The sequence below is a fragment of the Parambassis ranga genome, chromosome 20 (assembly GCF_900634625.1).
Source record: "Parambassis ranga chromosome 20, fParRan2.1, whole genome shotgun sequence".
NCBI lineage: Eukaryota > Metazoa > Chordata > Actinopteri > Ambassidae > Parambassis > Parambassis ranga.
In genome coordinates this window covers 1390446-1534624 of record NC_041040.1, presented here as the reverse complement: position 1 = coordinate 1534624, position 144179 = coordinate 1390446, and the positions used below count along the sequence as shown (strand labels likewise).

Genomic DNA, 144179 nt, shown 5'->3' with positions numbered 1-144179 from the left:
TATGGAAACACCCCACCCCCTTTGTTGAAGGTCTCATTGATGACCCTCTCAGAGGCTTCAACATGTCTTTGGCTGCACCACTGAAGCTTTTCCAAGCTCACATTGGGAAACTGAAGGTTCACAGAAAAGACCTCATTTGCAGCCCTTAATGGCAGCCAGACACCCAAGCTTCACAACACGACTGCTGTTTTCCTGCACTGCAGATGACCCTAGCTGCTGATTTGCCCTCGTCGACATGAGGCCAACAGAAGAAAGAATTTCCCTTTAGGGATCAATAGGACATCAAGCCAGAGAAAAATCCCTCTCATTTGCTTGGTGCTGAGGAGTCCATCCATGTTTGGGTTTTTTTTTAGAAAAAAACTTCACATCCTTCAAAAAGGAACGAGCTATTAATTAGAGCTTCACACCACAGTTTCAAAGTTGAGGGATCAATTCCATTATCATTTAAATCACAGCCCCCACAGCCTTTGTTGCTCCAAGACTGTTCTCTCAGAATGGGCTGTGGGTGCCAATGGACAATGGAAAGCTCATTTACTTCTGTGCAACGCGTAGCTTCCTCTTGCAGAAAATGAATATGTCATTAGCCTGGTTAACCCCAGAAGTAAATTGTTTTAAATCCAGGCTGTGCTATATGCATTATGTAAAGCAGTCCTGGATATGAGCTGGACCATTACTTTAAAGCACGGAGTCTACTCCGCAATTAATTTAAAATGATTGTTCATAGAGAACAAAAGAAACCTAATTTATTTTTGATTTACACGTCATATCGATTTCATGCTCGCATGACTAACCTGGCTCTATATAAAAAAAAAAACACAGTTGTTGAAAATTAATTATCCTCTCAGGGATTTGAAACATTCTACCATGTTCCTTTCATGTCTATGGAAAATCCCAAATATGCTTTTAAAAGCTCTTTTGAGAGCAAATCAAATGGAATAAATGTGTGCAGATCCCTTTGAGATACAGAGGGAAGTGGAAAAACTGGGCAAAGTTTGGAAAAGGCCGACCCGATGAAAAATGTATTAATATACGAGAAGTGAAAGGGAAACTGATGAAGACTGATTATACATTTATTAGTTAAATACCTGCCAATAACAAGGAGTAGTCAGACAGCTGCGCTGGTTTTCAGACTTTTAGTTTAGTTTAGAATTCCTGCTTTGTAGATGTTGGTAGTTTGGACCTCCAGGAACTATGACATCATAAGGTCTTTAGGGATAGCGCAGGTGTTAGACCAGTTCCAATCAGCGTTCACGATCGAGTCTTTTTAGTTTGCTGGCACGCAGGTGTGACTATAGACTGTAAATAAACATTATATAACATGACAGCTCCTCAAAAGTGTGGCCATGTTGATTGACCCCTGGTGGCTGGCTGGAGTATAGGTCATAAATGCCAGCTCCACTATGTTAGCAAATGGGACTAAAATCCAAAAGTACTCCTCAAATACATGTTTTCCTCAGCCCTGGTTTATGTTATTTTTTTCATATTTAAGTAGTTATTGTGGGACAGCTTCACCTTTGAACCTTAACTGGGCAGAATCTGGTTCCAAGATGGCATCTTTTTCCAACCTGGCAGTGCCGTAAATGAGATATTTTGGCCTCACTTTTTGTGTAATGTCAAAGGCAGCGCCAAATTGTCAATCTTCATTTACAGTCTATGTGTGTGACCCATATGTTTTCATTGTGTCAGGCTCTGACTGTCACCACTGTGTCAGAGTCTATTTCTATTATAACGTTGACAGCAGTGGGGATTGACTCATTTTGCGTGCTAGCCCCAAGTGGCCACTTGAGGAACTGCAGTTTTTAACATATGTGTATTTGCTGCTTTTAAACTTATCAATTAGCCCCTGTGTCAGATTTATAACTTATCTTATAGACAATAGTATTTACTGTGAAATACAATTTTACATTCGAAGCATGACATCTGACTTAATGTCTACCTACTATTTACACTATTAGACTATATATTTTCCACACAACTGAAAAAGGCAATTATTAGGGAAAATGCAGCTCTTGTTAAGCTGTAAAATCCTTAAATGTGACCCCCTCAGTGAGCTCCCACAGATTTAGAAACCTCACTGAATATGGAGGAGGGAGACAGAGGAGGCCAGAAATTGGATTAGCCAGTTGGATGTGATGATAAGCCAGTGAGGACGGCTGGTGCAGCGCCTCCGTGGCCCTTCTGATAACAAAGGTAATCCATCCATCTTAACCTCCTGGCCTCTGCTTTGATTCCCCTCATCAAACATCCCAACGCCCTATTGTTAGCCATGTTTGCTGCCTGTCCTGCTGCGGCACTTCGGCCATAACTCTTCACTCTGCAACATGGTGAGCGGGTCAACTATTAATTTAGGTGAAGTGCCACTGTGTCTGCGCCTGCTGTTCAGCTCGGCAAGGCGAGCCGAGCAGCTCAGCTGAATGAAAGAGACGTGCTGCCTGTCATCTTTCACCTGCCTGGCACCCACCATCCTCTGGGCCTTTTTTCACATGCGCTTGTCTTCCAAAAGTGCCCACTGTGACCGGCAAGACAAATTGCGATATTACGGCAAAACTATCAGCAGGACATTTACTGTGGCCAACAGTTAAACTGCAGTCATAAGTCAATCGTAACAGACAGCCAGCTGTCCATGATGGAAGGCAGACGGAGGAGGGAGGGGGGAGGGGGAGGAGATGAAAAGTGAATTAACACACCCTCACATAAGAACATTAAAAATACACCATCCTCACGAAGGCATGCCACATTTGATGGATAACACATCTGAAAAGATGCAACACATGGTTACATTGTGCAAGGAACCTCCCATTTTCACCTTCTATTGTCTACAATACAACCAATAGGCCAGATCCAGCTGTAGTGCTCATGTTAGAGCATGCAGTATGAATTCATGTCAGCTGGAACAGTCACAGTCAGAATAAAAACTTCTCCATGTATGATGGTCCACAGTGTAAATATGAAGCGCTGCAGCTCAGTCCCATTGTTTTTATGTTCACAGAATGACCATAAAAAGAGTGAAATTCCTTTTTTGTTTTAGCTAAGTTTAAGAAATGCAGTGCATTTCAAATGCAAATAAAGCTGTTAAATAGGGAGTGTATTTTTCATTAAAGTGAATTTAGTCTGATTAGACAAATTGATGTGATCAGCGCTGCCCTGCCAGGCAGCATCCTCTGACTTTCTTAATCAGCCTGCAGAGATGTAGCCTTTTTTATGATCATTAGATGTCTGTAATCATCAGTGTGTGTGTGTGACCTGCGTTCGTCTGCCCAGCCTGCTTTAACCCTGTCATGACTTCATTAATCCTAACTGGAAGAGTCACTAGTTAGTTTAGTGAAACTGAACCAAAGCATAGGACCGGAGTCACGCTTAATGAAGTGAGACTTTCATCAATAGAAGTCCTGATTTCCCCGAGCCTCCTCACTGAAATACCCCCCAGGTAGCTGCTCCTGACAGCTGCTCCCTTGTTTGAACATCAATTTCATTTTCAGAGCTCCTTTGCCCCCGCTTCGCCAAATCCCACAACAATTACGACACAGATAAAGTGTTCTGAGGGGGGAATGCTGCTAATGAAATGTGGCCTTTAGGGCCACTCTTGTACAGTTATGTGTCAATGCGGTAGAATTGCTCGGGGCTAATAGTGTGTCAGCGCTGTCAACAGACACAGGACTCTGTGTTAACCTTCAAGAAAAAAAAAATCCTTTAGCGGGGCTTGTTTATTCGAGTTTTGTTTTGATGTGGAAAACATTTTTTCATGTCTCAAAGGAAAACCTTTTTCTTCCACCCCATGAAAAGCTGTATTATATTTTTCAAGGACACACACAAGAGTAGCTACACTGAAGAACAATCCTTTTTTATTTATTTAACTCATTAGATTTCAATCATCAAGGTGTGCTGGAAGTCCTCTGAGATGCTGGATGTGTCTGTTCAAACACTTTAATCAGAAACAAACAGATTAGCTTAAGTAATAACATGGAGTTATATGGAGGATTGACTCACATTTGAAGCCAGTCCCAAGAGGCCACAGGGGGAACTGCAGGTTTTGCCGGTATCTGGGCATCCATTGGGTCAATGCAGCCTGAGGTTGAAGATTTATGTTCTCGTGTATTGTGTGAGGTGTGCACCAAACAATTGTGTTTTTATTTTATCAGGCTGTAGTCAGATGTGTTATATAAGCTCAGCATGGCTACCTCACTGCCAAGCTGCTCGTCCCAGCTCCTTCAGCCGATCTGTCCTCACAGCATGTGTCCACAGTTTCAATTTTTTGTCTATGAAACATCACAAAAAGCATTTGGAATCAGCTGATTGAGCTCGATTGCATAAAGTTTCAGAGCCTGAACAAGTGAACCCAATGCCCCGACACCTCATGGAACTAAAGCCAAATAACAGACTTTAAAGGGGACAGATCAGAAACTGCACGTCACATGTTTTCACCTTTTTGTTCATTTAAAAGCCGCCATGTTGCTGTGGTTTGGAATCCACACTGAGACAGGCCGCCGTAAAGACGTGTGTTGATTTAGATGCAGCCAGGAGGAAGAGAATTGTTGTCAAGCGTGTGATGTTGGGAAGCGGCACATTCTCTTTTTGCGAAAAAAAATGCTAATGCGAGTCAACACACAGAACGTGAGCCTTCTGGAAGGTGATAAAACCTCATCTGTGCATATCTGTGTAACACTTTTAAATAACACTGTTGAGGTTGTAGGGACTGTAAATGGCTTCCATGGTGTTTTAAAGTGGTGTTTGTGCCACATTTAGTTGTGATTGCTGTGACTGACACAGATGGTGCAGTTTTCAGTTGTTTGTATCTTTTATTGTAGCTGTGGAGGCAATAAAGTGTGACGCCTCACATCAAATTGCATGGAGTCATGTCATATGATACGGTGATGTGAATGTCGTGTCGTAACACACAGTGACACATCGTATCGTGTCGTTTTGTCTCACATCGTGTCGTGTCTGTATAAATGAATGCCTTTATTTTAATTACACAAAACATCACTGACAAATAAAACACTTTTGGAGCAATGTGGAGTCAGTAATGCCTTAATAGTGCCTTCCAGAGGGCAGAAGTGCACCAGAATTCAGAATTTAATTCTTTAATAATGATAATGATGATAAAAGGTATGTATTGTATCGCGTGGTATTGTTTTGTATCGTATTGTATCTATGTATTGTGTTGTGTCGTAGCTATCATATCGTATTGTATGTGTTTTCAGGTTTTCCTTTCTCCTAGCTCTTCTGTTCCATTCCAATCAAAACTCAGACCTGACCTCCGCAAGATTCATGAAAACAATCCCATCTCCTCCATCCCCTCCTTGATGCTTTCTAAACTCTGGATGCATTTAAGTCAAAGGGCATGATGGCAGATGTCATCTGTTGTTATTAGCCCCTGGGTGAAGTCTGCACTGAGCTGAAGCTGTGGCTCCAGTAGCTCCCGTTCATAGTTCTCTCCTTCCTTTCCATGCCTCTGTTCCTTCATTTCTACACTCACTTCATGACCCAAACCATATGACCTAGTCCTCTTTATGAACTGCATCCTGAGCAGGGAGCAGAAAGTCCTTTTGTGGTCTTGAATAATTACTGAGTGTGAGGTGAGTCTGGAAGTATGAAGGCCATTGTGTCAGTTGATCTTGAGTTTTTGAATCCATGATAACAGATAACAACACAACAACCTCCCTGCGTGTTTTGGTTTGGTTTGTTATAGGAAGGTTGAGCTTGTATGAAGCGTACAGCTTCAAATGTGAGCATGTTCCATTAATGTGGCGGAAACCTGAAGGCAGCAACAAACTTTTAGTTTGGTGACACTTGTTGTATGAAGCATAAAATATTCAATAATCCCCACTGTACTGTATATGAGACAGAGATGGATTCCTGAGACGTGATTGGACAGTCACTCTTCAGGATGTCTAAGCACATGAGACATTCTGCAGCAGTGGTAGGTGGTTTGACCCCCTGAACGCCCCCGCCCCCACACTCCATGCAGTCCAATCCCCTGCTGCTCTCGCACACCTGATGAGCCACGTAGGCAGAATAAAAGCTTCTATTCCTGCCATTATATAAATGCCATTAACATTAGCATTACATTACATTATTAACATGTTATCTACTTAACATCTTGTATTTAAATCTGACCATTTTAATTAGCACCCCAGTGTAAATGTTGTTGGTGCATTATTAGGGAACATTTTCATCACATTAGCGTCATGTTAGCCAATGGAGTCATGTGGCCATGTGACCTCAGGCAAAACAACATATACTTTGCTCCTATTAATCTAGAAGCTTGAACAATTGTTGTGTCTGTGGCCACACTCCAGTATGTTAGCTGAAATTATGCTGCCACCTAAGATGAAGCAATGGATAATTATGTAAAATAATATGTCCTGCAATGTGCTGTGTGTGTTGCAATGTCCCACCTGCTGCCCTCTTTAATGACTGCTAGGCGAACATTGCACTCACATACCTTTTTAAAAAACGTTGAGTGCATCTGTGCACAAACAGCTCTGATACCGGCACTGAAAAAATCACAAATGCACCTAGCTCTTTCTAATTTTTATCCAGTTTCAACCATTTCCACAGTGACAAACGGCAGCGGTGACAGGTCTGATCAGCTGCTGCTAATTATCTCATTTAATCTGTTAGTAACATGTTGACAGGACACCGCTAAAGTTCTGTTCTCTAGGTAAAGTGCATCTGCACTCGTTTTCCATCTATAAGACATCAATTAATGTTACATTACATCATCAATAAGTTAAGCACAATCATAAGCTTTAGCTCTTATCCTCATATGTTGTGTGTGTGTGTTTGTCGACCAGCATAGTGTGTCTGGTTCTTCACACAGATGGCTCTCTGTAATGTCTGTCAAGTACTGTCACACAAGACTTTTTAATAAAAGTTCCACAAAATCTGTGGTGCTGACCGAGCCTCAGGGCCGGCCCAAGGCATATGTGAAATATGCAGTCGCTTATGGCCCCTAAGAGCACCAAAAGTCCATGATAAAATATACATTTTATGTTTTAAAAAATAACATTGATTAACACAAACGAGATGATATTACACACTCAGTAGCGTGTATTACACACAGTGCAGTCTATAGGATGATAAAGCATCTGATGCTGAGGTGGTGGTATGAAATTTTGCTTAGGGCCCCGTTAAGGCTTGGGCCGGCCCTGCTGAGCCTAGCTGTTTTTTTATTTTTTATTTTTTAGGATTAGGGGGTGGGTTCGACACAGCAGACACAAAATATCTCCCTCTGTGTGCATTTGAACAGACATACAACCGATCAGAGAAACGAAGCATGTGATGTAGGCAGAGCAACAACCAGACTACTAACGACAGACATCCATAATGGTGTGGAGCAGACGTGTCATTGACTGACTGTTGGCGGTTTTACTGCAACAACTTGTGAATTGAAGGTGTTTTAAGCAATTCTGTAAATGTTTCTGAACAAGCAGCAGGTCATCACATGAAGCCTGCTCCCTTTCAGATGAATGGTTATGATGGGAACGATAGGGTTTGTGGAAGTCATAGAGTACGGCTGTAAAGGGAGGGATTTCATAGAGAGAATTTTCACAGACTGAATGTGTATGACTGGCCAAGCTAATATTGACCACTCAGTGACATAAATTACTCCCCGTGTCCCAATGTTCAAATATAGACATTTCTCTCCATCTCCTGCACCATTGGAAAAAAAGGTAACTACATACAGAGGAAAGCTTCTGAACCAACTAAATCTGTTTGTACCCAGGTGTACTGAGGAACAAATCCCAATCCCACTTAATTATAAATTGCCAGCAGGTGGATGATTGTTTATTAGCATAGGTGATGTGTAACGTCTTTTTTTAAAGGTAAGAGCTGAACTTTGCATGCAGTAAACCTGCAATCCTCCAGAGTCTCATACAGAAAAATAGAAATGGCAAACAATTCGTGATGCTGTCAAATAAGCGTCAAAAATAAGCTGTCAAAAAAACGCCAAGCGCTTCATGATGGCAACAGGAGGAGGGCGGGCGGAGGTGGCGGGCTCACAAACAGATCTAAGAAGGAATAATTGGAGAGGTGGCACTGACAGGTGTCCAGGCAGATGCTCCGCTTGACAGCAATGCTGCTTCAGGCTCATCAGTTACTGGCTGAAGCTGGGTCTACATGTCAACAAATGTATTAATACACCCACAATTACTTTAAAAATAGATTTGATTGTGCAGGCAAACAATGACATGTAGACATACAACTTGAATGAACATTGTGCCAGCACACAGGAAGCTTCTATGAGTGATGCATGAGCTGTCACATAATGAAAATGATTCCCAGTGGATAATTGTTACATACAGCTGGGGTCCAGAAAAAGGCAGTCTGCTGGGGCCAGGTGTCTCTCAGGGGCCTCACGTCAGAGGTGCACAGATGGAGGTCATCACCGTTCAGAGATCACACTGAGTGGCCCACACAGGCACCCCTACAGGCCAAGGAGGTAATCTGCTGTAGGTGGAGTCCTGATGACTGCGTGGGACTCAGACTGCTGGCTTGTTTCAGTTTAGACTACAGAAAGAAGCTTTAGAAATATGAGAAACTAAATACAGTAGTTGAGCCAAATGGTCAGTGTGTTGGCGACAGTGCTAGCATTCTATTGTTTACCACGGTTATTTTAGTTGTTTAGCATTGTAGTATGCTAGTATTGCCTTGCCAGGCTCTGAGCTTGTGTGTGTGCAGCAGGTTTGGACCACATAGCGTCCTGTGAGGAAGTATTGATACTTATGGGTGTATTCCATGTGTAACTATGGGATCCGGTGATGACCTTTTGACCATTTGTCACCAACAGATGTCACCATTTATGCACATATGATGGTGGAAATCATCTATCAACATGCTGCCTGCTACTTGCTTCCAAAGATTCCTAGAGGCTTGTGGTGTTTTCTCTTTAGTTAACTAGTTAGCTAAGACTTGAGAAAAAACCCAAGGAATCAGCAAAGTTAGCATTTAGCTCAGTCTTGCAGCTTTCATCAGTGGATAGAGTTTTAGTACGCTGAACCAACTCCATCTGCTGCTGTGGCTGAAAGCTCCAGAAATGAGTGAAAAATGTATTTTCAAAGTATTTTTTAGGATCAATACCAGGCCCTCAGGGTGAGCACGGGGAAACGTGGTTTTCACATAACAGCCAACAAAATGCACAGATGTCCATTTTTGGTGGCTTGAAGATTACCAGGGACAGCCGTGTGTATTGTTGTTTTAAACAAAACGCTTCTTTCACCATGCTGGGAGCTCGAACAGAAGGCTGTACAGCTGAGGTTATCGCACCTTTTCCTTCATGTCCGTTTGTTCTCAGCAGTGAGAATTCCTGCAGCAGAAACAAAAGAACCGATGATAGATGTCTCAATGAGATCGAATCCTCTGGCTGCCAGTTGGACGTCCTTCCTTGGAGAGGTGCTGTGCCAGCTGTTCTTGTACATTATGAAACCAGAGGAAGAAATTCGCTCTTTCACTCATCATACAGACCAAGCCGCTGCACCAAAAATAAGCCAGTCATCCAACTAACACATGGATTAAAATAAGACCTTAGCTCACCTTTTGCTTCTCTATAAATTGTCGCTGCGCGCTAAGTCAACATAGCAACTATATATAAACACACAAAAGTATAAAAACAAACTTAAATATTTCTCCACTAAGCTAAGCCTCAAGATCTTATCTGTGGCAATTTCCCTGTGAAATAGCTTTTATTAAAATGTTATCTCGTAAACAGCTAGTTCCCCATTATTTATATATCACACTGGATGGTGTTTATTTTAGCAGAAATAAATGACTCATAATGACTTTTGCTGTCTGTTTATCACAATGTGCCCTCTTATTGTTGGATTTTTATTTTTTGCAGCTATGTATTTTTAGATGTGGTGGCTGTTTGACATCCACCCGTAATCACTTCTATAATAATAATAGCACTGCAATAACAATCCTGCTAGCCTGGAACCTCACCATCAAATTAACACCAATAAGTCTGATGGTATAGCTGGAGCTTCCTCTAATTGGTCACGATGTTGATACATGGAGCGTGTATCCAGAGCTCCATCTATTAGGCCACTGCCCATAGGTGTGAAATCACAGCAGTTGTAAATAAATGATGTTTCTTAGCTGCATTAATATAAAACTGGCCTTCACACAAAAGCTGATGCATTGCTTGATGGTTTTCTCACAGACAAGTGGCTGGAAATGTTCAGAGGAGTAATGTGTGTTTTCAATCAATAAACACTTATAAATTATCTGACATCTGATATATATGGTGTTCAGGGCCAATGCAGGCCCAGATCTACCACACCAGGAAAGACCCGCGGTGTAACAGTCCAGCTACATAACAGCAGAATGTGAGATGCTGGTGGGAAGAGCATGCATGGAACACCATGACCAGGTGGTTTTAGATGGTAATGGCTAACCAACCGGACATTGTAGTGGTGGACAAAAGGCAATCCCAGCTGATGGTAACGTCAAGAAGAGGGAACATGAGTAGCTAGAGACATGCACATACCAAGCTGAAAGAGGAATTTAAGAAAGCCCGACAGGTTAGGGCAACACTGGTGCCTGTGGTCATCGGGGCGATCGAAGCAATGACCCTCAAACTGGAGGAATAGCTACAACAGATCCCTGGACAGCCATCAGACACTTCCATCCAGAAGAGCACTGAGAGGAACATCAAAGATACTGCACAGAACCCTCAAGCACCAAAACCTCCGGTGGAGGACCTGAGCTTGTAAAGAAGGGACCAGATGGGAATTTATATGTAATAATATATTTCCCAGTCTCAGAAAAAGTCTCTCAGAAAAATGTATTTACAGGGCTTCTACTTTTCTCTGGATCCACATCAATCTAACATCAAATAAAAGCAATAAAAGCAAAATAAACAAAAACACAAAATATCAACCTGAGTGTGGCTTAAAATACCAACTTCCTGTTGGTAGTTATTCAGTTCTACCTTCTGCTGGAGTTTTGACCACCTGTTACTGTGAATCAGTCATATACTGGAATATACTGGAGACACATGTGCTGGAGGACAGAATAAAACATTCTCATATTTTGCCTTTTGCCTTTTGCAGCAGTTGAAGTAACAAAAAAAATCCATTAATGTTCTCTGGCAGCAGTCCAGTCCAGACTAGTGTGATGAAGTGTATTTTTTTTTTTTGGACAAATTGGTGTCTCAGCACAAAACGAAGCCTTTCTGCTTTGTTGTAGCACATGCCAGAGTTTTGTGTGCTGGCAAATGGGCACATTAATGACCAAACACCAGTCCAGGAAATATTCACTGATGCACTGATTGAGTCGCACGGATAAAGGATGAACCAGCGAATGATGAGGCTCCAATGTCATCTGTGAGCTGCAGTCCAGACAAAAAAATGGCATAAGCATAAAAAGAGGTTGTGCTGGAGTAGGTTGTTTCAAGTCTGTCTCAGGGTCTTGTGTGTCTTTGTGTAATCCGTGATGTAAACATCAAGGCTTTGTGGGGGTCTGGCCATCTGCTGCAGCAACTCTTGTGGCTGCAGACCGGCCTTTATGACCCTGGCTGTGTGTTTGTCATGCTGCAGATGATGCTGCCTCTCTGATGTTATTGTATAATGGATATGAATCTAAATATATCAGTGGTATTGTGATGTGTATTTAAAATATATAGATACTCAGAAAAAAAGCTTAAGCAATAAATGAATAATGCCATTGATCACCATTGCAGGGTTAACCAACCAACTTTAAGTCTCTGTTAGAATGGGTGGGTAGGGTAAAAATGGGTTAACGTCAGTAAATCCTGCAAATCTAGCCATCCCCCTCTGAAGGCATCCTCATCTTACAGCAACATTTCCAACCTTTTGTTAATCATAGCTGTGTGTTTAACCCTTTACAGCTGCCACGTGCTGCTCTCTTTCCTCTTCATATATCATTCAGAGCATCACCACCTCTGCAGCATATACCTGCACACTCCTCTGGCCACGTGTTGCTGCAGGATCTTGGAGTACCCAGGCGGTGCACTCATGTGCAGGAGCTCTCCAGTTGACCCTTGAATTAACAGTGACATCATGCGTCTGCACTTCCTTGTTGGCTTGTTTCTTTCAGTCTCTCCTTCCTTTGATCTGCTGCTCTTTGTCTTGTTTTCCGTCTGTTTACCTCTGAGTTTAACCACATGGGAACTGCGTTGCAGAGTTTAACCAATCAGGGTTGAGCTGCACCCCACAGTTTTTCAGGGTTGCAGGTACTTTTATCTCTGCAAACATGACCCCGAAAGAGCTCCTGCTTAGGGTGGTTTGAAGCAGTGCTGATACACACATAAAGCTGCAGCCCACCTTAGAACAGCCTAACCTGTGGAGGTTTGCCCCTGAAGCCTGCCACGCACTCAGGTGTAGACGTCATTGTTATTCGATCTCAGGGTGGCTCTTGTATGTGATGCTTCAATGGCTGCCATGATAGATGTGTAGACCTACAAAGTGATTGCAGTTGTGGGATGATGTTAGCAGTTCTCCTTCGATCACAGAGTCTTTCTGTGTTATTGCTCTCTGTTTTGTTTTGTGCTTGGGGCATCGGCCCATATGGGTCTTTCTACTTATTGATCGCTACAATGATGAATGGTCAGGTGGACAGCCAGACTCTTCTTCAGGTGATACTGGGCTTCACTGCATATTTTCTTGTGTTTGTCCAGGTTTTGTATGTTTATTATCACTGCTGTGTGAGTTAGTGAAGGCTGCAGGGTTCGTGGGTAAAACTTCTCTTTACGGCCTTGATTCAGACTGCCTACAGTCTCACAGGAGGGAAAACATAAGTACAGTGTTCTGTGAGTCACACTTCCTGTAAAAGTTACTGATCATTTATTTAGCTTTTCTCTAAATGATGCTCCTCTTGCTAAGTGGTTTTAAACTGGCCATAAAATGTAAGATTGGAGTTGATGGCCATGACTGAATTTAATTAATCAAGACTGGATAACTGGAATTTATTGGATCAATTATAAAAAGCAGGAACAGTAACAGTCATTGTGAATTCAAGACATAGACCATTTATTCAGCATATTTCTCATTCAATAAAAGACTTTATAAGTGAGAAAAAAATATTGCAAACATGTGATCCCATAGTAAGGTGTATTGTCTATAACTGCATGTAATCTTTCCAAATGTGAAATTGATGATGCTGAGGGCCTTGACTCAGGCCCCGTTCACACTGGAGAAAGTCAATCTAGGTAGAGTAGGGTTGAATCCGGATAGCCTTTAAACTGGATATGTTCAGACCTATTTCTAAATCTGGCTATCACACACTCAATCCGGCTTAATCCGGCTTGTTTGTCCTCTAAACCACTAGGCGCCTCGAAATATACAGTCTGTTCAGGCCGCGGTAGGACCATGTCTGCACATGCGTCATGCGTTTTTTTTGTCCTGTGTCGCTCATTCTTTCATTTTTTCCGGTTCAAAAAGCAGTTTATTCCTTTGTAGCCCTGTTGAAAATAAACTCGGAGCAAAGCTGTCGTAGTTTGACGGTTGTTTACATACGGCTTTTGTACCTGACCCGGACACTGTCCCTGTGAACCGGAAGTATCACGTCGATAACAGGATTCACTAGCCGCATTTGCGTTCAGACCTGAGCCAGATGTAAGCCAATCTGGCTAGATCAACCCAGATATATCCAGATAGGCCTACGGCCTAAATCCCGTTCTAGCCGGATTGATTTCCCAAGTGTGAACAGGGTTTCAGTGAAGCTAGCTTAATGCTATGACAACAAAACACTGCTACCTACTGTCGTAAAACACAAACTGCATCTACTTCATCCATCATTCATCGTCTCTGGCCACTAAATATGTTTAGCTAATGAAACAAGCTTGTTTTGGACACATTCAGCACTGAATGTCTGCTGGTCTTTGGTATGTAATGGCATAAAATTTGTCTGAAGAAGTTCATGGAGCAAACGTAAAGAAGCATCGGCAGAACTCTTACAGTCGCTTTAATAGAGCTGTGAAGTAGGACGAGCATTTTGAGAGTCTCCTGGTTCCAGAAGTCACATTCATTTTCTGCATCAGTAATGTGAGGTGACAGTGAAGCACTTCAAGGTTCGGACGGACGTGAAATGATGGTTAAATCATCAGATGAACAACTACATCAGAAAGTATCAAAAAGTCTGAGTGTGAGCGTGAGAGGTGGTGCGCGCACAAACCAAATCATCAAAGTGAATACAAAGTGTATGATACTGAATCACCACCAGCACTTAATAAGCAGCTCCTCACTGCTCCGCAGTGATTCACAGTAAACACAGAGAGCCACAAGCAAGAACAAGTGTCACAGAACACGGCTGTTGTTCTTGTACAAACTGCTCTCTGAACTGAAGGCGACAGCTTGAACTGGCTACATTCTGAGCAGACGGCCATGCTGCAGCAGCATCAGCAGATCAGGCGCGATCAGGGGCTCCGTCATCTTCTGTGGGAAGCGTGCAGTGGAAACAGAACTCTTCTTCTCTGCTTCAGCTTTCCACAGACAGAGCTCCGTCAGTCACTAGAACAAAAAAATAAAAAAACTGACAACCATAAAAAACAGAAAATACATTGTGCAAAATTAAATTAAATTAAATTAAATTAAATATAAAACAAACAAAAACACAAAACAAACAAAAACGTTGTCAACAAAATGATACGCTAAAACATATAATTCTAAAATTTTTAATCTAAAACAGGCTCAAAACAACACAAAACTAAACAATATAATTAAAACACACAAAAATGTCCAAGGAAGAGTGACATTTGTCGAAGCTCAGCCACATTTTGTTTTCTGTGTTATTTTTATTTTAAATGTCAAGCAGACAAAAAAAATATTAGAATAAGCACAAGATCACCTTTACATGTCTCGGTGGAGGTGAAGTTCTTTAAAACTGCCTTGAATATTGTTAATATTGTGAAATAAAAACAGATCAAGGTCAAGGTCCGATATTTAAAGGATTCATTAATTAAGGAAAAGTCTGCTGCACACTATTTTATTCATCAAAGATCAGAGCTGTGAGCCGGTTTGATCCTCCGACTGCCACTGATGTCGACGCGGCACCTGCAATAATTGCACATACGTGGTATCACTCTGCAGCGAGTGGCACTTGGCTCTCATGTGGAAGTGGAGCATCTCCTCCTTCATGAAAATTTCACAAGTGTTGGATAGAGGCGGCGTGAGAGCGGGAGCTCTGCGCTCCATCGCCTCTGTCAGAAGTGTCTGTATGCAAATGACTGTCAGATAATCTCCAAAGTCAACTTGTGATATTTAAGCCTCCTGACAGAATGTCACCCTTTATCTCTGACACGTTTCACGCTCTCTGTTTTACTGTGTACACAACAACTGTTCTCCATAACACAGGAAGTAATTTAATTACTCCTCAACTGAACGCATGTTGTTTTGTTTTGGAGGCAACGCAGACTGGGAGGTTTTGTAAAGCAGAAGCCTGAAAGCCAGCTGTCTACAGTGTGGTCATAACAGGAAAAAACATTTTATTTACTTTAATTTAATTTAACCATATAAATAAATACATAACAAAGACAAAATACAGAGAAAACACCCTAGCACTAACCGTGAAGATCATTTTTGGATTGTAAGTTTACAGTGAAATGTAAACATTTCCATATCTGATTATTGTGAAATTATCACTGACCAACCTGTTAGTAGACATTTTTCAAATGAACTTGGCTGAAAAATATAAAAATATGAGTCAGTTGGAGTCATAGCAGATAAATTTATTAAAAACAAATATTGTGACTTTTTAACCAGACTTTTAGAATTCAGCATTTTCTTTTGATTATATAATATTCTTTTAAATTAAATTACCTAATCATTTTATTTTACATTTTTTGTGGTCAAGCAGCTGAAGAACTGAGGCTTTATAGTTCACATGTTTCTGGGTCTGTGGCCACATTAGTAACTGTATGTTGCATAAGGTTGCTCTTAAACAGTTAATTAAAATTGTTTATGTTTAATATTATGACTCATTTGTATGAAGACGGATCAGTCCACAGTTTGTATATGTCGTTTGCAGCACTGATTACAAGCAAAATAAACAGTTGAATATGTTTTTGCAGTTTATGACACGAGGTGCTGAAGCAGCTATGAGATGCTGCATGAATAAAACACACACGTGTCATAACATGGTTCGAACAGACTTTGCTAATGAGGCATAACTTCATGTTCCTCTTCTTGTCTTTAAGTTGCCTTTGCTGATGCAAGCTGTGAGGTGAGGAGCTGCAGCAGCGGATCAATGAATCATGGTGGTCTGACTGATACTGCAACAGGATGCAAGTATGGAATGAATCATTTCACACAACCTCTGTGAAAACTCATCAGTGTGTGTCAGATGTGTGTATATGACACACAGGAAGCACACAGCGGTTTCCATAACAACACCATGTAAACACTATACTGGTGAACCATAAGGCAACATCAGCCACATCAACACTTTTTCTTTTTTTATAGTTGTGACTATGATTCATTTTCCAACTCTATGATTTACCTAAAGTGATAAATGCAAGCAAGCAGGGTGACAAGCAACACACATAGTTTATCCTCCTGCCTCAAGGACATGGTGAAGAAGTGAGATGCTGAATACAAACCTGGCAGAGAGAACCTGGAATGTGACCCGCATCCTGGTTATAGCAGAGTATTGACATGATCGTGACAGCTCGATAAATAATGCAAACAAGCTGGGTATGTCTCAGGGACCTGTCCATGCCGACAGACAATGAAGAGAAAGGAAGATGCAGATCAGGCCCAGACAGACCCCGGCCTCAATACCAGCAGCCCTGGCAGCTCCCAGCCTGGAGCCAGCCAGCCTGGCAGTGTGGGCATAGGTAAGGGTCCAGAATCACCACTAGGTCAGAGAGGGGCTTACCCAAACCCAAACCTGAATTTGTTATTCGTTCGTTGATTCAGCTTGTAACAGTAGGTGACTTTGTGTGTGATGTCACTTTACTGCTGTATTTGTTTTGACTGTATGAATATTTGTTATAATTCTGATTTATTTCAGGCGTCTTACTGATAGCTACAAACGTATGTGTGCGAGAGATGCATCTGGGTTATCTTCTTATTGTCAAGAAGGCACCTTACTTAGGTCCCAGCTAAGAGAAACAGAATATTGTTCTTTATTAGGCCTCGTTCACACTTCCAAACCGCTAGGTGGCGCCTCATAATACACAGAGTCCGTTCAGGCCGCGTGTGCGCATGCGTGGTGCATTTTTCGCTTATTCGCTTATTATGTCGCTTATTTTTCCGTTTTTTTTGCGGCTAGCGAAACTAAGCCATCTGAGCCAGATGTAAGCCAGTTGACTGAAATCAATCTGGATATATCCGGATTTGGGTTGTTCAGAATCAGAAAAAAACTATCCAGGTATATCCAGATATGGCCGAATTGATTTCCCCAGTGTGAACGAGGTCTATGAACCCTCTGATAAAGCCTTGCCCACCCACTGGCCACCCCTTGTAAAGGTCTGGTTCTGCCACTGGTCAGCATGCAAGAGGATGTCCTGTGAAAGGAGTACTGCTGCTGAAGTACCTGGAAAAATCTTAGCATGCTAAAAAGTTAGCATGGAAAACTAAAGAGAGGAAAAGTGCTCCTTTCACCAGGACACTAGACCCGAATGTGTTGACATCATTGCAGTCGTGGACCACTTTTTGGACGTCTAACATATGACTCTGTAGCTGCTGGACTGTGAGTGAAAGTAGAACTATGATTGAAGCTTTTCTGATATTGACCTTGTCGATGTAAGGCTATAGTTTGTATATCAAGCTCCAGAAGAAGACATCTGTTTAATTAGGATTCGTTGCTGAAGGTGTGTACTTCTGGGAGTCTGGCATGTTTCTTGAAAAGCATGATTCTTGCTCCAGCCGTCATGACAAACTGTTGGAATGGTGAGGCCTGGTTTCTTCTTTCTGTGGAGAGATGAGGATTTTTATTTTAAAAAATGATGAAAAGCCCACTTCACAGCTTATCCCGCTACAAAAAAAAAGACGACTTATCTTTTCAGTGAGATTCCCATTTATGAAAGGCAGAACCTCGCTGGCAGATGTGCTTTGCTTTCATCAAGCTGACTCCTATTTGCTTGGGTTTATCTGCCAGCAGATATCCATGATGTGACAGAAATACATTTACAACTATAAAGACAAGCAGACCAAATCCTGCAACAGAGGAACATCCAGCAGTCCTTTGTAGATGGTGTGCAGACTGCAAAGTTGTACATTAGTCAGGGTGAGATAACACTGAGCCCCATTTTATTATAGCCTCAAAACAAACACCCTGCTGCAGCTAATGCTCACAGAAAGCACCGGGAATTTAGAAATTATGCTCTCTCCAACATCAGCTGACCTGTCAAGCTTTTAGTTGATCTTCCAAACTTCATTTCTGATGACTGTTCAAGACAAAAGTGTGGTTTATTTTGCATCGCACACCAGATGACATTCAAACTGTAACTAATGCCTCTAAGCTTACTGAGCTAGAAACTCATTCAGCCCGCCAAGCCATGTAAAATCAATGTGTGTGCAATCAGAAAGCCACGGACACGCAGCTCCATACAGTACTCTGATGCTTGTTTAACTACGACATGGTGAATAATGATCCAGACCCTTTGGTAGCCGAGGCCTCCGCCACGATCAGCCAGATCGTCTCTGAATGGTTGTGCTGTTCTTCAGGATGAGCCAGGACGGATGAAAGGATGTTCCACAGCAGTTCAAGGTGACCCGGTGCTAATGTCACCAGGCAGGGAGCATCAGGATGGTGGATCAGTCACACTCAAAGCAGGATTCTGCCTCACAAAGCACAAACATGCAGTGATCAATGAGCTGGACGGCTCACACCTTTGATTAAGTAACTTTATGTTTAAATGGCAGCTTCGCCACACTGACAGAACATGTGTTAGCTACGCTAAGCTAAGCTAAATCTCATAGGCCTTTTTTTTAATAGAAAACACTACAGTGGCCTATTTTATTAAAACAATATTTACAATTACTATTATGATTTAATCAAAAACATTAAATCAATCGTGACTATCTGGGGTGTGTACAGATGCCCCACCCTAAAAAAATTCTTAAATAAAAACTGAATAGTCAAACACGACACAATCTTTGTCTCTATGTGCTCAGAAAAGACATCAGAATATTATTATTATGATCAGAATTCTGACTTTTTTCCTTTTTATTTTTTTCTCTTTGTAAAAAACACTTTATAAAAAAAGTCAGAATTTTGAGATTTTTCTCAGAATTCTAAGAACTTTGTTTTGTTTTGTTTGTTTTTTCACGGTGGTCTTTGTCTTTTGTAAAATACTCTAAATGGTGTTTCTAAATGTTCAGATATGCAGCCTTTAAGGGATACATGCAACAGAATACTTTCACACTCGCTCTTAGATCCCATTGTGCTGTTTTTTGTCTCATGCATGACAGATAAATACTAGATATACAAGTACACAGAAAATCCATAAGCACACACACACACACAGAATATAACAGCGTCTCTGAGCTCTTTAGGTGTTAAAGGAATATCAGAGCGGCGCACTGTGCTTCTCCTTTTCTGATCTTCTCCTCAGACCTTGTGTCTCTTGATGGTTCACAAGTTCTCTCATGCCTGTCTGCTCTTCTTGTGACCTTTTCAAAGTTATACATACAAAATGAGATCCTTTTCCTTTAGGAATGTACCATTTGAGAGCAATCCCATGACTTGAGAAGACACTTTCCAGCAGCCGGGAGGATTTTCGAATGCCCATCGAGATGTACTGTGCATGATTTCTCTCTGCTTTTTTTTTTCATTTTTCTGCCTCGCTGTCTTCTTCGTAGCCGTTCCACACTTCAGCTCTCACTTTACATCGAATATTGGGCCAAGATTTCAATTTGTTGTTTGACCTTTTCTCAGCTACATTCTTCTGCAAAGTGCAAATAGCATTGTGCTCCCACGACTGTAATTCTAGGAGCAACGCTTCTGCTGACGGAAAACTCCATCTCAATTCTTCAAACTAATATATCCTATCAATGGTGTCATATTTTTTTGATGCCTTGGAAATAAAGCTATTATTTACAGGTATTAGTCGCTTGCCTCCTCAGCGTTAGGTTTTTGAGCAACATAATGTGTCTTTGCTGCCGCCTCATCCAGACCTGTAATAGCATTCTGACTGTTTTTACATGACCAATGGCATTTTCATAGTGCAAAATGCAGCTCGGATCATAAATAAGCTTGTTAATTCTTGGCCCGCTGTTTGTGATGACAAATCACCCGCCGTGTAAACATTGTCAACAGATGGCAAAATTACTCAAGCGAGGGGCGCGCCTGATACTTCTGGGAGGTGTAATGGCGGAGCTGTGTGTGGCAATGGGATGCTAAGTGATGCAGGGCTCCATTCTTCTTAGCTCAGGCCCCGGCAAACAGCTTCATACATCAAACCGACGCCCCACCTCAGACAGATGTGTGCGGTGGAGAAGACGGAACACATGCTACTATTACCTCAGACAGATCCCGCCAAAACAAAGCGTGCGATGGATATGCTGCCGTCCCCAGGCTTGACAGGCCTCGGCAATAACAGCCCCCCCTTCCTCCCTATGAGTACAATACATGTGTGAGGGAGAGGGTGAGCATGCCTCTTATTTTCACCCAGATCCTTTAAATTATTTTCATTTCTTATGAATAACTGTCGGGCTTTTCATAAAATCATCATTCAAAGCCCCTGTGTTTGGGATGAAATGGCTGTTACACAACACGGTCCACATTGTTAACAGGGTCATGTTTGTGTTCACCAATTTCTTCCTATTCATTCTCTCCCCTCTTTTTTTTCATCCTTCCTCCACCTCTTTGACCTGATACTCAGACCATCTGAATATTGCTTTCAACGTGAATGGGCTCATTGTGTCTGCCGAGATGCAATTACGCTTGCTTTTGCTCTGACTTACACCTCCACCTTCCCCACCGCCAATTGAACAGTGATGTTAGGAGGTTAGAGGTGAGAGGAGGGCAGGCTGGGCACCAGCTGCAAACAAAACAAAAACCAAAAAAAACTGAGCAGCAGGCAATGAATTAATAACAGTTTTGGATCATTAAAGCTGCGCAGTGACAAAAAGTCCAAACATGTAGTTTGTCAGCCACATTTCAGTCAGAACATGATGAATAGATGGTTTTCTAAACCTTAAAGGTCGGGTAGGAGATTTCACTCTGATGCACTTTGTGTTAAATTAGTGTAACTTCTCTTTACAGTCCGATAGCAACCGATTAGTTCGGCAGTTTCGCATTAAAACGAAGAATATGAATCATCTGAAGCTATAAAACATAAAAACATCAGCCAATCCTCCGGGTGGACCCTGTAGGAGTATTGGCTGGTTGTCACTCTCTTCCTGCTCTGTGCACCAGAGAGGTACGTGCATGATGGCTGAAGTCACAGACCGCAGCTCGTCTTCAGGTGATGCGCGTCCATGTGATTGGAGGCGTGGCTTCGGGGTGAGCTCCGAGAAAAAGGGGCGTGTGTTTACTTTGAAATCTGGCTGACTCTCACTGTGTTTTCAAAATCTCCTACCCTACCATTAATGTCAGCACTTTTATACTGAGAAACAACCACAAGTCATTAGATCCAGTCTAATTATTATCCACGTCATCTGTGAGCGCTCATGATGTGTATAGTCAGACATTCTTAACAACAATTGATGAAGCCTTTTTACAGAAATTGGGCCACACGTTGCACTGCTGCCAGCCTGTTCTCTCCTATTTTGTTCATGCTGCTCCACATGACCTGCTATACCATTAGCAGCTCAGGCACATTAGCATACAACCTATGCAAATGTATGCGGCGGTAAATTAGCTCAGATTGATCGCTGCTCTCCAGCCCTTGTGTCCACATGCATATGAAGCACAGAGGATGTTTTTTTTTTTTCTCTGACTCATATATAATCCCTGCTGGTAATGAAGGTCTTACGGAGCAAACTCTTCTGCTTCGACCCTTCCTTTCAGCTCTCCTACAGATCAATAACCAGATATTCATCGGGTAGATAAAGTTAGTTTCAATGCATTACAGGAGTGTGTGTGTGTGTGTGTGATTTTCACTTCTCAGCATAAATGCAAAGGAATGCTTTGATTTGAAAGTGGGAGGTGGAGAACTGACACACAGGCAGTGACTGAGCATTATATTAACTCACTATGCTAATCCTTTCAGCTACGCAGCTGGAGTCCAAGTTAGAAGGAGAGATACAGCTTAGTTCTCAGGTTCAGGTTATTTTAAGACATAAGAGACCTCATTTTCAAAGGAACTATAAAATGAGAGAGAGAAAAGGTTGGGTCCTGAATAGAGGCATAATTAGGTATTCTCTGCAACAGTAATTATCCTTGTTGTTTTTGACAGTAGAAGTGAGGGCTTGTCTAGCTTTGCTTCCAACTACTTGCAGATGTGTGTCTCTCTTCTCATCTCGCTCATGTGAACGTTTGATTTGCTGGCTGTTGTCGTGGAGCTTTGCCACATTTCATTATTTCATCATTGTGTGGATAGCAGTAAACAGCACTGCATGAATGATGATCAAATATCAGGCGAGGATTTCAGTCATCTGCACGGAACATCAGATTATTAGAAACCGTGCACACGAGGAGAAAATAGTTTAAAAAACCCAAAAGGGTAAATAAATCTCTGGGACAGCAGATACACCAAAGATCAGAATCAATTACAAAAATTCACCAAATCGTTCAGCTCACCCGTCTCTCTCTCTTCACAGGTAACGATAAAAGGTCTAGATGAAGGATGTCATAAACAGAAAGCAATTTTGAAGCGGGCTCTCTGGAGAACCTCAACATTCTAGTCTGAGCCTGTCACCTATCAAATGTGAGGGAGGATGAACTGTGAATTGAAGCGCCTAGCAGTCACAGTTTAGATCTGTGCCAGTGAATATAGATTGTGCTGACTGATGGAGTGGATTATTTGCTGAAGAAAATAGTTAGAGCTTAAAGGAAAACAGAACATTGTGCATGCAGCAGGACGGGTTTTAAAGGTGAGCGGTGCCGTTTGCGCACATTGGTGCTGCTTCATACATGGAAAAAAAATATTCTGTCAACATTAAAAGGACACTTTGTCTGCTTTGGATCATTAGATAGTGGAGGTTATGTGTAAATAAACAATGTATCCTTCCTTCGAAAGTCTCTAAGGCCTTATAGTTGTATGTAATTGTTGCAGATTTCATAGCTTAAAGTCAGAGGCCACTTATTTAAGCAGAGGACGGTGGGTAGGAGGAAGAGGTGGCAGGTGTCCTGGTACCGGGCAGGGACAGCCAATGGAGTCGCTGTCTGCAGTGTCCAGTTTCTTTTGGATGAGAACATTTTACAGCTGTGGGATGGAAGCTCTGCACTTCTCAGCAGCACCTGAGGCCACTTAAACTCCTGTTGAATCCAAATACAGGCACAAGTGGAGTTGAAGCAGGTGGTGCGTTTGCAGGGAGGCTATTTATGTGAGACAGCATCCCTCTGTCACTCAAAAGTTATGCAAGAATCCGCCCAAAACAGATGTCACATACTTTAGGATGAAAGGCTGACTCACTTTAGGAGCCAGCCCTCACGTGGATATTGGAGGAACTGCAGGTTTTCTTCAAGTTTAGATCCCCAGAAGTTGCAACTTTAATAAAACCCCAATGACCTCAGAGCATTGTCAGAAAATTCTGGCAAAAGTTCTTGATTGTCCTCTGGTTGATCCTGTACCCATCCAGACCCACACCACACTTCCACTTGTCCGGTGAAAACACTGAGTTACCAGCTTCCCAGCAGTCCTACAGTCTTAGACCAGTTTAGAATGACCTGAACCCCCGAAGACTTTTACACCTGTAGTCATGTGAGTTTCACCACCAACCACATATAAACCTTTTCCCCTCCAGAACAGTCAGAACTGTTGAAGCTGCTTGGAGGAGCAGAGAATCATCTACAAGTGCACTTGCCCTACTTTTCAGTGGCAAACCATCACTCCAGCTTCAACCCATCGGATCATGTGAAAGATGCTTTATGCAGTTATAGATAATGTAATCCAAATTGCACTAAAATGATTCATATGAATAGATGTTTAACACAATACTGAAAGGCCTTTTATGCATATTTCAGTCTATGGATGTTATCTTAGACTGTGTTAAATGTGTGCGACATAAACACATGTGGTGGCTTGCCATGTTTGATTCCCAGTGAGCGTGAATACATTTCAAACAGGAGCCTGTGAACGAACAGCAGAGTGCTTCAGCGGCTCTTAGCCAGCCATGTCTGTTTCTGCCTAGAGGATATTTGGTGTTGCTGCTGTTTGAATACCTATTACATACTCTAAGATGAATTTAAAAGGAAAACCCTCTGCGCTTCATGACTGAGTGCTTTTTTTTTCGTCCCATTTTTTCTACTTCATAACCGGAGCGGAGTACAGGACACTTCCCCAGCGATGTGGCTGCCGCTGCCACCCCCCCATGGGACCCCGTCGCGTACAGAGAGAGGCCTTTCTGAGGCTTTTTAATGTGGGCTTGAGTTTGTTTATGGCCCTCTTCTTTATTTCCTCCGAGACCGTGGCCTTCATCTTTTTTTTTTATATAGCGAAATCCGTGAAACGTAAGGAGAGGAACCCTTTTGACCCAGAGCTGAAAAATAATAACCCCATTTCCAGCCCACATCCTCTCTGCTTTGTTTTTTAACAACAGGAAATGACAACTGAAGAGAACACTAATACTAATGAGTGCTTACAATATGTGCTGCATGTGTACCACATTTTTACTCATAAGTCAGCGCCTCGGGCTCATTTTCAGCACTTCTCGTCACAGTTTAAGAATGTAGGACAGAATGAATAAGAGCTGTGTGACGGAGGGAAAATAACATGTTGTCTCACTCTGCCACTGTAAACAGCATCTTTATTAGGATTACATTCTTTTTCTCAGCACAGGGAGGCGATCTGATCACTGTGCGTGTCAGAACGTCTTCATTTGTATTTTTTTTATTTTTGTTTGGCCCTCATGTGTAAGAATGTGGAAGTGACATCACCAGCACAGTCTGTCTTTGAAATGATTACCCCACCAGAAGGGCTGCAGTGAATTTAGAAAGCAATATTTATTTTCTTCTTCTTCTTCTTCTTCCTCTTCTCACACCACAAAAAAATGAAAAGCTGTGACTTCAAACTGGGCTGTCATTTCATCTTATTTAAAGCTTCCTTTCAAAAGGCCACACAGTGGGGATGCAATTAATTTCATTTTTCAAGTGGTGCAGAAAACACTTTTAAAGAAAAGCTGAAGTTGCTGAGGGAAACACACAAACCCATTTCTGCTGTTTGAAGACTAAAAGCATATTTACCCGTTGTGTGTTTAAGCAAAGCCGATATTCCACTTTGTTTCAATTTAATTTTCTTTCAGATTGGTAATAATTAATCCAAATTACATCTGATAATGCCGGCAACACGCAGCATCTGGACATTTTTTTAGATAAAGCAGAGGATCATGGTCCAGTTGAAGCAGCATTTCAGACATCTACAGTGTATTTGACAGCATCTCACCGCCTCAGACCTCTGAGGGATGGTCTGCAGACTGTGTTCATGTAGACGGTATAATCAGTATTTTAAAAACAAAACTTAACAGCAGAAAACAAAACAGCTTGTGGTGCTAGGGAGGCTTAACCCTCAGACCCTGTGATGGAAAGTCTGCCACGTTGGGTGTACCACCATCAGTCCACCTCCTCAGATGGACTTTTGCAGCTATATGAGCCTCATGGTCCGATGACTTCAGGCAATATGATCATTATGTTCCGCTAGCATGAGCATAACCGGGTGTCGTATCTGGCAGATGTAGTATTGCACAAATGTGGCATATTTTTTGGATTGGACTACCTTTGTGCCTAAATATGAAGTCACAAGGAATAAATATGTTTTCATTTTGGAATTCAATTCATGGTCAAAAGTAAATATTGTAGATGGATCTCAGCCTGAAATACAAATGACACAAGCTATTGTGCAGATAATCATTGAATGTATTGACTGAAAATGCATTTGTTTCATATTATGATCATATATTGGACATCTGTGAGGTTTAGACTATTGGTTAGATGCAACATTTTCAGCCATGTCTGTGGGAAATAACATGCATCTGACATGGCTTCTTATATCATTTCTATGTGGATGATACCTAACTCTATCTGTGTGTCTTCTTCCTTCAAACTATCTACATTGACTCATTAGCTCCAACCAAGTGTGTTGGTTGGAGTGTCATGATTGATGGCCAGCTGTCCTTCTCTGACCATGTTGCTTTGGTTACCCAGCTACCCATACCTAATCAAACATGCCACCCATCACCATCTGTCTCTTTGACCACTGTAAGGCTCCCCTAACATACCTCACACTTGTGGAGTTAAACAGCTACAGAATGCTGTGACATGTCTTTTTTTTATGAACCACAGAGGGACTCACTGTTCACTGAGCTCCACTGGGTACCTGTAGCCACGTTAGTCAAACTGAAATCACTAATGATCACCTGAACTTAGAGGTGCAAGTCCACAATAGTAGTCTCCTTTAGAAAACACAAAATGAACAAAATGACTGCAAACCCCTATAGACCACCAGATGGCTCTCCAAAATGTAACAGCCATAACAAGGACATTGTGTGGTTATTTTACCAGCCTGTAATGATTTGTTACCACAAAATGCTAGTGTTAGCTCAGCAGATTAGCCAGTTAATGTCTACACAACTACACAATGCACTACATAGAAGAGTTTTAAAGCCTCGATTTGTCATTTATCCCTCAGACTGACAACCGAACTCTAATTTTTCCAGCTGACACTGACACTTTTCATCAACTTGTTCTCATTCCGAGCTGATCCAGAGCTCACACTTTGTTTCCATTGTTAAAAATGGGATTGCACATATTGTATCATAGCTCATCAGTATGATGACATTGAACGTCCCACTGGGAGTCCTGAATGTTTTCCAAATGAAAATGGCAAAATGATGCATAAACTAACCAGAAGAATATATTTCAGATTTCACTCCGTGTGCTGCTCTGAGCATGTTATTTCCCCTCTGGCTGGATTTTTATCGCTCGATTCTGTTCTACCTACCGTTGCTCTGAACCTGCTCTTAGCTGTGCAGTCTGAGCGAGTTTGACTGACCGTTGCTTGAACTAAAGCCAGGATCAAGAATTATTCATCTAGCAGCCGCCCTCTGACCGTCGCCGCGCTGCCAGGCAGCCGCTGAAAGCCCGGTGCTGCAGAGGAGTCATCTTCTTCAAATTTCGGTGTCCGGCCTGACCTGAGTAAACACTGCCGGTGACGGGAGGTGATAACGGTTCTAACCATGGCAGTGACATTTCTACCAGATTCTATATCCACAGAATTGACATTTCCATCAGTGCTGCTGATGTTTCCACACAGAGCAGTTCTGCTTTTACCCACAGAGGACATTTCTGACCCCAGATCTGACCCCGGCACAACATTTCTGTTCATCTGTTTGGACACCGGCAGCTTTCTGCTGGGTTTTTGTTTGTTCCATTTACAGTCAGCTCAGTGATTTAAAGCTCCTCTGAACTCAACTTTTATTGCGTTTGCTCCTTTATTTTTTATTCTGGTTGCTAATTTCTGATGGCCAGCGGTAAGCCAGTATTAGGATCTGTTAGTCATGTTTGTATTTTTATTTCTCTGCTGGTCTTTTCCAGCCACACTCCAGCATTTCCTGCAGATTAGTAGTGTCAGATGTACCTTTAATTAAAAATAATGCTAATTAAATGTTGTCATAGAGATGTCATAGAGAAGGCTAAAGCAGAACAGAAGAAGAACACGCACTCACATTTACAATTATACTTATTTCTCTTTTATTTTTCTGTACTGTTAGCTCATTTATTAATTTACACATTTCTTAGTAATAAAGCAATTAAATACAATTAATCCAATTTTGTATAACTGTATTTTCATAAAAAGTATGTATATTCTCTGTGTGTGTACAGAGTATAGTAAGCTTATGCAGTTTAAAAGTATAAAATGAATAATTGCATAGATATAAATACAAAAAGTACAAAGTAATAACTTTTAATTACTGTGTCGCTTTTATGTTTGAAGCTAAATATTGTAAAAACACACGGTGGTTCTTTGAGTGGGGGAAATAATGGTAAAATAAATCATAATAAATGTACTGTGGATGCTCTCATTCATTCAGGTCAGAGTCATTTCCAAGTGTTTAAATCGAGGCAGCTGGACTCAAGCATTGTTTTTTGAAGATGTGTGGCTTCTTCAGTTCTGCTACTGTTCTGGTTGGGAATCTGAGTTTTATGTGTTCAGGACCTCTGTGGGTGGATCTTGCAGGAGCTCACATGACTAAGATCCCTATAGTTGGTTAATGGTCAGTTAACGATCAGAACCTGTGTCTGGGCCATGTGCAGGACTAGTTGACGGCCCATCGTTAGAGTTTGAATGTAATTGAAGTCTGCTAGGAAGGGATGAAGGACAGAGCTGTGTACAGGTGCGAGCTGATGCCTCACTAGTTGACTAGTTGATGGCCCATCGTCTCTAAAAAATTAATCCTTGAGTCCAGTTGCCTCGATTTAAACTCTTGGAAATGATAAATGTACTGTATTTCCTCTTTGATACTAGCTACGTTTGTCTCATCAGTACGAAGGAGTTCTGACCACGCTCGTCCCCGTCTGTCCTCAGCAGCTTAACATGAGCTCCATGTTTCAGTCCTTGAGAGCGGAGCAGTGTGTTTATCAGTAATGAAAACGATCTTTAACCCACCTGTCTGCTGCTCTCACACTTACTCACACTTACTCACAATCGATATCATGTCCTCACCCTCCGCTTCCATCACAAGTGTAGAGAATGAGACTTGTTATTATAATAAGCACCAAAACAAACCTTTAAATTCTACAGAAGCACTGAGGGCTTAGTCAGGTCTATGACCTAGTCACCAACACTGTGACACTGTGGTCAAACGCTGTGATGACCTCTGGTTTACACAGCACTTTGGAAAGAAAGAGTTGCATTCCAAACTTTGGGAGCAGAGCTAAGTGTGCTAGCCTATCATCAGGTACTTCAAATGTAAAATGATACCACCTTAGTTAATAGACTGTTACGTTTCAGGAAGAAATGTAATGAGAAATGGGAGTAATGAAGTTAAAATGAGCGTTTACGCTTCCATTCTGCTGATTGAATCGTCCCTGCAGATGAAGTTAATGGTACATTGCAAGCAGTGGTTAAACTCAGGTTTTAAATGGGCACAGTGTTGTGTAGTTACCTGACTCTTGTTTTGCATGATTATTATATATAAATTTTAATTCTTAATTTGGTCTTAGTTTTATCTTATTTCATGTTAATTATTATATGTTCTTTGTATGCACCAATCACTAAGGCAAATTCCTAGTAATGTGAACCCCCTTCACTTACATGGCAATAAACACGATTCTGATTCTGATTCTGATTCTGAAAACAGCACTTTTTAAAATCTGATTGTACACAGGCATGCTGAATAAACATATAATCTACTTCATTAAATCAAGTGAGTTATAAACAGACAAAGGCTCTTTCACTGCTTTCTGTGTGGACTGTATGTCAGGACTGTAACTTGTTATTATGTAATTTTATTCCGCCTCAGTGAAGACAAGCAGCTGGGGAACGGTCCAGTGAATATTTTATTAGCATTGTGATGCTGATGTGTGAAGGATGTTTAGCACTGTTAAATCAGAGGCATCTGATGCTCCTCATTTCTCTGTTTTAACCTTTCTTTATTTAATATTTATAAATAAACTACAGAACGCAGTGAATCTGGCAGCAGATGGTGTCTGCTGCCATGAATACATCCTTTAGTTTCTATCGTTTAGATCCTGTTATGATGTCTGTGTTTTACACCAATGACTTACAAGGATGAAAAATTAAGCAACGTTTACATTTCCGTCCTTGAGAACGGAACATTCTCCAGCGTCGCTATGTGTTGATGGGGCGGGACTTGTTGCCATGGCAGCTGAAAATAGCAGCCATGCTCCCTCTCCCTGTTTCATTATCATCATCATCCTAATCAACCCGTCCTGCCTGGTATTAGCTGCAATATCTGGGCATGGCCTATCTGCTTTATACATGTGTTATAATCTAGAGATGTGTAATAATGTATGTATACAAGTAAAAAGTGATGTAAATTGAAGTGATGAACAGCAGTAGTGACCTAAAAGTGAAATACATAGTTTGGTTCATCAAAACGTTCAAATTCCAAGTCCTTTAAAAATGTCCAAGATGGCTGCCCTGTGCGGCCGTCTTTGAAATTTTTATGTCTACAAAGTTGGACTAAACCCTTTGTAATTTGGATATGACACATATTGTGCAGATATTTGGGCCAAGGTCATCTGATCATAGTCTGTGTTAGAAGGTGGGCTGGGAATGATGGGAGTACAAGCAGCGCCAGGGCTTTGTTTTCACTTACAGTTTGGGTTATGCTTTAAGAACTGCTCATGGTTTGTCTTAAAGACAACACACACCTACGTTCATGACAATAGACACGTTTTACAAAGCCGTTCCCTTCTGCTCTTTTTTTAGCTGCCATTGCTACCATTAACAAAAGCGCATAGATGCTGTGTTATACATGAGTGAACAAAGTTCCAAAACATGATGTCTGTAAAACTGCTCTGTGTAGGAGAGGCTCCGGCTGCAGGAGTCTCTGTGTCACATCTATGTGTCTTGGATATAATTACAGAACAGATACGGAGCTGCCACTCATCCTCGTAGCCAACGCTGCATAAAAAAATAGAAACAACATCTCATGGTTGGATGCCTCCAACAACCAGTCCAGATCCATCAGTCCAAAGCATCCATCTAAAAGTGTGATTTCTTACTTTTTCTCTTTAGATTAAACTGTTCTAACTTCTTCCTTGATAACACATTTCAAGTTACATTTAAACTATTTTTAAGAAAATAAAATCAGCACAACAAATTATTCTGAAAAAAGGTCAGAATTATATTTATTTATTTATTATTTAATAAACAGAATCTGAGGAAAGAAAAACATCAGATTTTCTCACAATTATCTAATAATTCTATTAGATAAAAACAAAAAAACAAAAAGGAATTAATTGGAAAAAAAATATTTTAAATTGTAGAAAAAAACATAACTCTGACCATTCTAAGAAAAATGTCGGAAATCATTTTTTCTAGATCTACTGAAAATAAGAGATTTCTTGGAAAAAATGAGAAAAAGCTGAATTTATGTGAAATGTTTCTCTGAATTCTTCTCTGCTTGTTCACTGCTGTCCATGTTATTTGCTATAGTCCAGCCTGGTTTAGGTCACAGTGACCTATTAGTGACTAATAATTCCAGTCAGTGTGCCAAATGAAGATTTTACCATTATAATGTAAAGTCAGTGGGCACAGTGAGTGCAGAGCAGAGCCAGCCTGCCTCCCCTGTTCGAATCCTTCTTAGTACATCCATGAGTCCTGTTCACAGGCCTACAAACAGCTGTCTCTTCTTGTTGGTGTCCACTCACACATTTCAGAGCTCATTCAGGCTGGAACACGCTCAGATGCTGCTGACAGAAGTTGACATTTGGAGTAAAGTAGAGAAAAAGCAGTGAAATCCGACTAGTGTAATTTGTTTTCGTAGCCTAAGGAGGCAGAGAACGCCTGCTGGATGGTGGCCAATCAGAAGTCAGTGGGATCACAGACTGTTTGAGACAGAGGCTGGACTAAAAGGTCCATTGCTGCATTAACAGACGCTGAGCTGTATCTCATGGCACCCACAATGACAGGCAGAGCTGGGAATACACGATGTGCCATTTTAATAGCATTTTTACACCAATATGAAAATGCAGGGCAGCAGATGATGACGCAGGGTGTCAGACTGGTGCCCTGTGCAGGGTCAGAGACAGGAGGAGCAGGTGTACATGGATGGATTATCCACCTGTAAGGCTGATCATTTACTAAACATGCTGTTCACAGTGATCTACACAGCATCGTGTTCATGAGTGAACTGTGCCTTTAATGATAATTGCAGTATTTTTTCAGCTGATGAAAATATCAGTCATAAGTTCTTTATCTGGAGCCTGTCACCCCTCTGGCCTGCTGTCATTCCACATCAACCTGCATGTCTTTTTATAAAGTGTGGCTCATGTTTCACATGTGTGTGACGCACGTGACTTCAAACGTCCCCATCCTGTGTTTTTCCACGTCTGTTTGCTCACATAAAAATCCACAAACGGCCCTTCTGTGACAGTTTAAAGCAGTTTGTCACAATCCTTTTTGCAGGATGACATTTTTGCAGGTAGCACGTCGCCGGGGCTGAGCTGCTGAATGTAATGAGTCCATCCCAGACATGGCTTCGAGGATGGCCTCAAGTTAACAATATTTTGTGTTAATTAAAATGTTAATTAGAGTATCCCTGTTGCCTGGGCTGGAGTCGCGGCGCTCTCTTTTTTCAGGTCGCTCCATCTGACCTCCCTTGGACATCACAAATGTCATGAAGCAGCAGGGAGGAGGCTTTGAAGTCAGATCTTGTGATTTGAGACGTGGCATGTAATAGCTGAAGGTGAACTCTCTGGGAGGAAATAGTGTGTAAAGAGATGATTTTACTGGCATTAATTCTTGTCTAAAACAAAAAAGCAGCAGGAATAGAGGCCATCAGGTGGAAAATCGTACTGAAGAAGAGTCAGCTGTTACCATGGTAACCATGAGTAAACAGTGACATTTTTCTAAACCTAACCAAATAGCTTGAAAAACAAAGATTGAGATTGAGAGAGTTACAGGGAAAAATTCATTTATGAGACAAATTTCTAACAAAAAAATCAAGAAGAAATTTGAGGAGTGTAAGATCAACAGGCTGCTGAGGCTTGCAGGCTAATGGACACTTCCACCTGCTTCTGTGGTGTTTTAGCCTTTACATCACCTTACATTATATGGCCTGATGCCATCACCACACGGCCGTGACCATCAAATATCCACATTCTCCATAATTCTGGTCACAAATATGTATGAATTCCCTGGACATGATGATTTGCAGCATTTCAAAGTTAACTGTAGGAGGTATCAGGCTAAATGGCTTCATAATACACGCTTTAACTCGGCCTTTTGCACACGGTCAGAAACATATTACTCTCCTTTTCAGCCGCAGCAATTCAGCCTGTCTTCCATACTGCTGTGACATCTATTACAATACCAGTCAATGAGATTCACAGAGCAGCAATGGAAGGTTCTCCCAATGTCAGCTCCTCTATCTGTGAAATGAAGTCGGTGATTAAAAGGAATAAAGACAGGGCGCAATAGGCCGCGCTCGAGGTGACAGACAGGCAGGCCTGAAAGTGAGAGGGAGTTCTTCAAGTAGCCATTTGCTGCGCAGCCACAAAATGACGGCCCCAATTATACGTTAGCAGGCTGCAGGAAAGAAAAATGAACTCCACTCACACCGCTGTGATTAAGTATTACAAACAAATTAGACGACGTTGAATAGCTCTCACATGTTTCGTCTGTAGAAGGCCACTTCTCATTGTGATCACTTTATGACAAACTCCTAATTTTCACTTGAAAAGCCTCCACTATGTTGTCAGAGGAATCACTTTCTCGAAAAAATAGAGGCTTCAATAGCAGATTAAAGGTCTCAGCTGGCTTTAAACTATACTGTGAGGAGGTTATAAATAATTCATCCAGCTGTTTCTTAAAGCAGATGCAGTCAGTAGGTGAAAATTAGCATATTTTTTATGTTATGGAAAATGTACTTCTTAGATTTGCACAAATTTACGTGTTTGTATTAATACTGTACGAACACATACTTTATATACTGGCAGATTAAAGTAAACACTTATTTTTGTGATGTTTTGACCCCCCCCCTCCCACTTTGGAGGCAAAAGATATGAACCACTGTATCCTGTTATAAAGAAGCACAAAGTTGGAGTGTTGCAGAAATTAGTCTGTGTCTGCTTCCTTTGGTTTCTTTTTTCAGGGGCTTTGCCTACACCCAACAATAAAAGCCACAACTACTAACCATGTAAAAAAAGTATTCATATAGAATATCAAATTAAACAGGAGAATCTCTACGACAAGTACATATTAGTTTTATTTACACACATCAAACGTAACTTCAACATGCAAATCGATGCTCAATCATCAAAATAAAACTCTCATATCAAACTCCACCCACTTGCCACATTGTTATTGCTAGCTATAGAAGACACACCTCTGAGGATTATTGTTCGTGTTTTTTTGTTGTTTTTTGTTTTGTTTTTTTACGTGGTAAGCAAACAACAAGAAAAAAAATGTGTGCATACAGCTCTTGACCATTTGAATACACATTGGTCTTCAAAAACCCTGCTCCCTGCTGGACAGATGCTCAGATTAAAGTAACTTGATTTATTACACAGTATATTCACAGCATCATGCTAGCTGCAGTTCACTTGATGACCAGAGGTGTCACTGGTCTCTGCTATATTCATTCTAGTTTTATACATTGGATTCAGATGTACAGTAAAATGATGCAGCTCTCTGGATATCATTGTCAGGCTTTGTATCGACTCCCCTCTCATCATAGTCTTCCTCGTGGCTCCTGTTAGTCCCATCTGTGCTATAGAATTTCCTGACAGTCACAAATTGCTCGACTTTCATCCGGTGGAATACATAATCACCCTCTGATCACCCTCTGTTAACATGTCTCCACACATTAGCCGTGAGGTTTCCTTTAGCCACATCACACCGTGAGAACAGAGGCATCAGATCTGCACCTGGAAAAACTCCCGCCTCCTGCCCATCACAACTGCAATCTGTCAGCGTTTCCTTTTTGACATAATCAGCCTCCAGACAGCACGGATCATATTTACTGACAGCTCCTGACAGAAGCAAATAGCTCTCCCACTGATTCCTTTCTCTTTAAATGAGGTCATTAGGAAATCCATTCCACTGTGTTGAAGTTTGGAACGATAGTTCCACATGCATTCTGCTCCTGTGTCATCATGGCAGCAGGAGGTGTGTCACAATATTCAGCAGGACTGAAGAGAGAAATGTAATTCCACTAATCATTGGTAACCTGTGGCCTTAAATGCTGATTTCATTTGATAGCATTACCCTCCCAGCGTGTCAGGAAGTTAATTTAGAACATACTTTGGAGAAGGGGTCTCTAATCAGGGGCCACATCTACCCTCAGGAAAATTTTTTCCTGTTTAGTTATTTTTGTTTGTTTTGTTGGAAGCTTGTGTTGTTACCTTTGTTACCACGCTGGAGTTTAATTTATTAATTTATTCCACCTTTAAAACACTCTGTGACTGCCTCTGCATGCTTGTTTTTCCCCACTAGTGCTACAATTGAGTAGCACCCCATAATCTGATTTATACAATCAACCACTGACAAACAGCAGGTTCCATTCTTATGTGTATTGTATTTTACATATTGCATTGTTAGTCTGCAGAACAGAGAAATGTACAACGTTTAAAAATAAAATTACACAAGTAACCATGGTGATACGAGGCTGGGGTTAATACGAGGTTTGAGCAGATGTCTTCTGTTTCAGTGCTTCCTGACCAGGTCTTTGATTAGGTTGATGAATTCTTTGCTGTTTAGGTGGAAATATCAAACACTAATATTTCTTCTAGAGACTTGATCATATTGTGGAATAACATGAGCAGTGACCTTCTGATTGATTCAGTACCAAAGGTTTTCTTCTGGAAGTCAATGTTGAGGGAAGTTTCTGTGATGTTGATCGTGTTGACCTTGGCTTTAAACTGAAGCTGCTCATTGATTGAAGAAGCTCAGATTAAAGTCAAAAGAATATTTTTTCTTTCTGTAAAAAAAAGTTTTATTTGAAAAAATGAATTTAAGTGAATTTTAAAAAAAACTTCAAACTTTTTTCACATTTTATTTATTTTTTATTTTCGCACTTCACATGGTCTGAAAACGAGTATTGATAAGTTGTGTGAGCAAAGATTTATATTACAGTTGAAACTGCAAAGAAATCAACAATTTTACACCAAAGTCTGCAAACACTAACACACATCTTTCTCTCTCTCCTGGTAACCATAGCAACCATCTCTTCTCCACACAACATTGCAGTTACAGACTCTGGTCAGCCTATCTGTAGTCAGTCATCTTGGCCTTTTGGACGACTGTCTCCGTCCCTGCCTGTGCTGGTGCATGGCTGCATTTTCTAGGTGTATTGCCTGACCTGTTTATTTTAGTAGACCAGTGTGGTGCACTTAAGAATGATGATGGGTAGAGGAGAGACATACAGATGCAGCTTGGACATGCCTGCATACACACACACAGGCAAACGGGCAGGAACATGTTTTGTATTCATCTAATTAACATGTGTGTTAAATAATTCAGGACAGGAGCCATGGATCCGTTTTCATGTGCTGCTGTTGTTTCTTCAATGAAAGGCTCTATTTCACTCTCTTATCTCTTCTCTTTTTTTCCTTTCACATGCATCTTGGCTCACAGTCTGTCAGGTGCAGGAGGTAAATTACTCGCAGCCCTCGGCTGGGTTTCATTCTTATGATAGACTGTTTCAGTTGTGACTGTTTGTCGCCTGTACAACAGTGTAATTAGCCTGCAGACTATCTTTAGAATATCATATCGGCTGGAACTGCTCAGTCGTATCTGCACCGTTAGCGCTGAACTCATTCGATTTGTATGCCGGTTTTTAAATGTGGGTATACGGGAACATATAATTCACAACAAGGAGACAGGTAAAGGGCTAAATAACACACATGTTTATAATTCATCAAAACTGCAGCTCAGTAATGTCCCATATATGTACAGTTTTTTTTAAATAGATCCTATAAACCTGCAACAATAAGCTGCAGCAGCAAAAATCAATAACAATTTAATGTGCTGGATTTTGATGAATAGCTGGCGCCTGAAGGAAAACATTTGTCTTTGGATTGTGTGACAGAGGTGTGTTCATGTGCGAATCTCAGCTAAGCACAGGCTGCTGTTTTATATTCTGTTGCTCCGTGTTTGGCCGGTCAGTCCCATTATCTGTGCAGACACACACTCATAGACAAAAAGCTGCCTCACAGCAGATAAGGTTAACTTGCAGGTGATCCAGCTGTGCAGCCATCATCAGCAACTGACATGGCTTCTGAGTGGAGGTTTAGGAACTGACACAGAAAGCAAACAGGCAGATATAAAGGTGGAAGTGGTTCAGTAATGTGCTGTGTGCTGAACTAGGCTTTTGTAAAACTGATTGCGACGTGTCTAAGAAGGCTAAAGCAGAGTTCATGTGTCATGTGTAATATGCAAATGGAAGATTTGTGCGTAGTTTCTTCATCATGCACTCCTACAGCGACAACCCTAACCCTAACCTTTTTATGTGGTAGAAAGACACTTCTATCAGGAGTGTGTGTGCGAGAGGGGGGGGGTCTCTTTGGTGGTGTAGAGCTACTTTTGTTGATTTCCCTAAGCTAATCCAACCCTGTGCATAATACACACAAGCAAGAAAAGAACAGTTTACATCTAATCCCTAGCCTATGGACGATCACTGTTAGACCAGGTCGAGAGAGCTACGTTCTCAAAAATGAACTGTATAAAAACACATGAGAGGAACCGACTGTCTTCTGAAAGCAGTCTTTGGAGGACTGCTTGCACATAAGCCTGACAATAGATAAAACATGCATCTCAAAACAACAGAAGAAGTGTTCATTAAAAGCTAAAATGTCTTTAATGTCATTTTACATTGTGGACATGCTGGTGTGGCCGTAGCTCAGGTGGTAAGAGTGATCCCACCCTGTGTCCCTGGATTAGACCCTCCTGAATAGATTAATCCTGAGTTCAGTAATATTCAAAGGGATGGAAAGCTCACTGTCATACGCCAACCTCTGTGTGCATTTGTCCACAGGTGCTTGATCGGATCGATAACTGGAGAATCTGAAGGCCACGTCAGCATCTTGAACTGGTTGTTGTGTTCCTCAAACCACTCCGGAACCATCTGTCGGGACGCTGCTAAAAAAGAGGCCACTGCCATCAGGGACTACGGGTGGACATGGTCTGTTACAATCTGTATGAAAGGACCCATGGTTTTCAAAGAGAACACTGCCCACATCATCGCATTGTCTCTACCAGCTTCTTCTCATTGTGCATCCTGGTCTCATGCTGGTGAGTCATCAGACCAGGCCACGCTACAACCTGTGTGTTCGGACACTTTTCTATCAGAACACAAATTACCTTTTTCCAGTAGTTTGAGCTCTAGTGTGCCACTCTTCTCTCCTGACGGTTGTTAATGAGCCTGGTGTGTCAGGCAGCTCAGCACCCCCCACAGAGCTGCGGTTTTGGAGATGCCAACTCAGGCCTTGTCCAGAGTCCAACCTAACCTTTTTCGCAGCCTAATTTATCTGCTCCTAATCCATCACTTTTAAGGACAAAGACCTAATATATCCTACCTACTGATGGCGATCACATGATCAATCTACACCTGTGAGCAGTCATCAGTTTATAGCTGATATCTTTAAACATTTCAGACGCGCTCAGTCGGTGCATTTAGTTTCACTCAGCCAGCCCTGCAGTGAGAAGGTGAGGGGACCCGTCTTCTACTTTCATATCACTGGTTTGTTTTCTGTGCCTGAGACGACCCGGAACAACCTTAAATTGTTTTGACAGCAGGGCATCGGCGACTGTCCTCCTGCTTGTAGTTTAATTCCGTCAGTCATTTGCAGAGCGATGCTGGAATGTTCTTCCACAAAGTCAGGACAGATTTTTTTTCAGCAGCTTTAATTTACAGAGAATTACCTTGTTTGTTTGCATGTAAGAAGAGCTCTCCAGAGAACATCACCTCTGCGTCTCTGGTTCTATAGTTTAATGAGGCAGTCTTCAAATTCTGTCAACAGTAATTCAACACTCAGTCCTCTTGGGCTCTCTCTCTCTCTCTGTCGCTCTCTTTTTTCATCAGTACACCCACTCACCCAGTGTAGCATTATTTCCATAACAGCCTTCATCTGTCTCTTATGTTGGGTTAAACTCGCAGCTTTGTATTCACGCACTTCACTGGGTTGACATGTGCCGTTGCCGTTGCATTCAGTCATTGACAGCCATCCTAAGCCCGACGCAGGATATTTTTAGCTGATATGCCAATATGATTTTCTTCCAAAGCCTTTGGGGTTGGTAAATCCCCCCACATTGAGGGATACTTAGCATTGATGGGCCTGCACAAACACATTTCCATTCCTTTCGGCGTTTCATGGAACAAAACAATCAAGCAGGGTTAGAAAGTCACTCTGTACATTACAGTGACGGATTCCTGAAAGCCCAATAAAGACCCTTACATCAATGCCAGTTTCAATTGATTACTTTTAATGAGTGGAAATAAATAATGCAAGACTGTTCTCACATACACAAAGACACACACACAGAGGCAAGCAGCAGGAACTTTAGTAAAGTTTAATGCCCTTCACTTGCTTTAGCTTTGTTGAAGAGAATAGCTTGTTAGCACTTTGCCAGACACCAGATCCCAACAGCACCTGAAAGGCAGTGTCAGTGGACTCTTCACCTTGTTAGGAGAGCAGAGGTATTAGGCCAGCAGTGTGAAAGCATGGGGGAGATTTGTAATTACAAGCACATTAGCTAAACCAGTGCACCTTTTTTTCATGCATTGCTGAGGACAGATTGTCTTGTTTGCAGACCACAAGCTGTATATAAATATGGACAAAGCATGTGTGGCGTCACACTTCTGTGAGACTTCGACTGTTGCCATGTTGGCCTAAACTCCCAGTGCAAAAAAGAAAAAAACTGGCTGTGATCAGAGTGGAGCTTGGAGCTGTCATGGCAGCAGGAAGCTTGTGCTGTGTCTTGGAACCTGATTGTCACTCTAAGTAGCCATAATTATACACAATTGTAGGTCTTTTGAGTTTTCTTTTAAATGAGTGGCTTTTAATTTTTTTCCCCCCATAGAGTTGTCGCAACTGATCAATAGATCTGTGCTGTAAAGTTGGACATTTTAACATTAAAAGTCTAATGGAGCCAGCAACTACTTCCACCATCCCATCTCTTTACATGCTCAATCTTCGGATGTCTTCATGGACTATGTTGGAGACATTTTTTTCTAAACATTGAGGCGGCCTGTGTTTATGCTTCCTTTCTATGGTCGTATGAATGTCTGCTGTGTAGACGTGGACTTCGGTTCCCATGAAAATGGTGGAGAAGCTTTTTGCAGATGGTGAAGGTTGCCTTCTCAAGCCTAAAACTTTTTTCCTAAGCCCTAATGATCATAAAGTAGAATAATGATGGTCCTTTGTTCCATGTCTTTAAATGACCCTGGCTTTCACAGTCAATGACTTCTGTGGTCAATGGGAGCAACGATTGCTGTCCTCTGCCTTTGTTTCTGAAATCATTATACCAACCTGAAACCCTGCAGGGAGGAGATAGAGGGGGGCAGATGGATTTTCAAAGCATCTTTGTGACAGGTAGTTTGCATTTCATTATATTTTTATAACAATTAACACACTTTTCAAAATGTCCAGTGATTTTTGGAAGGATCAAAACACTTGTCCATAGTTTCTGTTTTGTCAGTGAAGATGGTCATGCCAGATGGACAGATTTGTTCTTGACAGCAACCCTAAAACACTCTGTAAGCTAGCTGGTTAGTTAGTAAGTCATTAGCTGTGTCCCAGTTGAGTGGCTGCATCCTGTGAAGGATGTATTTGTGGACCAAATGGGTCACCAGGATGTGACAAGGCCGTCCCTGGCGATGAAGGATGCATCAGGTGGATCCTAAATGGGCCAACAGCTGGATTCTTGAACATAGCGGACAATAACAGTTATAAAGTAAACTTCTTATTGTAAATATTAAGCGCAGATGGCTCGGAAACAGATTTTGGGGGACCCAGCCTCTCACACAGGGCTTCCAGAATATTGTATGTGCTTCCACGGCGGAACGATCCAACGCACAAGAAAGGTTGACCACAAAAATGGCTGCCAGGTTATGTTACATTGTCCATGTGCAAAGGGGTATACTTTAGCACCATTAGCGGCTAAGCGCCACCTCCTAGTTCATGCTCCCAAACACAAGTGCAGCAGTCCGTGGTTTTAAGAGAGACGTTCTGTAGTGAAAAACCTCTTCAGCATCAGCTGTCACATGGACGTCCCACTCAGCTCCTCCGCTCTGTCCTTCATGTAAAACTGGAAGACTTGGACCACTTGTTGCAGCAGGGCTGATTGGCACAACAATCACAAGTCTGTGCATTTGTAGAGGCATTAACTGTCATCAAAGGAGCCTGAACAAGTGCAGGCACAGCCAACATGGCATCCACTTTTAAGACGGGGAAAGTCGAGTTCTTCAGGGAGGGAACAACATGTTTTGTTTCCTGTTTATTTTTCCGAGGGAAACTACATCTCCACGTCTCTCTAACCTTTAGGCCATTGCATCCCCACAGTGTTTATAGTTACATCTTCCTCCTTTTCATCTCATGCACAATGTCGTCCTGGAGGTGTAAGGAAGCAGCCGACAACACATTACCTTACACCACGCAGCGCCACCAGTGGGGTGCTTTGCATTAAGTTTGGAATCACAGTAGCTCTCCATCTCAGCGTGGATCGTGTCTCTACAATCTCTGCATGTATATTTCATGAGCATATGAAAATGTAAACTTCACTTGTCTCACTGTAGTTTTTCTTTTTTTTCCTCGATGGAAGCAGATAAAAGGCTGAACAGACTTTGTCCATCTGTGATTCATCGGCACTGCAGTAACATATTTGAATATGCTGCATTTAGACGGGGTTAGTCACACAATCATTTCCACCTTCCTTATTTCTTTATGCAGCAATAGGACCAGTGCACTGATTAAAGAGCGCCAGAGGGCTGGTTTGCCGCTTTGCTCCGTCTTTTGCTTTCCACATAAATAACTGTGTCATTGCTTGCTGAATTAACAAACACAGGCTGGGGGTTAATTTCATATTGTTGCTCCTCTGTCTCTCCTGCCTTCGCTCCCTTTTGCAACTTTGCCTGCTTTGCATTCTGAATTCACTCATTAAGTAAACCTGATTAGCCGAGCCACCGCCGCTGCCAAATGAACTCCCCGGCTCTAAGAGGATCTCTACCTCTCTTCATTTCCCATTCCTCTATCTTGGCTTTCAAACAGATAAATGGATGATGGGATTTGACAGGCCCATTTTTACCAACAGGGAGGTAGTTTCCTGTTTCAGAGCTCTGCACTCATCAATGCTGCCAAGAGACCTGCAGTAAGACCAATTTGGAATGTCACCTGCAAACTCTACCAACATCACCAGTGATTTGTGAGTGATTGAAATACTGTAGATATTTTCAGTCAAGGCTTGTACCCTTTGTATATCAATGAATGCATCATTTTGTGCAATTTGTAATCAGCTTTATAAGAAAATCTGCATGCACTGGCTCATTATGAGCATTTTCTGAAAAAGCAGGGGTCTGTTGCGTAGACTGAAATAGCCCATGTGAATGTTCACACTCCAGTATACTCAATGAAATGACAGAAAGTGGCCAAAAGATGCTATTTGCACCTGGCAGAAAGGCCTTCCAACGCGTGGTTAACAGTTAAAAGAAAAGAAAAATCAATCGTCTAAATTATAGGGGGTGTTTTAGGAACTTTGAGCTGGAACAAGAGTCTACTTTAATCTTTCCTTTTTATTTCTTTTTATTCTGTTCTGCTGGTTTTTAGCCACATTGACTTACAGTGGTACCTGTCTTTCTGGCTTCCTCCAATATACCAATGAAATGCTTGTTAGCCTAACTGATGACTGTTTACCGTTAACAGTCTTTTACAGTGGCTGTGTCCGACATCACTCCCTCCCCACTCCCCGATTTCTGCTGGCTAAACAAACTACGTTGCGCTGTTTTAGCCTAATTAGTTTGATTGCCGTTGCTAGACAATCAAACTATTGTTCTTCACCCTCTTTCTTCTTCTTCTTCTTCTTCTTATTCTTCCGTACGTTTTTTGGCACAGCATATCTTCAGCATACATTGACCGATTTTAACTGTTGAATGTTCATCTCACAGAGGACATTCCGGGTCAACTTCAATTTTTTTTCAAAAATAATACAAATTTCAAGCCACAGACTCCATTTTAGTCTTAAAACGCTCATTAGATGCTGCTCTATCAAACTTGTATTAGTTACCATGGTGACAGGCTGACACACAGAGGCATACAAAGCTCTGACTTCCTTTGATTCTCCAGCAATTCAGAGCAATCCTATACATCAGCATTCAAAGCAATGCTTCAGCTGCAGCAATCAAACTTGCATTTTCTACAGGATATGCCTTTTTCTAGTATATATTAGGACATTTATTTCCTGTTTAACCACTGTTTAATCTTCCTCCTCTGAATTACAAACTCCAGATAGATATCAGTTTGTGGAGGCTCCTTCAGCTGTTTACTGTAACGTATTAAAGCCTAATACAAAGGTCAATCAGCAGCAAAGCACACAGCAATCAGGAGACTGGCCTCATGTCACTGTGATCCTGTCTTCTTGTCTTGCACACATGAAGTGCAGGCTGATGTTAAAGTAGCATTAAGCAGCAAATAAGTTCCCATAAAGAGTAACTTTCCTTTAAAGTTAAGAAATTGGGCCAGTGTTAGTTCATTGTATTTATTTTAGCACCGTCAGCTCTCACTCCTCACTGCAAAGCTCTGCGTCCAAACAGATGGAATCCCTCAGTGTTTGAATTTCATCTGTGAAAATGGTTTATTTAAATATTATTCTGATATCGTCATTATAATACAAACTGTTGCAATGTTCCAGTACAGAAGCCTCACACAATACCAAAGGAAAAAAATAATAAAAAAATTTAAAAAAAGAATTCATCAGAGTTTTTGACAGCTCAAAAACAGACAGGACTGCATTAAAATGAAATACATAAGAAACAAATACATCTAGAGTGGATGTCCGGTGAGTCATTTCAAACAGAACGGGTGGGGTGATGTTACTGAAATAACATCCCTGGATGAAGGAACTTCTTCTCTAAGCCATCACTGTGAGCTCTTCTCCTCTTTGGTCACAGAGGCAGCGTCGCTCCAAAGCAACTCAAAGCCTCCACCACAACCCAAACGTCGTCAAATAATCTCTCCTTCTGTGTTTTCAGTTTATGAGTCCCCTGGATTAAGATGAGAGCTTTATAAAGGAGATGTTTCTAATATATATAGATATACTTTCTTTTTTTTGTCAAATACATTTTACCCATTTTGAAGAGATGAAAACCCACTTTGGACTTGTTAACACTTGAATATGAGTACATGACACCATTGTTACACGTACAGAACATCACTGGCCTCTGCCTTTTTAAATGGATTTTCTTCTTAAAAAAATGTTAACATGCGGATTATTTCATTTACAAGTTGTACAGATCTGTAACTTTTTACATGAGGGTTTGGACGAACCGTCCACTCACACTGTGCCCGCCAGTCGTCCCTTTAAAATAACATTCTGAAACACTCTCAAACTGTCACAGCAGAGTGGCGTGTGTGTGTGTGTGTAAAGCCAGATTAGCTGTCCAAACAACAGAACTGTAGCTGTAGTCGGAATATGAGGGACTAGACGGGGTCACCTTCTATCATCTCTTATCCCAAAGCACGACACACGCAACACGTATCCCTCCGCCTGTCTTTGGGAATGCACTGCAACTATACAGGAATAGGGGGGGAGAGGGGGAGGTTGGGGTGAGGGTGAGGGTGGGATTCTTGCTTCGTCTGCAAAGCGTAAAGAGTAAAGTGAGGTTTTTAGCTTTTTAAGAACACACAGCGCTGTAATTGGTTCAGATTACGCCTGTGTGTGTTGTGTGTTAATGTCAGATTACACCATACAAATGAGGACTCATGCTTCATGTCTGACCACCTTCCAAAAAAAGGTTATAATAAAAATCATATCAGCGCATGACGGTGGATATAACCTTCACTTCCATCTTTCTTCAGACACTAGCTACTCTAGTATTCATAAATATTTCAGTTATGTCTGATGGATGCTTCTCAATTATTCTCAAAAGTTAACAACAAAAGAATCCTTTTGTGTTTTTTTGTTGTTATATTCTGGAAACTAAATATTAGGAGCTAACCTGACCATGCACTCCTCCGCCTGCGTCCGTGTCAGATTGTCAAAGCTTATATAAATGCTCTGCATGGATAAAAATCTCTGCGATATATCATCTGAAAATAAAGTTAAAAATAGATTTTTAACACATTTCTATTGAGACTTTGACCGCATCACCACCCTCATCCACCTGTAAAATGTCAACATAATGTAAAAACTAGCAACACTCATGATCCAAAGTGGGTACCAACAAAAACAAAGTCCTCCGTCACAATGAGGCAAAGCGTGTCAGTGCAGGTCAGTTCAGATTACTCACTCAATGGTCAGGATTTTAAATGACTCATGAATTGAAGTGATGTCCTTTTGTTTGTTTGTTTATTCCTACTGAGGATGCATTACAAATTAAAATGACAAAAAGGGACAATTTGTGTTTTTTTTTTACATCAAAGCTAGCACATTAAAATAAAGCTAAATTTAACATATTGTAACACCAAGTGTATGTAGCTCAAATTCTTTCCCTCTCGTAGAAGCCTTCAGACCAATAAAGCATGCACATCTGTATATGTAGCACTAACAGGATGTTAAAATTGGCCGATACAGCTGAAAGAAAAAAAAACATTTTTCTTTTTTCTTCTTAACCTGATGGTTCATGTTAACAGTCTAAATTAACACAGACTTGAATTAAATTGATCTCTTTAAGAGGGCTATTCACAATGATGTTCCATGGCCAATATGATGAGTGGCAGCTATGTATACAGCACATACAGTTTCTCTAGGCGTTTCAAAGAAAACAGATATATATCTAGAATCATATACATTACACAAATATAGATTCTCCTTTTTTTCTTGTTCACTTTTGAGCAATGAACACATGAACTGGAACAGCGAAACCGTAACAAAGTCATTTCTCCGTGAGAGTTATCCGACAAGAGTCCAGCGTTGCACCGCAGATGGTGTGGAGAGTCGACGTCTGTACAAAAATCCGACTGCTTTAAATGTGACTGGTGTTGCTAATAACAGTGTGCTGGGTGCAAGAGCAGGAGTAGCTTAGGAAATGAGAAGGGGGAGGAGTGGGGGAGAGGAAGAGGGGAGGGAGGGGGAGAGGGGGGCCAACTGTGCTGTCCACATGGTGGGAGAGGAGGGGGGGGGGGGTGAAGGGGGGAGGATGGGGGGGTGAACAGAGGTGGGGAGGGACAGAGAGGCGTGGGGGGGGGGAGTAAAACAGGCATTTTTTTTTCTTGTTCGCTTTAAAGGCAAACAGAAAGAAAAAAGAGAGAGAGAGCGAGAGAGAGAGAGAGAGAGCGAGAGAGAAAGAGAGAGAGTGGAGAGAGAGCTGGGTGCAAACCATGTCAGTTCTCCAAATTATAACAAGGCATCCCTCAGCAGAGCACACGCCAGGAGGAGGAGCGCCAGCCCGTAGCTGGATGATATTCTTGTACCTGCGGACAGAAGGAAACACATAAAAACACGGTCAGCATTAACTCTTTGTTTTAGGAAACACACACATGAGGAAACAGAACAGAATCAGGAAGCTTTATTTCCACATTCATGATGTCTGATGCAGCAACATCTGCTTGTCCCTCTTGTTTTGAAAGTTCAGAAATGCTGACATGTCCCTGCCTTTTATTGCTGCCCTTAAATACTGGTTTTTGGCTCGCTGCTCTCCCGCCATAGTCACGTAATTTTGGTGCAATTTCAAATAGAACTGTCTTTCTTATCTGTGCCATGTTTTTTGTGTGTGAAATAGTCTGTGTGTGAGTCCGACCTCGAGTGGAAAATGAAGTGTGAAGTGAGGTTTGTAACGGTCATGAGGGGCAGAAACATGTGCATATATATATAAATTAGCCACATTTGGTCAATAATTCGTTGCTCAGATTTGACACATGCTTGTGTTTGTGCTGGATTGATAGAGGTGCAGAAGCCCATGGTAGACGGCTGGGTCGGGGATGATGGTGGCTGACTTTCACCCAGGAGGTCACCATGCCTACACAACACTGCTACCATGCTACCATGGCGACGACTGTTGACCCTACGAACATATCGAGGTGCAGCCTGGGAAAACACACACTGAAGTGCCAACCTCATGATACTATTTAACAAAAAATGTGTGTGTGAGAAACATCACATTGTTGCATAACTATCTGAGTCTGGAGGCCCATGATATGTAACATTTCAATGAATTTTAAGTTACAGCACACACCCCCTGTCATGGGTGGGATAAGACTGAGCAGCTGGTTCCTGCCTCTTCTTCTTAACCCCTTGTTATTATTATTATTGTCTCAGTTCATATTAGCTAAAAGACTGCACATGTCCTTGGAGGTCCAATTTGGCAGCTTCCATAAGGACATGCAGTCCTTAGACCTCACTTTTTTCATAATGGGTGGATGCAGAGCTGCATCAGCCATCTTAATGACGTGAAGCCTCAAAAAAAGAGTATTATATAACTTTTTAAAAACCAGGCTCTCACGATGGCATCAGCTGATGGTAGCTTAGCTGTTAGCAACCTTGCTGACAATGTTTGTTGTTATTTGACATGAGCCACCATTAGCTGCTAGGTACCAGACCGTACCATCAAGACCTCAGAGTAAATGAGAGTTGTATATTCCCAGGACACTCCGCCCAGGAATTGTGCCATGTTTATCCCCACCTTCCCAACCCATACTGTTCATCCACCTCAGTGAATCTTTCCTCAGTGTGAAAGCGCTACATGCACCGCCGTCCAATCTCTTCCTGATATTTCCTCTAACACATGGATGTCTGCTTGTGTTTCACCCTCTTCTGCGTTCCAGTTTTTTTACACCATATGGTTTCATTAGATGTAGTCAGCTGCAGCCATCTAAAAACACTGTGAGACCAGGCAGGCAGGCAGACTGTAAGCTTAAATCATCGGAAAGACCAGGTGTCACCAGCACATTCATCAACATGCAGACATCTACTTATTGTTTTTGTCTCTCTCAAGCCTTCTCTCAAGTCTTGCTTTACATATTTATCCCTGCATGCAGGTCAATGTAAATGCTTAATATGGCATTCAACAATGTCAAGGTCAAACATCAGCTCTGCTTGTGATTGGCTGCCACACAGTGACAACAGCATCAGTGGACCGACCGCAAAGAGGCGCACACAGCTGGAAACACCTTCAAACAGGCAGGAAATTACCACAAAAATCAGTTAAACAAAAAAAGATGTCAAATCAAATGTAAAGGACTGCAAATGAACTAATAAAAAGAGTGCAAACACTAAAATGCACAAATAAGGACTGCAAAGATGCAAAAGTGACGAAAAACGTCACAGAGAATGACACAAGATTCAAGCAAATACAGACGCAAAGAAATGTAGAAGAAATGTAGACATCTGCTGTGTCTATAGTTATCTTCCCTGAGTGCATTGGCCCCGATGTAAAAGGGAGATGATGCTTAAATAATCTGTCCATGACCTTATAAGTACATGCTGTACATTTAATGTCATCCTCTTAACTGAAAAAACACAAAGTGTTCCTGTCCCAGTAAGCGGTTTGTGTACCGGCCTGTAAAGCTTCCACCCAGACGGCCACCGCTGCCCCGGCCCTGACACGCCGCTGCCTCCACTGTGGAAGGCTGCTCCGACTGTTTACTGAGCATCTGACATGACTGCTGCAAACAGAACACATGCAGCCGCCTCTGACTTCACTTCGATTCGCCTGCATCTCAAACCCGAACTGATGAGAGCAAAGTTACAAATGACAGCAATACAGTCCAATCCAGCAGATTCCTGTTAACACCGATGAGTCGGTTTATATAGAGGGAAAAGAAAGGAGGAAAGCTTGAGAGGTGACTGAACAACAAGAGAAGTACAAAAATATAATCCTGTGAAACAAGGCAGGACCTGGGGAACGGAAAATGAAATATTCTCTAAATCACATTGACATTTACTAGATTCCTGTGTCAGACTGTGAGATGGTTCTTAGAGGAAAATCATCCAGAGGGACACATTGTTCTTGGCGGTTCAGCTCTGGATTGTCGGGGCTGCTAGAGGAGGGGGTGGGTGGGTGGAAAAAGGAAGGTGGAGGGTGCAGAGATGGAGGGCTTTGACCCTTTATTCCTCCCCTACCACATCTCATTTGGCTTGAGGTGATCTTGAGAACAGGAGAGCCACAGAGGAGCAGCAATCACTCCGGGCCAAAACATCCTTCACACAGAGCATAATTAATCAGCCTCCAGCTAGCAGTCAGAGGAAGGCAGGGAGACGAGGAAATGTACACACAAAACGCACACTATTCCAAGCTCTTTATTATTATCTACAGATTAACAGCGACACTATACTAAAATATGTCCAATTTCACATAATTATCTCAGGAGAAAAGACGATTTATTTATTCTGTGCTCCCCTTTTTGAGGCTAACCTACACTACTGAGGAGCGTTTGTGAGTTTTTCCATTAGAGCACCATGTGTGTGCAAATCTGCCGCCACCCTTCATCCATAATGTTTATAATCTTCACACAGATTTCAGCTATCCACACCAGCTATCCATACAACTGAAATAAAAAACTCATTTTGTGTGGTGGAAATAAGGGCAAAGGTCAAAGGTTGGCACTCAGGCTCTGGGTGATGCTGGTGGGCAGAGAGCAGATTTTCTGAACTTTATTTGTTGTCTGGCTGCAAACAACACAGATGTCTCTTTCCAAACAACAACAAAGAAACAGCACAGTAATTTTTATGGAGTTCAACAACAATAACCTCCTCTTTCTCTCTGCTTCACTCCCTTTGTCCAGTCTACCTCCTCTGTTCCTAAATCAGCCAGCCATCATTTTACAATGTAGACACTTCTACATTGTAAAAGACGCCATGCCTGAAGGAGTTACCGCCCTAAAGGAAGCACCATTCCTCCACTAAACTCAGAGCACAGTATGGAAGCAGCAACATGATAAGAAGAAAACATGAGACAGCTACAGAGAGGAGATAAAAGAAGATAAAAGATCTGCACTAAAACCAGTGTGTTCAGGACTAAATGTGACAAAATGTCTCTGCACTTTCTTGTAGTATGTGGTAGCAGTGACCCTTCTTAATGGGATGACGATCCCAGCAGTGGCTCCCAGCCAGGTGTCAGGTGTCATTTACAACAACAACACCACTTAAAGCAAAGCAAACAGCACTCTGGAGCAAAGTTCTGCAGCCTTTATAAGCATGCACGTCAGATACTCCACCAGATGTGTCATCGCTGTGACGCAGCGACACTGAACAATGTTTCATATGTGCTGTGAGGATGTGGCGACTGTCCCATTCCTCAGGTCAGTTGTGATTGTGTGACAAATTAAAGATCGCCCTGAAGACCGGAGGGCCTGAAAGGTCTCTACAGCTTATTTTCTTCCACATATTCGTTACCTGATAAAATCATATCCACAGTACATGCACATACTCTTTATTATGGGTGTTCTCTCAGACAGGCAAACTGAAGAATTACTTTGCAAATAGCATACGAAACAATAGAAACCACTACAACAGCAAATCAATAATGTATGAATAACAATCTCCCCGCTGTTCTCTACAAGTGAGGCTTGATCGCTGGATTCTGGAGGGAGTGCAGCACAATTTAAACTTTGGTTCAGCGCATTTTAAAAGTGCAGCTGGAGGATGTCACAACTGACACTAAAGAAATGACCCAGCACAGCTGTGCAGTGTGCACTGACCCGTCACGTCGGGTTACTGTGTATACCCAGAAGGAGGTCACGATGACCCGGCACTGACAGGCCTGCTTCACTCTGTCCCACAGCTGCTGTGTTTCATTCTGAAAGATTATTCAGGATACAACTCAGACTTTTTGTAATTGTGATGCCCACATGCACAACATATTGATATTTTCTTCTGTGCTACATATCCTGTAGCTCAGCACGAACACTTGAGGAACTGATTTTTCCATTAAATGCTTCAATTTTCTTTCTTCTGGAGCTTCTTCCCCCCACAGAAGCTGTTAGTGAAGTTTTTGTCTCTTACTCCTGGTTGTTGACTGTGATGAGATGGAGTTTGAAAGTTTGAAGCACTTTGAGGGCATCGGCTTGCTCCAGTTGAAGACTTCAGGCAGTTTGCTGCCTTTTTACTTCAATCTGTTGTTTAAGAGGAAATAGGAGGCCGACGGTTTTATGTAAAGGCACGCATGGTACCTGTGGAGGACCACAGGGTAACTGTTTTGGTCCGCTTTTTCTGTCTATGGTTTTCCGTCTAGAATGGAGCAGATACAAGCTGGAAAATGGGACTAGTGTCCACTGGTTAACTGATCAGATTTTATGCAAGCAGGTCCTTTCATAGTACTTCAGGAGATGATCAGTGTAAATTGGACAAGAACATGGTGGACTGTTATGCCCGGTTTACACTGTGTGATATTGGCCTGTTGCAGACAACAGACGACCATCGTAGGAGAATCGTGGAGATATCTTTGGTCGTGGCTCTAAAACGGTGGTCTTACATCTCACTGTGAGACAGGTTCCATGACGTTGTCAGCGTCTTGCGACCAAAGACAAGCTGAGATAAAATTCTAGCGGTGTCAGAAATTTAGGATGACTGACTCACAGTGTGACAGCTGCTACGACCTGTCACTCCACATCCACATCCTCCTCCTCCTCCTCACATGTTGACTGATGTCATAACCTGCGATCGCCTGCGAGTCAGTAAATAGTCATCGTACAATCTGTACGCATCAAACTTGACGTCATAGCAAAGTTTATTAGATTCACGTCGCATAGTGTGCCATGCAATGGTCTTATAAGATCGCTAAATATCGCACAGTGTAGAAAGGCCATTAAAAGGGTGAAGATATTCAGCTCCATAAGTTTTCGTCTTTATCGTTCTTTCTTTGGGTTTGAGCTAGCCGGAGTTGAATACTGGTGTGTTGCTTGGTGATATACTGTATTTAGGTGGACCTTGATCAGAGGCCAGTCACAGAGACTCTGTGTTATATCAAACTTCGATGGTGTGAAGGTTAAGACGTTTTTTGTTCAGTCCAGCATGTGCACTCTGCTAGTGGCCTTTTCAAATCGTGGAGCATGTGAACTGTGGGGTCCTGAACCTGGTAAAATACAGAAGGAGGTTCAAGTGTGAGGTCACCGACTGTCAGCTGCACACGAAGATCTGAGCAGCTACACAGCTTGATTTACAATTACAGTGGTCCAGCCATTGAAGCCTTTTTTCCATTTATCTATGTTGGTGAGCATGGACATATATTTTACACAAAAAAACCTGCTTCGAGCTTCAAGGACACGAGCAAGAAAAGCTACGTTCTCTCTCTCTTCTCTCTGGTGTGAAAGCACAGCAACACATACACTGTTCTATGTTGTACAAAACATGCTCAAACATTCTCAGGGATCTATGTATTTGCAGTTTTCTTTGTCAATTATTTATTCAGATATGAAGACATGTCATTTCTGTGGATTAATTTTGCACATTTGTTGGCTGATGTCAAAATAAACAGTGTCATATAGGCCTTAAAACACACACACACACACACACACAAACACACACACACACGCTTACAGGATGAGATTTACCTTGTAAACATGAATTCATTAAATCACAGTTATCTTTCAGACTCTGCAATCCTTCTGTATGTTAGTGTGCAAAGAGGATTGCTGAGACTGCCGGAGATGTTTCATCAATTTAACATGACCCACTCCTCCAGCCCAGCTGTGCAGGTACTGCATGCTAGGATTTCACTAGTGTACAGTAACGGTCAGCACACACACACACACACACAGAAACAGAAAATATTTGAACAGCTGCAGTTAATCAAACACATTTGATTAAATGATGAACAGTTTTTAAGAAAGTCTTCCCTGTTTGGCAAACACAGCAACTCAATTAATGAAGCATGCGTACAGTCAGTGTCCACGCTTCCAGCAACAACACATTCACAGATGATTTTCCTTTTTTTGTCCTCTGCTGACCTGCTGCTGTCTGATTTGCCTCAAAGGTCTCACACACGTCTACTCCGAGCTCCGCGTACGAACAGGAACTGCTGGTAGCAAGAGCAGGATGGAAGCCTTTTCATTTCTCACATTTGCAAGAATTTACATGCTGACTGTCACAGTGTTGGATTTTAGAAAGAGCTGTGCGGCAGGCATTTAACATTTAACCTGTCGGTGTTGACACCTCAGCCTGTCTCCAAGGGGGTCGGAAGGGAAGTGGGCTCAGAAGGTCATGGAGGCAGGGTCATGGTTAGGAGACAGCTGGAGAGGCTTAACTGAAACAAGGCCGCAGGCGCTGATCAAACCATTGTCCTGTGCTGCCCAAACACATCTGCCTGACACAAGACAGGTTTAGTACTGTTGCTCTGATGTCAGGTGTCATAACGGTCCGGGAGATCTGCTCCATCAGCTTAATGTAGATCTGGATGGTTCGGTTCCTCTTTCTAGTGTCCAACCACTGCCACTGGGTGGGAAGCTGCTCCGGGTCAGATAAAAAAAAAGACCACAGCAGGCAGCACCGTGTCCATTTCTGTTCAGATTCTTATCAAATTAGATCTGCAGAGGTGGAATTGTGCAGAACGGATCTGATATTTTCAGATACACCGTCTAAGTCAGTTTGACCACATCTCAGTTGGATGCTGCATGCATCAAGATGTGGACAAGATCTGAGGACAAAATATTCTAATACCAGTGTATCAGCTTATTTACTTTATGTATGCTAGCAGGCTAGCTAGCTACCTTGCTATAAAAACCTGTCTGTGCTGCGTGCTCTCCAGCAGCAGACACACTAAAGGAATGTGGACAGTGGGGTATTCTTCTGGATTATAATTGTTAAGTGAATGTTTTCTCTTGGAGCATATTGTTTTTCAATACTGGTTTCAATATGAGCAATCCAATATATGAGTCTGGGTCTAGAAATATTATACCAACATCTGAAGTTAAGATGATTTATTATGGTTAGCTTAGCTAAGTTATTCTTCCACAAGTTTGTATTTTATCCTGTTTTAAAGCAGAGCCATTGATTGCTAACTCTGTACTTGCTAATAAGATATGTTATATGCTTTGAAACATTCTGGTCCATAGTAATGCCCTGTGGGATGCTTTCAGCACAGCTTGATGTATGAAATAGATTCAAGGCCTGGATCTGTGCGGTGTCTCCAGTGATGCCAGCTCGGGTCTGGTCTGAGATATGTAGAGTCTTTGCTCCTCTGCATTGAGAGATCCCATTTAAAGGGAGGTCAGGCATCTGGTTAGGATGCACCCTGAGTGCCTCCCTGGTGAGATGTTTGGAGCATGTCCAACTAAGAGCATGTCCTGGGGCTCCTCCCAGGAGGAGCTGGAGGAGGTGGCTGGGCAGGTGGCTTCCCTGCTTATAGGCTGCTGCCCCCACAGCCCGACCCCCGGTAAGTGAAGGAAAATGGATGGATTGATGGAGTCAAGGGAAATAATGAAGCCATAGCGTGGCTCCAGAGAGCACGAATCCACATTAAGACAATTACTGAATCAGCCACAAGTCTCTCAGAATGTATTCATCCTCAGCTCCAACAGCCTGTCTGCTGTGACACCATCTTCGCAGGTCTTTCTAAAAATGGATATGGCAGCTGCAGCTAAATCTGAACTGTAGAGTTCAGCTCCTAAGAGCAGGAAAAGTGGATCACATCAGTCCAGCCATTCTGAGGCCCTGAGTTTTTAAAGCACTGAATGGTTTATTTCTGATATGCTGCTCTGTTTTAAAGCATCCAAAAACTCTCAATAGGTCTGGAACATGTTTGCTTACTGTCCCCTGAGTCAGAACTGAACACACAGAGAGAGAGGAGCAGCACGCAGTTTGGATGCGCCACATATCTGGAGCAAACACACTGCGTTAATTAAATGGAATTTGAGACAGTTTACTCGTATCTTGTTCTCCATTCTAGCTTTTTCTGCTTGTTAAATGTATTTTTTTTCTATTTCACCAGTTTTTACACAAACATTTGTGTGTGAGCAGTTTTCCACCTGCGCTATTTTTAGAAATCAGCACAGAACATTTTTATTTTTGTTGTCACACACTACTACACATTTTAATTGCTGTGCAAAGAGCCGTAGTTTCATTCCTCCATCACTACAGCTAAAAGGATCTCCACCCCTGTTGCTGTGCTTAACAAGGTCACTATGCTGTTACAAGTCATTTGGGATGCTGGTTTTTTTTTTTGCAGAAGAAGAAGTGAATACTTGGTGAACATGGTTTTAAGTGTCTCATGCATGATGGCGCTCTCAAGTTTGCATATTTTCCATCCTGGCTTCCTCCACAGCCCCAGCGGCTGGATTATGCGTAGGTATAATGAGTGAGAGCATCCGTCTGAGCTAGCAGAGACCTTTTGAGCGCTCTCAGTGCATGCTGGGATAGAATATACACACGCTGAATACTATTCATTTTGTCCTACTTAACCTAACACAACACTCCACGTTTTTTTTTGCCAAAATGTTTTTGGCTTGGCAAAACGGGCGATGTGGAATATCGATTCCAGGCCAGTGAGGCAGTCAGGTTCAGCGAGGCACGGAGGTGAATCACCACAGCTCCTCTGCAGGGAGCTCAAACTGGCTTAGTGCCAGCTCCATCTATAGCTGCTGATCCCTGGCTGGCTGGCTGTCTGTCTGACTGCCTCTCTCTTATACTTGCCTGGTGGGCTCAGTTATAAAACTTGCTGTCTGGTTTGCTGGTGGAGTGATACACTCTCTGACTGTCTGCCTGCCTTCCTTCCCCGCCTGAGCCATCGCTGGATTTTTGGATGACTGACTGCTTAAATACAAGTGGATGTCATTACCATGTGGCTCGACTGTTCAGCTGTGAGTGAGGGTAAATGTGATAACACAAAGCTCCAGAAGTACCATCAGGAGATGTGTGTGTGTGTTTTACACAACATTACTGCCCACATATAGCCAGAACTGACACGAGGAACCAGCAGCTGACACGGCCTTAGTGTCAGCAGCTCTGCAGGGATCGTTCAGTATTCTTTTAATATAAATACTGACTCTGTTCGCAGCCATGTGAGATGACAGCCACCCACTTTCCCTACAGTTATAATTTCAATAAGATCATTATGCTATTATGTATTATTTCATTTGGAACTTGTTTCTGAGGTTTGGGCAAACATTGTAATGGTCTCTTGATGTAACTGTGAGGGCAACATCACAATATGTTTGAAATTATTTTACAAATCAAATCATTGTGAATGAACTGAGAAAGTATATAACAAACATGAAATGTGCATCAAAGTATTTAAGGTTTATGGTAAAATGTTTGTTCTGCTAAGGCTAACAAGCTACTCTAATAATTTAACAGACATAAAATGATTGACTCATTATTGTTGTTATTCATCGTCATTCAACAGTAGATTCTGAGCTGTCTAAATCATCTCAGTGTGTGATGTTACAACTGCTGTGATATAGAGAGAAATGAGCTCAGCTAGTGTTTACAGCACCCTGCTGCTCATCCTCTGTAACTTTAGTTTATACTGTCTATTTATCACTAACTTTTGATAAGTGGAGAGGAACCAGAATAGATCTCTGGGGAACTCCACCCAGCTTGCAATTACAGCTGCCTCTTCTATTAGCTGTCAGTTTAACAGCACATATATGTTGTTGTAGGCCAGTCAGCATGCTGGATTCTCTGTGCAGTGCATCCACCTTGAGGTTTCAGTGCTGATCAGGACTTTGTCTGTTTTTTTTTGTCTTTGTCGTGCACTGACAGATGTTTGCCAGATTTACATCCACGCAAAAGACAAAAGCATGAGTAAAGAGGGACCCCCAGAAGATCCCAGGCATACATGAAGTGACACGCTGGCATTGTGTTTGGCTGCTTGAACAATATAAATACAGCCTTGAACAACAGTCGTGCTGTTCCGAACCACCTACTGGAATGATGACTCATTGGTGTTCTTTCCTTAGACATATGCAGTCAAGGCAGTTTAGAAAAAAAATGTTAAAAACAAGGTCAGTGATTTTTTTTTTTATTTGGATGAATGCTTATGCAATCAAGCTGAGTCCATATTTGTTTTTATTTCATGCGTGGGCCCGGCTGGCCTCAGGGGTGGAGGGACAACAACTCTGGCTTGGGGGACATTTCCCCCCCCCCCCTTTTTTTCCCCCCTCCACATTCAGCCCCGGTCACCTCTGAGCTCTGAGAGAACAACACTGCCAGGAACAATGGAAGCCGAGCTGTGATCTAACAACAGCTGACACACTGGTGGGGAGTAGCTGTGAACAAACCACTCTGCCGCTTCTGCTGCTGCTGCGGCCGCTCCACCAGCCAGAGTCGCATTCCCTCCATCTGGAAAGTGCCTCATTGTTTACAGAAGCAGCAATGCGGAAAAGGAAAATATCTGCACTCTCCCAGGTTTAATTTCATCTCAGCCCATTTACCTATTGTTGCTCATCTGCCTCAAACCCGAGCGTGGCAGTAATAGAACTCTGTCGCCCTCAGCCGTAACACCTCTCCGCCGCTCGGCGAAGGTGGCTAAGGTTGCCTGAGCAGCCACAGAGAGGCATTTATCAGTGTCACACACACCACACAGAGGACTCACTGCAACACAGTTGTCAGCATAATTTGGCTGCCTCATAATCTCCGACTCTGCAGCCCTGGGGATTATTCAACTTTTTACCTCTATTCAGTGGCGAGTAATATGGTTCTGTGTTTTGCTGCAGGGTGCAGAGGGCTATCTGAGCCCAAAGCAGGGTCGACTCTGCCTTTGAACTGTCTGACCAGCGAAGAAACGGCTGGCATTTATAGATGAGGAAAAGCAGCACTGTAGCTGTATCTGTATCTGTAGCAGAGGCTGGATAGCGAGAGAAATAATAAGAACGAATTTACACAAAGCCACCTGAGGGTAAAATGCAGGCCTGTGTTGCTAATTATAGATTTCTTCTGTCACAATGTGGCTGCTGAAGAGGAGATCCGGATCATTTTGAACATGTTCTTCTGAGCAAAGCTGGAGTTTGGGAGTACTCGGGGGGTGTTTCACCCACAGAGGTGGCCGATGAGATGATAGAAATCACTGCTGTAATTTTATGGCGTAGATGCTGATGACCTAGACGTAGATATTATTATAACAAGAGACAAAATACAGAAGTTGCTTTGGATTTTAAAGACAGCCATGTTAGCAAGAAGCATCCACCCCTCCTCACTTATAATCCTATAAGAATCCTAATATTAATGATTGAAACATGCAGGTCTGTTTTATAATCGACTCACTTTTGGATCCAGTCTCAGGTGGACATTTGAGGAACTGCAGTTTTTGCACTGAAGTCATTTTTTAGCCCTACTTATACTGTAAACAGGCATCTCCTGTTTATTTGCCCTGATTGGTTGAATTCCTTTGTAATGATAGCGTCCTTTTTGCCTTATTGCTTCGTTGCAAGCAGCCACTGTATTGTTACAACAGTAGGTTGGCCAAGATGTGAACATTTTAGAGCTGTACGGGCTCTAAAATGCATCTCAGGCTGTCCTGAGATGCTGAGGCAGGCATCCTGAGCCCGCAGCGAGCAGAACCTCTGTAATAAGACGATTCTAAAGAAGCATCAGAGGAATCCTGCCTGGAGAACCCGCTATGCTGCTCATGGGGTATTTCTTATATTTAAAAAAAGAAATTCAGCCGAAAGCCTGGTCATGTTGTGCCTTCACCACCAACAGCACACTCTAAACCACACAGGTATCCAGCAGAGAGAAGCATGAAAGGGTGGTGTGTGCTCTCATCTCCAAGAATTAGTTAGAATAAATCCAGAGGCAACATTTGGGGTATGCTCCAGGCAGCCGATTGACTCGAATCTGATCCCTGAATATAAAGAACTGAATGAGATGAGGCTTCCTACACATCTCCAGTGACTACAGATAGGATCCTGAGCTGAAGGAAACTTTCATGACTTGTTAATCAGTTGTAAATTGTCAGTTTTTACGAGCCTGGCTTGTCTGTGACGTGTGCTGAAGTCTAAACAGATGGATTCCAAAGCCAAAGAACGGTCCCGTGCTGCTGCCTCTTTCTTCTTCATCACTAATCTGCCATGTGCTGCTCTCAATACAATATAACTACAAACAGCCTGTTGTAAAGAGTGCACATATAGAGCTATGGAAGATGGTGCACAGATTGAAACAAGGCCCACTGTGCTACCATAGAAAGCAGCTGTGGCTGTATTTATTCTGCATGTTTACATTAAAAACAATGCAAAAAATAAAAAAGGATCAGTAAAAACATTCTGTTAAAAACAAAAAATTCTGCACTCTATTCACAGCCAAGAAGCCATGACTGACTCACTTTTGGGTGAGGGTCAGATGACAAAAGAAATCTGCAAATATTTGTCTAATATGCTGGATTTACAGATGATGTGCAGAGTAGGGTGACTGTAAAACTGTATATAGCATGTGTGGGAGTCTATATTTATATAAGAGCATTAAAGATGTTTGAGTCCTCTCTGCTTGTTTCCATAAAGGTGCAGGGCTCTATGTTACTGTGAACAATGAGCGCACACTGACTTAGAGTCTGACAGCAGTGGAAAACCTGGATTAAAAGTCATTGAAAAGAATTAAATTCTGTCCATACTCAATACCACGACTAGGGGTTCCAGAGCCTAGTAAACACTGGTTGATTGCCACCTGGTCCAAGCTGTGATGTGGCTGTAAAGCTTTGTTTTTCCAATGCACAGAGCAGCAGGATGCGTTTGTTTCACTAACTTTTTCCTCTTTCTGTTTCACACTCGATCGCTGTGTATCATCATGAAACTCTTCTAACCAGATGACTCACAAGCGCATCAGGGAGGCTGTGCAGCAAGATTTATGGTGGAGTAGTAAAAGGCCCGGCTACATCAGTCTACAGTCTCACTCCCGGTGTCCCCATTATGTAAGCCTTCCCGGGGGCCTTACCTGAGCCGGGGTTGTGTTTAGCTGTGTTGGAGGATGTGTGAGAGGTGGAGGTGGAGGCCACCCTCTGGTCTGAGCTCATGTTGTCCTGCCCCAGAGGCGAGTTGGACTTTCTCGGCTTCTTGTCTGTCAGATGTAGCGGGGAGCTCTTCTTGGGAGGCTGCAGTGGTCTTCGAGGCCTGGCTGTGGTGTTGACCTTCAGCCAGGCCTGGGCTTTGTACTCCACTATCTCCCCGTAGTTGGCTCGTGTCACCCGGCACTCGTACAGTCCCTCGTCACTCTTGCTGACTCTGGAGATCTGCAGCTTGTGTGAGATGTCGTTGCCCTGGACTTTCACTGTCTGTTGGAGTAATTAAAAGAGACCACGATGTCATAACATTGGACAGTATGATAAAATACCACGCGGTTTCATGACTCATTCTGTCACATTTATTCCCAACATGCTGCATTCCCAGGAAGCTTCCTTTCTAATCGGCCTCAGGCCTGACACTGCTATCACTGCACCACCTCATTCTATCAACCAATTATATGATAAAGGTAATTTCCTGGAAAGTCAATTTAAAAGCCTGCAAATAAACAAACTGAGTGGATTTTTTTTAAATTAAGACACTTAATCAAAGTGACACTCTAATATTGAAAATCCAATATTATCATAAAGCAGTCCTAATCATTTTAGGCACTGCCTGCAAATCAATGAATGTTTCACATTCATTTTGAGGGTAAAACATCATTCACAGAGGATGATTAGGGCCAAACACAACAAACTAACAATGCCTTTCAAAGAATTTGACTTTTTCTGTGAAATTAAAGTCTGATTTAGAATATTTTGAAATTTTATTAAAAAGTGAAAAACGTGACTTATTTAATCTCACCATTGACTGGTAATTAAAGTGAATATAATCTAGAATTCTAACTTGAGAAACATGAAAAATAGGTTTGACTTAAAACTAATCTAACAAAAATCTGACTCAAGAGAGTTAAAAAGAAGTCAGATTTCTGAGATTAAAGCTAAATTTAAATTTGAGGAATGAAGCCAGAATGAGCACAAAATTATAATCCTGTTTCTCAGAATTTGAGATTAAATTTAGAATTCTGGTCTTCTTCTCATCTTATTCTGATAAAATATTCAGACTTCTGAGATTAAAATTAAAATTCTGAAAAGTCAGAATTCTGAAAAGGTTAAAACAAGTAAGAATTCTAATCTCGATCTCAGGAGTAAATATTAGAATTCTGTTTTTTTTTTTTAACAGAATTTGTAAAAAAAAACAATTCTGAGAAAAAATAGAACTCTGTGATTAAAATAAAAAAATCTAAAAGTTTGGGAATCACTGATGAAGTTTGTTGTTTGTTGTTCTCATTGTCCATGTCGCCTATAAGTAGACTAATCACCCTTACTGATACAATTTCCAAATTTTCTCTCAACATATTTATCTGTCCACAACTCATAAGGAAGATGTCAGGCTTACAAAGAGCAGCACTGTGACACTGGTCAGCACCATGTGTGGTTTAAGAAAGTTCATATTTTTAGGAGGTCACTGTGTTTGTTAAAACTGATTCAGACCAGAGCCCCTTACTGTCTATCAGGGCTCATTAAAGCGGAGTGCATTGCTGTTAGGCACATCACAAGCTGTGCATGGTGACTTTGAGAATAACCTTTTTATTCTAAACATACTGAGGCCCACGGCTAGATGTGATATTTCTACCTGAAAATCCTCAGATTGAATCAGTAACAGCTCCACAACTGCAATGCTACAGTAAGGACTCCACAGAATGCTAAGAGACACGTGGGAGGATCTGTCTTCTTCTAAGCCAGAGTGAGAACTCTGTTTAGTTCTGTCTCCCAAACTGTAAATTAGAGAGCTGCCAAATCTGTTCTAGCAGAGAGGAGCAACATGGTACCCAAATTCTAAGGATCAAACATTAATATGACCCCTAAGAAATGACAGATATCACATGAATTCATGCTTCCAGCCTGTTCAGATTTCTGAAATATAAACGTCACAAGGCTTCATGAAGTTGTCCTGTATCATATACAGCTATGCAAGTTTATCACAATGATAACTCAGTTACTCATGCATATACAACATATGATTCTGTTGGCACACTGTTCACACACAAAAGAAATTGATTAGGAATTGCTTTGCCCTGCTCTGCAGCCTGATGGTGGTGGGTTGGTCGAGTGCAGCCTGAAACAGAAATGAACCTAATCATTCACTGTTGCCTGCAGTTTCCCTGCTGACCATCCCAGCCCCCCCAAAAAAAGGTGTATCTGCAGACCCTGAACTGGGCATCACTGCTCTGCAACTCTGTAACGATGGTGGCAGGTTGTGTGATATTAGACACAGCCTGGTTCTGTTCACTGTATCAATCGCCACAGCCTGCACACATTTACACAGGGGGGGAGGGGGCTTGGCTGCTTGCCCATGCACAAGCATTTAGATGACTCATTTGCTTGTGCATGCACAAAAATCAGATGTTCATTAGAGTCTAAAATAACAATGGAGACTGTGTAGGAGCCCTGAAATTCACTTTCAGAATGAGAACAATAAGCATGCGTTTTATGGGGTTCAGGGAGAAGGTGGGTGAAACTGGGCAGCCTGCTCCATGACATCATGTGTTTTGATAGGCGTTATAGTTTAAAGATAATTAGAAAGATCATTGTATTAGAAAAAGAAATCAAACGGAAAAAAATAAACAAGCATCTAAAAGTTCATCTCAGATCCACCTCCTTCCATTACATGTGACAGTTTGAGGCTCCAGTGAGGTAATTCAGTGAATAGCACTGCGATGCACTGGGCACAGAAGGCACATACACAAGTGTCAGAAAAAAAGGGGCGGAATAGCTGCTGGGGCATGAGTGCAGGAAGGGAACCACTCTGACACTAATAATACACTGCCACTGATTTCACTGATGAGCTCCTTTCTCTGGGGGAAGGTGTATTATTCGGGGAAATCAGCGGCTGTTGTGTTTGCTCAGAATGAAACGCTCCAACTTGGGTCATGAGCAGGAACCACTGAGCTACAACCGGGTGACGTGTTCCTCAACTTACACTTATTTTCGTCCCCTCGTCGTCAGGATCGGGCTCTGGTATCATCTCCATCTGGCAACACAGAGAAAGAGAAATAAAGCATTAGTAAAGTGACGGCAGCCTGCTGAGGCTCAAAGAGCCACTCCGAGGACACGTTCAAGAGAGAGAGAGAGAGAGGGATTTTATGCAAGTCTAGTGTCAGGCTTCCTAAAACCAAAGATGAGATTACTACGACAACTCGGAGAAGAGGCATCATCTACCCTCCGAGGGTTATAAATCTTTCAAACTAACATCAACACACAGTTTACAGACTGAGTCACTGCATCGCCACTGCTCTGCCTTTAAAAGTAAATGCCACTCCTGCCACCGTTTCTGATTTATTTTTAGGTTCTTTGAGTGCTTCTGAGGAGAAATTAAAGGCAGCTTCCAGATGCTGCTGAGAATTCAGGGGAAAAAAGGAGGGGTTCAAACCAGGATGCTGTTGTGTCACAAACTAAGGGCTACCTGAGACAAATGGTGCCCTAAAACCTCCATCAGTCTCTGCAGTAAAAATAATAACAGCCATGAAAACTTATGACAAATAATAAAATGTCAGAATGACTTCCCCCCAAAAAACAAACAAACAAACAAACAAACAATAAAAAAAAACAGACATGCCTGCTTCCTGAGCCCTGCTGGCATAATTCTAGCACGGTGGCAAGCACTAAGCCTACAGCCTACATCATGGACTGGGCATTGATTTTAAAGGCTATAATTTATTTATCCCACATCGGATGCCAAATGGATGTGTGCCCAGAAAAAAAAGAAAGAGAGAGAGAGAAGGCTGCTGACTACAAAGCTGAAGAGGAGCAAGAGCTGCACAGCAGAAAAGGCTTGAGAGGAGGAGGAGGAGGAGGAGGAAGAGGAAGTTTCTCCAGAGGACATGGAAGCAATTGGCTTCATGGCTGATACAAAAAAGGAAGGGCAGCAGAGGGATAAGATGGCTACTTATGAGCGTTTGCTGCAGAGAGCGTTCCTTCAAGTGCTGTAATTACCTCGGAGGAACCAGAGCACTTTTCTCTGGAGGATGTTCGGCAGACAGGTGATTAATGAGCAGAATTAGTAGCCATAGCTTTCCCCTGTCTGCATGTATGCACCACTCTTACATCGTGACTTCGCAGATGGACCTGGCATCCTCTATTGTATCAAGGAGACGTCTTTAACACCTAGGCAGGATAAATTGTCCTCCCCCCGTCTTGGCGCTGGGACTGATTCAAGTCATCAATTTTGGCCTCTCTTTTTACAGTCCTCTATAACAGTGCTTATATGGGGTGGCTGTGCAGTCTGTATATGTCACCTGAGCAGGATCAAGCTAGAGTGGTCCACATAGAGTGTAGTGGAAAGTGGAAAATTGTAATTACTTCTCAAACGTTTCATTATGGAAAATCCTATGGGGGTATTAAAACGGCCTTTCATCACAACACAGCTGAACTCTATTATTTTTCAGCTTCCAGCATCTAAATGATTTTATGCAATTCTTTCTATTGTAATGAAAATGGCTTCAGTTCTTTGTTTTAATTAAAATCCAATGCCAGTTTTCTCTCAGAGTGCACGTGGTCGCCGCTCCACTGATTAGTGCGTCAGGTCAGAATTTTCAATGTACAAATTCTCCAATCATTCAGCAAGTTGTGCGCTCACCTGAGGCAACAGCAGTAATACAAAACACACTCTGTGTGTGTTTTTTATCTGAGATTGAATATGGCCAATGTACCAAAGCTAGGGCTAGATGATGCATTTTGCAAAAGTGAACCATAAAATGAATGTGTGTGTCAAACATAACTTCATATAGTCAATAATTGGACGGGTGTCCTCACAGCTATGCCAAGATGGTGTAATGTGTGCAGCAAATCCCAGACCTATCAGTGTAAACACTGTAAAAACTTGTGCAGAGGACGACCATCTGAGACACAGCATCGCACTTACAGTAATTGGCTAATCTTCCAAAGGAATGCTACGTGCCGCATTTTGCAGAATTAATTTCAGACTGCTTAATTATAAAGAAACTGATGTGTGAACCTCAGAATTATAAGAAACATTCTGAATTCTAAATTTAGGATAAATAAATAAAAATAAAATAAAGTTAAAATAGTCAATTTTTCAAACTTAATCCTACACAACTCTGAGTGGCACTTGAAAAACACTTTGCATCATCATCATCATCTGTTGCTCCACTCTGCCACCATTTCTGGTTGGTGGCCCCTGAGAGATCTACGCTGTCTGGGTACTGATAGTGCCATCTTAATCTGTGTTTAATATAATCTGTGCTTGCATAGTACGTATAGTCTTTATAAACTGTGCACTGCTGAGTACACGCCTGGTAACAGTGTGATAAATAACTTGTGACGGCCCCGGGCCATGTGACAGCACTCTGCTTCTCTTTTCAGGTCTTTTCGGGTCCTGCTACACCTGACACAATCCATGACACACTTACACCAGTACAGCCATCAGGCTTGAATTAGTAATCAGTCTGACGATGTCGCCAGGGTTATCTTGAGCTTGGTGAGTATGATTTTTTTAATGAGAAACCACAAGTTAGGAGCAGTGTTTGGACCTTGACGTGATGCTTTTCCCCCCCTTTACCATACAGGAGTTAAGACATGTGAAGGATTTTCAGACCAGTTCCTGAGACATTATCTGGTAGACCTGAAGATGAGGACCTCATCAGTTCCTATATCCAGTTCTGACTGATCAAAGCTCAGCTATAATGAATTCTTTAGATGAAGTTCTGGGAGCGTCGTCCTTCACTGTTTTTGTCACTTTGATTTTGTCATTGTCTTCATCATTTCAGACTCTTTTAATGCTAAATCAGGAGGAATGTCGAGCTAGAGGCATTTTATAATTCAAAGTCCAAGCCTTTTTTTGTGGTCTTCATATCAGCTGCCCTCCTTTTGTCTCTATATATCCATGTAAATGTGCCTGTGGTGGTGGTCAGTTCGCAGCACAGTGATATAAATGTTATCTGTGCACACAGGAATGCCTGTACTACTCCTTCATCTTTATATAACATGCATATCAATATTAATGCCTGCAGGATCTAATGTTAGCTTGATGGATTAGCCACTTGCTAATGTTGCTATCATCATTTCCTGTGGGTGCATGACTAAGATACAGGACAACCCTACCCCGCGGAAATTCACAGGCTTTTTTCTAATGGAGTCACACTGATGGTTTAAATCCATCCGTGCAGAGCAGCAGTATATTCCCTCTGAAAAACCTCAGAAACCTTTCAACTGCTTAAACCTTACATTGCGTCACAAACTCATTTATCAGTGCTTTGTGACAAAGTTTGGGTCTAAGCAGTGCAGCTTGCTGACTGACTGGGACCGGCCCAGCTGTGTCAGATGAAATATGATGAGAATTTCTTTTTGGAATTAAAATAAGCAAATAAAATAGATATAATCACATAAAGAAACTGATAAATAATGGTTAGATAAGGAAGACTGGTAACAGCTTCACGACAGATGTTCTCACAGACTTCAGCTGAAATGGTTTAGTCCAGTTACAGGCACCAGTTTGGGTTTGTATTGAATAAATCAACATATTCTCATTGTGTGAAATACAGGTGCTTGGTCAGTCAAGACCACATATAATCTCTGAGGCAGTCCTCTGGATTACCTTATTAATAAATTGTTTTCAGACCAATAATCTCTTTCAGGATGACGTGAGAATCTGGGTGAGGTTTTGCCTTTTTCTCTGTCTACATGTGCTGATGTCTCCTGTTGTCTTAACAGGTCACAACTCACAACAAAGACACAGACGCTGATGCTATTCATTATTACAAAGCTGTACAAACAGTATACATAACTCCAACTCCATAACTTCAACCTGACTTCTTACAGGTGAAATATGAAGAGACCTAAGATTTGTCATGAGGGAAATCAAACCTGAAAATACTGAAGGAATTAGGAGTGCTAGCAGTTCTGTGTGTGAACTGTTTTATTTACAGTGTCCCCACAGATGCTGTTAAAGACTGAAGCTGAAAGGGTCAAACAAACACCCTCCAAGGTCTAAGGCTCGATGCAGTAATCGAGTTACAGGACCATTTTGGGGTTGTATTGATTAGATATCGACACTTCCTCATTGCTTGGAAGGTATATCTCTATCACCCTTTCGGGTCAACAAGAGCTCAAAAGCTGAGGTCAAGACCTCGTATAATCTCTGAGGCGGTCTTCTGTGATACCTTATTGATCAATTGTGCTATCAGGCCATCCATCTCTTTTGAGATGATGTGAATATCGGTGTCAGGTCTTGGCTTATCGCTGTGCTGCTGTCATGAACCTCACGCTGTCTTTTTTTTTATTTCATTCATTAATCAATATATTTCTTTTATTCAGACTCTGTGCTGCACACGTACTCTCCCACACATTCGCTTACATTGTTAAACATCATCAGTTGTGATCTTTGATGCGTCAGAGGTTGCCTCATCCGCCCCGACTCCAGCTCACGAAGCCCAACATTCCTCATCAGCATCCCTCAGAGAGAGGCCGTGAACTCATTGCCTTCGATCGCAGCGGGTGCGCGGGCATGTAATTAGCTCCAGAGCGGGACCATTCAGTCGTGGGTTATATTTGTCTTATGTAGAACGTATCATCATATAGCTGCTGGTCTATTTACCGCCTCTGTGGGTGAAGAGGAACTGTTATCACAGTCTTCTTCCATGATGGAACCCTCCCTGTATCATTACTGAGCATCAGTGCAAATGGCGGCTCTACAAAGAAAGCCTTGCTCTTTGATTCTGAGAGCCTGACACCAAGACATGCTGTTTCAGATCTTTTAGACATTTTCTGCTATCATACTCCACCACTTCCACTGTAAAAAAAAAAGATATCCTGATATTTTCTCACATGTGCACATTTGGCCAGTTATATGTTGTTATACGTCAGAAAAGAGACTCAATGATGGATCCAGACGCACAGCCAGGTTTGTGTTGTGGTATTTTAGGTGCAGAGAACTTAATATAGCATTATGCTTTTACTCATCTATTTATAGGTATATATGTGATGAACCGTGCAAAGCACTTACACACATCAAATACAAGCTAAGACTCTAACTGTGTATATCAAAGCTGTTTACAACAAATCCACAAGAGACCAGCTAAACCAAAGGAAAGATTTGATCATGCTGAATGCCCACAAACTGTAATATCAGTAGACTATAGCTGATGTGCTGTTTTGTCTGTTTATTTTCAGTGGGACAGCAGCAGTTAGCTTTACAAGGAGCTGGCAAGAAAGGAGCTTTTGCATGTTTGCTTATTGATAAGAACACATGATGGTCTCGTAAGAGCTGGTAGAGAGCTAAAAGCAGCATATCATCACTAAAAGTGCAATGACCCGGTCAATAATATTATATACGGCTACATTTATGCTAACAGAACATGTAGGCATATTGCCTGACATACAGCATTAGTATATAATCATGGGACCTGTACAGCTGTGTAAGTCAATGTCAGGAGCTAGGATGGGGATGGTGGTGGATTTTACTCAGAAGTCTGTGGTTCGGGTCCCCCTGACACTGTGAGCTGTTTTGTTATCACCCGCTGTCAAGTTTAGTTTGCGACTATGGTTAAGTTTTGTTTTTAATCACAGTCGACTATAGCATAAAAAAAACATCTGGTTAGGGGTGAATAGGGGATCTGAATAAGAATAAGGGGTTTGGTAAACACCATGTTACCATGCCAACCAACTATTGTTTCTACTTAAGTGTCTGTGCCTTCTCTTCCTCCATCCTTTCCATGACTTTGCAGGGATGCTACAAGTATATGTGTGTTGCTGTCCCTGTATCCAAACATCACACAAAACATCGTCCAGTCATCAGCAATATTGCAAGGTAATTTAAATTTAAATGTGACATCACAAATTCATTTTTTATGCTGCTTTCATGCTCTTCAAGTCATCATAAGACGTTCATGTCACTTTAAAAGGACAGAAGTCACATCATATTATGATGATGAGAGGCTTTTCACTGCAGTATATGTAATATAATGACACATTTCCTCTCCTCCATCATGGCTTAAGATTACAGGGTTTAATGTGTCACACAAAGTACGCGACCTGACTTCAACCTCCTCTCTGCTGTTTGTGTTTGTAAGGCAGATGATTGCTGGATGAACTCATTTAAATGTTTGATCACATTAATGTGTTTTCATGTCTATCATCATTCAGGGTCATGAGACGTGCTGCAGCAGCAACAACATGGCGTCTACGCTCCAGTTTAAATCATGACCGCCTCTCTTCGTGTGACGTTAATTTAGCTTCAGCAACTCAATGAAGCTTTTTTGAATGCACAATAATTGCAGAGCACATTTTTCTACAAGAAGTCAATTTGAGATTTGCATGAAGAATGGCGGTGTGTCATGGTGGCGGGGTTTTGCAATAAAGAGACAAGCGATTGAAATTGAGATACTTGTGAGCGGCCGCAGCTTCGGCTCAGAAGGCACTCATGCGACAGAAATGAAATATGAATGGGAAAAAAATGGAGGTTTACAGCGTGAGTATCAGAGAAAATTTTTACTTGTGCTGTCACAGGCTGGGACTTGTCGTCAGACAGACATTTGGACACAGAACATGTTTAAAATACAGTGATTACTCTCTGTGTACGAGGTTTCTTTTTATCGGACATGCACAGCAACATCTTTGTGGCAGATAAATGTCTTTTCACAGCAGGTGATAAATGCCAGGATTCTGAATTGATATTGGACATTCATTATGTCACAATTACCTTAATTGCACTTGTTCGCTGCCGGGTGACTAATGGGTTCACTCATAAAACACACACACCCTTTTTTATTTTAGTTTTAGTGCTTAGAAAGGCGCAAGGACTCAGTTTAGATAAAATATAATAAAACGTCTGAGGGGTCGAGGTGAAGCCTAATGTAGATTTATTTAAGGTGATGCATGACAGTGAGAGCAGACTGTGATCCTGAAAAAAAAGATTCACAGTGTCGATCATTTTGTCCTCCCACTCACACACACACACACAGCCAGGGCTCTTTAAAATAACGCTGATGATGTGATTATTCTGCGGCTCCTGCCGCTGCTGACTCACACGACATATGAACTGTCACCCATGCATGCAGACCCAGGTGTTTGTATTCACACGCATGTTATTTTTATGCATCTGCATAAAAATTGCAGGTTCTGTATGTTGACTTATGAAATATCAATAAGCTCAGGAGCAGCTGTACTTTTTAAAGGTAAAGACACGGGAGACAGTGCAAACAATGTTTATAAAGAAGGGCTGTGAAAGTCAAGGTTCTGATGTTTTTCTTTCTATTTTTAGAAACAAATAGAAAAGTTTGATGTTTTTCACTTTTTTCCTGTTTTCCAAACAATTTCATCCTCCTGGTTTCTCAGAAAAAAGTCAGAATCACCTTTATTTCTCTTTCCAAAACACTTTTTTCTTCAAAACAATGATTGTTTCTGTGTTTTTTTCCTCATAAGTCTCAATTTGTATAACTTTCTTCTCAGATTTGACCGTTTCTCAGGATTGAATTTAATCTCAGAATTCTGAATTTCTCAAAGAATTCCTTTCAGGACATATTATCACTAAAAGAAGTGAGTTATCTAAAAACGTATTTCTGCTTTAATGTCGGCCATTTTCACACAGAGGTCTCTGGGGATTGATCGCCTTTTGGATCCATCTCCTTGAGCTAACACAAAGTCAGAATAAACACAATGCCATCTCTCTCCAATCTCCGACCAACCAGCTCAGAAACGCACTAGTTTGTTCACGTAGTGTAATTCAAGATCATCCATCTTGTAAAATACACGTCAACGAACCCTCAGGGCTAATGCAGTAGAGGAGTAAGCACTGCGTGTGTGTGAGCCCTGACAGACTGACAGCGTATTGATACTCAATGACACATCTCCAATTATGATGGATGAGTTTGGCGTCTCAGAGATCCATTAGAGTCAGGACAACTTAATCATATCCGATAATGAGTTATGAAGTTATGAATGCTGCGTGCATTTCAAACCACTCTGTCTTTTAGCCGAAGCCCTTGGGAACACCGTGGCCCCTCTTTAAAAACAAAATGAGGCCAGAGTGGGTGTAAAGTACATAAAGCACAGTAGTGTGCCCTGTAAAGTGCTTCTTAATTACAATGCTCACTGACTCCCGCTTGAAGATGTTTTGGGTCTAAGCTTAGTTGTTAACTCTAATTACATCCCACAGCTGACAGGGGTCCCATTCACATGCAAACACTAATCCAGTTCACAGCCCATTGCTTTATGACAAGAGCTATGTTAATTACATGTAAAGCCTGCAATTGTGCGTGTAGAAAACATGAAAGTGCTTGATTTGTGTACAATTACTCCATTACTTTATCCAGTGAAGGGGAAATGACCATTTGACAAGGCAGTGTTACAGGAATTAAAGACCAAAGGAACGCCGCCACGGAGCTGTGAAACACTCTCAAAGCTCAACATAAAGACCAAGTAGGTGACTGATGCTAAGTATGCCATTAGAGTCACATGTGTTGCATTAATACTATCATCCTCGCTCTGATCATGACACCCGTACGCTTCTTGGCAGCCGCATCAGCGCTGGAATGAGGACACGCCAGTCCCCCTGCGCAACGCCAAGGTCAAAAATCGGACATCTGTCCTCTTTTCGGATAGCATGCAGACAAGCACTCCACTCCTCTCTGCATCAGATCCCACAGCGGTAGCCTCGACAAATTGCACTTAGTCCAATTCATTAAAGATAAACAACTCTTTTGTCCCATACATGCATCACTGAACACACCTGTTCAGCCTGCTCCTTCACCAAGGTGTCTGTTTTAAGATAAGCTTAGATAAGATAAGATAAGCTTAGATAAGATAAGATAGATAAGATAAGATAAGATAAGATAAGATAAGATAAGATAAGATAAGATAAGATAAGATAAGATAAGATGAGATAAGTAAGATAAGATAAAACCTTATTAAATACAATTAAGCACAGAGTATAAGAGTATAGGTGTCACTAAGATCCAAATCAGAAGTATTGTAGCAGTATGAGCACAATATATGTTGCCTGGACATGATCAATGATTTTTACCCTGTACTAAACTTTTGGCACTATGTATGACACTTCATTTGAAATATGGTTGATATGTATTGCATGTCGTCAACTAAGTTTTCCTGGTGCTGTTAGTGTTTGGTGTTACTTTAGTCTTTAAAATAATAATACTGCTACACACTACTACATATAAAACTGTATTATATTTGGGTTGGTAAAGTTTCACAAGAAAAAATATTATTATTATTATTATTATTATTATTATTATTATTATTATTATTATTATTATTATTATAAACCCTGTTTTTGAGTCCACCAAACGCGCAGATGGCAGGATTTAATGCAGCTAAAGGATTTAATGCAGCTAAACATCCACACTAAAGCAGGAAGTAATTAGCCACAGCTGTGGCCAATCACAGCTTGTTATGGGATGGAGCAGATTGGCCCTGAGAGCGGTCGCTGTAACATTACGGGCCGCCCAGGTGTTACAGCGCTGTACAAGCCGCTGTTGGACCCGCCCCTTTTGGAGACAGGTTGAGGAAATCAAGCGCTCCCAGCAGGGTTAAAGCCAAACAAGATGGCGTCCGCGCTGATTGACGTTGGGAGGAGACGAAAACGGATGTTACATGGCATGTTGTCAAACATTTTAATACTTCTCCGGAAAAACGTTGGATTACTACGATCTATACGGACTACAGGAATATTTAACAACAAACAGGCTTGTAATGAGACCTCAGGACGCTTCTAAGGTAGGGGAGAAATTATTTTTCAACTGTATTGCTTATCATAACAGCACATATGAATTAATTATGCTTTGTTGTTGGCCTTCTTAGGATTGTCTTGTAGTTTAAACTGCCTGTAGCAGTCCAGTGTTTGCGGTAAAAACTCACCAAATGTCACCAGTTATCAGCAACACACCAAAGTGATGGATAAACACACCAGCTGACAGTATATAGGTTTTCCAACTAAACTATAACTTTGTTTACTCATTGTAGCATAAGAAATAAACAAGTTATGCTTGAAGTGACTTTGACCATAGTTCTCTTATCTGTATTAAATATACCATCAGGTGCATCACTGTGTTAAACACCATTGTGTTCGGACAGATAAAGCTCATTTCACAATAAAAGCACGTGTTTACAGGCTATGACAACTTAAAACCTAAAAAACTATGGAATAATGAGAAAAGGAGATTTTAATCAATATAATGTACACTATTTTTGACACACTTACACTGGCAGTCACATATTTGTGCTTTGGTTTGAGATGGTTTTGGACCTGTGCATGGAGGGATAGTGGTTATAGTGGTAGAAGGATGTTGGAAATGGGGGCTGCCAAAAGTCAAGAGGAAGGTCAAAGAGGAGATATATATGGCTGTGCTGCATTTTTTTGTGCTGCAGTTTTTTGCTTGTCATACAACAAAATGTTTACAAGTACAAAGTGTTTCTAAATTCAGCTTATTGCATTTGGTGCGTCCCTCTCACCCTGCATGGTGAAATCTTCTCTTCATATTCAGCAGCACTCCTTCTCCTAAATGTCTACCTTTTGTAAGATGTCACGTAGCAACCAATAATCCGAGGATAGAAACAGACAAGTGTAGAAAAGGGCGTGATGAACAAGCATGAAAATGAATTGGCACCTTTGAGAAGTCCTAATTGATTTGGCAGTTTAATTTTTGTCCTGGCTGGCTAATCCATTTCCAGGGAGACAAAAAGGTGAAATGGCATGGCTGGGAATGAGGCGACGGAGGCAGAAGCAACCTCTGAAGAATACTGAATGAAACGAGAGACACTGAGTGAAATGCCAATTCAAGTCGAAGGCTCGGAGAATGACAAAGTGCTCACTGCCTGCAATGGGAATGCCTAATGAGAGCAGAGAGGTGACATTTACGGAGAAGCCTAAATTGTGACAGCTGGAGCCAAGTTTTTAAACCTTGACAAGATTATTTTGTTCATCGGCAGCTCTCTGATTAACAGCAGTTTGAACGGTGGCATCAGACGCTGTGTTAGTTTGACCATGCGGTTTAGGACGCTCTTTGAAGGAACTTTTAGTTTTGTTTTCCATCAGTGACAACGCACAGAAGCTTGTTTAATTTGGACAAAAGGGTGAAAGCATAGAAGCTGAATTAATGGGAAGCCCTTTCTCTGTCAAACTCTTCACTTGTGTGAAATCCAATCAACTTCTCTGGACGTTAGACACATTATATTATAGTTTCAGGCAAGGCTTTTAAAAAGTAATGAGATCTGTTTTCTTTTTTTTATTTCAGGCCCACTTACGGATGATCTTAGCACAATGGTGTCAAAATACATCAAGGTTAACAGGGTAGATTTCTAATGAGCTCACAAAAACTTTGTTGTGTACCCCACAAGACTTAAGGAGGGAAGAGCAAGCTGTGTTCAAAGCCACGACAGATGACTACGGTCTGCTTACAGTAATGGTATGAGACGCCGTAAGGGGGAGGGGGTACAATAACGGAGGCCGCACATGAAAAAGGTCTTTGAAATAACAAGATCACAATTAAAGATCTGGATCAAGTTGACTGACAGCACAGTGCTGTAACGCAGAAAACTAATGTGATGGATGTAATGTGAGCTTTTTGTCCGTTTCCAAGGCTTCAGTAGAGAGTTTTGTTTGTTTGTTTCAAGTTGGAGGGTTTGCCGGTGAGGTGTGATGCACTAACTGGTCATTCTTGTTTATTTTATCTGTGTGATTACAGGTAAACAGCCCGCCTGTTGTACAAAAAATGAGGCCTAAATATCTTACGTGTGCTACCATGTTGGAAAAAGACGCCATCTTGGAATCAGTCTGCGCAGTACAGGTACAGAGGTGGAGCTGAGGTGAGTCCATGTCTCAGCCACTAACATTGAGGTGGTGAAGTTTATGAGCTATAGTGCAGCCAGCCACCAGGGGGCAAATAAAATAATATAAGATAATCCTTTAGTAGTCCCCCACAGTATTTTAAAAAAAGTAGGTACTTTGTCAGGTTGGGGTTATGCCACTAGTTATGTGGAAAGGGGAAAATTGCTATTGTACAGTGTAGTTGGTAAAATTCTTTGGGTGTAGCACTCTTTACCAACAGAGTATAGTTTTGTATCTTCACTTATTCGCTCTGCCAGTCTTCCACCAATCATCACTGCTGTATTGAATCAGCCAGATTCCATATGTCGTCAGTGACGTCAGTGTCTCTCTGAACTGACGTGATGTTTAACCTGTGCCTCTCTCTGAGACGGTGATTCTGTTTTATTGTGTAACCACTCTTACACTCTTGAAGCTGTTCAGTGTAAGCATTCACAAAACTTGTAGCGAGTCATATTTTTTTTTATCAGAATATTTTCATCTTAAAAAAATAACTGAATCCTCACCACAACCTATTGTAAATAACTGGCATAGCAACATGAAGACTTAAGCTGCGAGAGGCAGTTTCAGCCTGAGTGTTTCCTATTGATCGCTTAAAACTGCAGCATGCTGATGTTTACCAGCTGGTTTTATAGCACAGAGATACCAAAGGGAAAATGGAAGCAGAACATCCACCATTCACCACAAAAATTCTTAGAATACTTGCCTTTGAGTTACCTTCTGTGTGTGTGTGTGTTCTTTCAGTTTTTTCTGTGGCTTCCTGGGATTGTTGTGAGTGTGAACTAACATAACAAGCTCTTAAGTTGAACTGGGTTCCCTTTGACAAATGTGGAATGTGGTGTGTTAGTTATTTTTTCTGATGGTAGACCCAGTAAAAATAATTGACTAGATAGGCAGCACTTCAGTTTCTTTCTGACGGCACCTCGCTTCTTCCAGGAAAAAAAAGTATTTTATTTACTGCAGTGTAATGTCTCTGTGTGCTTTTGTAGTTTTTCATCATTTCTCAGTTTTTCAAGGCGTCTCCTTGACCTGAGGTCACACTCTGTCCAACTCTATTTATGAATCAGGTTAGATCTGTCTGTTTTTGTGTCGACCAAAGATTATCCTGCAGTCTCTTTAGATCCAAAGGACCTGTCTCCACGGCCTTAGATTTACTGGTGCAGCCTTTTCTGTAAATTTCGAATTGATCGGGGTGCGTGTGGGAGTCGGTCATCAGTTGTCATCACGACTTAACATCCCTATACAATACCCTTACTGAGTATACTGCAGGAACAGGTCATTGCAGTTTGATGCATTTTTGCAGTAAATAGTTTTCTGTTAATCACGACAAGCACTGAGAGAAAGAGAGAGAAGTAGCCTCAAGGATTAAAATAACAAAAACAAAACGTTACCATGAAATTCTTTACTGAGGTGTGACGTCTTTAGAAACCTGGAAATCCCCGTTACATATGAGTTCATTAACATAAAGGATTCATCTGTACGATTAAAAGCACATTTACAGCCTGGTAATAAAGCTTACACTGCGTACAGATTAACTAGGAAAAGTTAAATCAGGTACTTAGGTACTTTAGATTTTGTTAAATTATTGTGTGTGAAGCAAATACATTTTAAGACGAATGTTTATTATAATAACAAATAATTAGCATTAATTGTAAAACAAGTACTTTTTAATCATATGATATAATCTCGGATGCTATAAAGGACAGAGCGAGGTGATTACACTCGGGGCCCACTTGGAGCCAGCTGTACTGTTTGTGTGATGTGCCACAGTCAAGATTTGAATCCACAATATGATTTTGGAAACCTTGTGTTTTTTTTTTATTATTATTTTTGACACCTGCCTACACTAAAGTCACACCTGGTACCGAGTGCTCCAGGTGAGGGGCCTGCTGGGAAATATAGCATTGCTGCAGGCCTGAAATGAAGGATAATGTCATATCTGTTTATGGCCATCGTATTTGTGTTCGGCCTATTATTCACACTGAATATTTAGGTGGGCCTGCAGGTGTCTTGGAGGACACACCGACTGCAGTCTGGTCCACTAGCACTAGGGCTGGGTGATAAATAGATCTTATCGATTCATTCAAATTTGTTCTTCAGGACAATTTGTTTTTGATGAAAATTGATTTTAACTTCCACCGCTGACGCACCCTGCTGCACTCAGAGACACCCTTAAACAACATGGCAGCCAGCAGAGAAGAGCTCACCCCTAAAAATAAAAAGGCAGTTTGAAGTGCTTAGGTTTTGTGGTATCAGAGCCAGAAGCCAGCATGCCTTTCAAAAAATGTTCTATCATCTATCCTCATGGTGCTCCAAAGATCTTTAATAACACCGATGTCCCACTCTCTCCTGATTGTCTGCATCATTAAGTGTTTGTGTGTGTATTTAGTAGCGTGCATAAGCAAAGGAGATGCTCACAGCCTGCCCCGTAACACAGACATGACTAGTTGGCAATAACTGGTTATGGGTATGTTGAAAATTAAACTTAACTGCACATTGTCACTTTAAGAATGAGGCATGTAGCTGAGTGGGAGACACCTGCTAAAAAGCAGCCTACATTGTTATTATAAAATACATTGTTTAAAGGAGAGCGGAAAGAAAATGGTAACTCAGGTGTCATGTGAAAAACAAAAATCAGATTTTATTTTTGAGCCACATCGCCCAGCCCTAACTAGCACTCTGAGCAGAGATGCTGTAGAGTCTGTACTGCTGATTTCGTCGCTCTCCAACACAGTCAGCACTTGGTGGCTGCCACGCTGGCTGTGACACACAGCTCCTGGAGGCAATTAAGGTACTTAAAAACCCTTTGCCTCCAATATCTGCAATTTGTATATGAAATTGCTCTCCTTGTCTGAGTTAAGTTTGAATACAGACATAATGCACTCTTTCATATGCAGTGTGATGTGGAGAGGATGCTGTTAACTTCGTGATGCCCTGCACTAACACTGCACTCCACAGAAGTCTTTGTCATGCTTTTGTTGTGTCACATAGTGACTACTGCACTACTGCGATTCTGGCAGGCATCCACCCAGCATGTATTATAACACATACACAGAAACATGTCACACCTCTGCTGATTCACCTACACTGGCTCCCCGTGTCACTACAGATTAAAATCTTATTAGTAACATTTGGAGCTCTTCTTTTTCCTGACCCGCTCACACACCACCACTCTGGCTCTCAGCAATGTAACGGCCTTCTTCATAGTTGTACCCAAACTTTGGAAGTCCCCTCACTTTTTAGCTACCTCACTCACTTAAAGTGATACTTTGTCGCTGAAGAGATGGACGTATCATCAATCAGAGGGAGAAAGCTGTGCGTTTCCCTTTTCCCCAAAAGGCAGTAAAACCCATCACTGATTGTAAAAATGGCCAGTGAAAGTGAGGTTGTAGTTAGGAGAAGTGAGGTTAATCTCTGATAACGCTGGTGGGTAACAGTATATGTGTTACCAGGTGTAATAATGGCTGTCATAAGTAGGCATAAAGGTCAGGAATAGACTCTGAAAACCTTGAAGCAAATTTGCAGAAGTATGATTTCCAATTTCAGCAGCAGCTCCAGACCAGATGATGCGTTTTATCACACTGTGGACTTTTTCTGGTAAATGAGTGGGAAGCTCTGGAAGGAGGGTTGCATGGAGGGAAATGAGACAGTATTAATTTTCACATACTAACTAAGGATACAAAGCTAGTTCACAATCTGCAGTTTGATCTATGCTGTGTTACTCAGTAGATGTTTTCATTGTGTGCATATGATGTAAGGAGCATGCTGTGCCAGTGAATATGAGTAGTGTGAGTACAGTTGCATCTTAATTATCAGTCTGTCATTTGGCGTCACCTTATTTGTTCAAATTTTCTGGTATTTTAATGTTTTGTGGCCATTAATACAATCTGACATATTTGTGTTGAATAATTGCTATAATTATGCAATGACTTATGCAGAGTATAATAACATAGTAAGGTATTATCTTATTTTATAGAAATTAATTGGCCCATCAATCGATTTAATAGGTGCTGTATTCATGGGGGTAATTATGATTCAAGTGTATTTTTGGAAGGAAGAACTGCATTGTTTTTGTCAGTCTCAGTAGAAATGAGGCAATAATACCACGGGCTTCAAATCAGCATTATTTAACTATTAATCTTCAGTTTGGAATTGAGCCTTTTCACAGAAAGAGAAGCCACAGGAGGTGTTTGTGCTGCACTGCAGAGATGCTGTGATTCTAAAAGCAATAGTCCTCTTTAAGCAGATAAAAAAAAAGTTTGAGAGAGCGAGTATCCTCAGAATACTTTGCCATGAATCCATATCTGCTTTGAAGCTCTGATGCCTGACTTCAGAAAGTAATGAAATAGTTATCACAAAATTTCCCAAAACTTAAAAGGGAGGAATGAAAGCATGGATAGGGGGAGAAATTGCACGGAGTTGTCACATTCCTTTAAGAAGATTGTGAAACTGCTAAAACTGAGCTTGTTTTTTTTCATGCAAGAGTAAACTCTTTGGATAAAGATGATATTGCATCATTAAAATATTATTTGTAACACTTTCATAAATCAGAGCGTGCACTCATTTACTGCCGGTTTTAAAGCCTTCATTCAGCGGAGCCATCTCAGCCCCTCCAGTCTCAGACCCACAAATCGTGTGCCCATCAACCTGACAGCCATCCGTTCTATCGGTGAGGTTTCACTGTGTGTTGCTCGTCTATAATGGATAGGTTTTCAATCTGAGGAGCAACCCCTGCTGAACTTTTCTTCAACTCTCACCAGCAGGCATTAGTACCTTCTTAATCAATTTTACGAGGTAAACTTTAGCAGCCATCAGCTGAGGTGTCGGAGGTGCATTTAGGGGGTAAGCAGATGGAGAGAGATCAAATGAACGGACAGCAGATGTTGACAGGAAATGTATGATTTTAATGATGTGTTGCTGAACGTATTGATTCATGGTACTGTAGCAATGCAGCAGCCTGAGCGATCCTCTGTGAATTTTGAGCTGACGGCGTCATCTTTTCATTGGTTACAACAACTAGTCAGATTATTATGAGACATGCAGGTGACTCTCGCAGTCCCCAGAGGATAAACAGTGACCTACCTGTCCGACCCAGCAACTTGTCACCAGTGTCAGCACCTTCTCTTGACATCAGTTTGGCCCACGGCCAGTAGATTCCGTTTTCTCAGCTGATGTCAGTCTGTCACAGATATATCAGCATCATATGCATGCTGGCCTATATCTATGTGAAAGTTTTAGTTTTATACAACATAAAGGAGAAAAAGATTCTTGTGCTTTTCTAAAAGTTTTGTTTGATTCTGACATTGTAGTTGATGTGACACGATGCTGGTGATGATGGAATTTGTGTCCAGTGCTAATGTTGTTGTTGTTGTTGTTGTTGTTGTTGAATCATTTGGCTGATTCTGAACATTGGAGCTAAGGCCTTAGCAGCTGGACTCCTGTGAGATCACAAACTACAAACCATGTGTTTGTGGCAGACCATTCAGTGTCCTGTGAGGAAGCGCTGGCAGCTGGTGGTGGGAGTGTCCCACATGATACACAAACTTGGTTCCCAGTAATATAATCCTTTAATTTTCATGGTGTAGTAATTTTCTAATGTACTACATAACTGCTTCTACTGAACAATAGCTACACAATCTGTGTTCTTAAGAAGTGAGGGCTGTATTTTACTGGCATTATCCCATAACAGGAAAAAAGAAGGCCTCAGGTGTAGTTATTGTGCAGGCATCCAACTCATCAGGATTTGCAGTGCGTGTACATTAATGAAAGATGATGTTGATAGATTACATAACACTAAGTACCTGAGCCAGTCACACTATCCCCACAGACCCAGTTTCCCACCAAAACAACACAGCATTAAGCTGTGAGTATCTTCACCTGTGTCTCTCTAGGGGAAAAGACTGATTTCAGGTTCAGGAATGTACCACACTATCAGAGCGCCGCTTGTAGAATCAAAACAAAAATAGAGCCAAAATAAGTATGTCACAGTGTTGGCTGCTGGCTGAGCATTAAGCCTTTGTTCTGGTATGTTGGCATTAAGACTGGCAAAGACAATCTTATCACAGTAATTGTTTTCATTTTAGTTGATGCTGATGTGTCACAATATAACTCTAATCACAATTTGTGTGAAACAAAATGATTCATGTTTTTACTTGAGTGGTATAGATATAATTCTGAAGAGAAGTAAGACTGGAGAAAACACGATGGCTTGTTGTTGTTGTGCAGATCTGACACTGGTTGCTTAGGGGGGACCTCCGTCATTGCTTAAACTACTACAACTGAAATACAGTTCTGTTTTTTTTGTGGTTTAAAAAAAAATGATGACAACTATTAAAGGCGACTCAATATTTGTTTAATTATTATATTGCTGCATACAGTGACGTTAATTTGTTATGTAGCCACTGTAGTGGCTGCATTTAACAGCACTGTGAGCCTTAGAATGCCTCCAGAGAGAGAAAGCTTGGCGCATTTATGCACGGAAAAAATAAAAACAACAACTTAATTAGTCCCTGTATGGACGCAGGGCCTGGAAGAATCTGGTTGTAGATGATTATCGTTTTATCGCCTAGCTCGAGCTACTAGATAATTTTTAAATTAACCTTTTTCCGTTTAATAAAGAGAGAAAAGTCCTTTTACAATATAGTGCAATACATTCTGTCTGTTTTGAAGCTGCTGGCAGTTTGACCGTTACCCTCAGCAATGACCATATACTTTCTTCTTAACCCCGTTACTGACCAGCAACAGGAGATGGTCTTAATGTCTCCCATGTCATCAGACTTGTTTACTTTCTCATAAGAAACTTTGACCTTGTTGAATTCTTTCATTTCTCTACCTTGCATTGTGAGGTGTTCTCTTCATTATGCCTTGTCCTTACAAACTAAACTCTATTACTGCGTTTAGAAGGAGGTAATCCAACTTGTCAATTTTCAATAGCCTTCAGCCATTTAATATTAGGAGCTGAAAATACAACTTTTGATGAGGACTGATAAGATATCCGTTTCAAAAAAGGACTGCCTGCCAGCTGGGTTGATGCATGCTGATCTTTGGATCTTGGAAATTATAAAATCTTAGTTCCCCGTTTTCTCAATTTTGGACTATTCAAGCACATAACACATAGTTTCACACCTAATTACATGATTTGAAAGCAGTGTGTGTTTGTTGTTGTTGGAGTGCTGTGGAAAATGTGTGAAATAATGAGGTACACTGGGCTCCACGGAAGCCTTTAAATGCTTCGAATATGCAAATGTGCTTCCGGTTCTCTTAAATGTATCGGATAAATGCTAATATTTTCTCTTGTTTATTACGTTAATTGAATACAAATTGTAGAGCAATCTAATCTTCGGTTGTGAAACTTTTCAGCTCCAATACTACAGTAATCTGATTTTTAATCACTCAGTCCAGTCCACAGTAGAGCTTTACGCTTTGCTGCATCACGTGCAAACATAAAGAACCGTAGCATAACAATAAGGCGGACTCCCTAACTGTCATGTACAGAGTGTTTGCATCCTTGTCTTGTCCTTCTGACTTTGGCTCACTGCACTGTCAGGAGCCAATCAGGGGAGATTCTGTGCAGCAGGGGCGACCAGGAACAAGTCCCAGGCTCACCGTGTGCCAGTTGCTTTCTGCTAATTTGATTACTGGCAAATTTGTTAGGTAATTATGACGAATAAAGCAGAGTATCAATAGGGTCCTGTATTATCATAATCTCCTTCCCTTGACTTGCACAGCAAGTCCCTGTGTTAAACTCTGTTAATGTAGGATTATTTTCAGACTGAATAATACATTGATTGAAAATATAATCAGCAGATTAAGAAATAATTAAATTATCATGGTAGAGAGTGACTGTTGTATGGCACATAGTCTCTTAATTAGGTTTGGAAAAATTATTCAGCATTAAATTTGTAGTTTGGTCAACAGACCAGCTTTCCATGAAACATAATATTCATTCTCACAGCCCCTAGAGAGGTAGTATAACTTTAAAATTAATATATCCTCTTGACTCCTTCTGTCCAGCTCAACTTTCAAACTCAAATCAAAAGCTTTCACAGCTAAATGCAGCGTTTTTATGTATTTATTTTGCCCATTTCTGAAGCAAAATAATAGTGTACTACATTTAAATGGGAGTTCTTTAGCCACTGGAAATTATGCAATGATGCTGACATTAGTCTCTATTTGTAGAAGCGGCAGAAGTTGTAACCATGGTAACCCAGACCCAAACGTTTTTTTTTCAAATGGTTTTTCTAAACCTAAGCAATGGCTTCTACCCTTAAACCTAACAGAGTGATCTAAAACAATCAAGTTTTAGAGGTCTACATATTCTTGCTCCCCAGAGGATGAATCCCCACTGCAGAAAGAGTTGTTTTTTCATTTTATTAGATGAATCATACTCTGTCATATTTGAGTAGGAAAACAATCAGCAGATCCAGTGATGATAATAACTATTAGTGATATAACAATAGAAACACTGAGGCCAGAATTATCCTAGTGTAGCAGCACTTCAGAATAACAGTAAATCTTAGTAGCTTCCAAGCGGGCTGTAATCAGGTGGTGTTGTATTGGTGTTGTGTTGTAACTGATGATGGTGGTAAACACAGCTAGCAGCAGTAAAACATAGTAAATAAAAGCCGAGGCTTGACATCTGGAGTTTCTGCAGGTGCACTCGACTGTGATGTAACTAGGTAGAAGCTATGAATAATGTAGTATTTTTCTTTTTCTTTTTTTTTTAAGAAAGAGAAGAATGTTGTATCATGGATAAGTTAAAGTTGGATAATTGTGTTTTGACTTCAGCCTGCTCCACAGACTGGATGCTAAGACAGAAACTGATCTCCAGTAACCAGTCCTCAGTTTTTACTGTAATGTCACTGTATTGCCAGCATAAACCTGGGTGCACTCTCCGTGATTGATACCTCCATCTTCAGGCAGATGTCAGCGATTCCCTTTGAGTGACAGTTTGAAATGACTTTCTTTACTCACACAAAGTGCTTTCTGTCTGCTTCCACCTGAGGATATTGAATCCTTCCTGCAGCCCCCCCCCCCCAAACACACACACACACACACACACACACACACACACACACACACACACACACTCAATTTGTGACGTAAAGCATATCTTTCTGTTCCTAGTTCAAACTGTATTCTGCCTTCAGACTGTCATTGACCTCAGACTGATGGAGCCCCGTCAATAGAAAATCTGCTGTGTGGGAGGATTCATTTTCTACAAGCCAACCGAGACTCGCTCATTTTAAATATACAAGGTCTGGAGGACACGAGTGTATTATCTTATCGTGTTGAATTATTCCTTCAATTTCCTTCTACATAGACACAGAGCGCATTGTCGTGTGATTTTGTGTAAATTACAGTCGCAGTCTACTGTAGCACCTTGACAGCACACCCCTCACTGTCGTGGCATCTCATCAGGGGTTATGCAAGCGGAGTCCACAGATAATACTTAAATAAAGCATCGCTGTGAGTGTAATTTTCAGCCTTTGAATTCAAAAGTGCTGCCGCTTCATCATCTCAAGCACTCTGTGGGAAATTGCCTAAATGTTAATCTAACTGTTGTACAGGCTCGTAACAACTCTGCAACAGCCCATCCACACCGACAGCTCTTCCCTTTGTCCTTTCTTTATCTGTTACTGCATTTGCCATGGTGACATTATTATTTCAGACGAGGTATTGAAAGAAAAAGAAAGAAAATCAGACGCTGAAAGTAATTCAAACAAAAACCCACAAGATGAGTCAAAAACTTAAGTGGCCATTTAAATTAGGCGTGAGGAGAGTGGAATGAATGGAAAGTCCCAGGTGATGAGGCAGTGTCACAGGATGAGGCAGGCTTTAAATGAGCTCATCCTGGCTTGGTGGAATTGAAAACCAAACATAATGACTGAAGCAAAGGAGATGTGTGTTAGCTAGGGTTTTCGGTGGCTTCGACTCGGTGAGGGAAAATTTGTTTATTTAAATTAAAGATTTTTTTTTTTCAATGATATTTTCATATTTGCTGTAAATTTAAAAAAAGGGACGGTTACACACTGGAACAGCCGGATCTGAAGCTTCGTGCAGCAGAGATAATTTAGGCTTGTTTTTTTGCCGTTTCATGCTACTGTGTGCAACAATTTCAGCTGCAGGAAAAACAAGCAAAAATAGTTATAAAGCGAGCAAATTAAACCCTAGAATCAGTTTCAAAGAAAAGAGACTCATTTCTGTTTAGATACATAAAGACTCTTGGACAAGCAAACAAATATTTCTGCACTCCACTTTGATCAATATTTTAGTAAAACATGATGTGATGTAATGTGAGAGAATCATGACTAATCTATCTGGATCCAGGCCCAGTGCTTTCTGGAACTTTTTTTAATGCTGCTGTTTTCAGCAAAAAAAGAAAAAAAGCCACTTTGCACTGCCTGTGCAGCATCAAACAGCAGGCTGGCTTGGTTTTAGAAACTAACTGCAGAACTCAGTGAAACATGGATAATTTCCTGTGGGCACTAAAAATGGAGTAAACAATGGTTCATCAGGCAGACAGAAAGTCAGATCATTTTTTACTGGACATACAGAGAAATTACATTACTCTCAAACCCACAACAGATAACATAAGAAAGAATAAATATGAAGTGTAAAAAAAACTATATGTACCTACAGGGAGGCATGCACAAAATACAAGGCAATACTCAGAATAGGGTGTTACCTGCACTGCAGCTATAGGATTATTCCTATTAACATGTTAACCAACATATTCTGATTAAGGCAGCAACAAAGGTGCCATCCAAAGACAGAGGAGCGGTCTTTCTTTTGTGTTCTATTGTTTTTCATTTATTCCATATAACTATTTTTATAGACATTCATTCTCAATAACACGTTCAAAATGTGAGAAAATGCCATCCATGAGACTAGTTAGTGTTAACCTGCCATTTAATGCCAAGAACGTCCAGCAGAGTTTGTTTAAAAGGTTTTAAAGTCCACAGCGAGGACTAGTGAGTAAGTAATTTGATGATGATCAGATGTACAGACTGGAGATAAAAAGCTGTGAGAGCTTGTTACTCCAAATATGACCTTAATCAGAAAAGGATGTTTACATGTCTTGCATTAATAGCAGGTACAGCCACAGTATTGGTCTGTTTTAGCTCTAAAACACATCTCTAGGACAGGTGCTAGGCACTAAAATGAAAGAAAAGATTTAGAAAGATTCTCAGTAATAATAATAAAAAAACATTTGTAAAACCTCGGCTGTGATCTCTTGCTGTCATTTGCATAAAGTGAACCATGGCTGTTGTAAAGCTTTAAAACAAACAGTCTGACATTTTTGGAAATAAACATTGATTACAATCTTACACGGTCAGTGAGAGGATCAATATCATTTTCACCCCTCTGAATCCACTACACAGGCATTTATTTATAGCTGTAATCAGAAACAGGATGTTGTACTTATTTTTGCATCTTTCATCAATAGAAATGTGATGTATTGTTGTGTAACAGGAGCAGGTTGAATGAATCCATGCAGCATTACTGGCCGTCACGTTTATCATACTGGGTTGCTTCTCACTGACTCAACGACGGGTTTAGGGTTATCTTGCCATGTCTTCCAAACTAAATGACACAACATGCTTCTCCTTGGCTGGTGAAATAATCTATATGACTCCTTTCTTATCCAGTGGCCCTATCAACACGACCAAATTATATGTCAGCGCCTTCCAAAAGGAATGGCCTTTACAAAATGATTCATATGAAGGTGTCCTTATCTACAGCTGCCATGGTAACATTTTGCTGGGTTTAGGGTAACATAAGTTAAAAAACTGCCTCATTACAAAGGGAAGAGATTGATTGGAACTTGTTTCTATACATTTTACATCATTGCTTTTTGTTCTTCATGCTAATCAACCAATTCAGAGTCACAACCAATCTCAATGAGCTTCTGAACAGACTGCTTTGTAGCTGGTTAAACAAGGGTTCAGGTTTGCTAAATCTGTCACTTGACTGCCTTTTAATCCTCACTCAGTTGTACTCGATCTACTTCAGCACCTTTTTAATCTAAGTAGTGGTTTTGAGTAGCACTGAGTGATTATTGGTGCAGTTACTGTTCCTCCTAACACAATGGGTAATTGGTAGGTAGGCATGGCAAAGGTAAGGGTTTCATCAGTCCTCCTGCCTATAAGTGTCAAGGCCCCATCACCTAACCACCATGTGAACATGATGGTAACACATCCTTACAAAAAAACATGTCAATCAATAATCAATTACCTTAGAAATGACACTTACCATCTGACCACAAGACGAATACACTTGTGAAGTCTGGAATATATCAGAAAAAGGTGGATCGTGGCTATAATTTAGCTCCAGGCTTCTATCTAGGATCCTGGGGTTGCATGTCCTGAAAATAGATCTGTATCAAACTTAAACTTATAAGTAGTTTTTGGTCGTTTCCTGATGTGAATGGAACATAAAAAGAACCGAGTATGGGCTGGCTGGATAGCAGTCCAGGGATATTAAATGCAGCTTTCCCAGCTTTCCTTGAGTCCAGTTGCCTTATGCAATTTCCCCATATCAGGACAAATGAAGGTTCTTATTCTTAAGCTTAACCAAAAAAGGATGACTGTTGCTTTTATGTGAAAGGATAGTTTAGTCAGTTTTGTGTACTTGACTTTGTACACTAGTCATGAAATCTGTGAAATAAGGTGTGACCTTAAGCAACTTCGAGCCACTGTCGCTCTCTGCGGCTTGCGCATGCATCACTGTTTTGCCATTACATGAATAAATATTAAGACTGTTGAAGCTAATAAATTATTTTCCTTCATATAGCTGCTATATGAATTCTGAGGAAAAACAAAACGACACGAAACATGAAAATATCTCTGTTCCAGTAGGAGCAAACATGTGCTGGTCATATACAATATGACTGAGCATTCTGTTTTATTTCTTTTAATCAACGTGACAAAAAATCCTTCTGAAGAGAGAGGAGCGCAGCGGGAATGCAGCAAATGATTAGTGTGGCTCGATAAAATATCCATGCTGGATGGAAGTGCCGCGCTGTCTGAGTTATGCCCCTAAACAATTGCTGTAATGGTTTGGTGGTGGCCTCGATCGATAAAAGGATTATTGGCACTGACAACACATGAGTACATATCAGTGTGTGATCAGTGTCATAACTGGTCTAGTGCAACAATACATTGCATTTAATATCCTTGGACTGCTATCCAGCCAGCAGAGGCCTAAAGCAATTAAAGGCAGAATCAATGCCCTGAGTCAAAACACTGTGACAGCTCTATTATCCCTGGATATAGGAGGCCTGGTGGAGTCCTATTTCTCCACTTCTCTGCCTTCCTGTTGCACAAACACACACACACACATTCTATCACATCTGTCTTTCTGCAGTGGAGTAGATACACTGCTGCACTATCACACACATAATACAGCCGACCTTTTTCATTTTCAGCCATTTTCCTTCACGTTGGTTCTTACCGTCTGAAGTAATCCCTTCTAGTATTTTCTTACTCTTTCCTTCATTACCTGCCTCTCCGTGCTCTGCCTCCCTGTCTGTCAGCATCAGTATTTTGCTGCTGAAATCCACCCCATCAATGTCAGCTGCACATCAGCCCTGACAGTGCTTTCATCTAATCACACTCTTTAATGTGCTCAGGCGCTTTTAGTCCTCTGAGGTATCGCAGGTAAAAATGATTTTTGGCTGCATTTGTTCATTTTGACATATAATATTTTGCTTCATTGACCACTGTAGCTACAGTGAGATTAAAATGATCCCAGATAAATCTTTCGAAATTGCATTCTCCCTCCTGTGTGCAGCGTCAAAGCCAACCAACCAAAGAACTAAGCACGATTTAGGTCATTCTTTTTGGTAATATGGGGGCTAAATCCTACACTTTTTTAGCCTGATTTCCTCAGATCTTACTTCTGATAGTATTGACATTGCCTTTTAAACAATCCTAACCTTACCCACAACCAGTGAAAAGGTGGTGGTATCTATTCAAATGTTCACCTAAGACATGACCCAACAGCCTCCATACTGTCAATGCGACAGTGTGTGTAAGGAATATTAAGCAGAGACTGCAGCCTTCATTAGAAACGTAAGTTAAATTTCATGTGTGCGGGGATGCCAGCAGGCTGCTCCACTTCATTAAGGCAACCTAGTGACAGAGAAGTGACAAAAAACATGTCGGGGCTCTGCATAAAGTGTGACTTCCTTGGGCCTCATCAGTCAGCTCGGTCTGTCCGCATGCATTAAGCCTCCCAGCAGATGTGGCTGTGTTGATGGACTGCTGAGGCAAAGCAGCGCAGGTCAGCATGCATCTGTTATTCCTTGAGACTGAATCTCACATTAAATACACTTGTTCGTTTTGACTTATGCACACATTTGAGAAGCATGAATATATGTATGTCTCTTAGCAGCAGGCGAAGAGTGGATTTTCTTTCATTTCAATGTATAAATAGTGTAGAACTTACAGAGGCATTTGCAGGGGTTTTCTTACATCATTCATGTAGAATATCTCGTAAAATAGACATGACAAAATATATTAAAGTAACTACAGACTCAGTGTGTCACTTTTGACCATTTCTACAAAACATGCAGGCGCTGGTGGGATTTTTGTAGAGCATCTGTGGCTGATTGCTGCCTTTGGCTTTTGGCAGTGTGTTTGGCATTGTGTGTTGGCTGAAAGCGACCTTCATCAGTAGTCAAAAAAACCAAACCATCATGTTGTACCAGCAGCAGAGGCAGCTGTCTTATTAATCAAAGGGGATATTACAGATAAATTAAAGGAAATGTGAGCAACATGAGCAGAGCCTCTTCTTACCTGTGTTGTTTTTTGGTCTGTTTTTTGAAAAAGCAACCACTTTCAGACTTAATAAAATCCTGGCATGTGTAAGATGTCTGCAGAGAGTGTTAGGAAAAGCAGTTTATTTCTACATTTCATCATAGTTTATGACTATGACGGATCAACTGATGGCATTCGTCTCTGTAGGCTGCCCCAGGTTACAGAAAGTTTGGATGTTTTTATGATGTTTTTCTCTCTCATTTTGCTTTTTTAAACTTTCTTTTAATCAGAGGTTATACGGCCGAGACCAATATATTGGCAAATGGCAAATAGTGACTCCGTCACCACCAACCAATCCCTAAATAGATCCTGCACAGGTATAAGAAATATAGAAAAATTCACACTGATTATTACTAAAACTGGCTGGCTGAACAAGCCTGTGGAGCCAGCCTCTAGTGGCTGTTCAAGGAACAGCAGTACATTACAATGTATTAAGAGACTCCAGGTAAATCATATTAACTGTTCTGCATTATTTATCCTTTTCTAAATGTGGTAGTTTGAATTTTTAATGAGGTGTGCCTGATGCCTTGCTCTTTGCTCATATAGCTTATTATGTTTTAAAATACTGCGATCAATGACGTGCTAAAAACTAACTCATTATAATTCATATAGGGGGTGTTATCATGTACATCACAGCAAATCCTAAAAAAATATGTATTTTCCAGGAAAAACCTGCAGCTACAATCATGTGTTTAGCTTTGAAACAGAAGAAAAGCCTAAATCCGCTGTTAATGAGGCAAAATCTCAGGTCATTAGACGTTTTTAGTCAACTTTCTTGAAACAAATGCATGAACGTTTATCCTTGATAGACATTGTTAATCCACAGGATAGAGTGCTGTGTGTGTGTGTGTGTGTGTGTGTGTGTGTGTGTTTACCTTTCTTATGACTTTGAAGAGTAAGATTGTGAATGCTCTCCAGAGTGCCTTATCTCAGTAATGTATTCATGCTCAGTTACACCTCAGAATGGAAGGAACCAGATGGTCAACAGGGGCCGGCAGCCCTCTCTACCCTGGTGGGTTAATTCTGCTCTACTACAGTTAATCATTTTAAATGATTATGTGCTATTTTTAGTATCTCTAAGGGTCCCACTGATTCACCTCGGCATTTCTGGGATAGGAACAACTGCTGTCTGTGGCTCCGCTGTGTCTCTGACTTATCCAGAAGAAGCTAGAGATAATGATTTGTTTAGGTCAGGCAAAGATTCCAGAGGTTTCCAAACAGTGTGAAACCTTTTCTTTATGCCTGTATTTACTGTGTGTCAGCTGCTACACAGCCAATATGTGTCATTGTAGATCTTTGTTGCAAAATATGGGTGGAGTAAAAGGGGTTATTCAATATGTAAAAATCTGTCCGTTGGCATGTAATTATCTGGATCTCAGTGAAGGAAGGAGAATAGGGGGACTGTAAGCCATTAGAGAAATTAATCATGATAGCCAATAAAAGTCCACTACATTAGATCTAAGCTCCTCAGGGAAAGCATTATGGGCCATGAGTCCTGTAAGCTGAAACAAATCATCCAGCACTCTTCCTCTGGCAATAACCTGCTACTATTATGATCTGGAGTTAAACTAAAAGCAATACTGTCCTCCTCATACAGCATGATCGCCCTGCCCTCCAACTAACACTCAAGAGCTGCATAACCTGAAGAACAAATAACCGCTGCAGGTTTAATTCATTGACTTATTCATTTCATTTGCACATACTTCTTGTGATCATGTGGCTCTCTCGCTATCCGGATATTCATTTAGCGAGAGCCAGAGACACCTGGGACTAAATGAAATGTGTGTGAAACATGTCGATGTAACGCCTGGTTATTGCAAATAATGGCCGGCATGACCCACCTGGCACTCCAGGGGATCCAAACCTAATTATGTATCCTATGAATCTGCAATTCTGATTATTAATTTTACAAAAAATGTAAATCAACTGTAATAATAATGTGGTCTTTTATCCCCAAGTGCCCACAGGTGCAAACAGTAATTAAGAAAAAAGAAGACAAATGCTACACATTTAACTATTTGCATTTTTATAGCCTCTTCTAACTACTCTGCACATCAACTGTGAAAAGAGAGCCTGGAAAAAACAACTGCTGGTCAAACATGGCTTTTTTTATACATATACATATTCACATATTCTATTTAAATACAAGATGCACTTAAATACCTCATGATTTTAAGATTAGTTATTCTTCCTGCTCTTGAATACTTTTGCTACAGCTCGTCAAAAATCTGTTTCCTGCCCTGTAAATGATGTGTACTTAGCAACTTTATAATGTTTTGTTATTTTCATGCCTTTAATTTAATTATAAAAATCCATTAACACTCTTGAAACATACTTGAGTCGTGTAATATCAGAACATTTTTTTTAACAGAAGGACTTAATGTTCACTGTGATGAATTACACGTCTTCAGAAAGTATCAAGAGGCGTTCATTCAAGTTAATCATCACTTTGCTATAAAAAATACACTAAGATACAAGAGTATTCTTTTATAGACAAATCAAAGATGTCAGCTGAGCAACTGCTTCATTTAAAAGCATACTGTGTAAGAACATCAGTGCTGCTAAGATTAATCGTGTTCCTAATTGGTTACTCAGGGACGCTGCTGTATCTAGCTCCCAGATCAGTTGGAAATGTTTGTATGATCTGAACACAGGCTTTCCCATCCGAGTAGATAACAGTACCAACAGTAGATGACCCTAAAATGGCAAGGAGGCCTTTGACAATGCTGTGTTGTTCTGCTAGACTGTTTTCCAATGAGAATAAGAGAAAATGTAGATGCACAAGCTAAAAGCGGCTCTTAGATTTGTGATTTGTCCACCTGTAAAATTCATCTGCATCCTTTGGCACCAGAGCCCTCATCATCCCACACACTTTGATAAATGAAAACATAGAAAGACAAATGTAATCAGATCATTGCTGTATTTAGACCCATTAGAAGTCCTGGATAGTGATATACAGACACCAAGAAGAAGCCTTAAATGGCATATGAACAGATGCACATGGCTCGCAAGAAACCTATAGACTGTCTATGGCTGTTACAACATGGGGCATTTATCTAAGAAGCTTGACGTATGTCAGCAACAAGGGGTTAGAGGGGAGGAGATTATCTATAGGGACCTCAACTCTTTATTTGCACCAGGCTTTAAATTCTTTTGTAAAGCTGGATGTTTTAACATGGAGGTCAGTGACTTACTTTTAGAACCAACCGCTCAATGCCAGAAGAGGAACTGCATTTTCTTTTTTGTTTTTGTTTAAAGTCACTGGGTTTAATTGTCACTGCAGTATAAATGCCTAGAGAGAAGAGGTTAGGGTGATGGGATGGGTCAACAGAACATTAGTCAACAATTAATCTTAATCTGCTAATCTTAACAAAGCACCGACCTATGTGTTAATGTTTCTTAAAATCTAAGGCTTATTATTGTGCCTAAAAACGAAAAGGGTTGACTGGATTTGGATTTTAGGAAAACAGTGGCAACATCAGCAAATGCAGAGCAGACAAAGGTGGCAATTTGGTGACGCCATGAAACCTGCGTTATTATTATTTGAGGCCTCCTGCACATCCAATATCGAGTACGATGGGTGCTGGTAAATCAAATAGCACTTATCGTAACAAAGGGTTTTATCTAGAGAGTCATTGACTTTGCTGATTTGAAATAGCTTCGTCACAGGGGTTTTACTTATCTTTCAGTTTGTTTGAGGCACATCTCCTGCAGCCTGTACACTGTGGATCATATCAGAGTGTTATGATGAACTGCCTGTATGGATGTTTAGGATGGAGGACGGCAAGTACATCTGGACTGCATCTTTAAAGATACAGTACTGTGCAAAACAAGCATTCAAACTAGGCTGACATCAAAGGCGTCTCGTGCAGGCATTTTAGAGAAACTGTCTGATTCAATTTGAGAAGTACTTCTGGGAGCCTGGCAGCTTCTGCCGTGACACCCAATGAATTCAGTTTCCTTTTGGTGACAGTGTAACAGAGAGGTCAAGAAGACCAGTGACAGCAAAGGATCCAGTGATTGAATTATCTGTGGCTGCTGCTGCTGTTGTGATCTCCAGCTCCGCCCACTGTCCCCCAGACACACAAAGCAATAAAGACAGTTTGCTGTTTGTCTGTGGCAATGCAGTCTCCACTATCAGATGGGGAAGAAGTGAATACAAGTTGTAAAAATGTTGAAACAAACCTTGTCATTGTTCATGTTATTAAATAGGAGGAAGGTCCATAGGTGGTTGTATAGATAGAGGCTGAAACCCATGCAGTGAAGCGTTGAAAGATGCATCTGTTCCAGCTGCATCAGCAGTGGGTCCTATTCTCTGTGTAATCCCCATCAGCAGTATAGAAAATAGTGTATGTAAGCTGGTTTCTATGCTGTTAAATCCACATGCTACCTTAACGCCTCCATCATTACCTATTTGTTATAATCTGCCTCTGCTATCAAACAGCAAGGATAAACCATCTCCGTAATCCATGTTTAATTTCCTGCCCCCCTTGTGATATATATAAGCCCTTTTTCTGCCATCACTGGTCATTATCTGGTGCTGATTAAAGCACCAAAAGGAATATGATGGATTAAGGGGATGCTGTTGGTAAATATATTGCCTTCTGTAGATGTTTTTTTAATGAATCAATAATCCCTGTGTTTGAACTTCGCTGCATTTATAAAAAAAAAAAAAAAAGTCTGAGGTAAAATAAATATCCATGTTTTGTCACTGATTGATGCAATAGCTTCTAATACCCATGAAAGGTTTTTTTATTTCATGCTCTAAAGTGTTATCTCCCAGGAAATTATGCATTTATATTCCCAGTGTGTGCATAATAGACGGAAGGGTAGCTGTGTCATTAAAAGTTATTAGTGCCTATCAGTAGATTTGGAAACAAAACAAAAGACAAGATAAATGACACAGGCTTGGGCTCAAATTCAAATAATTTACATCGTTTTATCTGATGATAATTTATTGCATAGTGTTTGTGCCAAAAATAAGCCAGGACACAGGAACATATGTCTATGTCAAAGCCAGATACCGATTTAGCTACTAGATAGGCTGACGGCGGTAAATGAGAGGCCGACTGTGGAAAATGAAGGAGTCTCTTTCATATCAATCCACACCATGAGCCGCCCACGTTGAAGTACTTCTGGATGTGAAGCTCACCTCACTAGTCAGTTGAATTGACTGTGTGTGAAAGGCAAAGAATAAGTGAAGTAAAACGGGACAACATGCACTCCAAGAAAGACAGGGTCATTATTGTAATGATACCAACGCTGGGCTCAGGCTGCTGGGTCATAGATGGGGTGAGTTTAGGGTGATAAAAATACCTAATGTGATGCTACCTGAAAGTAAAGCTAAGCAATTTTACTCATGAAAAAAATCACCTGACTATCTATGTTAAAACAACACGAGGCTGGATCTGTCAGTTTTAGAGCATATACCATATTGTTTTTGTATATATTATATATTGTATTGAGCAGATGCAGGTGAGGGTTATGCAGACAGCTAACCACCTGGGATGGTGTCAGTTATGCATTTAATTGGGTACAATCTTTGCCTTTTTTCATAAGTCTGTTGGCAGCATATTGTTTACTGTGTGTGTTCAAGTCAAACATAGAAATGACAATAGCAACATTTAACTGACTATTGCTAGCTGCTAATTTCTTCTCAAACAGCCTTAAAACAGTCCAGTGGTAAAGTATAAGCACCTTGCAATGACATGTAACGTCTATATAATGATAATATTTCTTGCAGTGTGTAGGATATAGGTGGGCTGTTGTTGGTTTAGGCTCTTGCCGTGTTGTCTGTCTCTTCTTGTAATCTCCAACTCTCTCCGCGATGTAGAGATCAGGCCTCTGCAGCTAAAAATAGGTCTCTGTGACTCTGGCTGGATGTTTGCAGTTGTTGCCGTGCTGCTGAATGAATCTGGGACAATAAGGTGCCTCCATAATGGATAAAGATCTAAATAATGCTGCAGTAAAGTGCTGAAACTGCTGTGTGAAGTTTGTCATATCAGGACTGAGCCCGGCTTCACTGTCTTTTGTAACATAATTCAGATAACTGTATTCTAAAAGAAAGAACTGGAAGTCTGACATTTACTGTAGCCTAATAGAAAACACTTTTTAAAAACATTTCCCCATCCTGGATTTTTTTATTTTACAAAGTTCAGATCAATTTATGCAGCTAGATCAGACCGACATGAGAAAAAACAGTGAGGCAATAATAAGTTATGCCAATAAAAAAAAAATATTCTGTGTCTCTGGCAGTGATACAGGATAGACTTGTTTCCAATCCCTCACTAAGCTAACTAGCTTCTTAGCCCCTCTTCCCACATCACTGTGGAGGACGCGGCGACAGCTTGCTTTAATGAAGCATCAAGTCTCTGCTTTGTGAGTCTGCAGTGTTCATGTAACACTGTCTGGCCAATAGACAGAGCTGCCCAGATACACGCGGGACAGTAAATGAGGATTTGTTTTGCATGCATGTATGAATCTCTTCCAGATATTTCCCTAGAGGCTCCGTGTATCCTTATTGCATCACACCTTCCATATGTTTTTCCCATCTGCCCGGCCCTTTTTATCCCTCCCTGCATCATCTCATTTCTTCACAGCACCATAAATGGACCCGACATGGCTGAACCCACCCCAGCTAACAACTGAGCCATTTAAGGTTCCACGTCAGGGTTTTCCTGGCATGTTGCAAAGGAGAGGAGGGGATTGACCAACTCCTGCAGATAGAGGGGGGAAAAGTTGCCCTATTTAGTATTTTAATTGAGTGCAGGATCATAGAAACTGCATGGCTGCCTGGTGGAGTGCCATAATACCATAAAAGGCAGACTAATTTAAAAAAAAAAAAGTGAAAATCCAAGTGCAGTTAAAATCCTTGAAAGAGTAAAAATAATCTCTCTGACCTTCAAATTTCAAAACACATTATGTTTGCACTGCGTGACAGTCCAATGAGTCACTCCAGCCTTTTGATTTCCAAAGAAAAGCAGACAGGCATCTGAATCTGATTTATCAATATAGAGGAGTAGCGGCGTGGCTTTTTTTTTTAACTTTCTGAGATATTGCAGAGTCGGCTGACAGAGCTCCTTCTATCATTCTCTCTGACACCAGAACAGTCAATCATATTCAATAACACTCACTCCAGTGCCATCATGAAAGAATAAATTCCCCACTAACTAGAGAACCTTGGGATAACCTTTCTCCGCTGTTTTGCCTTCTGCAGTGCTCGCCATTTACCAAGAAATAATGTGCTTTTTACTGTTTGTTTCCTCTATATTTTAAAGCATGAGTCAGGTCCTTCAGAACTGTGTTGTAATATTTTGCTAACAAGGACTGCTTGATATTTTTTATTCCTCTGAGCCTTAGAGCTCCATTATTCTAAAAACCTATTAAAAACACATCAGTGAGCAACACTTGCACCGGGTGACGTGTTCTTCATTACCATAAACACACAAACAGACATAAGGAGTTCATCTTTTCAATGCCACTGGACAGAAAGTGGCTGCATTTCCCCTAGAGGGTGCTCATGTGATTAGTAAATATGTGTGAAAATTGCTTTTCCCGAACATAATAAAGACAATATACTGTATATATGACTAAAATGACATCCTTTGGTCTCAAAGAAGGTCTTCTTAATCCACAAAACTCTTAAATTAAGGATTACGGCTAATGCCTATATTACACAGATGCCTTTGCGCGATGCATCAAATACAAATCTCCAAATGCGTTCTCACACATGATCGCCATAGATGATTGTTTCCAAATAAGACTCAAGGTCATATTAATGCTAGATGGCCATAAAGACTCACTTGTTGTGTGGTCCTTGATGCAATCTGACCATGGGACTAACACACAGAGGCAGAAAAGCCACGGTCGTCACTTTGGGTTTCACTTTTGGTTCCCTGTCGTTTTAACCCTAACCCCTCGGAGCAGGGCACCAGGCATGTAAACATTGTTTGACTGGTCTAAGCATTTTACTACTGTATGAGAAAAGGATGAAGATGACCATGTAGTGTATTATTTTATTTGGATTATTATTTTACTTTTTATTTAAAACAGTATTTGCATAAAGCTGTGATTAACCCAAATCCATGTTATACAAATTGCAAATAGACAGTGATCAATAGGTATTCTTTCCAACATGTACATAATGTATGTGCATGCACACATATCTGCACATGTGCATGTACATATTGACAACACCAACATTATGCTAAGATGTATTGTATTAGGGATACTTGACTGATAGGGGGGGAAGCCTTTAAACATCCCTATGTCTTGTTAGACTTGCTCTCTGCAGTCACGTGGTGATGTGGAATGATTGACAAACTCCAGATATCATTCTCAACACCAGGCAGTTTGAAATGTTCAAGCACATTAGTGAACAGAAAACAAAAGATGCACTGTGTACATAACTGTACAAGATACTGGAGGTAATTAGCGATGACACATAACTGCTTAAAGGCCCTGATTTTCTCTGCTGCTGCTGCTGCTGTCCTTGCTTTGTAAACTGCAGCCATCCTCATGTTGTCTCTCATGCCCTTGTCAACTGTCAGTCACATTGACATTTGAAGCCTAAAGGAGTTTTCCTGATCAATCTCTCATTTCAGATTCTTTTTTTCTTCTTCCTTTGAGTCATAAAAAGAAATAGCAGCTGAGATGACTTTTGAACTGCATGAAGCGGAGACTTATTCCTGTTTAGATTTGTGTGGCTAGTGAAACAGTGTGTTGAAGCTAAAATCATCCACAAGGTGTAATGAAGGTCATGCATTTGTCCACTTTGTTTCTATATTATTAAGCTGTTTGGGAACTACTATGTGGAAAACCATTAAATACAGGTAGGACTGATCTGTCTGTAAGTGCACAGGTTTGTCATATAGTCACTTACATTTAGTAAACATATTGTTTTTTACAGTAAGAATATGCCATGATTTCAAAAGAAGCCTTTTCTTCCATGGCTGGTGACTGTAGTGGAGCTTGACAGTGAGCGCTCCACAGTCCACTGCTGGAAAATGAAAGCAGCAGGCTGTTTAATGTGTCAGTGCATGCAAACACACACACACACACACACACACACACACACACACACACACACACCTATCACGCAGACAGCCACCTCCCCACAGAGAACTCATGTTCGCCACGAACGCTCGGAAACCATTACAGATTATTACAGGCGTGTGCATGCATAGCAGGCCACCGGGGCTGATGAGAGCAGTTACCGGGCGCATCATATTGACTCCGGGTGCAGTTATCGCAGCCTGAGAGTGGGAGGAGGCTGTGATGGAGGGGTGGAGAGGCAGACAGTAAGGTCACTCGGAGAGCACGGCGGGCCAATGGATTTTATGCTTCCTTGCTGTTACACTCGGTGGATTTATAAACTCACTTGTTAAGAGAGGTAAAGCTCGCTGTGGCTTGAGTGCATTGTGGTCAAAGTGCGCTGGTGGATGTTTTATGTAATGGTCATTTGTATTCTTACTGCAGGCCATCCGATACCTATTTTCTCTGGCGGCACCCGGGCGAGGGTATCTTTTCATTTTATTTATTTTTTTAAATTCGTCTCACTGTTACAGACACATCACAACAGTGTTGTTTAATATATCGCAGGTAGATCTAGGGCTGAATCCAGCAGCAGCTGCAGCATCACACCAGCTATTCATGCACTCCAGGCGGTATTTGAGGAATGAAATGCATGTATGAATTTTTAAACGGCACATATCTGCATGGAGTCTCTGGCATCGTCTCTGATTATTGGTGCTTTAGCTTGATCCAGCTTTGAAATTCATACTGTCAAGGTTTATCCTTCCTCACGTCCTAGATATGCATTATTTTTCCACTCACAGAGTTCACTAAATCGATTCTAAGCTGTTTTTATTTTTATACTTAACCTCAACAGGAATAATAAGTAAGCAACTGAAAAAAAAGTCGACAAGCACTGGCTGAAAGGATCAGAACAGTTACCTCCACAGATAAAACTAAGCTTTTCTCCCTTTCCCCCTCTTTTATCCAAACATAATCCCACACCAAATAGAATTACCAGTGGACAGGGTGGTAAAGATTTACTCAATAAATTGATCTTATGGCAAACAACAGCAGCCGGATTAGCCGGATAAAAAAAGAGAGATCAAACCCCGAGAAGATTCCAATCCACCTCTTCAGAATAAGAGGGATTTAGGGTTTAAAATCAAAAGGGACGATCATGAATGTATTTCTAAATTGAAATACATGGAAATGAGGCTCTGTCCACCATGTGTGACCAAAGGCCACCCTTCAGGTATTACCATTACCCAGGAGGTTGCCTGCGTCTGTGAGAGAGGTCAAAGCAGCAAAGCAGGACTATAGCCTCAGGATATACTTATTCAGTGTTGCTGTATTTATGATTTTCTCCAGTGGAAGCACCTTATGACCGCACCACTCACCTCTAAGTATAGAAAGAATGTGTATGCTGAATGTCCAGCATTTTTTGTTGATTAGATCATTCCAGACCTTTAAGTCAGAATGGTATTTTTGACAAGCTGATGAAGATTGAGGAAAATGATCCAGGAAGATGGATTCTATAGATGTTTTTATTGATTTTGCATCTTGGAGAAAGCATTAGCAGATATGGATTTTTCCTGTCGCATCACCGTGTGCATGCATGACAATCAATGCATAGACACAATGAGGCATGCTCGCAATTTTAAAATTAAATGAATATTCTGGGGGTATTTTTTCCCTTTAATTGAAGGTTGGTGAGCATTAGGAAGCATGAGGGCAGTGGCTGGATTTAAACCACCGGTTTTCAGCTTATGGGGTGCTGAATTTACCAGGTGGCTTAGCTGTTAACTAGCTGCAGCTCATTACAACAATAACTGAATTTAATTGAGTTTCTCTCTGACTGCATCCTCAGTTCCATTCGTATAAAGATGCACTAAATTCTCTGTATCCTCTGAGAGCTGCACTTCAGCCTTTATAGATGACAATCCAACATGCCAAAAAAGAGCTCTAATCATTTGCAATCACAGCCTACATAGCGTCAGTTTTGCAGTTTGAAAGCTGCAGCCAGAATGCCATACCGAATGATGACCCTGCATTTCCAGAGCAATCTGCTCGTGTTCTGTAACAGCAAATGTTTAACTCACACTCTGCTCTCCTCCTCTCTGTGTATCTTTGAGTTGAATCAACAACATCACAAGTGTAGCAAATCCCGTCAACAGCATGACTCCTCTTTGTCATGGAGGTGTGAATATTTTCTTCTTGTGTGTCTGTGTTTGTGCATAATTATGAACTGGCAGCATGTCATTTATAATCTGAGAGGAGAGTCATTTACCACTTGTTGTGGCAGCTGAAGCCAAACAGCAGCTTTCTGTATTGACTTGTTTTCGTCTTTCCCTTTTCTCTAATCCGTATCCACCGCGGTGTTGGAGAATCTTGAGAAATGAGCACAAAGGCTGCGACAGCATGAACGTTGTTTTCCCCTAATACAAATGTCACTTATTGAAAAAATGTACAAATTGGACATGCTATTCTTCTTCTATGTTAAAAAACAAAACAAAGAAAGCAAACAAAAACCTGCAGCTGTAGGAATGTCAGCTGAGAATAAAGCAGCAATTAACCCTGTGAACTTCTAAATTGCATTCATTTTTTTCAATAAAAAAATCACTATTGTATCAAAGTTAGAAACTGTAAAAGCACAAAGACCTGAAAGACAACTTGAGATTTCTGATGGTCCTTGAATGCATCATGTGTGACCTATGGTTCCTTCTGAAAATGCAACCAAATCTGAAGTCAAATGGTGTTATATAGTCTAAATGACATTGAAAACTTGATAAACCATTCGATTTGCACAAACAAAACAATTTCTGAACTCCTTAGCTTAGACTAGGAAGCATTAAGTGAGGTGTATGACCAGCAACTGCATGACAAAAATTCAGCATTTTGTTTTTTGCTAACCTGCAGGCTTTTCATGGTTGTTGCGAAGAGAAAAAAAAATAAAAAATTTAAAATCTGATTTTAGAGGCTGGAAAAGTAAAAAATAATTAAATGTAAATGACACATGGAGCTTCTGTTTTATTCATACAAATGTGGGATTATAGTTTTTTATATACATACTAATTCCAGTTTTTTAAAAATCAATAACGTACAAAAATGTGCTTTCATCAGTATGAATGATTTTTATGATGTATGTCTTCATAGCCGTGTTACACAGCACAAATAATATACTTGAGTCCTCTCTACTTGTAGCCTTGATTGTTTCTTTAGAGGCAGGATTTTATATTGCAGTGAAAAGGACTTAAAATGGGGTTCAGAGGGTTATTAGATGGAAATAGTCCCTTTAAAATGTACTGATTTTTCTTCTATTTAGCAGTCAACAATGAAGAGCAGATGAACAATGTGTCAAAGTAGATTGAACCTAATTATCTTTACTGAACCCAGGCTAGCTCGACTGTAAACTTTTAACTGTGCAAGTGAGCAGAAAGTCAGTTTATGTGTTGATTAGGAGGGTAATTACAGATGACATTTTGTTGCTGAAGTTGAAGCTTGGCATTAAAAATTAGCTGCCTGATTAACAATGACACATCAGCAGAAATCAATGTCCATTAACTAAATAAATGTGTCCTCACACAAACCAAATGTGCACTTTTTGCGGAAATAATCTAAGGATACTTCTAGCACTGTGCATGAGTTTGAGAGCGAGTGTATGAATGTGTGGGCGTTTCAGATACTTTCACAATTCAGGATGGTTTTACATACTTAGTCAGTTTTTTTATTTTGAATGGAGAGCTTGTGTAACAAGCTAACAGAATATATAAGGTTACACACGCCCTGCTTAAAAGGTTTAATGTGTGAAATGGTTCAGTGCCTCTTATTATAGGTCTGCTTAGTGTTTAAACCTCCAAATTTCCTCTTCAAAATAAAAGCTTGTAAATTAGCTTCCTGAATTAAATCACCCCATTAAAAGAGCATCTGAAGCCCCAGGCTATTTTTTTAAATTCCTCCTGAAATTAAATAAAATAAAAAAACAAAACATTCAGTATCAGCTCTACATCTTTAAATTACAATGAGTCTCTCTGTCTCCATCCAAAATGAGAGTCGAAACACTCAACTAACAATTGGTGCTTTTTATTTACGCCTAATCAAACCTGGAAATGAGAAACCAAATACCAGTCTTAAACAATTAACCATGTAAACAATGAGGTTATTGAGCCTCTTCTAAATATCACTCACCCAAATGTGATGCAACAGAATCACAACAACGTTGCACCCATTTTACTCGTAGTAGCACAGGGTTTACTAAAAGTGCTGCTCTCCTCTAAAAATGGCAGCAGGATGCTTTTTAGTGACAGACTCAGCCTGGTTTCCCTGCTGTGTGGGGGAAAGAGGTGGACAGACTCTCCCAGTGGTGTACAGCCTGGTTTTGTAACGTTAAACATGGCTGCTCTGTATCATTCTCAGATACGACTAACCTTCTGTTCAAAAGTGAAACATTGAAAATATGATTCTTGAAAATATGTGTATTAATAACAGATTGTTTTGATGACAATGAGGATAAGTATGATTGCATAACAGTGTTATTTCTGTCAGCACAGTCAGCATATGGAGGAAACACCTACACTGTAAGAAATTAAAGTGCTGAACTGTATTGCGGAGGTTTCATAACTAAGTTTTAAATGTTAAAACATTGTTGTGTTATGTGGTTGCTTATTTACACTCAGTGCTTTTACATGTTTACAAGATGTCTGGTAACTCAGACTACAGAATAATATGCCTCTGCATATTGACGACATTAGATATGATAAATAGGAGAGAATCCTGCTCTCTTACATCTATAGTATCCGTTTCTCGCCTGTTAGAGTGAACCTGGCCGGCACTTCACTGTTCAAAAATACACCAATGTGCAGATGTGTTACGTAACTGTCTATAGTTATATTTTCTCTTTCTCTCCGTGGAGCATGGAGCATGTATGCATGTTATAAATAATATTCCAGATGGTTGGATAAGATGGATTCTAGCAATCTGACAGTACTCATATAGCTGAAGGACCTGGGTGATTAAGGGTTAAAGATGAAGCATCCATCTAACTTTTTAGCGCTGCATCTTTTCATGTCAGCCTTTCAAACATCCAACAACTCTTACTTTTTCATGCATGTGGCTTATATTTGCATAAACATTTGCATTCTAACACATGGCACTCATTTCCTCTGAATTTCCAGGAGACCAGCTGGTTTCCTAAGCAGCTTCTCTCTCTCTCTCACACACACACTCACGCACAGCTTTGACTCCATTCAAACTGCAACACAACACACACAGCAGCTTCCATTTCAAACAGCCTTTCCCTGATAAGAAATATGGGTAACAATGTGATGTCTGCATCAATAGGCTACTTCAGCCCAACATCCAAGAGTCACGTGGGATCAAACCAACATCAAAGCCTGGGCGACGCCACTATAAGAGCCGGGCAACAATGGCACAATAATTAAAGCCACATGGATATCCAGACACCCTCCCCTGTCATACGCACATCTCTGCCTTCCCCTTTTGTCACAGAAATAGAAAGAGCACCTTTTGATGTCTGTCATGACAATACAGCAGCACCTTCCAAATCTTGACATGCAGCTACCTACACAGTCATGCACACACACATCCATTTGTATGCAGTCAACACATTTAGCCGCTCTCATCCACTAAGCAGGCGATCATTATTTGAGGGTGAGCTGTCATAACCAGCTGTAATGCAACGGCAATACATAACAAAAAAAAAAGCCTAAGCACTTCCAGAGCTCTGTTTAATGAGGCAAAATGCAAGAATATGCTTCAGCTATATTGATTCAGCCACTTTTTATCAATTCATGAATAGTCAGGCTCATTTACTTCATTTATCATGTAATTAATATCCAGAACCAGCTAATTTTTTTCACAGTAGTCTTTGATTAATGCTGTTATTTTTCCCCCCTTGATGGGACTGCCTCCTGCTCAGTGTGTGGAGGGATTATTTTAACTGTTTCAGGGGGACTGAGGTGTCTAACATCAGTTCTCTTCCTGGATCTGTGTGGAAGAAATTGTAACTTTCAGATTTGTTTTTGATGAAGTCAAGGCAGCAGCTGGAGATATTTGAAGGTCATAGCATGCTGCTCCATGGAAGGAAATGGGTCAATAAAATGTTTTGGCATGAGTGCCCGACCTTGTCCCAACGGGGCTTCTGCAGGCACGACGCTGATGACATAAGGCGCTTTGTGCGTAACAGCGTGGATACATGTTGGATGCTACCTTCATCAGTGGGTGTGCATTTAAAACATAACTCGCACAGGAAAGAGAGAGAGAGAGAGAGAGCGATAGAGAGGAAGGGAGGGAGAGAGAGAGAGAGAGAGACCCTTGTACCTCTTGAGCATCGACGTCCTCCTCGCTGTCAGTGGGCTCCGGCGCTTTCACGAACCACCACTGGATCTCCAAATACACAGAGGCGGTTCCGCTCTGGAAAGCGCACGCCATTTCTATGTTTTGTCCCTCTTTAACCGTCATGTTGGAGGGCAGATCCGTGAAGCGACCTGCAGATGAGAGAAGGAAGTGGAGAGGGTAAGAGGAGGAGGAGGTGGGTAATAAAGACGAGGTTGAAGGTTGTGTGATTTCTTAACGCAAAATAAACCCTTGGTGACTGAATCACCACACTGGTAACAACAGCTGTGTTTTTGGAACCAAGCGCGTGATAAAGGTGCGTTTTTGTTTTAATTGAAGGAGATGGTGCCCCCCCCCCCCCCCTCACCCTCCCTTCACCTCCTCCTCCTGCCCCCCCCCCCCCCTCTCCTCTTCCCTGTCACAGACACTGACGCGTCTTCATCGGGAGTTTACAAGAACGCCGCACAGTCGCACCGTGGCTACATTATCCAGACACTTAATTACACGCAGGGGATTTTTTTTTTCGTCTAATTCCCACTTTATTCATCCGTGTGCCTGTAGCTGTTGTGTAGCTATGTATAACCCTGTTAAAATCCTAAATATTCCGCATCGAAGCAGAATAAGTGCAAAGACCAAACAGCGAAAATGCAGTTTGTTTGGATGGAGGCTAAAAAAAGCATAGAAACTTTGGCGCCAACGCATCGATAATACTGTTTCTAACAAACTCCCAGCCTGTTCAGAGTCTTAACATGTCCGCTGCGTGTGGAGGAGAGCAGCGCACGGAGGCAGTTTGAAAGTGGGGGTCTGAGCCGGATGGAGCGGACGGAATGTGGAGCGGCGCTTTCAGGACCACGGACAGCCGCATGCAGCAGCTGTCCGCGGTGCTGAAACCACCAACTGCCCGCTCACTTTTGTCCCCATACATGAAAGAAGTTGTATTAATTCACCAAGCTTCATATTTAATGACATGAAATAAACAGACATGCAGCTGCCCCTTCGCTGCGACGTGAAATGACTTGATTCCAAACAATCACCAGTTGCATTTTTATCACCAGTGGAAAAACCTTCCTTATCCTCACAAGCGTGAGATCGCCTTCCATCCACATTTCAGTGCTCATTACAATCCAGGTCACTTAAAACATTTTCCTCATTTGCTGTCTTTTTTTCCTCCAGAACGGCTGCGCACTTTTAACACTTTCTCCGACCGAGCAGCTCCCAGCACGCAGGGCAGCAAAAACCTACACGATCTCACATAAGACTGTTAAAAAAGGAGAGAAAAAGAAATCCGCCTTTCTTACCTTCAAAGGAGAATCCAAACTGAAAACAAAATCCAGCTAAGAAAACAAATCCAACAGTATCATGAGAGGTCCACATCATTCCAGTTATAGAGGGGTTGTTTTTTTACATCAGCCGAAGGAGGGAAAAAGACGAATCTTTCCAAAAATATATATTCACGCCAGCAAAATCAAACAGTTGCTGGGCGAGCGTGTTGAAACGGAGATGTCCAGAGGTTGAACATGCTGGAAAACTACAGCTTTGTCGTTGCTGAAGTTCTCTTTTTTTCCTCCCTCTCTCTGCGGAAGAGACTGTCGACTGCTTGGCTGTGCTGAAGTCTGTGGAATAACCGGGCTGCAGTCTTCTTCTTCTGCTGCGCTACCGGAGACACGTCAGTCTAGTGGATCACTGTGGCTTCCACACATTCCGCACACCTCTGCAAATCTAGTCCTCATCCGGCCCTTTGCTGTCACCTTGACCGCTTCATTTAAAAAAATAAAAAATAAAATAAACATTGACGTGCCGCGGATTCCGACATCAATAATGAAGGGATTTTATTTTGAAATGTTGCAATGCTGTGAGGAGTTTTAGACCTTTAAGACAATCCGCTGCTACTTATCAACAACACAGACACGTGCAGAGTTCATTTTTTCAACATAAAAAGCCTTGCGTATTTGATGAGGGTGTGTCCAACTCTTGAGTGCGCATCTAAGAGGCCGTAAAACAATATTGGAGCAATACATGGGAGGGGGGATGGCGGAGATGGACCAGCGACCCGGCAAGTGCAGGGCGAGCACAGCATGTCCTCAGTCATTAAGCCAGAAGAGATCCTGCCGGAATATTATTAGTCTCCCGGGCAGACAGAACACTTCGCCCTTTGTTGCGCTATAGGCACAAATCGTGCCACTAATGTTTGCTCTTAATTGAATCAGAGGCCAATCAGGGATCGTCCTTTGGGGCGAGGGCTTTTACTCTTCCGTTAACAGGAGGGTCTGTGGGCAGAGGTGTTACAGGGAATTACTGAGCCCTGCTGGGTCACAGCAGATCCACTGGATGGAGTGGATTAAAGTTACGCAATGATTCAGTGATCTAAACACTGCTGGCTCTGATGTTGGTAAGGCTCAGATCTGTGCTGTAAGAAGATGCAGACAGGGCAGTAACAACAAATGACACACAATTTTACACAATTATGCACATTTCCCCACAATGTGTAACCCCGTACATGTGTTATTGTGATAAATTACTTCTTTTTTTCAGATTTAATTTAATTTTATTTGAGCTAAAGATGCAGTGGAATGTGTCTTTAAAAGTAAACATCACTTTAAACCAAATGTTCAGTCAATAAGTAAAAATCAAAGCACAGCTTAATAAATATTCTGTAACACACCTCAGCCTCCATCTTCTTTAGCTTCATGAATTCAGATTAAATATGTCTGCAGGTTGATTATTTGCCTCTGAGGTTACCTCAGATTTGGAGTTAATGTATTTCAAACAGGAAATATGGGCATTTCTGTGGCACACATCTTAAACATCAAACTACGGAGCACTCAGGGATTCATACTAGTTACAAACTAGGACATGCTGATTAAAACTACTATCTGTAATGAATCCACATGATTTAACTCGGATAGTTTAGACATAAGATTTTCTCTAGGCTTCTCCATATCGCTTTAAGTGTCAACCCTTTCCACAAAGGGCATCTCTGGATGTGTTTGTTACTAGAAGGGGAACTGCTGCCTTTGTTCAAAGGCGTAACTCTACTTTGACTGAAGAGGCTCTGGTCTAATTAAAAAGAGGCTCTGGCAACATTGTGCTTCATTCTGTTGAAACAAATTTGGTAAGGATGCGGTTCAGGCCTAATACCATCAGTGTCCCTGACTCGTTGCTTCCTTGCTGATTTGGAAAAGCTCACTCTCTGTGGTGGTGATGGGAGCTCAGAGGCTTATTGTATTTCAAAAGTTTTCCAAGTGTCTGTCATCCACAAGGTTGTCACTTTTTTAACCCTCAGGCGTCACTTTAATTTACTACCCTTTTGTGTCATTAGGGGACAAAAAAGTCCACTTCCAGTGGAATGAGTTATTTTCCACAAAACAAAAGTTAGGTGGCTGAGGCATTATTTTTATATCTGTCATGGATAGGTCAAAGATTAGCCAAAATATTGAGTTTAATGCATTATTAGTTTTTGTGTAGCAGCAGTTTTAAAAATTTACTACCCTTTTGTGTCATTAGGGGACAAAAAAGTCCACTTCCAAAAAACTGCTATAAAAAATTAACAGATTAATATTTTTTCTTACTTTTTTCTGCATAAATATGTTAAACAACTTCAGCCCTGCTCAAAACTACCAAACATTAAATCATTTTGAGGAATTTAACCCTTTAAATGCCAGTTTGATTACTTGATGTCACAGTAATTTTTTTATGAAGAAAACACAAAAAATGAGTTATTTTCCACAAAACAAAAGTTAGGTGGCTGAGGCATTATTTTTATATCTGTCATGGATAGGTCAAAGATTAGCCAAAATATTGAGTTTGATGCATTATTAGTTTTTGTGTAGCAGCAGTTTTAAAATTTACTACCCTTTTGTGTCATTAGGGGACAAAAAAGTCCACTTCCAAAAAACTGCTATAAAAAATTAACAGATTAATATTTTTTCTTACTTTTTTCTGCATAAATATGTTAAACAACTTCAGCCCTGCTCAAAACTACCAAACATTAAATCATTTTGAGGAATTTAACCCTTTAAATGCCAGTTTGATTACTTGATGTCACAGTATTTTTTTTATGAAGAAAACACAAAAAATGAGTTATTTTCCACAAAACAAAAGTTAGGTGGCTGAGGCATTATTTTTATATCTGTCATGGATAGGTCAAAGATTAGCCAAAATATTGAGTTTGATGCATTATTAGTTTTTGTGTAGCAGCAGTTTAAAATGGTATTTTCCACTTAGGGCCCATTAACTCCTATTATAATACTACATTTTTTTAATATCATAACTATAACAACATATAACCATGCATTTCTTGATGTAAGGGTTTCATTTTTGAAAAAAATTGTTAAATTTGACATTTTCTACTGTTCACCACTAAAATCAGCCATTAACCCATTATATTCCTATGCATAAAATCCTTGTGTTTTGCGGATGTGTTTTGGATTGTGTTCAGTAGGCTGTTTTAAGTGTGTGTGCATGTGTTTGTACATGTGTGTATGTGTCCATGTGTGTGCATACGTGTGTGTGTGTGGTGTGTGTGTGTGTGTGTGTATGCATGCATCTGTGTGCTGTTTCATGTGTCTTTGCAGTAGTCATTGTTGGTGTTAAAACTTATGTATGTAATGTCTGATTAAGTTACTTCAGTATATACCATCCACAGACACTCTTTCAAGTAAACAAAAACATGCCCCCTTCCATTTTTGAAAAAAATAGTTAAATTTGACATTTTCTACTGTTCAGCACTAAAATCAGCCATGAACCCATTATATTGCTATGCATGAAATCCTTGTGATTTCATCATTTTTTGTGGTTGTGTTATTGCGCTTAGTAGGCTGTTTTAAGTGTGTGTGCGTGCATGTGTGCATGCATGTGCATGTGTGTGTGTGTGCATGTGTGTGTGTTTGCCGTTTCATGTGTTTTTGTAGTATGTATGTTGACCTTGTAAAGCTTGTAATGTCTGATGAAGTTTCTGCAGTACACTGTCACAAACAGCCACAAATGCACTCTTTGAAGTACACAAAAACATGCCCCCCCACCTCTTCCTACTGCACTTCAAGGAGGTCAATGTGGAGAAAACACAAACAGCAGTTAGCCAGCAGCACCTGGCTGCAGTCCTGGCGTCCAGACTCCTCTTTTTCTGGATGTTTCACTTCCCTGAATCTCTCTAGCAGTTACAGGCAGCATCATTTCATCCTGAGCCTCTTCCACATAGAAACACCATCTTCATCTTGCTCCTTGGTTGTCACAGAAACAAAATTATGTTTTCTTCACCTTGACACATTGAAGGGGGCATGTTTTTGTTTACTTGAAAGAGTGTTTGTATGTCTGTAGATGGTAAATACTGAAGTAACTTCATCAGACATTACATACATAAGTTTTAACACCAACAATGACTACTGCAAAGACACATGAAACAGCACACAGATGCATGCATACACACACACACACACACCACACACACACACACGTATGCACACACATGGACACATACACACGTGTACAAACACATGCACACACACTTAAAACAGCCTACTGAACACAATCCAAAACACATCCACAAAACACAAGGATTTTATGCATAGGAATATAATGGGTTAATGGCTGATTTTAGTGGTGAACAGTAGAAAATGTCAAATTTAACTATTTTTTTCAAAAATGAAACCCTTACATCAAGAAATGCATGGTTATATGTTGTTATAGTTATGATATTAAAAAATGTATTATTATAATAGGAGTTAATGGGCCCTAAGTGGAAAATACCATTTTAAACTGCTGCTACACAAAAACTAATAATGCATCAAACTCAATATTTTGGCTAATCTTTGACCTATCCATGACAGATATAAAAATAATGCCTCAGCCACCTAACTTTTGTTTTGTAGAAAATAACTCATTTTTGTGTTTTCTTCATAAAAAAAATACTGTGACATCAAGTAATCAAACTGGCATTTAAAGGGTTAAATTCCTCAAAATGATTTAATGTTTGGTAGTTTTGAGCAGGGCTGAAGTTGTTTAACATATTTATGCAGAAAAAAGTAAGAAAAAATATGAATCTGTTAATTTTTTATAGCAGTTTTTTGGAAGGGGACTTTTTTGTCCCCTAATGACACAAAAGGGTAGTAAATTTTAAAACTGCTGCTACACAAAAACTAATAATGCATCAAACTCAATATTTTGGCTAATCTTTGACCTATCCATGACAGATATAAAAATAATGCCTCAGCCACCTAACTTTTGTTTTGTGGAAAATAACTCATTTTTTGTGTTTTCTTCATAAAAAATTACTGTAACATCAAGTAATCAAACTGGCATTTAAAGGGTTAAATTCCTCAAAATGATTTAATGTTTGGTAGTTTTGAGCAGGGCTGAAGTTGTTTAACATATTTATGCAGAAAAAAGTAAGAAAAAATATTAATCTGTTAATTTTTTATAGCAGTTTTTTGGAAGTGGACTTTTTTGTCCCCTAATGACACAAAAGGGTAGTAAATTTCTTTCACCATGTTCTGGTGATGTATTTGAAAAATTTAAATTGGAATTCTAAAATGTGTCTAGAGAGAGTCTTTGTTACAAAAAATTGTGCCATATGCACCAACACAGATAAAATGGTGGCCAGGTAAAGAGGCAAAAATTACCCAAATGGACAAAAAAGTCCCCAATGACGCCCGAGGGTTAAGCCCAGTGGTTGTGGAGCTGTGACCAGCTGAATGTGGAAACGTTTCTTCTTTAAGTGGAAATTCTCACAGAATTGCCTCAAACCTTGAAATAAGAGATTGATTTATAAAACGTTTGTAGAATGGCACAAAACTTTCTGTTATTGACAACCGTAAATTTCTAATGATAAAAACCCTTTTATTGACAACCGTAAATTTCTAATGATAAAAACCCTTGATACGTTTTCTCAAAACTATAATAAATAAATGTGGATCATAAAAGCAAAAGAACTCAACATGCGTAGGTTCCTTTCAGCTACTTTTTTCTTATGAGCCCAGTTAAGACATCTCGCTAATAGAATTCCCTCCGTCCTTCAAATTTTCATCATTGATAGGGGATGGATTTAATTTGAATTGTTTGTAAATTATGTGCATGGTGTGTTGTCCTCCATTCTACTCTAACCTCCACTTACAGTATACAGTACAGCTATGGTACAGTCATCTCCTTCATTTTAGGCTTTTAACCACGGCCCTGTAATGTTTATGGGAAAGTTATGATGCATTTAATACAAGTTTTTTCCACACTGTTAAATCTGAGTCAATAAAAAAAGTTCATTTTAAAACAAAAATGGGGTTTTAATGGTCAACTTGCTTTTTTCCCCCCATAAGACAAAATGCAATAAAATAGTTCTAGGCAGACAACTTATTTTAATCTGCTGGCTAACTCAGATAAACAAAATCACAAAAAACACATTTTTACATTTTGTAAGTGTTTAATGACATTCAAATCTATTTAAAAATGCAGTATAAGGAGACTCCTGATTGGCCGCAGCCCAGCTACACCTGCATGCCTCTGTCAGTTTTTCCCTCCCATCTGTTTTGTGGTCCTGTAGTCATGTTTGGATCGATGTGTACACATCAGTCACACATTTGTCGCACAGGTGCACCTTGTATGTGAAACAGTACATCAGCATGCACCTGTCGAGATCACAAAGCACTGATAATTCATGTTTGTATACTGTTGTGTTGTGTTTACATTATCATTCATAGTAATTATTTACAAAATAGCTTAATTACTGTACTCCTAAATTTGCGTTTGGTGTTAAAATATCACGCAGACACACAGCTCTGTATTACTCGGTTTATTTCATTTGAGGCACTTATCTCCTTGGTATTCACAAGAGGAGAATTGTTTTCCTATTTATTTTTAATAACAGGATGTTGTATGAAAATAAACGAGGGTGTTGTAATTTTAGGTTTCACCTCATAGTGTGAGTGTCACTGCAACACACTGTGTGTGCTGGTACTCATGTATATGCTTATTTTACTCTAGTAAGAGAATAATAACAATGGTGACTGATAAAACACACTAATAGTCTGTTTGCTAATATACGCTAAAAAATACACTCCTTAAATCGTTCTCAGGCTGTGCCTCTCATTAAAGCTTCTATTAATTCATATTTTCAGGTAATTTAACAAATTGAACAAAGTCTTTTATGTCAAATTAGTCTTTATTAAATCCTTGTGGACCATTGAATGTACATAAACATGTCACCTTCTCTGACATCAACCACACATTTCTGGGTGGAGGGCTGGGGCCAACCCCTAAATTCTGGTTATTCCAAATCTGGGGCTGAGATGTAATGACAGGGTTGAAATTCTCAATACACATCCACACTGTGTTTGTACCTGGCTGTAAACATGTTTGTTTCTACTTAAAAGTTAGACATTGTCTATGGAGTGTCAGACTCTAGTGGCCACTTGGGGAACTGCAGTTTTTGACACCTCGGCAAAGACACTCTCTGTGAAATGGGTCGGAAAATCCCTCCCTCTTATTGTACCAATAAGGTATGGTATGTTTTGGATGTTTTTTTTGTTGATACTAGTCTGGTTGTCACTCTGCCAGTGTCACGTGGTTTGTTTCTCTGATTAGTTGTATGTCCAGCCAATGCATGAAGAGAGAGTTTATTCTGAGTCTGTTGGTTCTGCTCCCTGAAAATCCAACTTGAATGCACAGAGACAATATTATACAATGGTAAAAGAATTAGAATGGCTGGTTAGGCTGTGGCATGTTTTGCTAATTCTCAACAAAATGTAGGTGAATAACTGCTGTGGCGTCATGTCAGTCATTTCTTAGTGTTTGTTAAACACTAGCAGCAGCCTTATTTCAATGCACTTTGTATTAAATATGTGGGCTAATGAGTCAATTTAGAGTGAGTTCTGGTAGAGAGGACCTACTGCTCATTTTTCTTTAATGCTGTCAATAATTCCAACCTTAATGTCAGTCATGGACCTCTTGCGTCAAGCCTAATAGCAATACTAAACATTCATGGTTCATGTAGATCATGTAGTTTGTCAGATGGTTTCTGAGCTGCAGCAATACCAGTTATATTAAAAATAATGCCATACATGGTGGCAGAACCAACAGCGCCCCCTCTAATTGCTGCTTTAACAACATCACTTTTTTGTGAGAAATCTTGCGGGTGTAGTTTCAGTGCAGTCGTTTCCCCGTCACCTCTAATGTGCCTGGCATAAATATTTCATGCCCGGCAACAGAATACATTCATGCATCACTGCCTCCACTTCAAATTATTTCAACAAGAGCTTCTTTGTAAAGTTGAGCAAGCTGAGTGAAGTTGGTGTTGTGGACGGCTGGACTTCACCACTCTGCTCAGTATGAAGCAACAACTAGATACCACTGAAGGAAGCTGGTAATGTCAAAGTCATCTGGGCAGATAGAGCATGTGTTTCGTATCTGATTTCCAGCAGCTTGAACAGATGATAAGTACAGTGTAACACACAAAGAATAGAGAGTAGATTTCACTTTCTTACAGCTGGCTCTGCTGAGGAAAAAGTTCAGAAAGTGTCAGAATGTTTGAACAGAATGTCACAGTGGTTTATTTAAAAAAAATGTCTTGATAATTGCTGATTTATTTTTTTAAAGTTAATGTTGTCTTATTTGTTTGACTTGTTTCAGAGAGTTAATTAAATCTAAAAAAAGCCACTCTCTGCATTTTCCGTTCATTAACTGTGCAATAAAACCCCTCCAGGAAAATCATTTATAAGCATGTAGTATAAAAAACATCTTAGAAGGAAGATCAGAGAAATTCTTTCTCGATAAAAAATCTTTGGGTCCTGCCGTGAAAAAGAAAAGAAAGCGCCTCTTCAAGACCATCACATAAAAATCAGCATTATATTTTTAACCCTCTGCTTTGATACGGCATGTTTGGTTAAGCTGGTCATGTTGGCTAGACTCCGTCTGGTTTGCCTGATGTTTCTTTTTTTTGTTGTTGTTCGTTTCCCCTTTTATGACACCTATTTGAGAGGAGGTGAGAAGGGACCATGGAATAAACTGTACAACTTTGACATTTGAGGGCCAAGTTCACGTTCTGCTCTGTTTCAGTGTGATATGTTGTTATTTTCCTCTAACCTTTCCACATATTTCAACTGGCTATTGTTCTGCAAAGTCACACCCACTGTAGCTTCTGTGCTTAGCCCCAAAAATCCAAAAGGTTGTGTTTGTGAAGGGACAGTCTGGTTTGTAAAAGACTTCCTGTTTATACGGTTGCCTAGCAACATGTATTAACGTTCAAAAGTTTTTAACATCTTCGTTTGTGTTGTTTGTAATGACTCCTGGGGTATGTCAGGCTGTAAAAGATCCATATGAATCATCTATTACAAGGGAACAAAAGGTGGCCACAGTTAAAAGAGAAATCAGCCTCGTCATCCCACTATAGGACTTAACTGGTCTACAAATGTGTTAGCCAATGGATGGAGCCCTTCAATCAGAACACAGCTATATTGGTCATGGTGGAATTTGTCATAATGTCGGTCAGAAATAGTCTGTGTTTGCCCAAGCAAGGAACCTAACCAAGTAGTTTTATTGCCTAAATGCCATGTGTGTGAGTGGTTCTTAGTGAATGTCTTCTGGGTGTATCAACTTCATTGACTTTAATTTTGCAAAATAAAATGTACTGACAATGTAACTGACCAATTAATGCAATGAATAAAACTATACAGGCTTTAATTTTAGCGTCCTCTGGAAAGTAGAGTGGACTCAGATGACTGATCTCATTGTTATTCCTAAAGTCTGCTTGCAGTGGGTCTTCTTTCAGACTTTGTTTATAGGAAACATAAATTCTGAATAGTATGCTGTGTTGTGTTGATATTCAACCGCTGCACACATTGATCATTAGGGATAAAATGAAGCGGTGACACCTCTGCTGCAGCAGACCTCAGTGCTTCTCCACTGTCAAGAAATACCATCTGCCCTGCCAGTACAATAGCCATTAGGCAGTGAAACCACAGTTTAGCTGGTTGCCTGCCAGCATCCATTTTGTCAGCCTGAGCACACTCCACGAGGCTCGCAGAGTGCAACAGAGTGCATCAAAAAATAATTAAACACTTTTTCTAGGGTGATGATGCAAGCAGTAATTAATTGCCTTTGCATTCAGTAATGTTCATTAATGTGACTGCCACAATAATAATGCTTCCTACCAAACTGGCTCATCTCTTGTTATCTTGCTTCCCAAGGTTTCATGGTTATAATATCTGGATGTGTGGAAGCATACCAATAAGATTCCACTATCCAGCGTTACTCTTATGCACATGAGGAAAGCAGAATGCTTAAGTGGCTCATCTGAATTTACCTTTACTGCCCGTTTTGTGCTTCAGTACACTAATGTTTTTCAAGGTGGATTGTTCTCACTTCTTCTTATCATCATCAACCTTGCAGCAAAGTGTGACATTCTCCCTGAAACAGCTTGATGTGAGGGTGATGATGCGTCTTTGGTGTTTGAGCAATGTGAGGGAGGTCTGTGAAACAAGCTTGTTGGATCACTTTACCTTTGATGCAGGTAGAATGTCACTCATACAAGAACTACTGTACGTACTTGAGCTGAATCGCTCTCTCTCTTGTGCTCTGTCATACAAGATAAAAGCCAATGAACATATGATGGAACTTTGTACCTTACATGGCCCTGTGGGGGTGAATATAAGCAAGACAGAGGTGAGGGGTCAGCTGTGAAAGCTTAAGCTGCTGACTTGTGGTTGGCTTTTATCCTCAGGTAGTAGAAAAAACTCATGTATATAATGTTGTTTATAGAACATTTGTTGAGGACTATTTTAGGAGGTGGAGTAATCCACATTTTAGACATAAGCAAGTATCTGTGGCAGCAGGATTGTGGGGGTTGTGTGTGTTCCCTGATATTGAAGAAACATGTCAGCTGATGCAACGCTGTTATTTATTGATAAGCATTTAATGGTCTTTGAGCAGCAACAGAGAAGTAAAATATATTCCCTGTTATCACTGGGATTTGTTGACAGTATATGACCAAAGGTAATTATGCTCTGCTCAGTGTAGTAAGGCTTTGTACTTGTACTGGAAGGGTTCAGCTGTGTGTTACTAAAGTATATTATACTGGATATTATTGAGGTTTTGAGTGTTTTACTGTGTACTCCTGTTGGTCCATATATCAGAGGTACACAGAATGTAGTAGTTTTACCTTTTTTTGTTATTGCCTTTGTTATAACTGCCATTGATGCAACATTTAAAGCTGTTTCCTTTCTCATCCCTGAGAGCTGCCAGTGTTACTAGGTCAGTTGCTGCATTTATTTGCCTTTTGAGCATGGTTGAAAAAGAAGACTGCAAACTTCATAGGCCCTCTATGACAATCACCGCCTATTATATTGATAACAACCTGCAAATGCACTCCGACCTGCTGCAAACAAAAGCAATGCACAAGACTTGTACTGGTGCAAGTACTCCAGGTAGCATGGAGGGAGACTTGGCTGTTGCAAATCATTCTACTATTAACTAAAAAAATCAACATAAATTAGCATTGTTTTATTGTCACCAAAATAGAACTGTGATTCAGCAACAATAGCATCAACAGGCTAATAGATAATGAAACTGTTCTGGTCCATCCAGTTTCAGGTTTTTCTCCTAACAATGTTTACATGCATGAATTTGGCTCGTTATTAATAAGAAACATTGACTTTTGTTGCTGTAATTTTATCCACAAAGACCGTTTCTCTGACATGCCGCTTTAATTTAAATTCTACCACCTTCGCTTCATTCACAGACAGGGTGCTGGATTAGCTAACCTTACTTAACCGAGCAGCTCTGCACCTGTCAGTCCATCCAGTGAGACCACTGACTCACAGCAGTGTTCATACTGAGACGGATTAAAAGTTCTTTGGCGTTTTTTTTGCATCCCGATGAATGCTGCAGTGCCAAGAACATGTTTGTCTGTTACCAAAAAAAACCCTAAATAAGAGATCTGTCCTCTCCGCAGAGTTATGTAACATCTCACTTAAGTAATCAGTATGATTGGATGGCCTTAGCATTGAGGGGTACAGTCTATTTAGAAGGCTTCCGTAGATCCGAGGCTGATAAGTGCTGGTGTGGGTCATCATCATTATCATGGGAACAAGATGTGCACTCTGGGCAATGTGTTTTGATATAAAAGGACCCCTACAACACAGCATGAAAAATCCATGGGCTTCCCTCGACGGGTTCTGCAGGCCTGAACTATTCCACCAAAAAAAAAGACTTTTTCTGTAGCTGCCAACTTTTACAATTCAGGATTATTTCAATTTGTGGTAATAACTGTTTGTTTTTCTGACATTATTGGGCATTGCTAAAAAGAGGTGAAGAAGGTCAGACATGTTATCCCTTGGGTTACATAAAATGAAGGTGAACAACCTTGACACACATACCACACACACACACAGCCTCCCTGATCAATTAAGGGTAATTAGTAAGATTTTAGGTAATAATCTGGCAAATTGTTGATCCATGTTTACATCCTTATCTTACCCAGTCAGGCGTCACTGTAGAGGTTTTCATAGGTCTCTGCAAACGCTTTGAGGAGAGCAATAATGGATAATAATGAATTGAAGAGAAGAAAATCAACTGCTTATTGTTCGTGCATCATGTCTTGTTCGACTATATCATGTTAACCCAGAGGATCTCACTCCAGCTTCTGCTGCTGTGAAAACATGCACAATTTGTGCTACACACTTAAACCACGTTGGCTTTTAGGTAAGGACAGGCAGACTGTACTCGCTGTATATTGGTTGCATGCTTCAGCATTATGCAAATACCATAGAAATACAAGCACTCTCTCCACAGTGATTTCTCATTTGTTGTCCAGTTCCCTGATCTTGCAAATATCTTCCTGGACATCGATGTCAGTGTTTTAAATGTTCAGCTTAGTGTATGTTTCAGGTCTGAATTTCTAGAATGTGTGTCCTTTTATGAGTGTTGAGTGATGTTTGTATTGTAAGACGTTCAAGGGTGTTTGATTATTAGCAGAGTTGCAGAAAATGCTGCACGGGGCCTTCTCATTCAGCTCTGGACAAGATAAAAATACTCTAGCAACCACATTAGATTTTAGAGGAAAAAAAGTTTGTGGCATTTCGGGTACTCACATCCACGCACAAAAACAATTATTTGAACAAATTACAATACTTGAACAATAATTAAATTAAATTCATTTTATATTAACATTAAATTGGAATTTATATAAATATAGTCTAAAATATTCTTTGTGCAAAAGGAAGCCCTGTGTTTTTCCAACAACTGGGATTTTTATTGATTGATTGTTGATTTGAAGTGTGATATAATAATAGAAAGGAAAGATACTCTAATACATATATAATGGTGGACTTGCTGGGGTAAATTTCGACAGGTTCATGAAGCCCATCATCTTTCTGTGGCTCCAAGCTTTAGTGTTCTGACACGTACAGCATGTCTCTCCACCCTGGAAGACGGATTAGTGGTTGCTGCTTTTCCTCAAATTTGATGGAGTTTCTTTTCTCTATCTAAATCAAACGTCTGAGCATAAAAACTGTTGTTCTGCTGCACAGATGGCCATTTCTTTTAATTTGCCCTCTATAAATAAATCTGACTTTGTGGAAGACACATCTCAGGACACGTAAGGACACACCATTTTCTTCTTAGGGCTGCACATTAATGACCCAGGAGGCCTTTTTGATTGAATGCCAGGCTGCAGACAGTAATCGCACACAACTTGTTTCACACAGGTGACCTTTGACAAATGAGGTATTTGTGTGGAATCAGTATATTGTGAAAAGCCCTCTTCATCACCCCCTCCTCTCTCAGTTGGTGATCTTATCAGCCATGATTGAGGCAAACACTATCAGTGATGAGGGGAACCTGTAAGCCTCGCTCTAGCTTTAATGCAAAAGCCAGTCACACATCAATGAAAACATCTCATCAAACATTTATGCTATCAGCTCCGCAGCAAATCCATTTGAATGCGCCGAGCCCCAGGTATAATTACAACCCATGATGATAAATAATCTCTTCAGCAAAGTTAGAGGGACACATCCAAGCATTATGTTTCCACCAGCCAATGTAAGCGATGAGGTAATTAATAGCAGCATGAAAATCATGACACAGTTTCGCAGTTAATACTAATTACCTGCCTCGCTGTGGTGGATTTCAGCGAGCCCACTATATTTTTGTCATTTCCTTGCTATAAACCCAATGCCCCTGGCTCTGTGTGGGTTTAATGAAATAATATGAAGCAACATGTAGCAGAAAACAAGCAGATTTAGTTGAATCAAATGTGTTTTGAAGCCACAGATGGAGAGGTAATCAGGATGGCGGGATCCAAAGAAGTTATTTTAAAAAATAAAATCGTCTCAGTCAGGAAGTTTTGAAAGGTAAGTAAAAATAAACACAAACGTTCAGAGGGTGAAGCTCGTAACCAGGCCAAAGTCTATTGTTAAATACATCTTGTTTGAAAATTTCCACAACTTATTTTCCTTCAGACAGAGCTTAAAAAATGTATTTAAAAAAACAAAATAAGAGCAAATTAAGAAAACGTCTCCATGCATCAGTGGTCACCCCAATTGTTGTCAGTCAACTGTTTCCAGCCCTTATTTGTGGAGTTGTCACGTACCCGAATGCATCTTGGGATTAGTTGGGATACACCTTTTATATCCTTTACTACTAGGGTTCTTAGAGGGATGCAGCCTGAGAGAGAGACATGATCTGAGATGCAAGTCCTGCTTTAACTCCTTATTCTTTAGCATTTAGCTTATGATTAACCTGCTAGTTCAAATTATATGACAGACATTAACATAAGAGATAAGGAACACAACAATAAGCTGCAGTGCATTGATCTCTACTGACCACCATACAAACTAGGCGACATATGTTATTCAGCATAGGCGAAAGTTTACTTTGTTTATGTGACTTTTGTTGTATTTTCTGTTGATTGCTGTGTGTGCGCCTTTATTTTGTCTTTATGCACAGGCTCTAGTGCAGTCAAATACAGTTTTATGTTCCTTCCCCCAAGTATGAACAAATCCAATACAAATAGCTAAAGCATGAATCTGTGCTTTAACGTTGTGCTGGCGTACCTGAGCTTCAGGTTTATTGTGTTGCAGATGCTTTAATTCATCCTGACAGTTGCCTTGACTTTTGTGGCTCATATTTTTGTTCACATAAATAACAATTATGAGACACGCAAGCCATAAAGCAGATGTGTCCATGCCTCAGTGAGGTGTTAACAAAGTTCCTTTTTCTTCATCTGTAAAGGTAGAGACCCAAATACTTGTGATAGACAGACAAACACGAGGCTGGACCTCTGTGAGTCCAGAGGGTGACAGGCAGTCTTCCTGCATCATTAACCCAGTTTGTTGTGAGGACCTGCTGCCATTGTGAGCTTGTGTTTTTGGCAAGCTGTGTTATCAGTAGTGATGGGGAGACTGATTGGAGCTACACAAGGGGGAGGAAATTTCCACAGCCTATCTATCACAGCCTCAGATAAACAGATGGAAGACTGTCGGCCGCGCAGGCTAAGCACGCTGCCTCCCCTGCTGTCCATTAAAGCCGGGGATTCAGCAGATCAGGCAAAAAGTTAAAGATGCACTCCAGGCAAGATTCCCTTTAAAGAAAAATCAGCCTCAATCATTCACTGCAAACAACACTTATCTGGATAAATTCACACTATAACCCCCAAATATATTATTCATATTGTTTGTCTGTGTTACTGAGGGAAGTCCTGGTTACTTAAAGGAACGCTACGTTTGTTTTTTAAAAAATTGTGACTCGTTATACACACATAAAGGTCCAAACTTCTATTCTATCCTAACAAAAATAAATAAATAAAAATCCTGCATGATGCAACCATGGGTCAAGCAGTGGTAAGACTAAAGTTTCAGCTCCCTGCCTTTACCACGACTCTGCTGCCTTTATTTTGGTGATTAAATAGAATATACAAGCATCTACACGTCCTGAAGGCTCTGATTTACAGCCATGAACTAGAGATAAAGATAGATGGAAACATGTTTATTTCTGCTGTTGGACATGTTAACGTGGAGGTCTGTGGGGACTGACTTGCCTTAAGCGGCCACTCGAGAATACGTCTCAGTATTTGGCAGCTTCCCTCTGAGCCCCAGGAGAGCTTGACAGTGGACATGGACATGTCTCTTTTAAAGTAATTATAGGACTCTCCAGAGCAGGGCTGTCCAATTTGTAGGCCAACCATGGTACTTGTTTGTTTTTTTCTTTAGCCTGAGTAAATAAAGTTTATCCTTTAATAATACTGTTTATTCTCTTTATAATAGTTATGATTATTCTGTAAACCAGGTATCTACAGAAACCCCCTTTTGGAGGACATTTGAAGTTTTTTATGTTTTTACATATTGCTCCTTTAAAGTTCTGTTTTTTTTATGAATCATAATTCCCATGACCACTTGAGAACACTATTATTTGAACATAAAGCAATGTTTCCTCAGATTGTAATAACCTTGGACTACAGCTGATAATCATCTGCTGCTGTGTGCACTTTTTTTATTCACAAACCAAATAAACACATCATTTTCTTGTAAGTGTAACACAGAAGGAACATTCTCTCCTTGAGCCTGATATACACACACCGACACAGCCCAGCATATTCTCAGCCACTGTATCTGGAGCTGATTGTTACAGTGGCCATGGTAATTATGCCCTGCAAGATTGCAGATTGGGACCTTACTTTCTGATTGAATGCTGGCAAAACTAGAGGGCGGACAACCTGGCAAGATGGCACTATAATAAGCACACAGAGCACAGGGCTGACTTTAAAACAACTGGCCCTGGAACTTCAACATGCACTGCTAATGACTGCATACTGTATGTGTGTGTGTGTGTGTGTGTTCTCTGTGTGGGCATGCAGGGATGATTCATTACAATAGTCGGAATAGAATATTGCAGTTATAACAATAACAACTTATCCAGCTGTAAATCACATGAGATATTCTGGTCTGTTAATTTCATCATGCTGCAATTACTGTAAGTGACTTCCCGTTTGAATCATCTGCAGCCCCTCTGTCCTTTTGCCGTACAGTACACCCCCAGGAAATTGCTTTGTTTCATTAACACTTAATCTTTTTTTTGTTCCTCTGGAACTTTTAAGATTTATTCTAGGAATGTGGTGCATGCAAAAGAGAATAAAAAACCTCAGCTGTGAAAAGGTTAACTACAGCACTTGGCATTCTGGAAGGATCCAGCCTCAACCTGCGAGTCAATCTGTCATTAAATCACCATCAGCACCATCTCTGCTACCCGCTATGTGAGGACATCAATAAGCCATCTCCAGCAGCATTGGGTTAGGCTGCAGAATTGATCATTGTTATCCTGATGGCCATGTGCCATCGCCACTTAAAAGCTGGATCTATGGAATGGAAGTCCTTTTTAGATTTGGGGAGAAGTGAGGTGCCATTTTGTTGCTTGTGGTTGTACTGTGTGTGGCATTGTGCGCTCACATTGTTTTGTGAAAATGTTCTTTGATTTGACAATTTTTCCTCAAATAATTCCTGATCTGCTAATCTTGGGGTGATACAGATGTGTGCCAATTTTCATGACCCTACTCAAAACAGGCCACAGGGGCAGGCAGAAAAACCTATGAAAACACAACATTTTGTGTAGCCAGTAGGTGGCGCTCTGTCAAAGCCTCAATATTGTTGTATAGATGTGTTTAGGGTAAGACTCTGATCATACATGTGACATTTCGTACAGACCGGACAGAAAACGAAGAAGTTATAGCGACTTCCCGTTTCCTCTGAAATGGTCAAACTTTGAGGCCACGCCCCGGCCACACCGTCAGACTTTTGTAAGAGTTTTGGAATGCGTCTATTCCCTATGGTGTCCTGAGTGGACACGGTGACTTTCAGCTCAATCCGATGAAGTATGCGAGGCGTGAAAAGTTTTGCAGCAGGGTCACACATCGCCAAAAATGGCCACAAACTTTCAAATGGCGGCCTTCCTGTTGGGTTTGGAGGGGGGGTCCAAGAGACTTTTTTGTGCGTCTTGAGGTGATACATATGTGTGCCAATTTTCATAAACTGACCAGAGGGGTTACCCGTTGGGGGCGCTATAGAGTCATTTTCCCATGTGCGGTTCAAGTTTGGTGAGTTTTTGGGCATGTTAAGGTCCCCAAAAATGCGATCTCAGGGGAAAAAAAAAAAAATGACTTTGGGTCACCCTGTAAATCAGAACTCTTAGACCCCATATACACATAGCCGGGTATTTTGCAAAACAAATATTTCCTTCCCTCCGTTTTCCAAAATAACATCGTGCACACATCATAGTTTTCAAAAAAGTTCCAGTTTACATTAACCTGCATAAATATGCTCCCAAGAGCCATCATAACTACGCCAAGCATGTGGGAGGCAGTGTAGGAAGGAGAAAGCCGTGCAAGCCTCATCGACACAGTCTGGCTCTTTGAGTCAGAAGTTGTTCCAAAATTGCTGAACCTGGAGACAACATGTCTCTGCTCCTCTACATAGTAAGAGGAGCTGTATATGCAAATGCAAACACGCTTACACCAACAGAAATGCAAACACTACCCGGAATGCTTCCATCACTAGACTACAGCCTACTCTGGCAGCTGTACTACACAAAAAAATGTTTCACGAACTGACGCACAGATTGCCGCAAACTCCGTTTTTCTCCGTTTTTGTCAGTTCACGATCAGGGTTTTCCAAAATCTCCACTTTTGCTGGAGTTTTTAGAAAGAATCGTTTTCAGAGGCGGAAACTCCGTTTATGTGTAAATGAAGGCACAAACGAAGGGAAAAGTCATATCTGCCGTGTGGCAGATATGTGCAAGAATAAGAGTGGAAAATGCAGCACATACCTTCCTTTTATGAACCTAATCATCAGCTGAACTAGTGTTTTTTTTTTTGTTTCAAATGGATCGTTTAGACAGTGAGTATCCCTCACACTGTGTGTGCTCGGCTCAGCCTCAGCCTGCCTGTAAAATGATGCGGTTGTGTTGTCTTGAGTGAAAGGTGGTGTGGTGAAAGTTTGTAGTTTTACATTTCTCCTTCATTATATGTAAAAGTGTAGGACTAGAGATAAAGCCTCGGGTTCCACTGACCGTCTCATTTACACAACTTGTGTTATATTGTAATCCCCAGCCCTGAAAAAAAAAACTGGTTCTTGATTAGAGCTTTACACCTCGCCGGACTCTCAAATATCACCGCCTAATTTCAACAGAATAATTCTGTCATTTTTTTAATTGGCTCAAAATAATTACGTTTCAATTTTATGCTGCTGTAACATTTGCAGATCTGGGCCCATTAAACCCTGCACTTCTTCATTACTGCAAGGTGAAGCCTTGAACAATTAATGGCTTTAGTCCGTGCTGAGGTGCAACCATAAAGCATTCTTTTCCTCTTAATGTAATCATAAAATGTGTCAAAAATCTGTTCTGTGCTTTATTAGCCTGTGAAGAGGGATTTCTGAGTACATCCAATTATGTTGGGACGCACCACCAAATGTCATTGAGCGCCTCACAAAAAAAAAAAAAAACATCGCTATATATTAATGCTTGTATCGCGTATCCCGACAACGCGGTGACAGGTGACACAAGCAGAGAATTATGAGGATGTCAGGGGAGCAGGTGTGTGTGTGTTTTACTCTGATGAACTTTAATGAGGAGCAAATGAAGCACTTGTAATGTTGCATGAAGGAGTGTAAGTGTGTGTAAGTGCAGGTATGATTTAAACATGAACACAAACAAACATAATTACATGAGTTGTGCACACACGAGGAAGAGATGTTTGGTTCCCTGTGTAACCAGCTGTTTACCAGCAATATAGACTTGTTGCTTAGCTGTAGTTAATAAACATCCTTGTGGACTTGTTATTGATTTTTGAAAGTACTCCAAATGATGACATTTAGCCTGTGTCAAGTCAGTGATACTTAGTGGCAAATATATAATTGGGGACAACAGTGGCGCAGTGGTATAGCAGGGTTGTCTAGTAACTGGATCCCAACTCCTCCCTAGTCACTTGGGCAAGACACTTCACCCTAGCCTGTGGCACGCCTTGCTAGTCATTGTATGACACTGCTGCAGCAGCAGGAGTCCCATCAGTGTGTTTGCGCTGTTGTGTGACTGCTGTGTTTTTGGTTTCATCCTCAGTGTGTTGTCTGGTCACTCTCTTTATGTTGTTAGACATAGACTTCCAAGCTGCATGATTAATATTGTTATACTAATGACACACGTGAGTTAATGAAAATCAGCAGGTTCTGACTCGATCTGGCCAGGTTCAATGATCAGTGTTTTATGTCCTAGTGTCCTAGTGTCAATAAATGGTGGGTGAGAAGTATCTGGATGGACACTGCTTTACCTGGTTGCTATCTTTGTACAATCTTTAACTATACCTCATTTTTTTATGGGTAAAAATGAACTTATTACGTCCAACAGATGTTAAAATTAAAGTGGGTTTTATGCTTTGCAGGTCAGCAGCTTCAGCACTACAGATATAAACGCTGAATGTGTTGTAAGCATAGATACATACTGTTTAATGTGACCCACATTCCTTAAGCTGTGATTAAAATACACAAATGTCTGATCATATCTAAGCTTGCTGTTCCCGTATGTCTGCATGCACAGGTGTGCCAGGATGTGGGAATTTGTGTACTTTAACTACAAACCTGTCAGCTTTGTTTGCTTGGATTTGCAAAAAAATCCTTTTTCTCTTCAGGCGCACTTTTAAGTAAAGCAGGTCAAAGAGGCCAATTACAATTTTGCATGCTCTTATGGGCCTTTCTTCTGTTATAATGGACTCAGATACACATCTGATGGCTGCAGGACAAAAATAATCTTATTTGTACAACGTGTTTATTCCACATCAGACCAGCCTCCCAGCTGTAATCCAGACGTTCTTCTTCTTTTTTCCTTTTAAAGACCACACTGGTGGTTTTCATGTTTTTAAATGACGGATTGTATATTTTATAAAGTGCAGTGTGTAGCATCCCCTCATTCCAGACACTAAGCTTGAATTTTGTCAGATATGTGGTGTTACAATTTGTAATGTAGACACTGACTGCTCGTGTATGCTGTGTCTGCTCAGGAGAATCACTCAATTCCCAAACACAGAAAGTACCGAGTATTAAGGTACATTCAACTTTTACATACACCGATCAGTCATAACATTCTGACCACTGACAGGTGAAGTGAATCACAGTGATCTGGTTACCATGGCACCTGTCAGTAAGAGGCATATACCAGGCAGAAGGTGAACATTTTGTTCTCAAAGTGTTAGAAGCAGGCAAAATGGGCAGCAGCAGGAGGATTTGATTGACTTGACAGAAACCGAACTATGATGGTAAGATAACCGGGACAGAGCAGCTTTCAAAACTGCTGCTCCTGTGGGCTTTCTATTCTGCTGTGGTCGGTACCTATCAAAACTGGTCAAAAGATGGAAAAGCAGCGGACCGGTGACAGGGTCACGGGTGGCCAGGGCATAGTGATGCACAGGGGAAGTGAGGGCTGATCTAACAGATGCTGTAGCTCAGAGTCGGGGTCTGACATTAACCGTTGCCGTATTGCCCGGGGCAAGTAAAAATAGTCGACATGCCCAGCTGGGTAAGCACCAACCTGGATTCTTACATATCATGTATCTCCTCTGATATTTTTGTCATTCGGAGGGGCCAGGTGGGGTGTGTTGCTTTTTTTTTTCCTCAACTCGTGCGCTACTGCCTCCAATTGGCTGACGTGCCCAGGTCAGATGGTTCAGCTGCGTACGTTTACCGACCATGTCGGAGAGCTCGAGAGGCACAGTGAAAAATGGTGGAAGGATATTTATTTGTGGGTGGACTATGATGAAAAAGTACCAGGAATGTTTGCAGTGTCTACAGAGAGTTCCCATCCAAAGCCAATAGAAATGGATCTTTGTTTTTCCACGGAAACGACAGCTACAGAAGGCAGAACTTGGAGAGCCATGCTAAATCCATTCCACACTTGGCTTGTGTTGAGTGCCGGACTGTTCTGGGACCAATGGACCGTTGTGTCTAAAGACTGTATTGCAGAGAGCCACAACCTGGTTATGGTCTTTACCACTGATTGTTATGTCACTAAAACGAAGCAGCCATTTGTGCAGTACGCATCTCTTCTAAATCCCAAGGTGACAAATGGCATTGATGTGGGGTCAAGAGATACAGGACCGATCAAGCATGCCACCATCAACCGCATAGGCAGGGCCAATAAAAATTTAGATTCAACAAGTAGATTTGAGAAGTAAAAAACCTCAACATCCCTGAGAGTGCTAAAAAGTGAATGCTGGCTGATTGGTGTATATGAGGGTTGTTGGATGAGTGTTTATTTCTCCTTTTGCTTGTTTCTTTTGTGTCAGCAGCTCAATCAAATTGTTTGTATTGCAGCATATTGACTGTTGTATCATGCTGTTCATAGCCCTCGCATTGTAGCGTATTGTTGGTATTACATAGAGGGTGTGCACAGATTCACTTCCATCCCAAAACACTCCTGTCTCCCTTGGACTGAGTGGCAAAACAAGCAGCAACTGTGAAAACAGGAGTAAAATAGATGACTACCTGCTTAAATTAAAGAGTGAAACCCTACAAAATAACATTTTGAAGTCCAGGTTTCCAGATCACTTGGCCGTTATACTCTGCTATTCTTACAAGAATCTGGCTGCTGGAGTATTGACAGTTTCAGTAGCAAAACCAGACCACCATTGTTCTACAAGTTGACCCATGCATGAAAATCTTACAGAATGCATTTCCTCTAGTTAATTAGTTTAGTTACATACACCTGGTGCAATCTCTCTACAGCCTTCCACTGATTTTAAGTGTGACTCAAAGTAAACGCAGAAATTAGCTGTCTAGAACAGCCATTTAAGTAACTGCATTAGGGATCTCATGCGGGGATACTTGCCGTCTGGCCTAATCACTGCCTAATCACCAGTATATCCATCCGCACACGACGATTCCAGCATTTGTTCATTTTATCAGCCATTTGGGAACGGTGTGGCAAGATGTAAAAACAACACTGACACAACGTCATCTAATTAAGTTGAAGTGGCGAAGGTGTCAGCAGTGTTACTTATGCACAAACATCTTGTCTCTGTTCTCTTACAGCCCAGTTTTCACTGAAGATGGCCGCCTCCTGCTTAAAGATGAGAGAGGCGAGTGTTAATCAAAACAAAAAGCTAAAACCTGCAGACCCAGGTAGCGATTCACTCTGGGTCACAAGGCTGCAAGGTTACTTAATGCAGATCAAGCATGTGTTGAATCAGCAAAGACTGAGTCAATAATCAGATCCTGTAGTAAGAACCTGCATTAGTGAGGCCGTGGTGTTCTCATTGTGCAGAGTCACATTTGACTTCCCTCCAAAATATGGAGAAAGTGTTGTGTACATAACTTGGAATGCAAACACCGTGGTAGAGAGAGCAGCCTGATTGGCCCCCAGCCGACCACCCCACCCACATCCCCTCTTTACACTGCTCGCTCTCCTTGATCTCTCCCATCACTCCCACTGCTGGACACTTTACAGCCAGCCATAAACAATAAGCAGAGAGCCTGTCATTGTTCCCAGCAATGCAGCAGCAGCCGTCTCGGGGGGTCATCTAATTAATGCAGGGGATTATTGCCGGGTCCATGGGCCGAGGCTGGGCCCCGCTGTCTCTGAATAGGGTCATTATGGGAGGTAATGAACAGGGTGAGCAATGAGTTTTAGGCCGACTTGGCAAGGGGCTGTCTCAAATGTCAAAGCCACAATGTAATCATCACTTTGTTTGAGGCACTGGGGATGCACTTTATTTGTTTTTGCAGAACTAGTAGTGTGGAAACTGCATAGATGGAGTCATGAATGGACTCATCTGGAGGGATGAGTGAGGATTAGTTACTGGCAAAATCACTTATTGACCATGTTTAAAAAGGACCACTGTTGTTACTGTGGCCCACAGATCTCTCTGGAAATGACTGATCTTGAGATTCACTTAAAACTGTTCATTCATTTCTTCATTTGTAGAATTTAGCAGGGGTAGTACAACTACCTCTCAGGCTTAAGCATTCTTTACACTTTCAGTTGGTCATTTTTATTTTTTCTATTTTTATATTTATTACTTAAGTTCTGTTAATGCTACTTTGCGCTGTGGACTGATAGGATGTATTGTGTGTTGTGGTTTCATACATAGAAAGAAGGCTGTTCAACTGCTTGTTATCACATGGCAAAGACAGTGAATTGAACATGGGCAAGTCAAGCAACAACTAACTGGTAATCATGCATGTAAAAATTTAGTCAAACAAATTAAACTCATTTGTACACAAAAGTGCATTGGCTGGTCGCCCAAGGATGTGCAAATGATGCATGGCTCTTACCTTTGTAGTTAGGTCTGGGCAATAAGGCTTAAACATAAAATAAAATACATATACAAATCAAAAAACAACACAATTTGAAAATGAGTTTCCAAATGTAGGCTGTGTTTTAGCGGGTGTGGGCATCAAGTGAAAACAGGCTGGTAAATGGATGATAATAAAACGCAATTAAAAAACAGGAATTCCCTATTTTTACTGTGTATTATAACTGATAAAACTATCTGACAGCATGCATAGTTTTTCTACTTTAGTTTAATGTTAAGCAGCCCGTCACTGATGGATGGACTCAAGTTAGCAGGTTTGTCGACGTGGCCCAAAAACATGGAAAAGTAATAACAGTGACAGCGCTTCTCTGCCGGCTGCCATGTTGTTTAAGTGCGTCTCTGTTGGGTACAGGTGGGGAAGGGCTGAGCCCACTTTGAACTATGGGAGCACAGCAGGGTGCATCCTAAATTGTCCTAAAGAGCAAATTCAAATAAATCGATAAAATCGATTTATCGCCCAGCCCTACTTATAATCTATTGTGAAAATATTTTCAATGTTGGAAAAAAAACTGTATTAATGTGCTTCATAATGTAACATACAGATGGTTAAAACATTATTTTACCCATAGAGGACTCAGGACTCAGTTCTGGGACCATTGTTGTTTTATATGGAGTTATGACATGTTCTGCATGATGTTGTGAAGATTAATACGAAAAGTTTAGAAATCACTATAAGTTTAGTTTCTGCTGTTTAGAAGTACACAAACCACCTCCAGTTTTATTTTTATTACACCGAGCATGTTAAGCAGACAGTGTGGAAAGCCAGTGAGGGATCATGATGTTGTCGCCGATGAAGCGACTCCCCCCTGGTTGGACAGACACCTTTGCATATGCATTATAACTTCCTTGATGCTCCTTGCTGGCAGGTGAAACGAAGCAGATGGTAACTCATTGTGTATTGGGGGAAGCACACCTCCGAAACAAGGGAGGGATGTACTGGAAACAAGGACATGGGCAGTAGTGCAGGGGAGATGATGATGATTCCTACAAGACAGAGGGAATGACGATGATAAAAGCATTTTAAAAAGTACAAGAACACACACTATGATCTATGAGCTTGATTACTGTGATCGTAAAGGCAGCAAAACTTTTTAAAGCAAAATAATAGACATGAAAGTCCATCAAAAGCAAAGTATGTGAATAAATCCCCACAACCATGCTGTCTGCCACTCTGGCCTAAGAGAGAGACTATAGGAGGAGCCAGGAACCAGGAACCAGAAAGTCTGAGCGAGGGTCACAAGGGTCAGGGTGTTGCTGGCCTTTCAGCATACTCTATTCCTCTTGACTTATTAACCTTTCTTGCTGTCACAGTACAAATGGAAGTCGAATCACATTTATCATTGCTCTTGTAGGTATGTTTTTATTCATGCAAACTACTGGTGTACTGTACACAGAATGGGACCTGCATACACAAACCGAGTAGAATAAAATATAGATTAACGTGCTGGGGGCTTGCCTAGAGTCAAAGAGCATGTCCTGCACACTCTGCATAATAAATGCTGGATCACATCAGTTAAGCTATCTACAATGATCCCTCATGGCAGTATTGTCAAGAAAAAAGAAAAGTATAAAGATGAGTACACAGAAGAACGGCACATCAGCTATCATAATAAGTTGTGAAGGATGCATGCTGAAGCTGTTAGGAATCACACTCGGTGTGAAACATTCAATAATAGCATGTGCAATGTCACAGCAGAGCAAAAACTATCGTTATAATTGTATCGAGGAATAACGACACAATGTGGCGCTGTGTTCATGGTTTCATTATATGGCATTATCACGTTAATCAGCTGTTAATCAGCTGGTCTGCAGGCTGCAATAACGTGTTAATACGTCCATCCCACATCTTCAGTCATTCAGTTGTTCTGAATGATCACTTAGCGTCGGCTGTTTGACGCCTCAAAACGATGTGTCTTGTGTTTTGGGGCGCTGCCCTGGGCGTTCCAAGGTATCTCCTTAAACTGCAGTGCACAATGTCAGTGTCAGACAGAGGAAAAACACAGCAGTGCCTGGAGAGATGCACACACTTCCCACCGACTGCTGTTAACTTTAACGACACCCACAAACGGAGTCATGCATTTTTATCTGGCACTCACATCATCTGTTTTTTTTTTTAATGAGCAGTGTGGGGCTAAGAGTAAACCAAGCATATTCATCTGCATAAGCAGTGCATTTACAGTTGAACCAATCAACATATGTGTACTCAGAAGCAAATATTTGTCCTGGCACAAAGAATGCTAAGTACAGACAACACAGCAGCAGTGCCAGGAGAAAATACTCTGCCCTCCTCAGCAGGGCAGACAGGAGATGTAATCCCACGTGCACTTTCTGGGTCAACCCTGGTGTCAGAGGGTCAAACCTGGAATATCTCCTCAGGGAGACACAACAGAGGCTCCACAACAGATGAGTCGCTTTATACCTCCTCCCAGTGTGAGAAAAGTATGGAGACCTAAAGAGCTCAGTATTAAAGGTCGGGTAGGAGATTTCATTCTGATGCACTTTGTGTTAAATTAGTGTAACTTCTCTTTACAATCCGATAGCAACCGATTAGTTCGTCAGTTTCTCTTTAAAACGAAGAATATGAATCATCTGAAGCTATAAAACACTAAAAACATCAGCCAATCCTCCGGGTGGACCCTGTAGGAGTATTGGCTGGTTGTCACTCTCTTCCTGCTCTGTGCACAGAGAGGTACGTGCATGATGGCCGAAGTCACAGACCGCAGCTCGTCTTCAGGGGATGTGTCCATGTGATTGGAGGCGTGGCTTCAGGGTGAGCTCCGAGAGAAAGGGGCGTGTGTTTACTTTGAAATCTGGCTGACTCTCACTGAGTTTTCAAAATCTCCTACCCTACCTTTAAATAATTATTAATTCTACATAATTACAACATAAATATGTAACATATTATATGAGAAAGCAATTAAAAAACCTCTGCTTTCACATTTAACCCCAACTGGCACGTTAGCTAGAGCAAGAGCAATGTCACACTAAAGTTTAATTATCTAATTAGCTGCTGCTGTAAATAAACTAATTACACAGAAACATATATCTTTATGTTTTTAGCTCAGTGTTAATAGTAGCAGCTATCTAGTTCTTTTCAAGGAACCCTGCTTGTGTTTTTAAATATACCTTAGCCACTTGACTTTGTTTCCGTGTAATAAAAGATCATGGGTGGGCCAAGCTCATTCGCTGGCTAGGGATCTAGCATTAGCATTAGATTTACTCTGCTAGGTCTCAAAACATACTGAGATTTAGCAATGTATCTGCTCATATGCTGCCTGTTCTTGTTAGATGGTGATGTATGTAGCATAAGCAGATTTGCTAAGCTAAGGTATGATCTAGTAAGGTCTTGGCCCTTTTAGCTGGTGAAGCTTATAGCATGAACTGACTAAAAGCTATAATCATAATTTGTAAATAAAGACAGAAGAACCATTTGTGGAGTGACTTTTAAGCAGCCAATCCAAATGGGGGCAAACTGGTGGAGTACAAGCACCCACCTTTCAGCCAGAGCCACCACTCCCCACTCCAGAGCCTCAATAGAATTATGATTTGTACAATTTGTACTTGTTGTTGTCATGAATGTCTTATCGTGGATGTGTAAACATTTTTGCTGTACTGTGAACATTTTAGCACATATTAAAAAAAACACATTTGTTGCAAACATAATTATAACATAATATATAATATATTGTTCTTTTTTTCAGTTAATGTATGTTTTTGTAGCATTTTTTCATAGAAGATAACATTTTTGCCGTCTGCGTTTGGTTTTCTGTCTCCACAGCTGCTAACAAGCCACAGCAGCAACTGAATGGCGCTCAACAAGTGAAGGATTCAGGGCTTACCTGAAATCCTGGTGCGCTCAATTAGCTTCCCGCTGTCGCTGCACTTGTTCCCTGCTGTTTTACTCACTTGACTTTGTGGTAAGTCCGACCCACTCAGGTCCATTCCTGTTTTTTGTTTTTTTGTTTGTTTTTTATCTCAAATCGTTGCACAATTACATTTACAGATATCATTTCCTGTTTTCTTCATTTGTGCTTTAATGAGCTCTCTGAGCAAAAGCCAAACATTAGAACTGCTTCTCTGAGTTGTGATGCGTGTTGACAGTGGTGAATCAGGAAGAGTGTCTTGCCATTTTCCACTCCGCATTTACACCCCATTTTAAAAATGAGCAAATGTCCTGTTTCTTCCATTTGCTGTAAAAAAGATCCAGAATCACTAACTGCATTATATTTAAGTGGAAGATCATGTTCCGCTTGTAGAGATACATAAGGGCAACTCGGCCGTGATTATTAGTACATTATAATATTGCTTGATGTACTTCAGTAGTAAAGGGAAATTAAAGTCAATGACTTGATGCTGTTTTTTGTCGCTCGGCTAATTGCTTATATTCACAATGTAAAGCTGGCTGGTGCTCCAGCATGGTATTGTGTTGTCGCATGGTGTGTGTGTGTGTCCTTCAGATTCAGGGAACCTTTTCAGTCTGTTGGAGAAAGTGGATCTCATAAGACGTGGATTTCCAGAATGGTCTGAGATGAGATGACACATTATGGAAATGCTGCCCCCCCCCTCAGTCTGGTGTCACGGAGGACAGAAATGAGTAATGTAAACAACGTCAGCAGATGCTAGGCACTGGATGGGCGACAAGATGGAGTGACACATTCAAGATTTCATATTTACCAGAGAAAAATGAGTTTCCCTCTCTTCCATTGCTGGACCTTGATGGTATTGTGTGTGGGTGTGTGTCTGGCATGTGTGCCTCAGTATTACTATCTGGCATGAATGGAGCTTGTACTAGAAGGAGCTTGTTTTTTTCTGTGTCTATGGACAAACAGTACTCATACACACTGCAAGACACACTCAATGCTTAAAGCCTTACAGCAACCTGATCCTTTCGTTGGCTTGCCTTACCTTGGAAAAGAACATAAATGACTTATGAGACCACATATTTACTACAGGCTTCCCGACCAATCAGAATCTGGGGCTCGATAGATATTTTGTGTCACACATGTTTACACACATCTCCCTAAATTGCTTCAAAATGTGTCTAGCACATGCTAACTGCTACATTCTAGCTTGCAAAGACCCTCAGTAGCTTATTAGTTGATCTCTTTGGCTTAAGTTAGTTTAGTTAGTTAGTTAGTTAGTTTGAGTGACAGGAAGTTTATCCATTTACTGACAGGTATTTTTTTAGAAGTTCATCGTTTGCAGGTCACAGTGTGAATGTCACAAGCAGATTCTCAAACATCCAGGTCATCTTTCATTCAGGAGCTTGAAGCACGATGACTGGACATGTAGAGACCTTCATCTTCATTACAGGAACTGTTTCAATTTTTCAACCTCTTGAATGAACATTCTGAATATACTGTGTAAAATTAGAGTTCAGCATCAATGGTGCACCGAGCTTTGATTGTTGTGGATTGTTGTCTGCTGTGAAGCTACTTATGAATATGTTAAACAACAGGAAATGAACATTCCACCTGCAGTTAGCATCATCAGCTAAGGGCAACACACCTGGTTGGATGATGGCACAAAAGCAAGTGCCAATACTCTTGTTAAATTCCCATTATTCTAACTTGGCCTTAGCCAGTTAGCTAAATGTTAACAGGCCAAAGAAGAGGTTTTATTTAGCTACTTACTATATTTTCATTGTTGACCTTTGTGATGACTCATGCAAAGTCTATCTTAGTCCAGACTTCCTTTTAAGGGTTACTCTCATGTTCCTTGTTGTCTTGTTTTTGTTCCTTTTCAGTCTGTTTTAGGAGCTCTTTCTGTATTAGTTTCCATTTCATACAACAAGAAGTACTGTAAATTGTAGGTTCCAATACTGCATAAACTTTATCAGGGGAAAAAGTATTATTTTCAGTAAACTAAACAGGACTTTTTTCTGACAGAACTGCTAAAGAATGCTTGTTGATTCCTCTAGAGTTCATGCAAATGTGCTCTGCAGTCTAAAGGAAGTCTAAAGAATTGACATGCTAACAGATATCAAGAGCGACAATGCGTATGCTAAACAGCTCCAATATTTCCCCGACAATATTGCTGCTGTCAACATAACCCCATTTACACCTGCTGTTGGAATTCGCTGGTATCTGGACAGCTTATCTTGCATGTTAATACAAAGTGCAAATGCAGACAGTTAGTTCTGGCAGAGGGCTGGATCTACCCGAGTCAGCCAGGTGGAAATGCACTGAAGAGGCCCTATAATGAATGTACATTTGTTCAAGTAGGCCTATGCATATTATCCATGACCTGAAGTAGTGGTGCTTCAGCATTACACTACATTGATCCAACACCTGTGGTGACAAATGGCTTCACAGAACAGTGCTTCATAAGCAAAACTATAATGTGCCAATGAATTTTGATTTTTTTTGTATGCTGGAGCACTCTAAAAAGTAGGCAACAGTCACAACCGGAGTTCAAAAGAGTTCAAGGTTCGACACCGTGTTTTGAACCTGCTATCTAAAGCCTCCACCTGGCCCCAGTGGAAGCAGCTGGAGTTGTAGAAGTTGTAGGTGTCCAAAAATCCTAGGTGTGTTGCTCAGAAAAGTCTTGCCACTTTGTTGAACTGCTGTGTAATGTCACCACAATTGACCCATTCACACAACAGCCATACATTTCCAAAAACTCTGTATTATAAAGTCAAAATGTAAATCTTGTGGTTAAAGAACACAGACAATTCTACTTATATTTATGTATATAAAACACTAACTTTCGGGCCCTGAAATGTTCCCCTAGCTGCAGGTTTAACGTCGGTAACATCACTCCAGTTGCCAGGATCAGGCATTGGACTTGATTAAATGCAGTTGGTGAAGGCAGTCATATCATTACTGCAGGTGGAAGCATTATCTCACTGGGCAGAAATGCCACAATGACAGGTGGAAACATGTTGACTGTTGCTAAAAATGTCATGTCTCCATGAGGAACATCAGCTCTGTGAGCCGAAGCGTCTTTTTCCACAGTTAGGTACGTCATTACCTGATTGGATCATGCTCCATCTGAGTTTGAATGAATGTTTGTTTTAACATTTCTGCTTCTCCTGTGATGTGGAACAGAGAAGAAACAGTCAAAGGTTGGCCATCCTTTTTTTTAACAGTTTGTAGCTTTGCTTTGAGTGGCTCCAGGGATGCTCAGTCAGTCCTGTGTTCTGTACCACATCCAAACTCAACTGTAAGATGGATTGCCCTGACATTTTGCACAGACATTTACAGTCCCCAGCAGATGAGTCATATTTTGGTGATCTCTGTTTTTTTCTCCCTTTTTACTGAACACCACTTTGGAATTGCAGGCATATGAATTACCATCAGTTTGTGGTAGCCAGTGTCTCCCCCATGACTTGTTATCAGCTGAAATCCTCTCTTTCACCAGCTTGGGTCAAAGCGCCTCCCTTGCTAGTGCTCTGTACCTACATTGTATATGCAGGTTATTATTGTATTAGGGATGAAATGTCTCAACTCAACTGAGACCAAATAACTACATTACTTTAAGATTATGATCATGTTTTCATTGGGCATTATACAAACAACAATAAGTTAACCCCGTCCACCCCAAGCCTATTTTTTTAAGGCCTCAGCTTGAAAATGGCATGCCCAAAATTATTAGAGTATATCTCAGCAACCACAAGGAGTATTTGAATACTTTTGGTGTCATGATAAAGGGAGCACCTGGGAGATTTGCTCAGATGTGTTTGTATTAGTTCAGATAGGAATTGTTTTCCTATCTGTTGAAAATTTACACTTTTACAATGAATATCTCCTTAAAAATGATGCAGTTGAAGCACCCAAGAGGTTTTAGTCCAACCTATGTAGACATTTTTAAAGGTCTTGGAATTTGAATGTTTTGATAAACCAAACTATATATTTCACTTTTAAGTAATTATTAGTGTTCATCACTTCAATTTACATCAGTTTTTACTATTCATACATTATTATACATCTATGGATTATAACAGATGGATATAGCAGATTCATAACTTCGCAGTGGACAGGTTGTTTCTATTAACACAGTTGTTCTTAGACTGCTATTTCAAAATAGTAAATTCTGTTTTTGGTGACATTTCATGTGCATGTGCACTAATTACAGCCTCTCTGTAGTTGCTTGTGTTTTGGTTTGGTTATGTATTTGAGTTTTTACTTCTTAAATAGCAGGTAACCTTTGGAGGAGGCAAAGAAACAAGTAAATAATAAAAAACAAATGTAATGCACCAAAAACTGTTAAAGCTAAAAAAAATAAAATAAACTAACTACGTGTTAACAGTCAATAAATACAGAATAGTCATGTTTAATGACCTATTATTTGAAGGTTTTATTTGGTTTGTTTTTGTCATGCCCCCACATAAAGTCTGACAGAGATATATGAAGTAATTAAGTCAGACAGTAGCATAGAAACTCATATAAACAGCAGCTTCTTTCATTGTAGCCTCAGCTAATGACGTCTGCCAACTGTGTAAGAGTTGAGTCAGGAGAGATGAGCTATAAACATGATAAACATCTGTCAGCATCTGCAGTGTGGACTCACTTGGGCTTCATCCCACTGAGGCACGTACCCACGGCTCAGAATCCCAACAACAACAACAACCAGCCACGTCACACCGCTGCTTCCTTATATCGCCCGTCACATCTAAAGCTGCATTTCCCCTCCAAAAAAAACAACCCCGCTGCAAGTCGCACACACGGTGGGAGACCTGATTTGCCTTGATGTGTTGCCTTACTCAGTCGTGCAACACAAAGATCTCTGTGAGCTATGTTTGTCCTCTCTACAGGGTACCCTCTCATTTACATAATTCCTGCTAAAATGTGGCACGGCTTTAAAAAGGTGACAACAGAGGTCAGACATGGAAAAAAAAAATGGACCAGCCCTGCTGTGCAGTACACATCAGACATTTGTACGAAGGAGGCTCTGCCTTCACAGATGCATGTTTGTTGCTTGCTGGCTAGTGGCTAAAAGCTGACAGCAATGTAGAGCAGGTGCAGTGTATCACAGGCATTTAGCAGTCTTTCTCAGCATGGAGGTTATTAATGCTGAGCCTCCTGCAGCTTGTCTACCAGAGATGTGTCCCTAGACACATTACAGTATACAGATATAGACTGCTGTAAGTGAACAATAACATGCACCATAGGTTTAGTCAATGAGGAAACAATGAAAATGAAAGATGTTGATGTGAATGATTCAAAAACAGGTGATACACTGTTACAGATTGCTGCCATTTTACATGCAAAAGACTTTAAACTGGAAGAACAAAAGTCAGTCAGTCATTGCTGCACCACCTTCCACTGGCCCTGACATCCAGTGGTCAGAAATTACCATCTGTTCTTGCCTAGTGCACAAACTAAGGTGACAAATGATGTGAGCAGTCAGGGTGATCTCATTCAAGAGGCTGAGAAATGAAGGTCAACACTGCAGTTCGTCACAATGCCTCTAGTGGCTTAGTTCTAAAATTGAGTCAATCCCTATAAAATGTCAACAGAAATCAACATGTATGTAAGACCGGGTTATAGCACTGTTCTAAAAACCAGAACCACCTATATTGCCTGAATAGTAAAGTTTTTGTTATGTACAGGCTGGTGTGAGCTTGGTGATTGTGTATGGCTCCTTGGGAGCTCCACTTGGAGCAAACAAATGTACCGTACATCTATCTGTTCTAGTTCTGTATCTGACAGTGGTTTCTTTCTTCTGAAAGAACTGAGTTTGGAGGGTCTATTAAAGTGCAGCGAAAGGTCTTAGCCGCAATACCAGAACTCGAGTCCGCTGTCACTTTTCCTCCCATAACTGTATGCTACATCACGAGTAAACACAACGCAGAGTAGCGGGATTAGGGGCGGTGTCGGCTGGCAGTGGACCTGAAGAAGAAGAGAGTTACGTATATATCAAATTAAATATACTGTATATACTTTTTAATGTATATAACTCGTCATAATTCTCATATTGCCCACATTGTTTTATACCGTTACAATCAGGACTTGAGTCATTCTGGACTATTTGAAGAACAGGTCTATCAGAAGTCTCTGGGTGCTTGTGTTGACCCAGCACAGAATGGCTCTGCCCATTTCTCAGTATTTTGTAATGTGAAAAGAAGTAATGATGTGTCATCCACCTTTTGTGTGCAGTCTGTGTTTTGTGCACCACCAGGGAAATTCTATCCACTTTTATTCAGTGTAGGTGGAGGCTGAGAAAGCTAAGCAAACTAAACAGAGGTGAAAAGATGTCTTTTTGTGCTTCAGGTGAACTGACCCTTCAGCACACTGCGAAGTGACTGCTGTGATAGCTCTATCATTGATCTAATACCACTGCTGCTATAACTTCACAAGACCCAGGTGGTCTCTGACCTACCTGCCCATCCCTGGAGGCCCACACCGGTGGACGTCAGAGCAGAAACGGTCAGCGACCGCTCGGGGCGGTGCAGACGGATCTGTGGGCTCAGTCACACTCTCAGCTGTGTAGGCTGTGAAGATACTGCAAGTGGTTCAGAGGAGGAGAAATGTACCATGTGTGAGGATTTAGCTTCTCTATCCTCTTTGATTCCTCATGCGAGTCCCTTAGGAATAACCTGCAGGAGCTTCAGCGGAGGCACTTAAATATGAAACGTCACTACTGCTGATGTTTAATGAAGCTTCCAGGCAGACTCCGTTGATCCCTCTAGACATTAAGGCGAGACCGCCCTGCAGCACCAGAAGCTTGAGTCTCAGCATCATCAGAGAGCAGATTTGATTTCCGTTTAATCACGTCAGCTTGTATCAGCATCTTCAGGTGATTTAAAAGCCTCCTGCAAATTAAGTGGTCAGTTTTCATTTCAGTGCATCCGGACATGCAGCAGTGTATAATCTGTTTTCAAGGCATTCAAACATGTTTTGTGTCATCAGCAGCTGCAGACTGAAATACACCGAGACAAGCTCTGAGTTGCAACAGTGAGCCAAATTCAAAATTACACTGATTCACCCTGAGGGGAGCTGCAATTACAGGTCAGGAGCGAGACATGTTTACTGCCGCTTGTGTTTGAAGAAAGGCTTTAGGCGTTTATTGTTTTTCTGGAGGGGGTGAGGTGTAGAAAAATTCAGGCCAGACACAATTAAATTTAGAGAAAGCAGTTTTGTTGTGAAAGCAGGAAAGGTGAAGCAGAAAGAGAGAAATTGAGTGGATCATATACTCGGTGTAATCTCATTTTTATGACAGTTGGTGATGACAACAGAAACTGGTGAAACCAGTAAGGGCTGAGTGGGTTTTCATTACAGGCATAGAAAGATGTGTTCCTCCTGTTTTTTTCCTTTGACTTTTATCTAATAGAAAGGAATTGGTAGGACTTTGGGTTTGTAGTATGTTTTTTTCATGTCTTGTGTGTAATTGAACATCATGAAAACACAAAAGACCTGACACACAAAAAGGAGCTGAGGTTGCTGCTGTTGTACATGCTTTTGTGTGACCTGCCTGGTGAAAACGGTAAAATAGATTTACTGATTTGTTGTCTTTTATTTGCTTTAAAGACAGCAGGGCCATCGTGGTTCAGCTGCTGAAAATGTGTAGGAGTAAATGCAATTTTAGCTGGCGGACCATCACATTTATAATTGTTATAGAGACAGGCAATCTGAGAAAAGTGCATGTGATGATATGGTGCTGTCCCTGTCTGTCCCTGTATGCACATGGAACAGCAAATAGATTCCCTGCCCCCCCTAAGTCATGTATAGTAATGTAAAGATTGATAGGTGTGCTTTTCCTGCCTTAGGCTTTCCATATTTTCACATGGAAAGGTGGAAAGGTGTGTTCTGCCTCCCTAAAGCTACCCTGGTATATACATGGACTCCAACTTGCAAGTATAATGGCCGTTTACACTGTGTGACTGCCGCAGACGAAAGACGAGCATCGTAGGACAATCGTGGAGATATTTTTGGTCGTGGCTCTAAATCGGTGGTCCAACGCTGCACTGTAAGACAGCTTCCACGATGGCTTGTTGTCAGCGTCTTGCTAGTGTGCCATGCAATGGTCTTATAAGATTGATAACAATCGCAGTGTAAACCGGGCATAAGATTGTTGTTGTTGTTGTTGGCTGTAAAAGTGTCAGGGGGCGGCATTACCCTAATGACATTGCTGCAAGTGCAATAGACAGACAAAATTGACACCTGTGCTAGTGTGTCATAGGATCAGCAACACTAAAATAATTAGCTATGTTCTCATTGTTAAGATATTGAGGCAATATTTAAGAGATATTTAAAAATAAGAATACTTTATACAGCATTGTGCCTCCTTACTTTTGCAAGTAACTATACATGTTTGTGTTGTAACTGTAATAACTTTTGCCAGAAATAACTTGTAACTGTGATTATTTCCATTATTGGAAATTGTGTACTTTCCAAGGGGAAAAAAGCATTTCTCTGTTGGAGCATTCCTGGGAGTCTGCAATAATCACACTATAATAACCTCAATCATATGTCTGTGATTACTCTGCTGATTAGTTTGGATTTGTTAGGTGGTTCTCTATGAGATGACAGCAGGTTGCTTGACTAAAAAGACAGAATTACACCATCTTCACTGGGAAATTGTCAAAAAAATATTTTTTTTTTCACTGTCTGTGAGTGTGCTCTGTGAGTGCACGTCCTCGGTCGTTCGTCCTCAACTTTCAGACCACCGGCGCAGCAGAACTTCTTCCTGTTCTGTGGAAGCTTAAAGGCTCTGACTGAATCAGGACATTTAAGAAGTGAAAATAATTCAACCTCTGTAATTTTCTGTGTGGTAGATTCAATTCTTTTTTTTCTCTACAAAACCACACAATTATTCTGCGGTGCTCCTTAGAACTGTGCAACAACAAACACCTTTTGATGTAAAAGGCTCAGCTCTCTCTCCATCAAGACCTATGCAAGCACGATAGTTTAATTAACTACAACTAAAAATAGCAAAGGGGGGGAATAGACACTTTTATTTTGTGTTGAATGAGAAATGCCTTTTATCAACACAGTCCTGGGGAAAACATAAGGTATGTAGGCCAAACACGGTGAAGGGTAAAGTACGCCCAAGGACATTGTGAAGTTGACGCTGGGAATAAAATCAGACCCCTTTGAGCTCTGTCAAAAACATCGGCCCCCTTGTGTCATAAAAAAAAATAGAAGAGGTCCTTTTATAGCAGAGGATGAGTGCAATGAATCAAAAGTTCTGGCAAACAATGAGACACCTGCAGTGCGCATAAACAAGAGTTTGTTTTTAAACGCCAGTCTCGCACAATCACTCAGGATACCTGAAAGCCATACAAGCTTTAGGTGAGTCAACCTTATTTGTCCAAAGGAAATTAACCAAAAACTTTGTGCACCAGGCTGCAAAGAAGTGTATTTTAGCTGTAAAGTTGGACACTTTAACGATGATGAACTCACCAACTCTCATACCAAGCCATCTCGCCAAGTTGTGTAATTAAATTACCAGCAGTCCGGACCAATCAGCATCTTTAGAAAAAGTACGAGGACATTGTGGCAGTTATGAATATAGAGCACCGTTCTGATAGCTGGTTAGTGATGGATTGTTCATCCGATCATTATATTGTGAGGGCAGCCTCCCAGATGGTAACAAATGTGGCAGCTAGCATTAGCTAAACATACAGCATAAAAAGCTAGTAACAAAGAATTCCTTGTTTAGGTGGCTGTAAATAGTGCTGTTGTAGATAGCAGATGTTGCATTGGATGATTTCAGTGTAAATAGTTGAATCATTTCAAACTCTTCATACAGAGTTTCTAAATGGAAAGCATTAAATAAAACACACACTCTGAGAGGAAGGCCTACAGTAGCAGTGTCATAATGATAGCTATGCTGTATTGATCACCAGGAGGTGCAGCTATGCAAACAACCCGTCAGACACAGGTAGGAGTAAGTTTTGAGGGCCGTTTTCTGGAGCTGCTTTTGCATTGTAGCACATTTGTCAGTGTGTGTTTGCAGATAAAGGACATTACAAATGCTTTGGAAAGCAGTCGGTATTGACTGTGCAGTTAAATATCTGGCAAACTGAGCCAAGAGGCAGCGCAGCGGAGCAGCACCGCGCTGGTGCAGTTAGTAGCTACAATAGTTTCACTGAAAACTCA

At 40.9% G+C, this 144179-nt stretch overlaps 1 protein-coding gene across 1 annotated transcript; it reads right to left on the bottom strand.

Moving 5' to 3' along the window:
• Nucleotides 1-45721: 45721 nt before the first annotated feature.
• Nucleotides 45722-106407, bottom strand: LOC114453416 (V-set and transmembrane domain-containing protein 2A-like). Its single transcript, XM_028433308.1, has 5 exons — nucleotides 106109-106407; nucleotides 104796-104962; nucleotides 62749-62799; nucleotides 59702-60038; nucleotides 45722-46317 (listed from the first exon to the last, which is right to left on the bottom strand). Exons 1-5 carry the CDS (start codon nucleotides 106185-106187, stop codon nucleotides 46241-46243), a joined length of 711 nt encoding a protein of 236 aa, XP_028289109.1. The 5' UTR covers nucleotides 106188-106407; the 3' UTR covers nucleotides 45722-46240.
• Between the last annotated feature and the right edge of the window lie 37772 nt (nucleotides 106408-144179).

What these genes read in the sequence shown, in the direction of transcription:
- LOC114453416 (XM_028433308.1), bottom strand. Translation starts at nt 106,187, where the DNA reads ATGATGTGGACCTCTCATGATACTGTTGGATTTGTTTTCTTAGCTGGA. An exon ending in GTTTGGATTCTCCTTTGAAG is followed by an intron (nt 104,963 to 106,108) that starts GTAAGAAAGGCG and finishes TCTCATCTGCAG; the next exon opens with GTCGCTTCACGGATCTGCCC. An exon ending in TAAACACAACCCCGGCTCAG is followed by an intron (nt 46,318 to 59,701) that starts GTAAGGCCCCCG and finishes TTCTGTCCGCAG; the next exon opens with GTACAAGAATATCATCCAGC.